This window comes from Hemitrygon akajei, chromosome 3 (genome assembly GCF_048418815.1).
Source record: "Hemitrygon akajei chromosome 3, sHemAka1.3, whole genome shotgun sequence".
NCBI classification, from domain to species: Eukaryota; Metazoa; Chordata; class Chondrichthyes; order Myliobatiformes; family Dasyatidae; genus Hemitrygon; species Hemitrygon akajei.
The window spans coordinates 46,926,943-47,061,849 of NC_133126.1; the positions used below are offsets into that span (position 1 = coordinate 46,926,943).

At 40.5% G+C, this 134,907-nt stretch overlaps 1 protein-coding gene across 4 annotated transcripts; it reads left to right on the forward strand.

Annotated features, from left to right (window-relative positions):
• Positions 1-24,209: 24,209 nt before the first annotated feature.
• On the forward strand, positions 24,210-115,242 carry inf2 (inverted formin 2). Of its 4 annotated transcripts, none has more exons than XM_073039778.1 (23): positions 24,210-24,349; positions 64,642-65,057; positions 67,434-67,549; positions 74,431-74,590; positions 75,969-76,002; positions 76,254-76,395; positions 78,372-78,513; positions 82,422-83,264; positions 85,035-85,180; positions 85,333-85,394; positions 85,870-85,972; positions 86,056-86,141; positions 88,098-88,198; positions 89,243-89,313; positions 92,279-92,386; positions 92,473-92,543; positions 93,171-93,291; positions 93,378-93,542; positions 98,791-98,893; positions 105,821-105,985; positions 109,168-109,863; positions 112,424-112,520; positions 114,159-115,242. In XM_073039778.1, exons 2-22 carry the CDS (start codon positions 64,664-64,666, stop codon positions 112,477-112,479), a joined length of 3,885 nt encoding a protein of 1,294 aa, XP_072895879.1. In that variant the 5' UTR covers positions 24,210-24,349; positions 64,642-64,663; the 3' UTR covers positions 112,480-112,520; positions 114,159-115,242. The 4 variants fall into 4 exon arrangements, with proteins under 4 accessions (XP_072895879.1, XP_072895878.1, XP_072895881.1 ...); XM_073039777.1 differs by lacking the exon at positions 24,210-24,349 and adding an exon at positions 51,550-51,717; XM_073039780.1 differs by lacking the exon at positions 24,210-24,349 and adding an exon at positions 51,550-51,717 and having other exon boundaries at positions 114,162-115,242.
• Positions 115,243-134,907: the final 19,665 nt, after the last annotated feature.

Below are 134,907 nucleotides of genomic sequence, written 5' to 3' on the forward strand. Positions count from 1 at the left end.
GACTGCAGGAGAATGAGGGGAGACCTTACAGAGTTGTACAAAATTATGATGGGTATACATGGGATGAATGCATGCAAGCTTTCTCTCTACGTGTTGGATAAGACTAGAACTAGAGGTCATAGTTTAAGGTGAATGGTAAAATATTTATGTGGAACATGAGGGTGAACTTCATTCAGAAGATGGTCAGAGTGTGGAATGAGCTGCCAGCAAAAGTGGTAGAAGCAAATTCAGTTGTAACATTTAAGAGAAGTTTGGACAGGTACGTGAATGAGTGGTTATGGTCTGGGTGCAGGTAGATGAGTCTAGACAGAAGATCAGGCTGGCATGGTCTAGATGGACAAAAGGGTCTGCTTCTGTGCTGTAATTCTTTATAGTTCTATAAAGCTATGCAAATAAGGATGGGCAATAAATACTGACCTGACCAGCAAAGCCTGGATCCCAGAAAAGGATTTTTAAAAATGTCACCAACATTTATTGCCTTTTTTTTTAGTAGATTTAGTATATCTAGAAATGTTGGGCTAGGGAAATGTTGTTAAAGTGATGCATTCCTAAAGCAAAGTGGGTTTATCCATCAATGATGGTTTCTGCAATTTGCTACTGCTTACAGGCTCCATAAGTTGCATTACACCGCCCCGTGCCACCGAGTAGCACTACTGGATGATAGACCTCACTCCATTTTCCACCTGAACCCCAGCCTGCATTCCAACTTCAGCATGAAACCTAGTTTCAAAAGAAAAGACATACTACCATGCACACAATTCAATTCAGAGCTGAGGTAGCACTTTGGGCAATTCTAATCTAATCTAAACTATGCTTTTCCATCTTAAGCTTCAACATAGTATTTTATACACAGACATTCACAAAGAAAGTCACCCTTTATATTAATTTATAATTTACTATTTTTGACTATAAACGTAGGAGATGGACATTGGAAAGCCTTTTCTTACTATCTGGGACAGAAGTATGTTACACACTCACTCATATCACCAAAGCAATTGCATGCTTATTCCATTTTATTTTGAGTCAATTTGCATTACATCTGATACATATCCAACATTAGAGTGAGCTTCAAATGCATAATGCTCTGAGGGTATACTCAAGGACAAAGAGCTTGGAGATTTATAATTTATTTATTCATGGGGTTTTCATTTTCGGCTCAACCTGAATAGCTATTTATCACTATGGGAATAAGAATTATAATCTTATATTAAAACTAAGTGAGTGCTCATTTGAATGGTGCATTCTATTAGTAACATTGTGAATGAAGAAAATTACTAATCTTGTTTACAATTCCAGTACATTTTTCATGTGTTGCAGTCTTTCTGATCAATCACATTTATATTAAGTTCACGACAACAGCACCACACTTGTACAGCTACTGCTTAACTTTAAAAATAAATGTATGAGGTGAATACTCAATAACATATTTAACATTGACCACACAAATTCTGATAATGACCTTAATGATAAAAATTGAAGTATTATTGATGCACACTTTTGTACTCATTGACCTTTACCTTATGATATCATCCCATACATATTCAATAGTTTTTCCCAGAGATCAATGCAGAGGTGACCAATGGCTGATGAATTCATTTTATCTACTTGATCATGTGACCATTAGGTCCTGTCCATTTTGACGCTTGAGCTTGTTTGTATTTCACTAGTGGGCTGCTCACTAATGGTGAGCACTCTGACAATATTTTTGATCAACAAGAGAAAATCAGTAGATGCTGGAAATCCAATCAACACACACAAAATGCTGGAGTAACTCAGCAGGCCAGGCAGCATCTATGGAAAAGAGTACATTCAATGCTTCAGGCTGAGACTCTTCATCAGAACTGGAGAAAAAAGAATGGTGGTGATGGTGGGAGGTGGGGGGGGGGGGGGGAGGGGTGTGGTTGCAGTTACCAGAAGTTTGAGAAATCGATGTTCATGCCATCAGTTTGGAGGCTACCCAGATGGAATATAAGGTGTTGCTCTTCCAACCGGAGTGTGGCCTCATTGTGGGAGTAGAGGAAGCCATGGACTGACATGTCAGGATGGGAATGGGAAGCAGAATTGAAATGGGTGGCCACCGGGATATCCCGCTTTTTCTGGCGGACAGAACATAGGTGTTCGGTGAAGCAGTCTCCCAATCTACCTCGGGTCTCAGTAATGTACAGGAGGCCACACCGGGAGCACTGGACACAGTATATGACCCCGACAGACACACAAGTGAAGTGTCGCCTCACCTAGAAGGACTGTTTGGGGCCTTGACTAGTAGTGAGGGAGGACATGCAGGGGCAGGTGTGGCACTTGTTCTGCTTGCAAGGAAAAGTGCCAGGAGGAAGATAATAGGGAGGAACTAACGGACAAGGGAGTCGCTTAGGGAGTGAGCTCTGTGGAAAGCAAAAAGTAGGAATGTGGGAACGATGTGGTTAGTGGTGGGATCCCGTTGGAGTTGGTGGTAATTATGGCAAATTATGTGCTGATGCAAAGGCTAGTGGGGTGGTCAATAAGGGCCAGAGGAACCCTATCCCTGGTGTAGTGGTAGACGTGTACAAAATGGAAGAGATGCTGTTGAGGGAAAGACATGCTTGGAGGTGAAAGCCATCTTTACCCCTCCCCCTCTCTCGATCTCACCTGTCAACTGCTACCTTGCATTTCTTCCTCCCCTGTCCCCACATTCCGACTTCCCTTTTTTTTTCTCCAGCTCTGATGAAGAGTCTCAACCCAAAATATCAATTGTTTACTCTATTCCATAGACACTGCCTGGCTTGCTGAGTTCCTCCAGCATTTTGTGTGTGTTGACAATATTTTTGATGTTCATTTCAGAAATATAGAATGAATGCTGCACCGAAGGAAGCTTTTGCATTTCGTGATGAGTACTGAATTGTTTTATGGCTACTCCCACTACAACCAGATTCTCGACTTGCTAATTTAAAGACTACAGTTAGTACAGTTTAGTAGTAACTTCTCCTTGCTGACATCAACACAAGCACACCTCAAGGATGTGTGCTTAAATTTGCAGATGACACCGCTGTTGTTGGTAAAATCTCAGATGACATCGAGTAGGCATAGAGAAGTGAGGTAGCTTGGGTGGTTGAGTGGCGTCACAATGACAACCTCACACTCAGCAGCAGCAAAGCCAAGGAATTGACTGTGGACTTCAGGAAGGAGAAGTCAGGAGAACTCACACCAGTCCTCATTGAGGGGACTGCATTGCAAAGGACTAAAAGAAGGTAAATTCCTGGATCTCAATATCTCAGTGGATCTGTCCTGGACACAACACATTGATGCAATTATAGAGAAGGCATGTTAGTGGCTCTGGTTTGTTAGGAGTTTGAGGAGATTTGGTATGCCAAAGACTTTTGCAAATAAAGATTAAATATTAGCTTTATTTGTGAAAATGTACATCAAAACATTGAAACTTGCAATGAAATGCATTGTTTTGCATTATAGACCAACACAGTCCAAAAACACGCTGGAGGCAGCTTGCAAGTGTCACCACGCCTTCAGCGCCAACAAAGCGTGCCCACAACTCGTCATCTATATGCCTTTGGAATGAACATGGGAGGAAATTGGAAAACCCAGAGGAAACTTGCACTATAATGGAGAAAAAATGCAAACTCTTTATAGACAGTGACAGGAATTAAACCCTAATCGCTAGTGTTGTAAATTGTTATGCTAATCGCCTCGCTAATGTGTCACCCAGATTTCTATAAATGATTAGCCAGGGCTAATAAGAGTATGGGTAAATGGTAGGGGAGTGGAGATGACTGGAAGGATTAGATCAGCTCATGATTGAATGGCAGAGCGGACTTGACCGGCCAAATGGCCTACTTCTGCTCTTACATCAAAGGTTCAAAGGTCCAATTTAAAATCAGAGAAATGTATACCATACACATCCTAAAATGCTTTTTCTTCGCAACATCCACAAAGCAGAGAAGTCACCAAAGAATGAACGACACAATGTGAGAACCCCAAAGTCCCCCCACCCTCACGCGTAAACGGCAGCAAGCAACAATTCCCCCTACCCCCATTTGCAAAAAAAAGCAAGTATCATCATCTTATGGTCTTATGGTAAGTACACAGTGATGAGCATTGTGACTGGTTGCATCACACCCTGGTATAGAGATTCCAGCATACTGGATCACAAGAGGCTACAGAGGCTGGTAAAGCCATCCAACTGCATCACAGAAACTACCCTCCCCATCTAGAAGATGGCATCCATAATTCTGGACCCTTACCATCTGGGACCTGCCCTCTTCTCATTATTCCCATCAAGAAGGCTAGGGAGCCTGAAGAACCTCACTCAATAATTCATAAACAGCTTCTTTGCCTTCATCAGATTTTTGAACAGACCATGAATCATTATTCCTTTCATTTCCACTGTTCATTTAGTTTTATAGCTGATAGCTTTTATCTCTTTGTATTATTCTGTCACAAAGCAACAAATTTCATGTCATATATCACTGATAATAAATCGTTCTGCTGACAGTGTTGGCCAGTGAGCAATTCCTATCTGCCTGTGTTTGGTCCGTAACTCTCTAAACTTCTCTAATCTATGTATTTACTGTACAGCTTTTAAACGTTGTTCAACCATTATTTCCAACAGCTCATTCCAAATATACACCACCCTTCCCATGAGGAAGCTGCCCTGCTGAATGTATTACATCATTCACCTCTGATCTTCAACTGGCATCATTGTTATTTTGAGTATCCACTCCCTGGAAAAAAGGCTATGTGCTTTCACCCTGTCTATGCTCCATGTAGTCATATATACCTCTATCAGATCATCCCGCAATCTACTATTTTCCACGGAATGAAGATCTGGTCTTCACAACCTCTCCTTGTAACTTAGGACCCAAGTCCAGGCAACATCCTGGTAAATTTTTTCTGTACAATACTCTAAGTGTAGCACCACCAACTTATCATGTAACTGCAGTATAATGTCCTAACTCCAGTACTCAGTGGCCTGACTGATGAAGGCCAGCATACCAAACACCTCCTTCATCACCCTATCTACATGTGATACTGCTTTCAGTGAAGGGTCTCGGCCCAAAACATCAACTATTTACTCTTTTCCATAGATGCTGCCTGGTCCGCTGAGTACCTCCAGCATTTTGTGTGTGTTGCTAGGAAACTTGTTCACCTAGTTTGTTTTTTTTGGAGATGAATTTGCTGCAAGTAGCCTGCCAACACATGGTGTTTTGCAATGGAAATATGGTCTATTGGATGTTGTACAAAAACGCTGTGGCTATGTATAGAACATATGCCAATAAGAACACGCACTTCAAAAGAAAAGGAGAAATTTTGAGAAAGAATGTATTTTCAACTTTTAAGTAAAATGTATATTTTTCCTCTGTAGAACTTGCTTAATGAGCATGAGTGCAATTTAGCTGGTAGCAGTCGGTGAAACTCTTCTGAACGCTAGGCATTATCAGCCATGTTCGTTTGCATAAGTATTTAAAAAAAGACCTTGCATGCCTGTTTTTGTTGTTAAGTTTAAAGGCCGCTTGACACCATTCAAAAAAGGAGTCATAGATTTGTTTAGTACCCTGACCTAGATTCCTTCTGGTATCCTAACTAATATTTCTCCTTCAGCCAGCAAAAGATTTAACTTGTCTTTCCTTGATCAGTATTGCTAGGTTTAATTTGGGTGCTATCCAATAATCAATTATAGGAGATATATAGGTATGACTAAGTTATATGTCAACACAGGTTTTACAGACTGGATTTTATATTCACTGAGTTTTTAACATACCAAACTTATGTCCAACTCTCAAGAATCCAGCAGGGGTCCCCAATCTTTTTCATACCATGGACCCCTGCCGTCAACCAAAGGGTCCATGGACCCCAGGTTAGAAACCCCTGAATTTCAGTTTGCTTGATGATTATGCTTCAAGTATAGAACTGACCCCTATCCCCAATGTATTTTAGTTGTTTAAGAAATAGGCAGAAACTTTACTCTGTGTAATGAGCTCAAACAGGAAACAAAGGAATTTATTAGAATGTTTAAAGTTAGAAAATTATCTGCCATTGACTATACATAAAGTATGCAGAACAATTTTAAAACAAAATAGAGGTATATTCTAATAATGTATTATATAAAGGTAAACTTGAGCAATACCTGTCTCAGGTGTTGTTATGAATCATACACAAGACATTAAGCTGGGCGGAGGAATTCATAGTGGAACAGCAAGCAGTGAAAAGAAGCATTATGCACGATTGCACTGATACCTAATATCCTTGTATCGTTGCAAATCAGTTTCAACAAATAACCCACTTTCCCACACATTCTTACTGAATTAATGTAGACCTGTGATAGGGAGTGGCTTGAGGCTTCTGCCTAATGGGGTTGAGAGGGAAAATGAATGGTGGTGTAGATGCGGTTTGCGGAATGTCCTAATTCTGCTCCCATGTCTTACGGTCAACATATTCCGGAAGGTCCGTCAGTTCCGTAACACTCGCTAGGGCCCTACCATTTACTGCCCAAGTCCGTTTAAAATGCAATACCTCATATTTATCTGGAATTAAAACTATTTGCCAATCCTTGTCCAAAATAGCCCACTGACCAAAATCCTCCTATATTTTTCATAATCTTCTGCACTATTTACAACACCACCTGTTTTAGTATCATCTACAAACTTACTAGCCATGCCTTGTACCTGCCTCTTAAGACAAGCTCACTTGTTTCTTCGACCTCTAGGGAGGAGAAACAAGATAAGGAGGGAGGTCGTGGCTAAACAGCATCTCACTACAGCAAAAAAATAACATTTCTACCAATGTAGATCTCTAAGAAGAGGCAGAGGACTTGAGCTGTGGTAGGGACAGGGAGGATCAATGCATTAATGTCCTCACAGACAGAAAGCAAGCAATTCAGATCTTGGGAGGAGGAATATGGACTGGTCCTGGTGAGATTGATGAAACATAACATCAGGGACATCAGCTTTTTGGAGTTGTGTTCAGCTTGGTTAACATGAACTACCACCCATTTCTTCATAAATTGCTCCTTTTCACCCTCCTCTAGATTTTTCTTGCCCTCAACCACAGCAAAGACCAAAGGCGAGGAGAACCTCTCATAAATGTGCCATTACCCACCACATAACTTGCAGCAGAAGCACAATTGTTAGGTCAGGTCTGACCCGGAAGGGAATTTCTTTGCACAAGTAAATGCCTTAAGGAGATGGAAGGGAAGGCAAGAACCTGGCTTCCCATCAAATCACAGGGGGAATCAACACCTGCACTATAACATGCTCCCTTCATCTTCTCCAGGTCCACCACAGTTATTATAAGCACCGGTGCTCCAGGAGGTTGCATCCTCAGCCCCTACCCTACTCCCTGTACCTCACGGCTGTGCAGACAGATTCTGCTCTAACTCCAGCAAATGGAGTCTGTAGATGACACCACTCTACTGGACAGTACCTCAAATAATGACAGGTCATAGTACAGGAAGGAGTTAAAGAACTTCGTGACATGGTGTCATGATAACAACCCTTTCCCCGGTGTCACCAAACCGAAAGACTAGGGCTTATTCCATGCTGTATCTCAAAATAAAATAAAAAATAGCCACTAACTTCAGAAAGGGAGGTGGTGCACATGCTCCTGTCTACATCAAGGTTGTTGAGGTTGAGAGGGTCAAAAACATCATGTTCCCAGGTGTGAACATCACCTGATTGGCCTGTCCTGGCCAAGAAAGTTCATCAATGCCTCTGCTTTCTCAGGAGGCTAAAGAAATTTGTCATGTCCCCATCAACTTTTGCCAATTTTTAGCAATGCCCCATAGAAAGCATTCTCTCTGGATGCATAACAGGTTGGTATGGCAACTACTCTGCATGTGACCACAAGCAGCTAGAGAGAGCTGGGGACACAGATCAGCACATCACAGGAACCAGCCTCACCTTTGGCTATACTTCTCGCTGCCTCTGAAAAGCAGCCAGAGTAATCTAAGACCCCACCCTCCCTGGGCATTCTCTCTTCTCCTCTCTCAAATCGGACAGAAGATACAAAAGCCTGAAAGTACTGGACTCAAGGACAGCTTCTTTCCCACTGCTATCAGACTCTTAAACAGACCTCTTGCATGATAAGATGGACTCTGGTCTCACAACCTACCTTGTTATGATCTTGCATTTTATTGTTTACCTGTCATTATTGTCAGTTATTGATTTAGCTTATTCTAGCTCAATGTGTCATGTAATGATTTGATCTCTGCAGCAAGTCAAACGTTTCACTGTAACTAGGTACACGTGACAGTAATAAACCAAACCAAACCAAACCTTGTCACCATTCATGCACTGTCATTCCTTGTCTACGTTACTTCAACCACTGCTCCCAAACCCCTGACTTCCTCCACTGAGGACAAAGGCAGCAGATGAACCAGAACATCACTGCCCACAGATTTCCAACCACACCACACACCATCCCTCTGAGGAAATATATCAGCAGTTCTCCATTGTCACTAGGTCTAAATCATGGAACTGTGAGAGAACCTTCTGTAGCAAATGCAATGGCCGGTCACCACCACCTCCTCGACAAGCATTTTGGGTCATGCAAAAAAATGCTGCTTATCAAGCACACCCAGATCCTGAAAAGTGAACAAAGAAAGCCCCGACTATCCAGTTTGACCCTTGCAATAACTCCCCTACTGACCTCCCAGTCCAATACCAATGTCCTATATTGACCTTCATCGGTTCATCCCACAAACTTCCAGATGTCCCTTACCTCAATCATCCCCAGTCAACCTCCCAGCCCAACAAAGACACAGACTTCCCTAATGGAAGCCAGTCGTAGCCCAAATAAGCCTTCTATTGAGCTTCCAGCCCAACCTTTACCCAAACCATATGTAATGGCTTCTCTGTAATGTAACTGCTGAGGTAATGGGTTCCCTGTAGCAGAAATGTTTGGGTTATAACTAGAGATAATAGGTGGCTATCCAATGGAAGAAATGTTATTCTTTCTTGTGTGTCTGGGAGCCGTGGTTTTTCGCAGGTTTTCATTGAGGAGAGAAGAAGAGGAAGGACGCATGTGGAGAGCGCTGGTCTACCACCGGACAGTGTATACTGGAATCTGAGGATCTGAGGGTCAGCGGAGATCGATGGTGGAGGAATGCCTACTGAGTGAGCTCCAACTGATACTGGGACTTTAATTTTGGGCCCTTTTTTTGTTTTGTTTATTTTCATACTAACCCTATATTCAGATTAAGATTCACAAAGTCTATCATTTAATTGCATCTGATATTTTGTGTTGTGGGTTTGTGATCAGGGATACATTACACAGCATCCACCCAAACATGAATGCCCAGTCTGGCGGGGCTGAAAGTGGATTCCCCTAAACGCACGCGAGCAGGTGAGCCTGAGGATTACGCACATTACCAATCTCATAGTCTGACTACCCAATCACCAACTGAATTCCAAGACACACCCTCGCCCTGGGTGCTCTACTAACCTTCCAGTTCAATTCCTTATTACAATCCCAAACAAGTAAACAGTGATCTCCTCCACAGCCTACTAAATCACAACCACTCTAGAAACTAGTTCACTCAATCAATGACTGGCCTTCCTTCACCCAGGAATCAACCCATAACACACATGCAAGATCCAAGTATAACCATTCCTTCATGCCAGCATCATATAAGAGCTTTTCAAAGCATAAGGCCTATTCCACAGCCTGGGGCTTCAAGCACTGTTTAATCGTGCTGCCTTTCAAATAAGACATTCCTTAGCCTACCATGCTGTGGCCAATTAATACGTCAAAATAAGCACCATTCATCTTCTGACTGGCTTTTGTTTTATATTTACAAATCTCCAGAAATTTTTTTGGCTTTTGCTTGAATTGTCAACTTTAGACATGGTGCAGTTTTATAATGTCTCATTAGCTTCAGTGAGTAGAAGTATAAATTTGTGGATGAACACAGGAATATTTGAAAACAAAGGTAATATTTAATTTAGGATTTTTTTAAAATAGCATACATTACAAGTTAGAGTGAGAATGAAAATCCTAATGTTTTCATCATCCATATAATTTGTTATCATGCTTCCTAAGTAAACTCATACACTCAGATAACAAAGCCAATTACATCCAATGACAACACAAACACTGGTGTTACTAATTACATCTGCTTGCATTTGTAATATTTGCAATGCAGAATATGAAAGGAAAACTAAATAAATGAAGAGTAAAATACAAGGATAATATTCTTCTCCCACTAACTAGATTAACGTTGAATATTAGCAAAACAGTATTTTTGCCACTTGTATAATGAGATTTTGTTAATAAAGATTTAATTACTGATTTTAGGGTTTTTAAAGCCCATGTGTCCATTGTTATTAAAGGTTCTCTCTGCCTAATATTTATTTGCAAAACACAAAATGCTGGAAGAACTCAGCGGGTCAGGCAACATCTATGGAGGAAGATGGGCATTTGGTGTTCAAGTCAAGATTTTTTATTGTGACTGATGAAGGGTCTCAACATGAAACATTGACTGTCTATTTCCTTCCAGAGATGCTGCCACTCCCACTGAGTTCCTCCATCATTGCGTCTGTTGGCACAGATGTTCAACATCTGCAGTCTCTCTCATGTCCCATTACTTTTTAATACTTTGCAGCCTATAGTTTCTCATGATGCAAGATAGAACAACCTAATGACAATGCTCTCGTATTTTAGTATTATGAAATCAACTGATAAACAGCAAGTAATATTTGTGCCATTAAAGTACCAGACAATAATCATCTGCAGCAACAGGGAGTTTAATTACCTACTCATGCTATTGCCATTGAATTCATTGGGGTCACTGAGGACCAGAGATCCATCTGGACCAACCCATAGCTACCCTGGGAACAAAGGCAGGCCAAATCTGATATCCTCTGGCAGGTGACTCATCTACTGTTACCCAAGGCCTTTCCACCATTGACATACTCTCCAATTCCCTGGATGCTTGCATTTCCAACAACTCTCAAGACAGCACAAACAATCCACTTGTTTGGGACTATCCCTAATCATTTATTTCCTTCACTGCTGCACTATATGCCATCTAAAAAATGCACTGCAGAAAACCATCCACCCAAGATACTCTGACGGCACCTCCCAAACCCTCCATCTCCATTGCTTGGAAGAACAAGGCCACTACCAGCAGCTTCTCATCCAACTTGCACAGCATCCTAACTACATCAACATTTCATCTTTGTCACCAGACTTAAATCTCCAATCTCCACCAGTCATACACTTGGAATATTGTATAGAGTTCTGGTCACCATATAATAGTGAGGATATGATCAAGCTAGAGAGAGTGCAGTAAAGATTCACTGGACTGAGTTATAAAGAGAGATTGGATAGATTGGGACTTTTTCATTTGGCGCTCAGGGCAATGAGGGGTAACCTAGCAGAGTTTTATAAAATTATGTTGGACAGAGATAGGATAGTCACTGTCCTTTTCTCACAGCAGGTGTCTAAAGCTAGGGGACACAGGTTTAAGATGAGAAGAGAAAGATTTAAATGGGATCTGAGGGGCAGTTTTTCACAAAGAATGTGGTGGTTATAGGGAAAAGGTTGCCTGAGAAAGGGGTAGAGGCAAGTACAATTACAACTTTAAAGGACATCTGAACAGGTTACATAGATAGGAAAAGTTAAGAGATATATGAGCTAAATGTGAATGCTTTTCTCTCTCCTCTAACACTGCTTGAGTTGCTGAGCACGCACAACATTCTATATTATTTCTGATTGACAGTCACTACTGTGCGCCATGTTTGAGAGTTCCAGAGCTAATATTCTGTTTCTCTCTCCTCCATTATCCCTCCGATTACTCCTCCTCCTGAAAGATTAGTTCCCATTAACATTATAACTGTCTTCTCTCTGTTGGCACTTTGCTCTAGAACTTACCACAGATATTCCTTCTGTTCTTCCCAATTCTCCCATATCAGAGTTTTCCAAGTTTTCGTAGTTCTGGGAATAGAATCAGACTGGCACGTTTCTCTCCTCGGATTCTGCCCAATTTGCTATGTACTTACAGCATTTTATGTTTAAGATCATAAGATCATAATATATAGGAGTAGAATGAGGCCATTTGGCCCATCAAGTCTGCTCCGCCATTTCATCATGGCTGATCGAATTTTTCTCTCAACCCCAATCTCCTGTCTTCTCCCTATATCCCTTTATGTCCCAACTAATCAAGAGTCTATTAACCTCTGCCTTAAATATGCTTAAAGAATGTCTCCACAGCTGCCGGTGGTAAATAATTCCATAAATTCACCATTCTCTGGCTAAAGAAATTCCTCCTCATCCCCGGTCTAAACATCCAGCCCTCTATTCTGAGGCTGTGTCCTCTGTCTTAGACTCTCCTACCATAGGAAATATCATCTCCACATCCACTGTATCAATGCCTTTCACCATTCGATAGTTTTCAATGAGGTTTCATTGTTCTGAATTCTAGTGAATACAGGTCCAGAGCCATCAAATACTCTTCATATGAGAAGCATTCAATCCTGGAATTATTTTTGTGAACCTCCTTTGAACCCTCTCCAGTTTCAACACTGAGCCCTCACAGTACTTTAGAAAGTCTCAACATTACATCTTTGCTTTTATATTCTTGGCCTCTTGAAATTAATGGTAACATCACATTTGCCTTCCTTACCACACTCTGGGATGTACACCATCTGGTCCAGGTGATTTATCTACCTTCAGATCTTTCAGTTTCCCAAGTACCTCCTCTCTAGTTATGGGAACTTCACACACTTCATGGCCCCTGACATCTGAAACTTCCACCAAACTGCTAGTGCCTTCCACAGTGAAGACTGATGCAAAATATTCATTCATTTGTCCACTATTTCCTTGTTCCCCATTACTACCTCTTCAGCATCATTTTCCAATGGTTCAATAACCACTCTCGCCTCTCCTTTATACTTTATGTATCTGAAGAAACTTTTGATATCCTCTCTAATATTATTGGCTGGCTTACTTCCGTACTCCATCTGTACTCTCTTCATGAAGTTGCCTTCTGTTGGTTTTTAAATCGTCCCAATCCTCTAGCCTCCTATTAATTTTTGCTCTATTATATGCCTTGTCTTTGGTTTACAGTCGTAGATATATTTTTTATTTTAATTCTCCAAAGAATTCTGGGAAGAGCAACTGTCCAAATCTTCTTTATTGGGTGTTGCCAATAAATTAATGTCTGAAATCTGCCTACTCGTGTAAAAATGCAGAAGATTGGCATAAAATAAACCCTTTATCCCTGCTGCCAAACTTTTTGCATGATAAAATAACTGAAAAACTTCCAGATTAATTTGAATGATGGCCTGCATGTTACCACAAGATTAAACTGAAGCTTCCTATGGTCGGTAATTACATTTTTCCTGAGGTAATCAGATACAGAACTGCCTTGTAGAGTTAGACAATAGACAATAGACAATAGGTGCAGAAGTAGACCATTCGGCCCTTCGAGCCTGCACCGCCATTTTGAGATCATGGCTGATCATCTACTATCAATACCCGGTTCCTGCCTTGTCCCCATATCCCTTGATTCCCCTATCCATAAGATACCTATCTAGCTCCTTTTTGAAAGCAATTCTAGCAAAATTCTAGCAAAATGCCAACAATCTCTATATATACCATATGTCTATTAACAGGAAAATATTCCAAGGCGCTTGGCAGGAGTTAACGATGAAGATTCTGAGCAGAAAGAACACAATATGGAAAGCTGTTAAGTTGTCCACTTTTGCAGGAAAAATAATAGAACTTTACAAGAATAGTATTTTTAAAAGATGTAAGATTGAGTGGTGAGAAATGGTTTTCTGGGGGTCCTTGTACATCAGTTAGTGCAATTTAACATGCAGCAAAGCAGGCAATTAGAATTGTATTCTACTTTAAATTGCCTGAAGATTTGAATATAAGAATGAACATATAATTGGAACATCAAGCAATATAGCACAGGAAAAGACACTTCAGCCCAGGCAGTTATACCAAGTAAATTAAGCTGATGATGCCTAATGAAATTAAACCCTTCTGCCTGCACAGGCGCTATATCTCTACGTACTTCGTGTGTTCATGTAAAATGTCTTACACCTGAGGAAGTAACTAGAACACCGTGTACAGATTTTGGCTCTCCAGCTCTGGAAAGATAAATTGCAACAGTAAGTGTGTAACAAAGGGAAGTTAAATAGACTATGCACCCTGTAGTTCAGTAGACCAAGGAGTGATTTCACTGAAACATACAAAATTTTTTTAGGAACTTAACAAAAAGAGTTTCACTGGGCATCAGTGTCAAAATAAGGGGACAGTCAGCCATTCTCACTGAAATGAGATTTTTTCATCTGTGTGGGGGGGGGGGGGGTGCTGTGAAATTTTGAAAGCTATAGAGACTCCCATTTTGTTATATTACATGCAGAGACCAGTGGACCTTTGGATATTAACAATGTTAAGGAAAATGGGTTTCACATGGTAATAATACTTAAGGTGACAGAGCTGAATGGAAGTGTTAAATGGTCCACTGCCTTTTTCCCTTATGTTCTTCCCAGACAAAAATAAAAACTGCCATGCTTCAAGAGAGGAGCTACCAAGACTGAACAATAAAAGTAAAGTCAAAGAAGGAGGTTTTAATTCAATACTAAGGCTTAAAGAGGTCACTGATGGTGCAACCATTATATCTGGATCCACAGTTAAAGGGCCAGACATTTGGACACACAACTCAGATTCCACAGTGTGTTTTGAAAATCATCTTAACCCATTTGTTGCCTTAGCAGTTATCAGAATAATTCATATCCATTTAAGTGTTACTTACGTTCTTCCTATCAACTGAAGTAAAACCTCTCCAGCTGACACCATTTCTTTCATAAACACCAATATAGTGACCTTAAAAATAATGTAAAACTATCTCTAGCCCCTGTATTTAACTTTATTACCGTCATTATAGGTTTACCACAGAGGAGATGAGGTGAGAAAAATAGCACCAGTTCATTTTAGGTATAGCTTCTCTTTAATAAGGTGTTCCTGTAGAGCCACAAAATGAGTAATTCTTCACCTCTGTTAAGCTTCATGGAATCTCTTTCCAGGCTGTCACATGCCCAGATGTAGCTTTAACCGGCTCACTTCTCCCCAGCTCCAGCTGTTTTCCATCATTTGCCCAGTATTCTAGGCAGGAAATGGATCTGCCGTCATGACATTATGGCTTTTTTTTAGCGTGTTGCACCAGACAGTCAGCCATTCTTGTCTGACGCGTGGTGTCAGGATTGGTCTCCTTTCGGATTAACCGGGTCATGGTATGAACGTTCCTGACTTGACCCCTGTATTTTTCCACGAGGCCGAGTGGCTAGTTCGACGCTCAACCCGGCACGGATGGAAAGTGTGCTCGGGGAGGGGTGAGGCCCAACTTGGATTCAAACTCGCGAACCTTCTCTCTAGAGTCCGGCGCTGATGCCGTTCCACCACCAGCCGGCCCCATTATGGCTTATTTTAGATAAGACCACAACTGTGCATAATTTCTTTAGAAGAAGTGAATTTGGATTGCTGCAGGAACATAACACCAACATTTTCCAATTACCTGAGCACTGGCTGAATCTTTCACCCTATCCACCTCAGGGCCCTGCAACTACATGTACACTGTGGGTCTCCTTCTGTCTTATGTCTTGAAACAGCCGCTCCAAAGATGTCTCTGCTATCTCTGTTGGCCTCCTTACCCTCTTGCAGACCATGAAGACTAGCAGAATCTATGATTTCCAAACTCCAGAAGGATGAACTGTCAATAAGAATTTGTTATTTACCTCAGAAAAAACATCATGATACCAAACAAATGAAGATCTTCTACTGCATAGCTGGAGGCCACACATCTGTACAGCTGGGTGGCAGGAATTCTGTGATCTTGGTGTTTTTTTTTAGAAGACTTGTTCAGACAATCCCGCCTCAACTGTAAGCAGGATCTTGGATTCAGCTGACATTTATTTTTTACCGGCATGAAAGTAAATTACTGCATTTTACTTGCAAGTAACAGACAGACCCATCACAGGATATCATTAATTATATGATTCATAGACTTAAGTTATGAAACTCGCATTGAAGTGAAGCCGAAGTCAAAAGGAAATGAGTAATTCCAATGCATAGTTATTTTCAAAAAGTCTCAATACATTTATTGTAGCAGGCTGGCTATCAGAGCAGTGTCTCTCTTCACACTCCTACACTTTCGCTGAAAACGTATTAGTGCATGAAGAAATATCCAAGACAGTTTTACACAGACAGGTCTATCCCTTACTGCATTCCTAGTCTGCAGTGTATCTCACCAAGTCAGGCAAACACTAAGTATTACAGACACTGAAAGACAATTGGGCATAAATGGACCTGCAAGGGCGGGTATCTCGCAAACACACCAGCTTCAACATACATCTTTAATGGAGGAAATAAACATGTAGGAAGAGGGCCATACTTCATTAGGAGTTTGAGGAGATTCGTATGTCAACAAAGACTTTACTGATGTATAATGGAGAGCACTCTGATTGATATGGAGCCTCCAACGTGCAGGATCAAAAGAAGCTGCAGAAGTTTGTAGATACAACCAGCTCCATCACAGGCACAACCTTCCACACCCATTGAGGACACTTTCGAAAGGTGGTGCCCTTAAGAAGGTGGCTTTCATCATTACAAATACTCACCATTTGGGACATGCCCTCATCTCATTTCTACCATCAGGGAAAAGGTGCAGGAGCCTATAGAGCCGCACTCAACATTTTAGAAACAGGTTCTTCCCTTCAGCCACCAGATTTCCCAAAGGCCAATAAGCACAACTTCACAATTCTTATTTTATTTTTTATTTACATTTTTATTGCAACTTACAGTCTCGCACTGTACTGCTGCCATAAAACAACAAATTGCATGATATACTGTATGTCACTGATAAAAAAACCTGATCCTAACTCTACCTGCCAAAGTAAGTTTATTAACGAAGGTAGCTGGGATGACAATTAACATAGCATAGCAATAGCTCAAATATTGATCAATTATTGAGGTTTTGTTTACGTTCAGTGTCACTAACTTAAATTAATTCTCTGCATTAATTGAAGTGAAGTGGAAGTTAACTTCAGGGCCAGTGAAGAGGATAGCTCTGCCATACTAATCTACAAAGCATGTGATTGGCTAAAATCCCTTTTCACCCAACATCGTCAACCCCTTGAGATTAACTCTCCTTTGACTGACCTCCCATTCCAGCCAGCTCAAATATTTCATCCTCTCACTTTGCTTAATTTTGTCGAATCAGACCTACCCCCACTGATGTTTGACACCTAATCTTCAACTCTTCAATCTTTAACCCCTAATACAACAAAATCTGTAGATGTTGGAAATCCAAAGCAACACACATAAAATGCTGGAGAGACTCAGCAAGCCAGGCAGCATCTATTGAAAAGAATAAACAGTTGATGTTTCAGGCCAAAACCCTTCATCAGGACTGAAAAGGAAGGGGAAAAGTCAGAATAAGAAGGTGGAAGAAGGGAGGTAGAACTACAAGGTGGTAGGTGATAGGTGAAACCGGGAGAGGCGGAGGGGGTGAACTAAAGAGCTGGGAAATTGATTTTTGAAAGAGATAAAGGGCTGGAGAAAGGGAGAATCTGATGGAAGAATACAAAAGGGCATGGAAGGAAGGGAAGGGGGAGGAGCACCAAAAGGGGCTGACGGGCAGGTAAGGAGATAAGGTAAGAGAGGGAAACCGGAAAGGGGAATGATGAAGGGCAGGGAGGGGAGACAATTACTGGAAGTTCAAGAAGTTGATGTTCATGCCATCAGGTTGGAGGCTACCCAGACAGAATATAAGGTGTTGCTCCTCCAGTCTGAGTGTGGTCTCATCCTGGCAATAATGGACTGACATGCCAGAATAGGAATGGGAAGTAGAATTGAAATGGGTGGCCACCAGGAAATCCTGCTTTTTGTGCTCGACGAAGCGGTCTCCCAATCTATGCCAGGTCTCACCAATATACAGGAGGCCACACTAAGAGCACCGGATACAGCGTATGACCCCAATAGACTCACAGATGAAGTGTTGCCTCACCTGGAAGGACTGTATGGGTCCCTGAAAGGTAATGAGAAAGGAGATATAGGGGCAGGTGTGGCACTTGTTCCGCATGCATGGATAAGTACCAGGAGGGAGATCGGTAGGGAGGAACGAGCGGACACAGGAGTCACTTAGGGAGTAATTTAGACCCTTATGTTGGTCACACGCAGACATCTGCACATGGTCTGAACAACAACATCTCACACATTTCACATGAAAACACATAAGCCTTTTCACTAGGCTTGCAAGTGAAAGCTTTACCGTGCTTTCACACAAACGAGTTTGTATGTCTGGTGCTGTCTACTCATTTCATTGAGTTGTATTTGTCTAGGTTAGTATCTTATCCAAAATGATGATGTTCAGTTCTGTCTCAGGTTGAGCATACAGCTGAATTTGTTGAGCCCCTTCATCCATCCACAAGAAGAGAGTGGGCAATCATTTTAATTCCTATTTTGACATGTCAGTCCATGGCCTCCTTTACTACCACAATGGCATCACTCTCAGGTTAGAGGAGCAACACCTCCATTCCTGTCTGGGTAGCCTCCAACCTGACAGCATGACCATCGATTTCTCCTCCCCCCCCCCTTCTCTCTTTTCCCTTTTCCAATTCTGGCCCCCCTCTTACCCCTTCTCTTCTCCTCACCTGTCTATCAACTTCCTTTGGTGCCCTTTACCTTTTAAAGCAACCACCTCTCAGCTTCTCATTTCCTCCCCCCCCCCCCCCCACCCATCTACCTTCCTTCTCACCTGTTACAGCTATCACCAGCCAGCTTGTCCTCCTCCCCCTCTCCCCCCCACCTTCTTATTCTGGCTTCCTCCCTTTTCTTCTCCACTCCTGATGAAGGGTCTCAGCCTGAGATGTCGACTCACCGTAGATGCTGCCTGACTGGCTGAGATCCCCCAGCATTTTGCATGTGCTACTCTGGATTTACAGCATTTGCAGAATCTCTTGTGTTGCTGAAAACACATCAATGATTGCCTTGGCCTTCACTTCCCCATATTCCCTGGGCGAGTTGTTTTCTTAAGGGTTTATGACCATTTCACTCAATCCCAGCCATGCGAAATGTACAATTAAGAGATGTACCTGCCACTGGTAGACTGGTGAGAACAAAGTTAAGCGGCTTCATCCCCAAGCAGGTCTACTCACAACCTGTTGTAAACCCTATCGCCTGTATTCCTTGGGTCTCACCAAGCTCTGTCTGTGATGGTGCTACCAAGCTACTCTTGGTGAAGGAGACTGAAGTACTTTCTGTGCCATTGCTATTTTTAGTACTTCTTCCAAGAGTTGTTCAACATAGAGGAGCACTGGCTGATCAGCTGAAGGACAGAGATCAGTTATTCGGAAGACATTTCCTTGTCGTGTTTCATCTGATGCCGCGTAACAATGTTGACTAATTGAAGGACCATTTCATTCTATCTTTATACCACTGTGCTGCCAGGTCTAGGGAGCCTGTCCTACCAGTAGGATCAGATTAACCAGGGATTGTGGTGGAGGAATCTGGCACATTATGACAGGCTCCTTGATTACGTCTGAATTCTATGCCAGGCTCTATGTCAAGTGTCAGTCCAGTTTTATTCCTTCAGCACTCTGAAACCAAGAGTCAACCACAAGAGGTGGGTCTGGAGTCACATATAGACCAGATCAAGTGAGGAAAACAGATTTCCTCCTCTTTTAAAGACATCAATAAACCAGGTGGGATTCTATGTCGCCCAGGCCTCAAAATTACGAATCAATTACCCTGCTACAATCTAGTCTTTCCCTCTGACCATGCAAAGGTAACCTCCTGTGACCTGCAGGTACGTTCATTAGGTAAGTAGACCTGGCAACACTGGGACCTAAATTAAGTTTGAACCTGATGAGACTCCTCTGCCTTGCTCCCCAATTTGCAGGAAGAAATCAAGAAAGTTTATTTCCAGAAGTTACTTAACTCTTTAAGACCATGAGTAGAAATGATGCACTACTCCCCACTTTGGATTCTCTATCCTGGGTTCTCCCACCCATCCAACTTTCTAGCCACTTGAGAAATACCCATTCTCCTGTAAAAGGCCATAAGGCTCGTCTGCCAGTTTTGACTGATGACTAAATGAACAAATGAGATTCAGCGATTACAATGTCTCAAGCTGAAAATGGGAAGTAGGCAGCTTCTCAGCACAGTTCCATTTGCACCATGAAGTTCAATTGCAGACTTGAGAGAATGAGGAAGTATCAGATTTGGTGTTCAGCAGACTCTTGTCCAGTTCAGAAATAAGCACATGGTATGCATTTCCTTTCTGGAAGGCTGGGAGCACCGTCTACTGGTTAGTGTTGCTCAGAACCAGAGGGATAGCCAATGTAAAAGTAATTTTTAATCCTGTATTCCTTAGAACATAGGACATGTTATAGAACAGTACAGCAGAGAAACAAGCCCTTTAGTCCACAATGTTGTGCTGAAACTACCTAAACTAATCCCTACACAATGTCCATATCTGCATACCCACATGCCTATCCAAAAGCCCCTTAAATGCCTCTATCGTATTTTGCCTCAACTTCCACCCCTTGCAGTGCATTTCAGACACCCACCATTCTCTTATGTAAAAAACCTGCCATTTTTATCTGTTTTATATTTACCCTTTCTCACATTAACACCCTTTATTACTAGACATTTTGACCCTAGGAAAACAAAACTCTTTTAATCTGATAAACTTCTTTCAATCTCCCTTCAGCCTCTGCCACACCAGCTTGTCCAACCTCTCCTTAAAATAAATGCTATCTAATCCACGTAGCATTCAGATAAAACTCTTCTGCACTGTTTCCAATGCCTCCACATCCCATATAAATTTGTTTGGCTTAGGTAAGTACAGCTTGATTTATTGTAGATGTTCGTCTTGCTTCCTAAACAGAAATAATCATTCTAATACATGATATGCTTATTTGGAAGGTCTCCTCCACTTTCAAAAGCAGCTGGCATGAGTTCTGAAAGAACATGCACAGGTCAGAGACAATGGCAGAGTGCAACAGAACAGGAGAAGACTATTTACGAAACATGTATGACATGGTAATGCTAAACAATAGTATTTACCATATTGGCAAAGGCATTCCAGACATTGAGAGATAAGCACTGTTCTAAGTTCACACTGGTCACCTTATTGTATTTTGTCATTATGCGGTTTAATTATTAAGCTATACATTATATATTTTAAAAGCAACTTGTTTGTCTCCTCGTCAAAGGTTCCTGAACCTCTGAACACTACTACCTTATTATTAGACTTTTGCACTACATATGTGTGGTGAACTACATATACCTGTCTGGACATGCCCCCCTCTGCTGACTGCTCCTGTGGCTCCTCCCACAGACCCCTGTATAAAGGCGATTGGAGGCACTGCTCCTCCCTCAGTCTCCAGGATGTTGTGTGATGGTCTCTTGCTGCTGACAGTGCTTTCTTCCAGCTAATAAAAGCCTATCTCTCGCCTCACGTCTCTGAGAGTTATTGATGGTGCATCAATATGTTATTTATAACTTACAGTAATTTTATGTCTTGTACTCTACTGCTACCGCAAAACAACAAATGTTACAAGATATGTCAATGATAATAAACCTGATTCTGATTTTGATATAGAGTAAGAAAGGTGAAAATATTAAATGTTTTCCTGATTAAACATTATCATTAAAGACTTAAAATCAGTTAGAAGTGATTAACAGATTACAGATTATTTATAACTAAATGATAACTATGGACTGCATTAATGCATATTCAAAGACTAAACTCATTTTGACCCCAATCTTCATAAATTGTATTATAAGTCTGCAGGTCGAGAGTTGTGCTCCACCTCAATAATAGCATTACAGCTAAAAACACGTTGCTACAGATTACATGATGGGCATGGTCTCAAGCTTAACTGTTTAGTGATCTTCTTCAATGAAATAAGTTCATTATAGGCTCAAACAGCAGTATGCCATTTCTACTGAGCTTGGAAAAATAATATGATATGGTTGACATACAGTAAATGCTCTTTGATTTCCTAACATAGAGCTTTTAGTGTCCAAAAAATATCCTTTATCCATTCAATTCCAGGTAGTTTTCAAGTCAAGTCACTTTTTATTGTCATTTTGACCAAAACTGCTGGTATAGTACATAGTAAAAACGAGACATTTTTCAAGACCATGGTGTTACATGACACAGTACAAAAACTAGACTGAACTACATAAAACACAACACAGTGAAAAAAAAAAATGACACTAGACTACAGACCTACCTAGGACTGCATAAAGTGCACAAAACAGTGCAGACATTACAATAAATAATAAACAGGACAATAGGGCAGTAAGGTGTCAGTCCAGGCTCTGGGTATTGAGGAGTCTGATAGCTTGGGGGAAGGAACTATTACATTGTCTGGTCGTGAGAGCCCGAATGCTTCAGTGCCTTTTCCCAGACAGCGGGAGGGAGAAGAGTTTGTATGGGGGTGTGTGGGGTCCTTCATAATGCTGTTTGCTTTGCGGATGCAGCGTGTAGTGTAAATGTCTGTAGTGGCAGGAAGAGAGACCCCGATGATCTTCTCAGCTGACCTCACTATCCGCTGCAGGGTCTTGCGATCCGAGATGGTGCAATTTCCGAACCAGGCAGTGATGCAGCTGCTCAGGATGCTCTCAATACAACCCCTGTAGAATGTGATGAGGATGGGGGGTGGGAGACGGACTTTCCTCAGCCATCGCAGAAAGTAGACTGTGAAGCCAAAGCAAAGGAGATACCGTTAGTTTATTTTTTGCTAGGTGGAGTTGATGCTGTACTGAACCCTACTTCAGAGAATGCTCATAAGAGCCATGTGAGAAAAGGCTTTACAGGATTTTCAACTCTTTCATGGGACCACCTTTTCAGTAAGAGAACTTCAAAGCTGACTAGTAATGAAAGCTCCGAATAGGAAGATTTTTTATTTTTTTTAATCCTTAGTGCAGCTTCATGTATAAGAAAACAAATGATTTATTACCTGGCCCCGACAAATAATCTTTGTTTAAGTGAGGCCAATGAGTGATACAACGAGCAACTAAAATATAAATAAAAACAGCCATTTCCCAATCAGAATATTCATAATTTGATTTTTCTAAGCTAATCTTTCAACTAAATACTGAAAAAGCCTATTTTATCTCTCTAAACATTTCCAAACTAAGGCAGAAATTGTAATGTTTATCTTCCAAACTGTACCCCAAGACTAAATAAAAATGCCATTAACCGCCTGCCCACCACATGTCATGCTTGACACAAAATCCTTACTTTCTAGAACAAGCTACAATTTTCTGGCTGATTCTCCGCCTTTATCTCTTTCTATTGAACTATCAACTATTTTATTTCTGTGATGATGAGAATTCAGTGGTTTTACAACTCAGAAAATCATCTTTTTAGGAAAGACATGTTAAGAGATAGAAAACAAAAGGAAAGGAATGCACACGGCCAAGCACCTGCAGAGGTATCAACCATGTATTTGCATAGCAAAATCCTTATCATTTGTAGCTGACAGTAGCAGCCCTCTAAAAGCATCCTTCTGTTTGTCCAGTTCTTCCAACATTCACAAAGAAGGTAATTGTTCAGCTCACACATATAAGTAATCCCAACAAGCTCTTCCTACACGTGTGTGCTGGGACACTTCTGCTAAATGACTTAGTTTTCAGCTGTTAAAGTATTTCTTTTCCTCAATGTCAACGGAAATCTGAACACAAATTAGGACTGATGCCAGAAAGAGTGTTTTCTGTGCTGAACAAAAATTATGCAAAGTCAGGAATGCGTTAATATTTGCAGTCCCCTGAATTCAACACATTTCGTGAAATACAACACACAAGTGCAGTGTGCCACATTTGATTGCACTCGAGAATTAAAAATCCCTAAACAAATTTGTTGGATTTATCATTTCCAAGCCATTAATTGCAATGGTCATTCAATAATTATTTTATTTAGAAAACAGTAATCTTTCTGAAGATACGGTACATTTCTACAAGATTCTACAGAGAAGCCGAGATATTATTGTTAAGAATGTCATGTGACCAAAGTTTAGAATGCATGTTTCTCCCAGATATGAACTAAGACTCCACATAGTTATTTCTGATCAGTTTCAGAGGAATTCACAGCAGATTCTTACGGTGTAAGAAAATTTTAATCAATGGCACAGGGTGGAGGGGAGGAGCAGAGTGGCTACACCCTGCATGAGCAACGCTGGTTGAAAAGGGAGTACAGCTGTTGCTATATTTGCTGCTCAGAATAATTACCAAGACTGCAAGAGCAACACAAAGAACTGACAGAAAAAAGCTGGATAAAACTTAGTTTTAATGACTCCTTAAGGAAGATCAAAATCTACATCTGTACAACTGGATTTTAATGGTAAGTAGCTTAACTCTGCTATACTGTATTCTAATTCAGAGAAGTTTTAAAAGTAGTTTGATTGGAATTCTGCCTTGAAGCTCAAATGTATTTAAATGAAATATGACAAATGTTCCAGTGCTAAATTGATTGATACTTTACGTTCTCGACAGAGAAGAGTCACCATCTCAATACGCATCAATAATTTGCTTTACAGGGTGTGGGGGTTTCTGTTTTGTATTCACATATAGCAGTTAGTTGCCAGGCAGTTAATTCTACATATGACCGTGATATCAAAATTAGTTGTTCTGTGCCATAGCTGTGGCATAGAATCATCTAAGTCCAGAAGCTGATCAGGTTTAACATTCTACTTGAAGGCTCTTATTTCCGACAGCATACCACACCCTGTTCCCTGAAGTGCCAAACTAGCTACAGTCCTTCCTAAATCAGAGTTAAGAATGCTGCAGAAATAGACAGAGTTTACTCGGAATCATTGAAGTTTGCTCGTCACATTACAGGAAAAGAACTAAAGTAAACTTGCAAGGGTTAAAAGGAACAACATCAGAATTCTCAGTGGATTACATAATGAAAAAAAAATGCAGAGGTTTTTGTGACACCACCCTAGACAAAGGAATTTTTTAGTCATTAAAGTCACAGTGAATCTGGTATAACTAAGCGTTCCTACAGCTTTCGCCTACAGACATCAAGTGGATAGAAACTCATATGGTACAAACTTTAGCTCAAAGATGTTAGTCACTGACAATTACAATTGCATTTATTTTTGTTGAGTCACTTCCTCTGTTTGACAGCAATGTCCAGTGACTTAGTTTAGAATAGATTTATCTGCCTAATAATAACTAAGATCTTCCGAAGCAGCTTTCATATGACTTGCTTATCCTGGAGAAAGTATGGTTGTCAAACAACATCTCTGACACAAATTACTAAAGTTGGGACAGCAATGAACTTGTGGAATGACCACAATACAGTCTGATCAACCCTGAGGGGAATAAGATAAATTGATGATACACCATACTTCGTCAAATTTTTGAATGACATTGAAGGAAGCCATTTGACTTATCCAGTCCATGTCAGCTCTCAGACCAATCCTGTTCTCCCATTTCTTTCCCTATAACCCATGACACTGAGAACGAAAAGGTTGGGAAGAAGAAAATGTTGTCCTGCCCATTGCTGTGATAAAAGATATAATGCTGACACAGCGGTTCAATTACTGGATGTGCCATCTAAAAGCTTGGATTAAAAACTCAGAGAGGCCTGTTTAGATCTCACTATAGCATAGATGGATTTTTTTTAAAAAGACTTCTGACTGTGGAAGAGTTAGTAGAACTTCATATCTCCAACAGCCCAGTTTCAATCTTAAACTCCGCTGCTGTGTGTGATGTGTATGCACCTTCTTTCTGTCAATCTCTGCGTTTCCCAGGACAAGAACAGATCCTTTGGCCCATGATGTTGTGTCATACTAAGTAAGCTAACAACACTTAATTGGCACCTAATAAAGGCAAGCATTCCATACACATACTTTATCATCCTATCAACTGGTGTAGCCACTTTCAGAGAGCAATGAGCTTGGGCCTTGAGATCTTTAGCATCAACACCATTAAACATCCTGCCATTAATTGTGTACTTTCCCTTCACATTTGACCTTCCAAAGTGCAACACCTCACACTTGTTCAGACTAAACACATTTCTTCCATTTCTCCACCTATCTCTGCTACTGATCTACATCTCACTGTAATTTTGGGCAACCTCCTTTGCATGGCCAGTGGTGAGGCTCCGTTGGTCAGAGATGGAATGACGTACTTAGAAAGAGGTGATATAGGGTCAGAGAATGTTGAATCTTTTAGGGTGGAGTTAAGAAATTGCAAGGGTAACAAAACATTATGGGTATCATATCTAGGCCTCCAAATAGTACCCATGATGCAGGGTTCAATTTATCTAAATGGAGAAAAGATTCAAACACCAGAAGAGCAGAGGGACAGAAGTCCTCAGGCAAGACTCCTGAAAGGTTAATTTACAGGTTGAGTCTGTGGTAAAGTAGGCAAATGCAACATTAGCCTTCATTTCAAATGGAATAGAATATAAAAACCTAGAAACTGGTCAGGCCACACTTGGTGTATGGTCAACAGTTTTGGGCCCTAAATCTCAGAAAAGGTGTGTTGTCATTGGAGAGAGTCCAGCAGAGGTTCACAATGATGATTCCGGGAATAAAGATGTTAACATATGAGGAGCGTTCGGCAGCTTTGGCCCTGTACTCACTGAAATTTAGAAGAATGTAGGGGAATCTCATTGAAGCCTACCAAATGTTGAAAGGACTAGATAAGGTGGATGTGGAGAGAGTGTTTCCTATGGTGGGGGTATCCAGAACCAGAGGGCACAGCCTCAAAATTGAGGAGCTACATTTTAGAACAGATGTAAGGAGGATTTTTTTAGCCAGGGTGTAGTGAATCTGTGGAATACTCATGAGTATACTTAAAGCAAAAATTGATAGTTTCCTGATCACTCTGGGCATCAAAGGTTATGGCAAGAAGGCAGATGTGTGGGGTTGATTGGGTTCCAGGATCAGCCATGATGGAATGGCAGAGCAGACTTGATGGGCTGAATGGCTTAATTCTGCTCCTATGTTTTAAGATATTATGGTCTATCCACAACATTACCAATCTCTGTGCCATCTGTAAACATACTCATCTGCTCATCCATATTTTTTTTTAATTATTTAATTATAGCATATCATAAACAGCAGAGGTCTCAGTACAGAAATCCATTAGTCACGGACCTCCAGCCAGGCATCCCAAAGACATACAGATTGATAGGCTAATTTGATCACTGTGAATTTTCCATACTATGTAGCTGAGAGGTAGAATCTAGGGGAGTTGTGGGGAATTTCAGGGGGATAACATGGAATTAGTGTAAGTTTAATAAAAATGTGTGTTTGATGGTTGGTACTGATTTAATGGGCCAAAGGGTCTATTTCCATGCTGTCTGACTCAAATAATAATGACTAGAAAACTGTTTGATTGTTGTAAAAACCCATTGGGTTCACCAGTGATCTGCAGGAGAGGGAATTCATCATTCATATACAGCCCAGCTTATTCCGTTATTTTTTCTCAGCTCAAGCTGGTAAAACCTGAGGTACGGGCATGGCCAAGCACGCTCATTTCTCAATTGCTAGGAACATTCGGACTATCCTTGTGGTATTTAGAATTGTGGCTTTCTGAAGATTTACGTAGATATTACTGTGTAGCCCTAATTGTTTAAATCGATTGTGTAGTGCCTTGGGGACAATACCAGTTGTAAATATTACTATTGGGACAATGTATACCCTGTTCATGCTCCATAGTTTTTCAATTTCCTCTTTTAACTCAGCATATTTCTGGTGTTTTTCATTTATTGATATCTGTAGGTTATGTGTGTCTGGAATGGCTATATCTACTGAGTAAGTTGTTCTTGCTTGTTTATCCTATAATATTATATCCAGGCAACTATTATGGATTGTCCTATCTGTAATAACAGATCAGCCATAATATAATTAGTGGTATTCTGACTTTAAAACTGGATCAGGCTTGTAGTTAGAGTAAGATGTGATTTCTTTTATAAGTTTGTATTTTAAAGCAAGACTTTGGTGAATGATATTTGCTGCGTGCATGTGCCTGTGTAAGTAATCAGATTAAGACCATAAGACCATTGACCATAAGACAAAGGAGCAGAAGTTGGCCATTTGGCCCATCGAGCCTGCTCCGCCATTTCATCATGAGCTGATCCAATCTCCCCTTTAGTCCCATTCCCCCGCCTTCTCACCATAACCTTTGATGCCCTGACTACTCAGATACCTATAAATCTCTGCCTTAAATACACCCAATGACTTGGCCTCCACTGCTGCCCGTGGCAACAAATTCCATAGATTCACCACCCTCTGGATAAAATAATTTTTTCGCATCTTTGTTCTGAATGGGCGCCCTGCAATCCTCAAGTCATGTCCTCTTGTACTAGACTCCCCCACCATGGGAAACAACTTTGCCACATCCACTCTGTCCATGCCTTTCAACATTCAAAACACTAAGTTAAACTGCTACAGGATCCTGTAATATGTTGGGTTGTTTCTGGCTTTTCTTGGCATTTTCTGCAATTATCACCTTGAATATGTTGGTCTTTTATTATGTATTTTTGATAATGTTTGTGTTAACCACCTGGTCTTGTACAAAGAGCCCTTCGATTTCTGGGAAGAGGTCTCCAACTCTGAGCCAGGCATTCGATACTTCCCTGTCAACAGCTAGTCTGTTAAGATCATGGGGATATCTTCCATGGAGGGTCATGCTCTTTCACTGGATAACTTTTTCTTCAATACTGATAACTTCTTAATTTTTCGGAGTGTGCTCTCACTTAAATTTAGTGGTGTATACTTCTTATCAGAATTGCACACACTTGTGTGGAGTGCTGATTCCTGTTTTTGTTGATGAAAATATATCCCTAGAAATTTTATCTGACTGCTGTGTAGATTTTTAATGGCTGTTATTCCTCTTCCCCCTTCTGTCCTCGATTGTACATAATGTTTTCTGAAATTTGTTACTTCGGTTCTTATTTTTCTTTGTAAATTTTTCAAATTGGCTATTATTATTATTTATGTTTTCTCAGCATTAAGCTGGTAAAACCTGCAGTATGGGCATAGCTACTTACTTCTCAATTGCTACAAACTTTTGGACTTCTCTAGTGTGTTTAATATTGTGGCTTTCTGAAGATTTACTGTGTAGTGCTAATTGTTTAATGCTATTGTGAAGTGACTTGGAGATGACACAAGTTATGGACGTTACTATTGGGACAATGTACACCCTGTTCATGTTCCATAGTCTTTCAATTTCCTCTTTTAACTCTGCATATTTCTGGTGTTTTTCACTTATTGATTTCTGTAAGTTTTGTCTGTTTGGAATGGCTATATCTATAAAGTAATTTGTTTCTGCTTGTTTATCCTGTATTATTTTATTATTAGTGTAACTCCAAGCACCAATGCAATTGACACTTAAAAGGTGAAGCAAGTCACTCATTTGCAAAATTTCTGCTATGAAATAGAGACAGAGAAGTTAAGTACTGAATTTGTGAAAAAGTTTCTCCCAATCTAGAGCCCCTTTCTACCTTACCTCACACCTGACTACAGCCTTGCTACTTCAAGAATCACCATCCCAAACTCATTGCCAGTGTAGCACCTGTAGACCATTTTATCCTGTTGTCTCCAAAAGGCAGAGTTAATAAACAAAAACCCTTTACAGAAGGAAGCCATCCAACAACAGTAGCTGGAGAAGTAGACATATTGTGTTATTAAAAAGTGCACTCATTATTTACCACTATCAACTTGCCTGTTAATTGCCCTGGAAATTCAGTTTATTTTCCATCTTTAAACTTCCTGACCCAGAAATGGAAGTGGTAATCAGAAATCAAGTTTCGAGCAGAATTGAATGAATCCCAGATGGTTCCTCTGTATTCTGAAATATGGCCTAAGCAAGATGGGAATTGAAACTCACAACCCTCATTTGAAAGTTCAATGCTACAATTTTGCAGGTGCTTACAATAACTGATTCTTTAAACACACCAGGTTTTGAAACGGTTTCTTCATTTTAAAAAAAAATTATATCAGAGTTTACAATACAATCACAAAAATAACAGTTATATAGCCCTTAACTTAGAAAAAGTCCCAATGTTGTTAAGTATCATAATAAGTAGTTCAGTGGACAAGTCTCCAAAATATTTTGGCCTATTCATTTGAAGAATTAAGTTTCATTCCCATATCAGCAGCTGAGGAATTTAATTTCAAATAAACTGGAGCAAAAAGCTATCAGGAATAAAATAAATCAAATGTTGTCAAAATCTTGTTTTCTGTTGTCTTTCAGGGAATAAAATCTGCCATTGAAGGTGGTGCCAATTTTTTGACTCAATTCGGTTGAATCTTGCATCATTTCTTTCAGGGTTTCCAATAGATCAGCTTTGAGAATACTCAAATTATCATATAACTGCCCAATATTCTCTATTCTTCCATTTGTCTTGTTGGAATAAGTTTATCTGCATAAAATAGAAGACAGAAAGTAGGGTGAAAAGTTGTCATTCTGGCTGGTGGGCATGATCAGAGGTGTTCTACAAGGATTGGGGCGAGGACCACTGTTGTTTGAGATATATGATCTGGTGGAAAACATAAGTGGGTGGATTTACAAATTTGTGAATGACAGCAAGATTGGTCTAATTGTAGAGAGTATAAAGGACTGTCAGAGAATACAGTGAGATATGGATTTGTTTTAGATATGTGTAGAGAAGATAGAGTTTAATCTGCACACCTTAGCATGTTGCACTTTGTGAGGTCAAATGAAAAGAGAAAGTATAGAGTTAATGGTCAGCCCCTTAACAGCACTAGGGCACAGAGGGATTTTGGAATCTAGCTCCATGGTTCATTGAAAGTGGCTGCACAAGTGAATAAAATGGGAAAGAATGCATATGGAATGCTTGCCTTCTTTGGTAAGGGTTTTGTGTTTATGAGTAAGGAAGTCATACTACAGCTACATAAAACTTCAGTCAGTCAGCACTTGAAGCATTGTGTGCAATTCTGGTCACTCCATTATAGAAAGCATATGGGGACAATGGAGAAGATGCAGAAGCTCATTAGGATGCTGCCTGGCTATGAAACTTGGAAAGCTTGGATTGTCCTCCTAGAGAGGAGGCTGATAGATGTCTTTTAAATTATTAGAGTCCTAATTTAATATGAGACCCTAGGGTCTATCCAAACCAAAACCCTGCCTCAACAGTTCTGTGTGAGCAGCACTTATCACGGGACACAGCGCTTATGTTGCTGGTAATTAGCAGGACTTCAAGCAATGCAGCTATGATCTACGCAAAGTCATCAAGGCAGTGAAACAACAATACAGGGACAAGAGACAGACACAACTCTCCACCAATAACACACGCAGCTTATGGCAAGGTCTGCACACTATCGCAGACTTCAAAGCTAAACGCAGTGGAGTTTCCAACATCGCTACCTCTCTCCCAGATGAGCTAAATCATTTTTTCGCTTGGTTCAATGTTGCCAACACTGAGCCCCCGAGGAGAGCTGCTGAAGCCACCTGCACCTTGGTCATCTCTGAGGCTGAAGTACATGGGTGTTTCCAATGAGTGGACAGTCGCAAGGCTGCAGAACCAGACGGCATCCCAGGGCAAGTACCCAGAATGTGCGCGGCACAACTGGTAGGTGTGTTTATAGACATTTTCAATCTCTCCCTCTCCCATGTAGAGTGCCCATCTGCTTCAAAACATCCACCATTGTCCCTGTACCTAAAAAGATCAAGGTAACATGCCTGAACGACTGGCATCCTGTCAGACTCATTTCAATAATAAGCAAATGCATTGAGAGGCTGGTCAAGGATTACATCTGCAGCTTGCTACCACCCACACTGGACCCCCTACAATTCGCCTACCAACACAACCAATCAACAGATGACAAAATAACCACAGCTCTACACACTGTCCTTACACATCTGGAGAGGAGGGATGCTTATGTGAGAATGCTGTTCTTGGACTACAGTTCAGCATTCAACACCACAATTCCCTCCAGGCTCGACAAGAAGCTCAGAGACCTCAGCCTTCACCCTGTCTTGTGCAGTTAGATCCTGGACTTCCTGTCAGATCACTGGCAGGTGGTAAGAGTGGGCTTCCTCACCTCCACTCCTCTGACTCTCAACACAGGAGCCCATCAGGGCTGTGTCCTAAGCCCCCCTCCTTTACTCTCTGTATACCCATGACTGTGTCGCCACCCACAGTTCCAATCTGCCAATTAAATTTGCTGATGATACTACATTGATTGGTCTAATCTCAAATATAACAAGGCAGCCTACAGAGAAGAAGTCATCACCCTAACACAGTGATGTCAAGAAAACAACCTCTCCCTTAATGTCGCAAAAACAAAGGAGCTGGTTGTGGACTACAGAAGGACTAGAGATGGACATCAATGGATCTGGGGCTGACAGGGTGAACAGCTTTAAGTTCCTCAGCATAAGCATCACCGAGGATCTCACGAGGTCTGTACATACCAGCTGTGTGGTGAAAAAAGCACAACAGCGCCTCTTTCACCTCAGACGGTTGAAGAAGTTTGGTCTGGGCCCTCAAGTTCTACGAACTTTCTATTGGGATACACTTGAGAGCATCCTGACTGGCTGCATCACTGCCTGGTATGGGAATTGTACTTCCCTCAATCGCAGGACTCTGCAGAGAGTGGTGCAGACAGCCCAGCGCATCTGTAGATGTGAACTTCCCACTATTCAGGACACTTTAAGATTCAAGATTCAAAAACTTTCTAAATGCTCATTCTAACCGTACATCAGCTCTGCAGGGCAGAATGAGACAGCGTTTCCCAGGAGCAGTGCAATCATAACATAACAAACGCAACACTAAATAATAAACATAACAATAAATAGTAAAACACAACAGCCACATGTCAGTTAAAAACAAGTTATAAGTGTCCAGTACAAGTTAAAAGTGTCCAAAGCAGAGTCAGGTAGAGCAGCTATTTAGCAGCCTGTGGGAGGAAGCTGTTTAGTAGCCTTGTGGTTTTTGTTTTGATGCTCCTGTAATGTTTACCTGATGGCAGAAGAACAAACAGTTCATGGAGAGGGTGTGAGGGGTCTTTAATGATGTACTGTGTCTTCTGGAGGCATCGCCTCTGAAAGAGGTCTTGGACAGAAGGTAGGGAGACCCCAATAACTTTCTCTGCTCCCCTAACCACCCTCTGCAAGGCTTTTTTGTCAGCAACACTGCAGCTGGAGTACCAGGTCGTGATGCAAAAGGTCAGCACACTCTCAACCACGCCTCCGTAGAATGTAGTTACAAGGACAGGTGTGTAAAAAGGGCCCAAAGGATCATTGGGGACCCGAGTCACCCCAACCACAAACAGTTCCAGCACTACCATCCAGAAAATGCTAACACAGCATAAAAGCCGGGACCAACAGGCTCTGGAACAGCTTCTTCCACCAAGCCATCAGACTGATTAATTCATGCTGACACAATGGTATTTCTATTTTATATTGACTGTCCTGTTGTACATACTATTTATTACAAATTACTATATATTGCACATTTAGACAGAGATGTGACATAAAGATTTTCACTCCTCATGTATGTGAAGGATGTAAGTAATAAAGGCAATTCAATTCAATATATAGAAATGGTAGTCAGAATCTTTTTCCCAGGATAGAAATGCCAGATGCCAGAGGATATGCTTTTAAGGTTAGAGGGAAAAAGTTTAAAGCAGGGATTCCCAACCTGGGATCCACATACCCGTTGTTTAATGGTATAGGCCCAAGGCATAAAAAAGATTGGGAACCCCTGGTTTAATGTGACCCAAGGGGCGAGTTTATTATTTTTTTAAAACGCAGAGAGTGGATACCTGCCTTGACTGGGTTACCAGATGTAATAGTAGAATTAGAGAGTTTGGTGAAGTTTAAGGAGCTTTTAGTTAGATATATGAATATGAAGGGAATGGATGGTATACAGGAGGAGGACATATAGTATTAATTATCATCAAGATTAGCACAACATCATGGGCTGAATGGCCTGCCCAGTGCTCTACTGTTCTGTTCTATATAATCTCTTACCACAAAGTTGGTTAACTATGTTGTCACAACATAGTTCAGATATCACTCCAACATCTGATTTCCAATTGACAAATTGGACAACTCCTGTCAACACACAACTCTATCATGTTGTTTGAATTGTTTCTTCCATGCCTTCAGTCATCTCAGCTGTTGGTTATTCTCACCTTAAGTTTTGGTTGAACTAACCTCATTTTTCTCCCAGATCTTGTACATGGCCGGAATATACTTTGGTATAGAGAACAGCTGAAATGTACAGTTTGCTTATGAATGGCTCATTTCTAAACCTAAGGAGTCCTGGTATAAATACGAGAGATTCTGCAGATGCTGGAAATCCAGAGTAACACATACAAAATGCTGGAGGAACTCAGCAGGTCGGATAGCATCCATGGAAAGGAATACAGTCGAAATTTTGGGCCAAGGCCCTTCCTGAGTCCTGATGAAGGGACTTGGCCCAAAACGTTGACTGTTTATAATTTCCCTACCTGAGGTAGGGAGAAGCAAACACCAGTTTCACTCCTTGCGTTATTAGCCCAGTAAAGCTGCAGCACAGGGCTACTTGCATGCAATAAAGAATACAGTGGAGAAAGTAATGTCAAAACTCAAAGGATCAGATCAAAGCTCTGCAGTCTTGACATGTTCATTTGAGACTGGTGATGACCAACTAATCAACCAAACGGATAAGGAGATTCTAAGATCATGCCCATCCTCAACATTGGTGGGGTCTAACATGAGAGTGCTAAAGAAAGGACTGAAGCATTTGCAGCCATATTCAGCCAGAAATACCAAATATGTCACCATCTTGGCTTCCTTCTGTAATCCCAGCCCAGAGAATGTAGTCATGAGCTAATGTAATTCATTCCATGTGACAAATAAGTAATGACAACACAATGCAACTAAGGCTATAGGACCAGCAACATCTCAGCTGTATCCCGGAGGGCTTGTGCACCAGAACCAGGTATAGCTCTAGTTAAGCTGTTGCCGTACAGTTAAGGTACACAACAATATCAAAAATTGCTTCGGTATTTCCTGTGCACAAACTCAAGTGTGGGGAGTCACCCCCCATCGGTCTACTCTCAACAGATGAAAGAAAGTGATGGAAAGTGTCACCAACAGAGATTTCAAATGGCATTTCTTCATCGCCCAGTTCTAGCCATGGACCAAAGAGCAGAGTTTCAGAGATGAAGTGGAAGTAACTGCCCTCAGTACCAAGGCAGTCTTTAACTTTGAGTGTAGCAGCAAGGAGTCCTAGAACATTGAGTCAAAGGGAAAACATTTCTGTGCTTCTCATCACACTTTGCCAAAAAGGTGATGGTACTTGTCAGGCATCAGGAGACCGCAGCTAGAGTCTCTGAATACACCGTCTTCAGCATAACATCAGCCGCTTCAGCTTCCATCTATCATATGATATGAAGGGGATAATCACTGTTGACTTGCTCAATAATTCAATAATTGATTTTATTCATAATACCACCCAGACCTGCATGTAAAAAATCTCAATAACCTGCAGAGACAGGTTGGTAAGTAGTTAGTAATGTTCATGCTGCAGCAGATGTAGGTAATGACAGAACAATGGAGAATGGACACACCCTTTGGCTCACAATATTATGCCAAACTATTTAAACCAGTGACTCCTAATTAAGCTTTCTTGCACATGAACATGTCCCTCTCTGCATATTCATATGCCTAAGAGTCTCTGAAATGTTCCTATGTTACCTACCTTCACACTACCCCTGGCACCCCACCACTCTCTGTGTACAAAGCTTTCCTTGCCCATCTCAATTCTACTTCCCCCTTAAATACATGCCCTCTAGTACTAGACATTTTAATTCTGGCAAAGAGCCAATCCTGGCTGTCTACTCTAACTATGCTTCATATAATTTTATAAACCTATCAAATCTCCCCTCAGCCTCTGCTGCTCAAGATAAGATAGCCATAACTATCCAACTTCCCCTTCAAACCAGGCAACATTCTGGTAAACCTCCCCAAAGTTTCCACATCCTCCACATCTATTTCGGGCGAGTCCACATCTGACATGTGGAGGGTGTTTAAGGACCAACTGCGTGGGGTACTGGACAGTTATGTTCCAGTATGAAGGAAGAACAAGAGTGGCAGGGTGAAACAGATGTGGGTATCAAGTGAGGGGGTGTACTTAATCAAGAAGAAAAAGAAAATATGTAATGTTTAGGAATCTAAAATCAAACAAAGCTCTTGAGAATTATAAAGATCCCAGAAAAGACTTCAAGAAGAGAATTAAGAAAGCTAGGAGGAGCTATGAAAAGTTACTGACAAGTAAAATTAAAGAGAATTTACAACTAAAGGGCTTCCTCTACATTGGTGAGACCCGTCGTAAATAGGGGACTGCTTTGTCAAGCACCTCCACTCTATCCACCCAAAGCAGAACATTTTATTCCAATTCCCATTCCTGTTCCGACATGTTAGTCCACAGTCTCCTCTCATCCCAAGATGAGGCCACCCTCAGGGTGGAGGAGCAACACCTTATGAATATGAGTTTCTCCTTCTGCTAAAAAAAACTCCCTCCCCCTTCTTCTATTCCAGACTCTGGCCTCTCACCTCTTCTCACCTACCCATCACCTCCCTCTGGTGCCCTTCCTCGATCGCTTCCCCTATGGTTTACTCTCCTCTCCTATCAGATTCATTCCTCTCCAGCCCTTTATCTTTCCCACCCAGCTGACTTCCCCTATCACCTTCTAACTACCTGCCCTCCTCTCCCCCCACTTTTTATTCTGGCATCTCCCACCTTTCCTTTCAGTCCTGAAGAAAGGCTTCAGCCCGAAATGTTGACTGCTGGTTCACTTCCATGGATGCAGCCAAACCTGTTGAGATCCTCCAGCATTTTGTGTGTGTTGCTTCGGATTTCCAGCACCTGCAGATTTCCTTGTGCTTAAAATTAAAGAGGATCCCAAGGCATTCTATTTACACATCAAGGTCAAGTGCACAAGTAGGGAATGGGCAAAGAAGCATGTGTTAAAGGTAGAGGATGTGGTCCTAAACGAGTAGCTTGCATCAGCATTTAGCAAGAAGGACATGGAGGACAGAGAGAATCAGTGTGGGGTGTGCTCATTTGCTAAGTCATTTCAAGATAAAGAAGGCAGCATTGGGTCTCTTAAAGAAAACTAAGTTGCATAGGTACCCAAGGTCTGATAGGATATGTCCCAAGTTTTGAGAGAGTCAAGAGATGAGACTACTGGGGCCTTAACCAATATCTCCTTGTCCACTCTAGCCGCAGGCGAGGTCCCAGAGGACTGCAGAATAGCTAATTTGTTTCTTTATTCAAGAAGGGAACCAGGGATAATCCTGGAAACTATAGACCTGCAAGTCTCATGTCAGTGGTGGGGAAGTTACTGGAGAGGATTCTTGAGGATAGGACTTCTGAGCATTTGGAAAATCATGGCCCAATTAAGAACAGTCTGCATGGCTTTGTGCAGGGCAAGTGTGTCTCACTAACTTGACTGAGTTTTTAAAGGAGGTATGAAGGTGATTAATGGAGCTGTGGATATGGTCTACAGAGATTTTAGTAAGGCTTTTAACAAGGTTCCTCATGGAAGACTCATCCAGAAGATGCATGGGATCCATGGTGAATTGGCTGTTTGGATTCAGAACTGGCTTGCCATAGAAGACAGAGGTCACTGGTCAATCAAATTTACTCTGGCTGGAGGTCAGTGACTAGTGGTGTTCCACTGGGACCTCTGCTGTTAGTGATGTGTATAAATGACCTGGATGAAAATGTAGTTAGATGGATAAGGAAGTTTTCAGATGACACAAAGATTGGTGGTGTTGCAGAGAGTGCAGAAAACTGGCAAAGGACACAACAGGATATGGACCAGTTGCAGCTATGGGCAGAGATGTGGCAGATGGAGTTTAAACCGGGCAATGAAGAGTTTCACTTTGGGAGACCAGATGTAAAGAGAATGTACAATTTGAATGGTATTGCCCTTAACTGTGTTGATATGCAGAGAGATCTTGGGGTCCAAGTCCGTCGCTCACTGAAACTGGGTTAATAGGGTGGTAATGAAGGCATATAGCATGCTTGTTTTTATTAGTTGAAGAATTAAGTTCAAAAGTCAGAAAATTATGCTGCAAACACTACTCTGGTTAGGCTGCATCTGGAGTATTGCATTCAGTTCTGGTCCCCCCGTTATAGGAAGGATGTTGAGGCTTTGAGGAGGGTGCAGAAGGGGTTTACCAGGATGTTGCATGGTTTAGAGGGTATGTGCCATAAGGAGATTTTGGACAAACTTGGGTTGCTTTAACCAGAGTGACAGAGATCTGACATTTATAACTTTATGAGAGGTACCGTATAAACAGAATAGACAGGCAGAATCTTGTCCCAGGGTTGTAATATCTAATACCGGAGGGCATGCATATAATGCGAGAAGGGCAAGTTCTATTGGGGTGTGCAGGATAAGTGGTTTTTTTGAACAGCACAGGGATGTAGAGGTGAATACGATAGAGGAGTTCAAGGCTCCTAGGTAGGCAAATGTGTCTGCTGGAAATAGAAAGATAAATTTCAAAGTAAATTCATTATTGATGTATGAATATGTCACTATATACTAGCTTGAGATTCATTTTCTTGCAGGCATTTATAGTAAGACTTAGAAATGCAATAGAATCAATGAAAGATTATGCACAAAGTCTACAGACAATGTACAAGAAAAATAAAGTGCAGATAGATTAAAAAATACTTAATTTATTAATTAATACTGATGACATGAGTTATAGAGTCCTTGAAATAGATTGTGGAATCAGTTCAGAGTTGGGGAGAATGAATTTATCGATGCTGGTTCAAAAGCCTGATGGTTACAGGGTAATAATTGTCACTGAACCTGGTGGTGTGGGACCTAAAGCTCCTGTACCTCCTTTCCAATGGCAGCAGAGAGAAGAGAGCTTGGCCTGGATGGGGAGAATCCTTGATCATAGATACTATTTTCTTGTGGCAGCGTTCCTTGTAGATGTGCTCAATGGAGGGGAGGGCTTTGCTTCTAATGAACTGGGTAGTATTCCACTACTTTTTGGAGGCTTTTCCATTCATGGGAGTTTGTGTTTCTATACCAGTTGGGATACTCTCCACTATGCAACTATGTAAGTTTATAAATGTCTTATATGACATGCTGAATCTATGCAAACTTCTAAGACGGTGGAGGTGATGTCGTATCTTCTTTGTGATGGCATTTATGTGCTGGTCCTAGGACAGATTCTCCGTTATGATAACCCCAAGGAATTTAAAGTTACCAGCACTCTCCACCTCCAATTTCTGAAAGAGGACTGGTTCATGGACCTTTGGTTTCTTCTTCCTGAAAAGGACATTGTGTAGAATGAAGGGATTAGGTTAGTTGAACATTAGATTACTAACTTAATAGGTTTGACACAACATTGTAGTCTAAAAGTCCTGCTCCTTTGCTGTGCTATTTCATGCTCGATCCTTCCTATAATGAGGTGACCAGAATCCAATTCAATTCCCCTTAAGTGAAGCCTAAACAGTGTTTTATAAATCTATAACATAACCTTCTGGCTTTTGTTCTCAAAGCTTCAGCAAATGAAGTCAAGCATGCCAAACATCTTCTTTACCACTTCATTAGTCCATACAGCTGCTTTCAGGAAGCCAGGAACCTGGGCCCAGTGGCCCACCTGTTCATCACTGCTGTTAAGGATCTTACAGTTAACTATGTACTCTGCCTTTAATATTGGATATCCAAAAGTGCTGCACCTCATACTAACCAGGATTAAACTCTATTTGCCACTTCTCTGACCATACCTGCACCATTTCCATCATAAAATGTTTAATCTTGCACCCTTGATAATCAGCGAGATTTTCATTCACAAGTCCTCCACTATCAACATCCAGTCAGCCACCACAGACCAGAAACTCAATTAAGCCAGGCTCATGACTACTCCGGCTACAAGAGCAGATTAAAGGTAAGGTATGCTTTGGAAAAGATTCACCTCCTGACATGTCAATCCCTTTCCACCATCTGCAAGTTGCAAGTCAGAGGACTCATAGAATACCGGAACTAGAAACACCCGAGTTCATCAGCACCAAAACAGATCAATGTCTACATAGAGCAGGGGCTTCCACCTGGGGTCCAAGGACCCCACAGTTAACGGTAGGTGTCCATGACATAAGAAAGTCAAGAATCCCTCACCTAGATCCTGCCACAGACTTCCTACAGACACCCCCGCCCCTCCAAAAAATCTGAAGATCCCTACCTACACTTTGGAGTCACTAATTGTTGGATATTACCATCCTGTTTAGGAATTTCAAGATAGGATGGTCTCTGGTGCTTAATGGTGATCTGGGTAACTTTATCTAAGTTTAGTATTAGTTTAGAACTGAGTGATTGGAGACCTGAGAATGAAGTAGCTCCTGATTTCTGCTGTTCTCTAAACCCCTCTGTCAGACCCTGCTGATACGTTTGAATCTCCAGTAGCCACGTGCTCATAATAACTATGGACCATCATTTACAAATACAGTTTATACTTCAAACTCTCCAAAACTCATTGGTAATTAGAATAATCTCCTGGAATTAAAGGAAGTACCTTGCCTCATTTCAATAGCGTGACAAGAAATAGATGAACCAATGCTGAGTCACACTGAGTGTAGAACACATTTACTTGTATAACCAGAACAAATATATTTTTTAAAAAGCACATAACCTTTAACCTCCAAAAATTCCTTTAAAATATAAAGCTTATTGTTGAGGAAGTCACAAAATCCATCCTTGACAGACTTCTCCAATTTGAGTCAGAGACAGCTTTTATGCACTACATCCAACAAAATCCCCCAAGAATACTACAAAACTTCCCAAGCAAAACCATGCCTCATCATACAGTATGTGGGCAATATTGCTTTACACTTCCCCATACTTCCAGGAAGTTGAATCAAAAGGATGATTCTGAGATAAACTTTCCAATTTGCCAAAAAACCATTTGACCTAAATGGAGCAAATCCAGAAAAAATCCTTCTTTGAAGTTGAGAGAAAAACAGTTATGTTTATAATTATTTTATGGAAAATTCCTGGGGCTGTTTTACATTTTTAGTTGATAATTTGTGATAGACTGGTTCACCCAAGTGGTTTTGTGTAGCATTTCATAGCTGCATAGCAGAATCTCTCTACAGCATTATTGAGGCAGCCTTTATGCCTGAATGCCTCTTAAATAAGTTCATCATCACTTTATGATTTCTACTAATAAAAAATGACAGTTATACTGACACTTAAACTGTACTGGATTGCATATGGGTTCAACTAACATGAAAACTACATTGAGAATTCAGACAGAATGATCTTTATGCATTTCTATTATTTGTCAAGCAGATGTGTTTAACATAGAGGCAGTGGGGTAAGAGTTCCTTAGGCAGTACCATTTGTTCAGCATGTTATATTTATACCAGTGATAGACTCCACGCTTTTTTGTAAACAGAAAACAGTGAAAATCTTTACAAATATAAACACAATCACTTAGCATTTACTTTTCATGACCATTGATACCCTACTAATCCTTTAAATTGCTAATCCTACAGCATTTAAGACCATAGGACTGTTGCTGCTAAATCTCATTGATTTCTACTTTACAGATAATGAAAACTTGGTAAAGCTATTCCATCTGAGTTCTGAAAGGGTTTTGCCAACAGACTATAAAACGTACGGATGGTGACAGGTGAAAAAGACCAGCTGGACCATTTGGCCTGTCCAACACAAAAATAATACAATTCAGCATTCTTTGCCCTCATACTGTGCAACGACCTGCAGAAAACAACTTCCTAGAAGGGAGTAAATAAAGTTTTTTTAAAAAAAGTTATTTCAAGTAATATGGAATTCTAGAAATATCTCTCCAGTTCCTTAAGGGATAAAAAAAATAATTCCATTAGAAACAGTCAACATGAAGCACAGGGTCCAAGATCCCAGCTATTTTGTGCACAGTGATAGCCTCCCCCAAAACATGGACTAGGAATCTACTATCACTGAATATGCTCTTGCTCCAAAGCTCCGTTACTATCTGCAAAAAATAAGACCCTTCTAGATATTCAACTTTCCATTCTTTCTGTAATTTTTAGGCACTTTTCCTCCTCTACTTAACATCTCAAAATTAAATAGTCTATTCACACATATGCAGCATTCATAATTTTAAATATCCTTATCAAATCTCTTAGAACACCATGTTTTGTGGAATAAAAGTATCTCTCTCGGCCAATGATAATAACTACGTTGTGTTGTAAGCCTCCTCTGGACTATTTCCAAGGTCTCTTCAAGCAATCTCAAAGCTGGACTCTGTACTTTAAAGAACATTGAACTCACACTACAGTACTACAAAGATAATAGATATCCTATAATATCAGCCATTGGACCCCATTTGTGTAAATTGGAACCTCATGGCATGCTGCATGCAACTTGCAAGTTTAAATGACAGTGTTCCAAATGTATCATCTTTGCCTTAAATAAGCAGGACGTGGTGATAACGTATACAGTTGTGCAATACACATTTAATGCCAACCTTGTCAAATTAGTCTGTGTGCGCTCAGTTAACCGTGAGCCAAGCACATGTTCTCTAGCAAACAGAAGGAGAGCATTCAGCCTTCAAGTCCACGCCAGCTCTCACAACAATCCCACAAATCCCTTTCCCCCCCACTTGTTTTGTCTCTGTTACCATTTTCTCTCGTTTGCCCATTAAATTCCGCTACCCAGATTCACCCGCACTGGACGTAATTTACAGCAACCAATTAACTCTCCAACCAGAACACTTTTGGGATGTTGCTGAAGAGCATTGCAGTCAGGTGGTCAGAGGGAGAATGTGCAAACTCCGCACAGACAGCACCGGAGATCAGGATCGAACACAACTCAGTAGGGCTGTAACTAAGTGCTGCGCTGCTACGCTGCTCAATTGGGTCTGAAAACAGCAGGCAGAAGCCTTGCATTTATAAATCTTTAAGTGATCTGCAATGAGATGTCAAGCTTCCACAGTGCCACAAAAATGCTAACATCAACAAGGGGAAGCTTAACAGCTTGCCATTGGCATTCAATAGAACTGGCATTGTGTACTCTCCCGCTATAAAAATCCTGTTTGAATGGAACTGGATCAATCACTTGACTGCTATGACTACCAAAGCACATTGGAAGCAGAATATTTTACAGTAAGAACTCAACTTTTAACTTCCCAAAGGTCTTCAACCTGTCATCGTTTCGGTAGAATGAATTTTACTAATCTCTAAGAGTACAACTGCAAAGATACTGATTATTTTTTAAAAGTTTTTTATTTAGGGAAAAACAACTCTGTGCATGATCACTCATCAGAATCACCCTGAACATTCATTATAGCTCGATATCAATGCAAGGATTCCACTGGTATGAAATAATGGCAACAACGTTCCTTCACCAGCACACCGAAAATCTTTAACCCCTTCACTTCTCCTCTAGAAGGGAGAGCAATTGCTCAAGCATTCCAACTTCTAACATGGAAAATTCAGTACACACAGTGGACACTTTATTAGGTACAGGAGTGGGACCTGGAGTCCTCTTCTGCTGCAGTAGCCTATTCACTTCAAAGTTATGCAAGTTGTATGTTCAGAGATGCTCTTCTGAACACCAATGCTGTAACATAGGGTTATTTGAATGACTGTCACCTTCCTGTCAGCCTGACCCAGTCTGGCCATTCTCATCTGATCTTTCTCATCAATAAGGCATTTTTGCCCATAGAACTGCTGTTCACTGGATGTGTTTTTGTCTTTTTTTTTTACAACATTCTCTGTAAACTCTAGAGATTGTACATGAAGATGTACAGATGTACTGTTCAAATATGATGGCAAAATATAGTATTAATGGTAAGACTCTTGGCAGTGTGGAGGATCAAAGGGATCTTGGGGTCCAAGTCCATAGGATGGTCAAAGCAGCTGCACAGGTTGACTCTGTGGTTAAGAAGGCGTACAGTGCATTGGCCTTCATCAATTGTGGAATTGAAATTAGGAGCCGAGAGGTAATGTTGCAGCTATAAAGGACCCTGTTCAAACCTCACTTGGAGTACTGTGCTCAGTTCTGGTCGCCTCACTACAGGAAGGATGTGGATACTATAGACAGAGTGCAGAGGAGATTTATATGGATGTTGCCTGGGTTGAGGAGCATGCCTTATGAGAATAGGTTGAGTGAACTCGGCCTTTTCTCCTCGGAGCGAAGAAGGATGAGAGGTGACCTGATAGAGGTGTACAAGATGGTGAGAGGCATTGATTGTGTGGATAGTCAGAGGCTTTTTCCCAGGGCTGAAATGGTTGCCACAAGAGGACACAGTTTTAAGGTGCTGGGAGGTAGGTACAGAGGAGATGTCAGGGGTAAGTTTTTTACTCAGAGAGTGGTGAGTGCGTGGAATGGGCTGCCAGCAACGGTGGTGGAGGCGGATACAATAGGGTCTTTTAAGACGCTTTTAGATAGGTACATGGAGCTTAGTAAAATAGAGGGCTATGGGTAAACCCAGTAATTTCTAAGATAGAGACATGTTCGGCACAACTTTGTGGGCTGTAGGGCCTATATTGTGCTGTAGGTTTTCTATGTTTCTAAGATCCCAGGAGATCAGCAACTTTTAAGATACTTAAACCACTTTGTCTGGCACCAACAATCATTCCACAGTCAAAATCACTTAGACTATATTTCTTTCCCATTCTGATGTTTGGTCTAAACAACAAATGAACACCTTGACCACTTTTGCATACCTTTATGCATTCAGTCGCTGCCTCATAACTGGTTGATTGGATATTTGCAGTAATGAGCAGGTATACAGGTGTACAGGTTTTCCTAAGAAAGTGGCCCAAATGTAATTCTCTATAATCTCATGTAGAGCACAGCCCTGTTGTGACTGTGAACAAACTGTGTCAGAGAGACACTGAAGCTAGTAGGTATAGAAGTCTTTATTCAGCAAAATAAGCAGCAGACATCATATTCGAGTCACTCTTGGAAGAAGAGTCCTGCCTGACCCAATGTTATATGACATTTTTCTATGCTAAAGATCAAAGATAACAGCAAGACAATTCTATAGTTACAATGAATCCACAATGCTTCCTTTAAATTACATACAATTTTCAAACACCTCCATCTTCACACCCACACTCCGGACACCCAAAAATGAATGTTAAGTCCAACTGACTCTGGACCACATTCATACATATGCAGGCATCTGCAGTCAAATGGAGTGTTTCTTTGTTTTCAACCAACCACAAAATGCAGCTCCACGAAGACCACTCTTCACAGCTGCATTTTAAATTCAATCTACAATCCACGTTCAGGTCTGAAGACTGGCTGCTGTTGAAATTAGTATTTGCTATATACCATAACTCCAGAATACGCCCAAGCAAGGCATATATGAGTTCCTCATCATGAACGTGGAAGCAACTCCACATGACACATGCTTCCGCAATGAAATGACTGTGACTCACCTTGCCACAAATATGCAGCTTTCTTTGCCTCCACCGCATCAGGCAATTTCAATACATTTCAATTCTTTCGCATTGCCAATGTGGAATATATTATCCTGTGAGTTCTTAAATACAAAAGTACATAGTAAACACGGGGTTCTCTAAAAGGTACATTGGATTTCTTGAGAATGAACAGAACAGTACACAGTTAAACAGTGCATTACATCGTGAGTTTAAACTGTTTACATATACTACAACATGGCTTTACATCAGCATTTTTGAGTCATGCTCAAATTTCATAAGGATTAGATATTTTTCTTAATGGTTTGAAAATTCCCAAGTATAAATCAGGCACATAAGGGGTTAATGGTTATGCCTGTGTTCCACCTATGCCTTCAGCGTGAGTACTGTCTAGACTGCAAATTCTGGATAAAGAATGCATTGCTTCACAGAAAGAATTCAACACAGAACTGAGAACTGATTAGGTTTGGTTAGTACATGTTATGATACACATTACCATGATTTCACAGCCACCATTCATCACCCACGATTTTAACTCTAGATTTAGAAATTCTTCTTAAATTCACTTAAAACCTGGCACATATGCACCTTTCAACAGAAAGGAAAGATTTGTCTTTCTAATCATGTTTTATTACCACAACAACTTTTTATTTGAAACAAGAGAGAAAACGTCCCCATTTGGCAAAGGAAATTATTTCCTTCCTCAGGTTAGAGAACAAAGAGATATTTTAAAAGTACATGGTTTATGGGTGGCTAGATATTTTTAAAAATGTGAGGAACAGGTACTCAATTGAGCACCGCTTTCAATGTTCATGTTAAAAGAAAAATACTATCTATAATTCTCTTGATGTGACGTGAATGACAAGAAGAGGTATTAAAGTGTACTTGCAACTAGCATAAAAGAATACAACCTGCATTAGAGGGAGACTTCAGCTGAGAGCTATGACTCACTTATTAACTCCTGAGTCGCACCTCAATAAGAAGAGCTGAATTTCTTCAGGATGTGCACTATCCTCTCACCCTAGCATTGATAGAAGTCCATTGGCAACTCCACCCCAGAAAAAGTAGGAATGTTTTTTAAATAAACCCTTCTCCTGTGGTGAAACATGGCAATAAATGGCTGCAACATGTAAACGAGATACTTTCTCACTGGACCATGGGCATTCAGCCTCAGAGGATAGTAACAGTTGCCATGACCACGTGGTTGAGGGGATAATTCTGCTTTACTGATCAGTAATTTATGTATTTAATGAACAGAGGTCAGTGAAAAAGGACAATAAGGATGAAAGTAGAAGATTCATTGCAATATGTGTACCTCCTTTCGGCTAGTTTAGGAGTCGTACTGGCCCAAGAAAATCCTGCCCATTGCAAAATCAGATTATACACTCAAGGACCATCCAAACACTTGTTTTCATGAGCAACATGCAGTAGATTCTGAAGTGCTTGCTAAATATCTTGGAGTAGTTTCTTGTCCTATAAGCTGAATGTATTTCAATGCACAAGGGTTAACAGGTAAAGCAGATGAAGTCAGTGTGTGGATTGGCTCTGGGGACAGGGATGTTTTATCCATAACAGATATATTGCTAAGGAAAGGACAGGGCTGGCAGCTCAATGTTTTAGGATACAGATGCTAAAAGTGTGATGAAGGTACAGTTAAGTGAGGAGGTGGTGTTGTCTTTGTGATAAGGGAGGACATACAGAAATGCTTGGAGATGAAGGATGGTACCAGTGAGAGCATATAGGTTGTAGTTAGGATCAAGGTGAGAAGGTGAGGGTCACTCTACTGAGACTGAACAATAGATTCCTACCGATAGTCAGCGGCAACTGACTATTGTGTAGGGAAATTACTCACAGTTGCAAGAAAAATAGTGCTGTATAGATGGGAGTTTGCAATTTTCCCAAGAGTGTGAAGGCCCTGGACAGGTTGGAATTTGTGAAATGTGTCCAGGAAAGTTTCCTGAGGCAATATACAGAGGGACATAACACCACACCTCGTCTTAGGGAACAATGCAGGCCAAATAACCGAGGTGGCAACTCATGACCATAATTCTAATAGTTTTAAGATAGTGATGGAGAAGGTTAGGACAGGTCTGCAGGTTAGGGTTCTAAGCTGAATTAAGAGAATTAGGCAGGATCAGGAAGAGGTCAATTGGGAGAGATTGTTTGAAGGAAAAGGAGGAATTTAAGAGTGTGATATCAAGAGACGCAGGTCAGCGTATTCCTATTAGGATGCAAGTTTAGGGAACATTGATAATGAGAAATATTGAGGCTCTGGTCAAGATAAAGGAAGCATACTGTACATTGGGTTTAAAGTCCAGAGTGGAATTAATCCTTTGATGACTATGAAAAAACACATCAAGAATATTTTCAAGAGGGAAATCAGGAGGAAAAGAGAGGTGAGATAAATCTGGCAGTTGAGATTCAGGAAAATCATAAGAGGTTCTATAGACATATTAGAGTAAAAAGGTGGTTAGGGAGAAAACGGTCCCTACCCTAGGTCCCTTTGTCTCAGGCAGCAAGAGGTGGGTGAGATTTTTAATTAATATTTCTCCTCCATTTTTACTGAGGAGTAAGTCATGGTTGCTCAAGAAATAAGGGAAAAAGGTGGAGATGTTTTGGAAAACATTCATTTTGCCAAGGAGGAGGTAACTGCTGCCTTATGGCAATGGATAAATCCCCAGGGCCCGACAGAGTACACTCTCGGACTTTCTGGGAGGCTAGAGGGAAGATGTAGGTGTGGTGAACTACATATACCTGTCTGGACTGCTCCTGTGGCTCCTCCCACAGACCCCTGCTGACTGCTCCTGTGGCTCCTCCCATAGACCCCTGTATAAAGGTGATTGAGGCCTGAGCCCGGCCTCATTCTCCAGGATGTAGTGTTGTTCATTCTTCCAGTCAATAAAAGCCGATATCTCGCTTCTTACGTCTCAGAGTGAGTTATTGATGGTGCATCAGTAGGGCCCTCCCTTGTGGAAACATTCCCTTCATTATTAGCCAGACATTCCCAGAGATTAGAAAGTGATTACCATCATTATGTTATAAAAGATGTGTAGCAAAGACAAACCAGGGAACTACAGACAGGCCAGCCTGACATCAGTGGTACATAAGATACCAGAGGGAATTCTGAGGAACAGGATCTGCCAATATTCGTATAGGAAGACTCTAATTAGGAGTCAGCATAGCTTTGTGCATGTTTGGTGAATCTTTGGGTTTTTTTGAAGAGGTAACCAAAAGGGAAGATGAGGGTAGAGCAGCGGTATGGAATTCTTTGTCAAGGTCCCACATGGCAGTCTGGTCTGGAAGCTTAGGTAGTTTAGATGGTTTGGCACTGACTAGATGGGCTGAAGGACCTATTTCAATGCTGTACTTTTCTATGACTCTAATACTCACTGTCTATAATTTGCAGGATTATTCCTATTACCTTTTCTGAACAAAGGAGTAACATTTATCATCCTCCAATCCTCTGGTACTACTGGCCAGTGAGGTTGCAAAAATTATCAAAGCCACAGCAATTTCTTCCATCATCTCCCATAGTAACCTAGGTTATATCCTGTCTGCCCCGGGGATCTACCTATCCTAAACACGAGGAAGTCCGCAGATGCTGAAAATCCAAAGCAACACAATGCTGGAGGAACTTACCTATCCTCATGTTTTCAAAAGTTCCAGCACATCCTCTTTCGTATCGTTGACATGCTCCAGTTTATCAGCCTGCTTTGCACTGTCCTCGCATTTGTCAATGTCCCTCTCACGGGTGAATGCAGAAGCTAAGTATTCATTAAGGACCTCCCATATCTCCTCTGACTCCAGGCACTTATTTCCTCTTTCACCCCCGATCAGTCCTACCCTCACTATAGTTATCCTTCTGTTCTTCATGTACATGTAAAATCCCTTGGGTTTTTCCTTAATCCTATTCACCAAGGCTTTCTCATCTTCACTAATAGCTCTCCCAAGTCTTTTCTTAAGATCCTTACTGGCCATCTTGTAACTCTAATCAACTTTAGAGTTTTTTGAGGAAGTTGCCAAGGCAGTGGATGTTGTCAACATGGACTTTAGCAAGGCATTTTACAAGGTCCCGCATGGGAGGTTGGTCAAGAAGGTTCAGTCACTCAGCATTCAAAGTGAGGTAGTAAGTTGTATTAGACATAGGCTTAGTGGGAGAAGCCAGAGAGTGGTAGTAGATGGTTGCCTCTCTGACTGGAGGCCTGTGACTAGTGCAGTGCTGTAGGGATCAGTGCTGGATCTATTGTTCTTTGTCACCTATGTCAATGATCTGGATGATTATGTGGATAACTTGATCAGCAGGTTTGCAGATGGCACCAAGTTTGGGGGTGTAGTGAACAGTGAGGAAGACTATCTTGATCTGGACCAGCTGGAAATATGGACTGAAAAATGTCAGATGGAATTTAATGCAGGCAAGTGTGAGGATTTGCATTTTGGTAGGACCAGATAGGGTAGATCTTCCACAGTGAAGACTTGGGCACTGAGGAATGCTGCAGAACAAAGGGATCTGCGAGTACAGGCCCATAATTCATTGAAAATGGAATCACAGGTCAAAAGGGCCTTCAAGAAAGCTTTTGACATTTTGGCCTTCAAAAATCAAATTACTGAATACAGGATTTGGTATGTTATGTTGAAGTTGCATAAGACGTAGGTAAGGCCTAATTTGGAGTATCATGTGCAGTTTTGATCACCTACCTACAGGAAAGATGTAAATCAGGTGAAAAGAATAGAGAGAAAATTGCTGGGACTGGAGGACCTGTGTTATAAGGAAAGATTGAATAGGTTAGGACTTTATTGCTTGAAGCATAGACGATTGACAGGAGATTTGATGGAGGTATATAAAATGATGAGGGGTGTAAACATGGTAAATGCAAGCAAGTTTTTACCACTGAGTTCCTATGGGACTGCAATTAAGGGTGAAGGGTGAAAGGTTTAAGGGGAAATGAGGGGAAACTTCTTCACTCAGAGGGTCTTTGAAAGTGTGGAAAGAGTTGCCAGTGCAAGTGGTCCATGCAAGCTCAATTTCAATGTTTAAAAGAAGTTTGGATAGGTACATGGACAGTAGGAGTATGGAGGGCTATGCGGTGCAGGGCGATGGGAGTAGGCAACTTAAATAGCTCAGGTACTTTATCACCAACAACATACAAATAGCATTAACAATCAAATAAGAAAAATACATTCCCATAAAACAGTTGCCTGGTTTTGTATTTGCATTTATTGTATTTCTTATTGTCATTGTATTCTTTATCTTACTGTGTTTTTTTGCTGTGGCAGATCTGAAGTACAATAATTTCATTCTCCTTTACCCTTGTGTACAGGGAATGACAAACAAACTTGAAAATGGTGGTTATTAGCATTTGGCAAGCAGAATGTGTTAAACATTCCATGTTTCCTGCTAATGATATGTCTCCAGTAATTAATCTTGTCTCTTTTGTTGACCCTACTAAGAAAGAAAGCTTTTGTGTTTTTAAACAGTTGTCTACTTGTGTCCTGCTGCCGCAGAGTCTGCCTAACTCTCTCGTAATTAGAAATAGATCCAATTTGATGTTTTGACTGACTTGCTTCAGTGCAAGTGACTGTTCTATAAAAGTTCTATAAAAATAAAACACTCACTTACACCAACACCTACCAGATACACACACAAGTATGGAGAAATAACTCCTTAAAATCATTTCACCACAAAATTTAATAACTGAATTTCCTCCAAAATAAGATGTTGATTTTCATGTAGTCACCAGACCTTTCATCAGGTAAAAGCATATTGAATCGTATGTCTGAAAATCTTTGCCTGAGATTTTGAAGCAAAATATTAAATTGGAAAATGCATCATTTTAGAAAAGTGTAATAAAATTTTTAAAAAGTGAGTATATGTGACAAAGTTGAAAAATTTGCCCTCACACTGGCTGTGGATTATTTCACTGCAAAATGGTTTCTACTTTTTTTGTATGATTTAAATATTTTCATGTGACTTTGCTGCATATCAAATGGGTTTCTGAAAGAACAGTCACATGAATAATAGAAGCACTTATGGGTTTTTTTGTTTGGCTAAAATGCCCTCATTGCAGAAAAGAATTAGTCATTAATGCTGGCAACTGTTCTGCTGTGATTAGCAATTCAATCTCTGAAATCTACTGCAGAGGCACAGTGCAAGGGTTCCCGGTACCTCACTCACAGTGGTTTCGTACTAATGTTTGTAAGGCAGCACCATCTCCATGATGAATTTCAAGCTGCTTTTAAAACTTTGCTGACATAACAGGGAATTTATTGATATTTTAAGAGAAGATCATTTCAATCCTTTTCCAGAGAGAACGTGCAGCTCTTGGGTAAGTTGTTTTGTTCTGGTTTTTGAATGGTTTTGAAATAACTTTCTAGAATGAGAAACTTTCCAGTCATGAGGATTCAATTAACTGTGTAGCTTGTGATGATGCATGTTAGAGTAATTCCTCTCTCTATTCAAAACCTTAAAGATTCAGAGAACTTTAATGTAATGAAAATATGTTTTTATTTCATGGTTTGGGCCCTAATATTAAGGATTTAAATTACTATGAATTAATTGATGTACTCCTTACTTAGATTGCTGTATGTCAGAATCATAGCAGAATTATCAGGGCTGAGTTAATTCCAGAAAATGGATATTGTTTGATGGCCTATAAAAATCACATACCTCTTAAATTTCTCAACAAGAAACAATACTCTGCAAACATCTTAGCCACATTATATATAGCTAGAGTGCCCGACATTTGCACATTACTGTGTGTTATGTCTTTTGTTGCACAAATAACACTTAAAAGCAATGAGCTAAAACAAAACTAGGTACTTTTATTTCTGCTTTCCAAACACCTTCCTATTTTAATCTATATATAGTTTGTACTCTGAAAAAGTCTTATTTATTTACACACACACCTACCTACACACACACACACACACACACACACACACACACACACACACACACACACACACACACACACACACACACACACACACACACACACACACACACACACACACACACACACACACACACACACACACACACACACACACACACACACACACACACACACACACCTACCTACCTGAGACTGTTTGCACAAAACTGTATTTTCCTGGCTTTGCTCTCCCAGCCTCTACAATTTCTCAGCCCCAGTGATTTCCACCTCCGTCTCAATTCACCAAGTTCACCCTTCTCTGAATTCACTGCCCTTTTTTTTCTTCAATCCATCTAACCTGGTGACTTTGTTGCCTCATGTTTTTGCTACCTTCAGTGGAAAAGTGACAGCTTTCTGAGTGCTTCCATGGATCTCTGTTCCTCGGCACACAATGGTCTTCTGAGTCCATATCTGACAATAACTCTAAAAATAGTCATCTTAAGAACAGAAAGCTGCAAGAGCACGTGGACTAGCAAGCAGGACTAGACCATAAAGAGCTCAACCTGCTTCACCATTGTATGAGATTATGACCCAATAAATATTCTTCTGATTCATAGTGTCCAGAAAACTACTAGTCTCAGGCTTGAATATCACCAACGTTTGAGTGCTCACTAAGTAAAAGGTAGATTTAACACTGGCTAGGCAAGATTTCCCAAATGTCAGAAATTTATGGCTGTTGAGGGTGGCGTCACTGAACTCAAGGACTGTGGCCTTTCTCCTTACCAGCTGGAGATAATTTAACTGCTTTTCCATCCTATCATCAGTGCTCCAAACTGTCTCCAATCTCTCCTCTCCATATGAACCCTTCCCTTGATCCAGCTTCTCTGATTGCATCCCAAGTCTTGCTCTGATCTCCTTGCTGCTTTGGATCACAGTCTTCATTCAGCCTTGACCTCCGATTTCTATATTTCTGTGTGATTCCCACATCCTTTGGCTCCTTGAGTTAAAAATAAGTTTGACATTAAAGAATGTGATCAATGACTCATTGGGATAGAAAACTCCCAAAAAAACCCAAAATGCACTATGAATGCATACCAGTCCAAACCAATGACCCTTTATGTTGCATTAATGCTGCCTGGTCCCAAGCAGAGAAAGACAGTATCAACGTGACTAGAGTGTCTGCATAGGCTGTTAGCATTTAATATGATGATAAATGGAGAAAAAAAATCTTCAGACTTCAAATTAACATTATACAATTTAGCTTTATTTACTTGATTGTCAAATATTGTTCCATTGTTCTTTAATGATAAAGCTCATCTTCAATCCTGAGGCAAATTGCAGCTGCCACCAATGAAATAGTTCCCCATTATTGTAGATCACTTGTTAAGCATGTTACAAATAAATGCATTATATTATTAGATTGGGCTTTTGTGCATTAACGTCCCTATCTGTTCCTTTTGTCTACTGGTAAATAGCTCAGATAAAATATTTACCTGTTGCAATGGGAGGAGAATGGTTTGTTAATGATTTATACTGGATTACAAGGAAGGTTGTGTAAAAGGAGGATAATGTGGACATAATTAAACATACACAGATAACATCACTACTCACTGATACAAGTCTTCCATCAATAAGTTAAAGATGAACGAGGATACACGTTTCTAAATCTGCTCAGTCCTATCACAGGTTTGCATGCAGCTGGTATGAATTTAGGAATCCATGTCACATGGACAAGCAAATAAATAGCAGAATCATTTAACAGACCAAAGGATACTTCATAAAGTTCTCATCTTATTAAATTAAACATCTTCACTATTTCAAATAAAATTCAAGATCAAACCTGATTATTTTATTTTAAACCATCTTATGAATAAACTTAGACTATTGTATTAATTCTAGTGTAAACCTAACCAACTAGTTCTCATCTCTGTACATTAATGAATCTGTAAGCATATTCACGATACTAAGAGATGAGAGAAGGATCTGCAGTTTAATAAGATCATGACTGACCAGCTACTGCATTGCCACTTTCCTTAAACCCTATATCCCTTGGCTTCCTTAATATACAAATTTTTTTCCATTTCCTGAAGCTAGAGGAGAAAAAAACCAGAAGACATGGATTAAGGGTGATGGGGGATGTTTAAAGGGAACATTAGAGGGGGCTTCTTCACACAGAGAGTGGTGTGAGTGTGGAATGACCTGCCAGATGAAGTGGTAAATGCGGGCTCACTTTTAACATTTAAGAAGAACTTGGACAGGTACATGGATAAGAGGGGTATGGAGGGATATAGTCCAGATGCAGGTCAGTGGGACTAGGCAGAAAAATGGTTTGGCACAGCCAAGAAGGACTGAAAGGCCTGTTTCTGTGCTGTAATGTTCTATGGTTCTATGGTACTTAGTCAAGCAACTAAGCCTCACAGACTCATAGGAAATTAATTCTAAAGATTCATAAGTTTTCAGATGAATATTATTCCTGAGTCTGTTCTAATGCTAAACTATCAGTTTGAGGCTGTGATACTTGATGCTAGATACCCCACCAGGTAAATAGAAACATAGAAAACCTACAGCACAAAACAGGCCCCTTGGCCCACAAAGCTGTGCCAAACATGTCCTTAACTTAGCAATTATCTAGGGTTACCCATAGCCCTCTATTTTTCTGAGCTTCACGTGCCTATCCAGGAGTCTCTTAAAACACCCTATCGTATCCGCCTCCACCACCGTCGCCGGCAGCCCATTCCATGCACTCACCACTCACTGAGTAAAAACTTACCCCTGACATCTCCTCTGTACCTACTCCCCAGCACCTTCAAACTATGCCCTGTCATGCTAGCCACTTCAGCCCTGGGAAAAAGCCTCTGACTATCCACACGAACAACACTTCTCATCATCTTATACACCTCTATCAGGTCACCTCTCATGCTCTGTCCTCTGTCGCTCCAAGGAGAAAAGGCCGAGTTCACTCAACCTATTCTCATAAGGCATGCTCCCCAATCCAGGCAACATCCTTGTAAATTTCCTCTGCACCCTTTCCATGATTTCCACATCCTTCCTTTAGTGAGGCAACCAGAACTGAGCACAGTACTCCAGGTGGAGTCTGACCAGGGTCCTATATAGCTGCAACATTACCTCTTGGCACTTAAACTCAATCCCACGATTAATGAAATTCAATGCACCGTATGCTTTCTTAACCGCAGAGTCAACCTGCACAGTAGCTTTGAGTGTCCTATGGACTCGGAGCCCAAGATCCCTCTGATCCTCCACACTGCCAAGAGTCTTACCATTGCGGTTGGGAGACTGTAGGTCTGACACGGTGGTCAGCAGCACAGGAGCGCCACAGGGAACCGTACTCTCTCCGGTCCTGTTCACCCTGTACACATCAGACTTCCAATATAACTCGGAGTCCTGCCATGTGCAGAAGTTCGCTGATGACACGGCCATAGTGGGGTGTGTCACGAATGGACAGGAGGAGGAGTATAGGAAACTGATACAGGACTTTGTGATATGGTGCAACTCAAACTACCTGCGTCTCAATGTCACCAAGACCAAGGAGATGGTGGTGGACTTTAGGAGATCTAGGCCTCATATGGAGCCAGTGATCATTAATGGAGAATGTGTGGAGCAGGTTAAGACCTACAAGTATCTGGGAGTACAGTTAGACGAGAAGCTAGACTGGACTGCCAACACAGATGCCTTGTGCAGGAAGGCACAGAGTCGACTGTACTTCCTTAGAAGGTTGGCGTCATTCAATGTCTGCAGTGAGATGCTGAAGATGTTCTATAGGTCAGTTGTTGAGAGCGCCCTCTTCTTTGTGGTGGCGTGTTGGGGAGGAAGCATTAAGAAGAAGGACGCCTCACGTCTTAATAAGCTGGTAAGGAAGGCGGGCTCTGTCGTGGGCAAAGTACTGGAGAGTTTAACATCGGTAGCTGAGCGAAGGGCGCTGAGTAGGCTACGGTCAATTATGGAAAACCCTGAACATCCTCTACATAGCACCATCCAGAGACAGAGAAGCAGTTTCAGCGACAGGTTACTGTCGATGCAATGCTCCTCAGACAGGATGAAGAGGTCAATACTCCCCAATGCCATTAGGCTTTACAATTCAACTGCCAGGACTTAAGAACTTTTTTAAAGCTATTATTAATGCTTTTTGAGTTAGTGATTTAGATGCATATCATATTATTACTGAGTTAAGTATTGTATGTAATGAGTTTTTGCTACAACAAGAGTATGGGACATTGGAAAAAAATGTTGAATTTCCCCATGGGGATGAATAAAGTATCTATCTATCTATCTATCTATTAATACTATATTCTGCCATCATAGTTGACCTACCAAAATGAACCACCTCACACTTATCTGGATTGAACTCCGTCTGCCACTTCTCAGCCCAGTTTTGCATCCCATCATTGACCTGCTGCAACCTCTGACAGCCTTCCACACTATCCACAACACCTCCAACCTTTGTGTCATCAGCAGACTTGCTAACCCATCCCTCCACTTCCTCATCCAAGTCATTGATAAAAATCACAAAGAGCAAGGGTCCCAGAACAGATCCCTGAGGCACACCACTGGTGACCAACCTCCATGCAGCATATGACCTGTCTACAACCACTCTGTGCCTTCTGTGGGCAAGCCAGTTCTGGATCCACAAAGCAGTGTCCCCTTGGATCCCATGCCTCCTTACTTTCTCAATAAGCCTTGCATGGGGTATCTTGTCAAATGCCTTGCTGAAATCCATATACACTACATCTACTGCTCTACCTTCATCCATATGTTTAGTTACATTTCAAAAAAATTCAATCAGGCTTATAGGGCACAACCTGCCTTTCACAAAGCCATGCTGACTATTCCTAATCATATTATGCCTCTCCAAATGTTCATAAATCCTGCCTCGCAGGATCTTCTCCATCAACTTAGCAACCACTGAAGTAAGACTCACTGGTCTATAATTTTCTGGGCTATAGGAATGTATAATTTCCTACTCCCTTTCATGAATAATTGAACAACATCCACAACCCTCCAATCCTCCGGAACCTCTCCCATCCCCATTGAGCCAGAGGCTCAGCAATCTCCTCCCTTGCCTCCCACAGTAGCCTGGGGTACATCTCGTCCAGTCCCGGTGACTTATCAAACTTACAGGGATGCATTATCCCTGTAAAACTTAGAATATTGCATCTTTCAGTAAGACAATCTCATTTTATGTACACCAAAGAATACGGGCTCAATCCATTCCCATTCTTCAAGGAATACATCTGACATCCCAGGAATCAACCTAATGAATTGTCTCAGTGGAGATCCATTTAGTTTCAAAAGTGAGACTAATAAATGACAATTCACCAAAATGATCAGCAGAGGAATGTAGCATGAACAAAGTTAGCATCTGCATGGTAATATAGCTCAGTGGATATAATTTAATCCATTCACACTTTGGCCTTGATAGTTGCCTAATGGGAGAAGACAAAGAATGCAACAAGGCCATGCAGAGCTCAATGCTTCTGATGGTTTCTTGACAACAAGAAAAACAGACAAAGTACTAGAAGCAGACAGAAGTTGAGATTAGATGTGTGCAGAGAGATAAAAAAACAGGTTATTGTTAACATCTGGGCAGTTGAGCCACAGGTAGGAGCAAATCTGGTGTCAGGAGTCCTCCAGCAGAGTTCCTTGGGAAATAACCCACAGTCCACAGGATCAACAAATAAAGCAGGAGAGTGTATCACCCATTCGGGCATTGAGGGAATGTAATGATCCATTAGGAAAAGAAAAGACTGACTCGCCCCTCAACCAGGGAAGAGAGCTTTAAGTACTTTGAACCTGAGAAAGACTTCATGTCAATTGTTGTTCTCTTAGAGTTGAGCACAGCATTTGATACAGTAGATCACAGCATTCTCATAAACCACCAATATGATATTGTGTTTGGTGTGCTGCAAGGATCAAGTCTTGGTGCATTGTTGTTCTCATTCAGAGTATTTCAAAACACAATGACTTACCACAGCTAGGCAGACAACACACACTGTACTTGTGTATCACACGAGATAACCCTAAGGCTCTAAACAATCTGGTCTGGTGTCTTACCAGCATTACAGAATTGATGAGTTCAAATCTCCTTAAATTAAATAAGGAAGAAAAGATTTGGGTTATTGGTAGCAATAAAAAAGTATGTATCTTAGAAATAAACTTGATCATCAGGCCTGAAGTAAAGATTGAGGAGTAATTATTGACTGTGAGCTAAATTTCGAATTACATATTAACCATATTACTAAGACTGTGTTCTTTCATTTAAGGAGCATTGCAAGAGTTCAATTTCTTACAACACCTCAAGATGCAGAAACATTGATACACTCTTGTTTTTAGCTGATTAGACTACCGTAATGCACTCTGCTCAGGACTGCACAAGATAGATATAAATCGGCTGCCACTTGTTCTAAATGCAGCAGCAAGAATCTTAACTAGAAAATTTGAGCAAATTTCACCAGTTTTGGCATTACTACACTGGCTGCCTGTGTGCTTTAGGATCAATTTTAAAATACTCTTATTGTATACAAGTCTCTGAACTCCTATAGCTCCTTTGAATATTTTGGAGTGTCTGCCTCCATACATTGCTAATCACAATCTTACATCCACAGAATTAGCTTAGTACAAGACATATCGGAACTGGTGATGCGGCCTTTTGCTCTTTTGTACCAAAAGTCTGGGATATTCTACCAAATGAAATGCCAGGCTAGCGGAACATTTCCAAACACTTCTAGAAACATACTTTTAAAAAAAAATTGGCCTACTTAACTCCTGTTGATGTTGATTACATTTATATAATCTGGTATATTTGATATAATGTTTGTCTTTATTTATGATTTTAAATTTTTATGAGTATATTGACTTGTTTTTACAAAATATGTAAAGCAATGTGAGCCTGCATCTTAATGCGTGAATGATGCAATGTAAATTTATAAATACAACTTGAACGTCCAGGAGAGACAGAAGAGATTCTGCAGATGCTGGAATTCAGGAGAAACACACAAAATGCTGGAGGAACAGTGGGTCGGGCAGCAGCTATGGAAGGAAATTACTGTGAACATCCTTCATCAGGACTGGAAAGGAAGGGGCAGAAGCCAGATTAATAAATGGGGGGGGGGGGTGCAGGGGAGGAGTACAAACCGGCAGATGAGAGAGGATGAAAGAGAATATATGACAAAGGGTAAGAGGGTCACGAGATTGAGAGAAAACAAGTGGGGGGGGGGGGAGGGAGAGCTTACCAGAGTTTTGTTGGCATGCAAATTCCTATTTGTCAAGTCTTAGCTTTGATACATCTGATGTAAGTGACCACATTTTGTAAACGCCATTGAGTATTACACAAATCACTCACCTTCACCCACACATGCCCAGGTATTTGTGATTCAATCACACCAACTTCCACCCTGCCACATATAACCCTCTGCACCCATTCTTAAGAAAGGAAACTTCTTAACATTCTAATAGTGATCAAATATGCAAAGCTATATAAATGGTTTGAAGTATTACCTACAATGGCTGCTGGAATTATATCATGTCATAAATGCTTTCCTGTTAAAAAATTACATAACATTTCATAAAACCCTTCCTCCACCATCAACTCTGCTCTCAAACGCATCTCTCCCATTTCACGCACATCTGCTCTCACCCCATCCTCCCGCCACCCCACTCGGGATAGGGTTCCCCTTGTCCTCACCTACCATCCCACCAGCCTCCAGGTCCAACAAATAATTCTCTGTAACCTACGCCACCTCCAATGGAATCCCACTACCAAGCACACTACCAACTTTCTCTCCCCCCCCCCTTTCTGCAGGGATCGCTCCCTATGTGACTCCCTTGTCCATTCGTTCCACCCCATCCCTTCCCACCGATCTCCCTCCTGGCACATCCTTCTAAGCGGAACAAGTGCTACGCCTGCCCTTCTGCTTCCTCCCTCACCACCATTCAGGGCCCCAGACAGTCCTTCCAAGTGAGGCGAAGCTTCACCTGTGAGTCTGCTGGTGTGATATACTGCATCCGGTGCGGCCTTCAATATATTGGTGAGACCCAACGCAGACTGGGAGACCATTTAGCCGAACACCTACGCTCTGTCCACCAGAGAAAGCAGGATCTCCCAGTGGCCACACATTTTAATTCCACGTCCCATTCCCATTCTGATATGTCTATCCATGGCCTCCTCTACTGTCAAGATGAGGCCACACTCAGGTTGGAGGAACAACACCTTATATACCGGCTGGGTAGCCTCCAACCTGATGGCATGAACATTGACTTCTCTAACTTCCATTAATGCCCCCTCCCCTTCTTACCCCATCCCTTATCTAACTATCTATCTATCTATTTATTTTCCCCTTTTTTTTCTTTTTCTCTTTCTGTCCCTCTCACAATCACTCCTTGCCTGCTCTCCATCTCCCTCTGGTGCTCCCCTCCCCCTTTCTTTCTCCCCAGGCCTCCTGTCTCATGATCCTTTCCCTTCTCCAGCACTGTATCCCTTTTGCCAATCAACTTTCCAGCACTTAGCTTTATCCCGCCCCCATCTTCTCTTATCATATTGGATTTTCCCCTCCCCCTTCCACTTTCAAATCTCTTACTATCTTTTCTTTCAGTTAGTCCTGACGAAGGGTCTCGGCCCGAAACGTTGACTGTTCTTCTTCTTATAGATACTGCCTGGCCTGCTGCGTTCCACCAGCATTTTGTGTGTGTTGCTTGATAACATTTCATGAGGTAGGTTTAATAATGGATTGAATTTAGCTCCTGTACACATGAGAAGAGCTCCATTGCTGTATTTCTAACCTGAACTCCCTTTAACATCCCACTGAGAGCTTAGACATGTTGAATTGAAAGTGCAGTCCCTGAAATTTACTTCCTGACTCCACAATTTTGCTGCACTATGAATTCCAGCCGTGGCAGACACACCCTTGCTCATGCATGAGCAAAAAAAAACAGGACTCAGCAATTCATTCCAAGTTTAAAGAGCAGGAAACTGGGAAATTAAACAGTGAAGGAACTACATTTTGATTCAGTGAAATAACCATTTCCCGAGTTAGAAAACTGATTTTTAGATGAATGGAATTACAGCCAAGTGTTGTACTCATATTCTACCCAAGAGCTTTGGTGAGATGCAAAGGAGCAGAGCAAATGGGCGCAGTACAACCAGGACATCCACTTGCGTGAGGAACCATGACAGTGTAAAGAGCCATCTGTAATTCACCATTAGAATGAACAAATTTGTTTTCAGAATTCCATTTTTACTGAATTCTAGACCAGTCTTACCTTTATTTGTAATTATTTATCTTAAAGGGCCCAAATGTGGGGAAATTCATTAATCAACAATGATCTATAGAAGTGTCTTAACACTTTGGGTGAGGTTTATAGTTAAAGATGTCCTGGAGTTACAGACAGTTAGTCAGAGCACTTGTAAATGCAGTGGAGGGAGAATCCGCTGCTCATTGGCAGGGAACACCCACCCCCACCATCACATTAACCCATGTAACAATTGCAACACTCTCAACATTGAGTAATAATATACTGTGTTGCTGTGGGTGACCTTCCTCTAGCATGTCGGACTTCAGTTAACAACAGCTCAATCTTTCTCTGAGCTCGTACTTTGACCTCAGATTAATCAGAGAAACAGAGTTAGAGAGAGATGCAGCACAGAAATAGGCCCTTCAGCCCAGAAAGTATATGTTGACCATTTGCACCGATCTTACATTAATTCAAACACAAAATGCTGGCAGAACTCAGCAGGCCAGACAGCATCGATGGGAGGAGGTAGTGACGACGTTTCGGGCGGAAACCCTTCATCGGGGTGAAGTAACATGGGATGGTCGAGGGGGGATAAGAAGTGGGGGGAGGGATAAAGTAGAGAGCGAGGAAGTGATAGGCTGAAGGGAAATGGGCCAGGGGGAAGGTGGAGAATTATGGGAAATAAAAGAGAAAGAAAGGTAGGGCTGGGGGGAGATAATAGTGAGGGGGGGAAAGAGAGAAAGAGAACCAGACTGAAATAATAGTTGGGGATGGGGGTACCCCCATCCCTATCTATTATTTTAGTCTGGTTCTCTTTCTCTCTCTTTTCTCTACCTCCTCCCATAGATGCTGTCTGGCCTGCTGAGTCCTGCCAGCATTTTGTGTTTTTTTTTATCCTCCCCATTTTTTGCTCAGCTCCTTTCAGATTCTACCACTTACATATACACTAATGACCACTTAACCAACAAGATGTTGGTGGGTGGGATAAACTGGAGTACCTGGAGAAACTCCCCATAAGCAGCACCCAAGGCCAGGATCGAACCCAGATCTCTGGTGCAACGAGGCAACAGCTCTGTTAGTTGCACCGCTGTGCCACCTAGTTCACCAATTTATTCTCTGTCAGCCAAAGCAGAATTACATGAAGGACATTCCTCTCATCTCCCATTTTTCTTTGAAACAGGGTGTTATGATCATTAAAATTCCATGGTGAAAATTAGCTAAACACAATTTGAGCTCTTGAACAGAAGAGATTCTGCTGGAAATCTGGAGCAACACACACAAAATGCTGGAGGAACTCAGCAGGCCAATCAGCATCTATGGAAATGAATAAACAGTTAATGTTTTGGGCTGAGGCCCTTCATCAGGACTGGAAAGGTCAGAATAAGAAAGTGGGAGGAGGGGACAGAGTCCAAGCTACTAGGTGATAGGGGATGGGGGAGGGGTGATGAAGTAAGAAGCTGGGAGGTGATAGGTGGAAAAGGTAAAGGGCTGAAGAAGGAGGAATGAGATAGGAGAGGAGAGTGGACCATGGGAGAAAGGGAACTAGAGGGAGCAACAGAGGCTGGTGATAAACAGCTGAGGAGAAGAGAACAGGTAAGGGAAGAGAGCCAGTGTGGGGAATTCAAGAAGGGAGAAGGGGGAAGGGGGATTGAATTACTGGACAATTGGACATTAGAGAAATTGATGTTCATGTCAGCAGTCTGGAGGCTAACCAGACAGAATATGAGGTGTTGCTCCTCTAACCCGAGCTCTCAAATCTGATTTTATGTGAGCTCTGCTGATATTCCATAATAATGTCACTTTGAAAATAAAATCTGATTGTGTTTGAGCAAAATAGGATTAGTGCAGTCTTATTTTAAATGGGCACCTAATGGTCAGCACAGACTTGGTGGGGCAAAGGGCCGATTTCCATGCTGCATGATAACTCAACTCCAAAATATTTTAATTATATATTTACCGAGATACAAGCACAGAATAGGCTCTTCCGGCCCTTTGAGCCATGCTGCCCAGTAATCAATCCCCCAATTTAATCACAGGACAATTTACCCGGAGAAAACCATGCAGTGATGGGAAGGACATACAGTACAACTCATTCCAGGCAGTGGTGGGAATTGAACCCAGGTCACCTGTACTCTAAAGCGTTGTGCTAACCACTGTGCTGCCCCAAAATCTGTATAATAATAATAATTAATAATAGAGTAGAACCAGAGGTCATCATCCTGAAAATAAGAAACAAGTTTTTCTGGAGAAACAAAAAATTAGGCAACATTGATATTGCAAAAGACGACAAGAGGTTTACAATTCTCTTCCAGAACTGTTGAGTACCACGCCCCTCTGTTTCTCCCCTCCTCCCACCACTTTCTTGTTTTTCTCCCATTCTGGCTATCCTCTTACCCCCTCTCTGCTTCTATCCCTCCCTTATGCCTTGCCCATCACTTCTATTTGGTTCCCCACCTCCTTCCCTATATTCATTCCATGGTCTAGTGTCCTTTTCTTAGATTCCTCTTCAGCTGTTTACTTCTACCTATCGTCACCCAGCTTCTCATATCATTCCCCTCTCTTACCATCTGGTCTTATCACCAGCCAGCTTGTACTTCTCCCTCCTCCCTCCAGCTCCTGCCTCCTTTCTTTCCAGTCTTGATGAAGGGTCTCAGCTCAAAACATCAACTTTATTCACCCCCCCCCCCCCCTTAGATGCTGCCTGACGTGGTGAGTTCCTCTGGCATTTTGTGTGTATTCCTGTGGGATGTTGTTCTCCAGCATCTGCAGAATATCATGCATCTCTGTTGATCATTAATCTGTCACGGCTATATTATGTTCAGCAAAGTTATTAAGGAATATGGAAAAAGACCAGGTATATAGGATGAGATCAATAATCAACCTTGCTCTCACTGAAGAGAATTGTTGTGCTAAATAGCCCAGCTACAATGTATGTCCCTGTGCTGATCTTGTAGTAACTTGCACGCCCCAGGATGAAGAAACAGAGCATTTTAAAGATTCAACTTACAACTGGAATGTTCTTTTGCTGCTGGTGCTGGCTTGTTTTGAGATGCTTTACGGCTCTTGGATTTAATTACTTTTCAAAACTCAAGCCTTATTTTAACAAATTCTTTGCCTTCCGTTTCGCAGGTGAACCAAAGGCAGAATTAATATGGCTGCAAAGCAGGAAAGTAAGCCGAAGAAATGGGCTCTTGTAAAGGAAAAGGTCACAGCGCCAGACATAGACAATACCGAGGCCAACCTGGAAAATGCTGAGCCCGAGCTCTGTATCCGTTTGCTTCAGACCCCAACTGTTATAAATTACTCAGGCCTGAAGAAGCGACTGGAGAACAGCAACAATGCCTGGATGTTACAATTCCTGGAGCTCGGTGGCCTTGATCTACTGCTGGAAGCACTGGACAGATTGTCCGGCAGAGGAGTGGCAAAGATAACCGATGCCCTCTTGCAGCTCACCTGTGTGAAGTGTGTACGGGCTGTGATGAACTCTTCAAAAGGCATCGACTACATTATAAATAATTCAGGCTATGTCCGAAAACTTTCCCAAGGTATGGAATAAACATTTCAATGGAGCTTTAATGTTTCAACTATTTTTGTGTCAGGTTTGTCCTTAACAACCAATACATCTCACAAGAAATGGAAACAAAATTAACATAAGTAATCAAGGATGTTCTGTAAAAAATCATTTTCAGGTTCATACAATGGATTATAAAATCTGCAGCTCAGTAAAAGCTATCCATAATTTTAAAAATCAATTTTGTTTACAGTTGACCAAAATTGAAATAAAAGTTAATGCATATTATATCACCCATAATTTATAGCCAATGGTAAAGCAATAGTTCTTTCCATCGTCCTCAAAGCACATTACCCAGAACGATCTAGCTATCTTTTACCCATGCCTTCTTTAATCAGTCTGACACCATGAACACAGGCCACCAAGATATCATCATCTGATTCTGCAGCCAATGACATTAAAGGATTCGAGGTCACCATACACCAGGAAGCAGGAGGCACAACCCTCAAATTAATTTTATAAATACGACCAAATTAAAGATCGAAACACATGCATGATTTAAAAGCTGAAATATCATGCACTTAAAATAAAATTCATTAAAATGCTTTAAGTATAAAAATTACAATGTGCATACATAAAATTAGATTTTTATAAGGGAAGACAGTTTGCTAAGTAGAGACATACTGAAACAATTATTTAATTTTTAGCTCTGCAAACTGAAATTGTAGTTTTGTTAAGCAAATACTTGCACAAATAATTCAGGATTCTGTTTTGTAACTAAAAGAATTAGCTTTTATTCCAGCTAAGAGGCTACTTCATTCTCCTTTGTACTGTGTACATCGAGGACTCTGCATCAGCAACATCCCCTCACATTTATTCAAAAACTACAGCTCTTTTGTTTATAATAATGATAAATATTGCTTTGCAAGAGAAAAATAAGTTTGCAAAGAACCACCCAATGAAAATGAAAAGGAATGCTCCTTTCATCAGGTAGCACAGACTGTACAATACATGGAACACACTGCCAGAGGTAGTGGTAGAGATGGAGACATTAGGGACATTTAAGAGACTCTTGCATAGGCACGTCGATGAAAGAAAAATGGAGGACTATGTGGGAGGGAATGGTTAGATTGATCTTGCAGTAACATCATGGGCTGAAGGGCCTGTACTGTGCTGTACTGTTTTATGATCTATGTTAACATGGCCACATATTTCAGAATGGAACCAGCATTAAATATGGAAACAATGCCTCTGAATTTAAAGCAGTTCCCTGAATCAGCAATTAGCAAACTAACATCAGCATTCTCTCCTAAGTAAAACCCCCAGTTCCAAGGCCCCACTAATTGTCAGCAGCTTCTGTTAATTGCACACATACCAGAGTCCCAAAACAGATGCTCTATCATGGGAAGAAAAAAATTCAAGGATATGCTCAAAGAGCTGGAGTCTGCAGTTCCTATATTGGCCTCGTGAGCCGCCTCACTATAGACAATGCTGGAACATCTGCAGTTCCTATATTGGCCTCGTGAGCCGCCTCACTATAGACAATGCTGGAACATCTGCAGCATTTTGGGGCAAAAAAAACTGCAAGGGAACCACAACCTTCTGGGTGAGGAAATTATTCCTGATCTTAATCCTTGTACTGAGGCAACACCAATTGTTTTCCATCAAGGGTAACAATCTCTGAATGACAAGGATGTAGTACTCACTGGCATGGATTTCCCATTCCAAATTCAGCTACAGATGGACCTAAACTAACTGGCATCTAGTGGAGTGAGACCTACTCTGAAGGATTCTCAGAGCCATTCATGAAGACAGATTTTTAAACCAACTTTATGAAACTCCTGCAGAATGACAAAAGCATGAATTTACAAAAGCTAAAATAGCTTTTATTTTAAATTCAGTTTCATTCAGTTATTTTACAGGAAGCACCACACAGAAAATTGTTTTTCAGGGCCAGAGAGGTTGTTCAGCAAAATAAATAGTCTTCATACTTTTTGGAAAAAAATCAGTACATCTTAAGCAAGAAGGCTGAGTATTTATAATGAGAATATTAGCAATATTTTCTGCTTTCCCTCTAAAAGACTTCACTGGCTCACCATGTGATGGAGAGGTTATCAGTGAGTAGCAATGCTTGAATTTTTCTGCATTTAATGCATGTGAAGACTTAGAGGTTTCTGTCTGTTTTATGATGCAGCAATGGCAAAAGGTGACAGTTTTGTTGTTATTAGACCACAAAGTCTGGGCTATTCAATTCTGATCAAATTTAGTTTAATGGTTAGTATGAGATTTGTATTTAAGATGTTGCAAAAAAAAAGCAAGAACAAGCATATTTGTAACTACAAGGTTTTGCTGTCTCAGGTAAAATTTTGCTTTCATCTAAAATAACAATCCTAAAAATGTTGATTCGCAGCTTTGGATACAGCTAACATCACAGTAAAGAAACAAGTCTTCGAGCTGTTAGCAGCACTATCTATCTACTCCCCAGAAGGCCACAGCCTGGCTTTAGATGCATTGGAAAACTACAAGGCAAGTGTAAATCCACTGTTCAAAATAGATTTGCTTGTTTGATGAAATGTGCACGCTATCAATCACTGCATTTTCACATGACAATCCTGCTGAAGCACCGGACTTCCTTTGACAAGATCGAAAACAACATTTTATATTCCTAGGACCAAGACCCACAAGACTCACAGAGAGAAAAAAAGAATCACAGTTAAATACATAGATTACTGCTCAGATAAAGATACAATACCATCTGGTTCCATTGTTCACTTGTGCAAGGGGTGTAAGATTTTGCAGCTAAATCATAAAATACTGAAGTTTAGCAGATTAGGCCGTATCTGTGTGGTGAGAAATAGGTCAATCATCTTCATCTTTTCAATCAAATGAAAAGTGAAGAATAGGGGAAAAAGTTTTAAGTTAAATAGGAAGGGGACAAAGGGATTCTCTGTGAAAGGCTGGAGAGCAGATTGTTCTGGTGACACCATTACTTTCTGTGGCATCTGGTTACTCATAGCCGCCCTGTCCAAAAGTGTGTAACTAGAGGGAGGTACATAGTGACCATCAGAGAGCAATAAAAACAACCTGTGCTGGGTCTATGAGATACACAATACAGTAGCTACTGAAAATCTTGAACAAAAGAGAATGATGGAAAGACCTTATTGATTTGAGACTGGCCTGTTCTGACACAATATGAGCTAGATAGAGTCAATGCAAACAGCCTTTTTCCTGGAGTTAGGGAATTAAGAACTAGAGGTTAAGGAGGAGGAGATTTAATAGGAACCTGATGGACAATTTTAACCCCCACCCCACCTCCACACACACAGAGGGTGATCTACATATGCATTTTGATTGCAACATTGACATGATGCATTCAGAAAGCTGAAACGGGAGGGGTGGGACGATATGTCAGGTGAAGGTGCCGGAAATTATGGAGAACAATCTATAGAGCAAGAAGATTGGTAAGGTGGAAAATGAGAGCATGGGAAACTCTAAACACAGGATGAGAAAGAGGAAATATGGCAGAGTATTCTGTCAGTTATGGGAGAGGAGAGGCCATTGCCAAGGAAAAAGGATGGTATCTCAGAGATGATGCATATAATCATCAGCGCAAATGCAACAGAGCTACAGAATCTGGGTAAATGGAGTGGAGGCCTTAGAAGATGCAATATGGAGGAGGAGTCATCAAGCTAACAGTAAGAGCCTGGATTGGTTATTTATCACTAACCTTATTTTTGGTAATGGAGGTAGACATGTCAAGAAAGAGAAGGCAGAAGACAGACATGGGACATATGAAGCCCTTGAAGGCAATAAAGAAAGTGAGAATTCTGAATGAGTGCAGGAACTGATTAAGTGTCTGTGTACTGAAATGAAAGCTCTGTCATCATCCAAGAGTGGAAAGGTAGTGCAGTGTGTTTAGACATCCATAATGAGAAATTATCTGTTAGGACCAGCAAATCCTGAAACTGGCTCAGGGCAATAGAAGTGTCACATGGCAGAGAGCAAAGGAAGGGAAAAAAAAACATAAAATAGGAAGAAACAAGTCCAATGGGGCAAGAATATTACAAACATGTTGGTGAGACTACATTTGAAATATTGTGTTCAGTTTTAGTCACCATACTATCAGGTTTAAGAGGGAAAGAGCACAGAAAAGATTTCAGAGGATGTTGCCAGGACTTAAGGGACTGAGTTAGAGAGAAAGGTTGAGCCGGCTATGACTTTATTCATTGGAGCACAGGAGAATGAGGGGTTATCGTGTTGAATTGTACAAATCACGGGGGGAGCATAGGTAGCTTTTTTTTTCCCTAGAGTTGGCAAATCAAGAACTAGAGGACATAGACTTAAGGTAAGAGGGAAGATATAATAGGAGCTTGAGTCTTCCATCCGGATGGTGATCTGTATATGTACTGAGGGGCCAGAGGGAGTGATTGAAGCAGGTACATTAACATAAATGTTTTGGAAATCTTTATTTTCTACAATCTCTAAAGCTTTGAAAATTAATTTACAACCTAATAGACTAACTGTTCTATTTGGAATAGTCCCACATCATATTCAGGGTATTTCATCTTCAGATCAACATGTAATTGCATTTGTTACATTGTTGGCAAGAAGGGCTATTTTATTAAAATGGAAAGATATCACTTCCGCTACATTAATTGAATGGTTTTCTCAAGTAATGTTATGTCTCAGCTTGGAAAAAATTAGAAGTAGAACTTTGAACCTCAATTTGATTTTGAGAGAAGATGGGGTTCTTTTGCCAAATATTACCATTTAATTTGAATTATTCTATATGGTTTCCTTCCAATTTTATTATCTTTTGTTTTTTTAAATGTGAATTGGTGGTTGATGACTTTTTTCTATATATCTAGATGATGGTTAAACGTATTGCTTCCGGGGGTTGATTCCTAATGGGGTTTTTTTTTAGTTAGATGGGGTTCTTTTTTTTCCCCTTCTTTTTTCAAATTTTTTTTTAAAAAGAACATAAATGTGCAGTGACTATCTGGGAGACAAAGACCTAATGTTTAGTGGTGGGATCATACTCCAGAGGGAAGTAGGAGAAGGCATCTTGACATTCAAATTCTTTGAGGTAGAGTCCAGTTCACCAAAACACAGCAGCTTTACCATTGTCACCAGGTTTGATGAAAATAGTGAGATTAGTCATTAGTGACAGAGGGCTACAAGTACAAATAGGAGTTGGTTAAAGCAAGTAAGGGCAAGGCAAACATTAAGAAAGTGAATATAGTAAAGAAGTTGGAAAATTTTGGAAGATTTTGTCCTTTTAATATCAGAACAAAAGCTCAGTGGGACTACCAATTGAGTACTGTGACTTTAATGAATTAAAAGCAAGGTGCCAATTTTAAAACAAGATTGTTTGGCAGTTAACAACATCAAAAGGTTATATGTAATGATCCCAATATTAGATTCAAAGGCTCAGAAGTTAACAGATTTACTGGATTTCTTCAACTATTATACCCTAAATAGTATAATTTAGGGTATACTATAAATATAGTATATTTATATAGGGTATATATAATGCCTATATATTATATATAATACCAATTATTATTATTATATAATTATAATGCCTAAATTATAGGCATTATTTATGACAAATAAATAATTTGTCATGCCTAAACTGTCTTAATTCTTCTTTCCAATAAGCTCACAGGTTATCATACAGTAAGTTATTCTTTCATGAGCTTACAAACATAGCATAGACTTGTAGCTTAGTTACGCATCCAAAGTGGTTACAGAGGAACAGTACACACCCAATAAAGTTAAACCAGATGTATCTTCCCTTTATAATTCTACCTCTTTAAATATATCTTCCTGTGCATTCAATGGAAGTTTCAATTCCACAATTTAAATCCTTCATTCATAAACTGCATCCATTCACACTGTATAGCGTAATATTGTTGCATATTCATAGTATGAAATGTAAAATGGAAGAGGGGATCTTAAATTGTTTTGATAAATATGTTCTAAAAAAACTGAAACATTGTTCTGTATAAATATTCTATTTTTACCAATTCAAATAATTGATTACGCAAACTATTATAGTATTAACTTACGGACTGCAATCTCTCTTCTGCTTCAACTCATCTAATCCTATTTACATTTGTTCAAGGAGACAAGCTAATGAACACATCTTTACCTCTCTCACCTAGACAGCACCCCACCACACGGGTCATTAAGTCTCTGGTGGTTTCCACCTACCAGAAAAGCCCTTCCTTACCTCCATCTCTCCCCTTTGCCTGCAGTTTGTTTGATTTCTAACTTTTTAGTTCAGATGCAAGGCCTTCAAGCAAACAAACTTAGATTCTTGTTTCATACTTTCTGTCTAATCTACTATTTTGAGCACTTTACAATTCAAATTCATAATACACTATTACACTAGAAATAGTACAATAATACTAGAAAAGCAACTTTCCCCAAAATGGACAGATGTTTAATGTCATAGCCTGGAAACAAGCCATTCAGCCCAACTGATCCATGCAAGATGCCCCGTCGAAGCTGGTCCCATTTGCCAGCATTTGGCTCATAAGCTTCTAAACATTTCCAATCCATGTACCTGTCCAACAGACTTTTTTAAAAAAATTACTGTACCTTCCTCAAGCACTTCCTCTGGCAGCTCATTCCATATACGGTAGATATCACCCCTGCGTATAAAACTGGTGTCTCTCAAGTTCTTGTTCAATCTTTCCCCTCTGAGCTTAAACTTGTGCTTTCCAGTCTTGGTTGACCAACCCTGGGAAAAAGATGAAGTGCATTCACCCTGTCTATAGCCCTCAGGACTTTTCAGACATCTGTAAGATCACCTCTCACTCTTCTACATACCGTGAAATATAGACCTAGCCTTTCCATGATCCCCCTGTAACCTAGTCCATCAGGTCCTGGAAACGTTTTTTAATTCAATGAAAGTTCTGAATTCATATTTGTTAAATTCAAAGGAGTTTCTTCCAAGTAAATTTGTCTTTACCAGATACTGTGCCTAGTACTCAAGAGTTCCCTGGATAGGTTTCATATCTCAAGAGTTGCCACTCAGAAAAAAATTGCTTACTGAAAAACTATGTCCTTTTACAGTAACCTCAAAAGAGCCAATTGGTAATCTTCCTCATTCCCACAATAAACAGTGCATTCAAATCATTCATTTCCCTCCTTTATATTCACAGTCATCACCATGGCCTTGTGATCTCATGTGGTCAAGTTATTCCCAAAGCTGTGACAGAAGAAAAGGACTGACACAATTACTTAGGTTAGGGAATTTAAGACACCAGCAGTTTATGCTTTGGCTTTACATTTGCTCTACTATTTCTGTTGCTTGGCCTAAAATCCATTCTTCCATTTACTTCTTGCATAACTGCTCCTTCAGTCGATCCATATAGAGCACAAATGTATACGTTCCTTCTGTGAAACCATTCCCCATTCCATGATCATCCCAGAAGACAAAGACAAGCTCTTACCCCCAGAACAATTGTTTCTTTCTCACCATTTTCACACTTTGACAACAAACACAAGGACCTCTTTAAATTTAACTTACATGGAATTCAGCCATCTCTGTTGCTTCCAACTATCCCAAGTCAAACTTCCCTTCCAGTGCACAATCCTGTATCCACATCTTTCTTTCGTAGAACAGCATAGCACAAGAACAGGCCATCCAGTCTCCAATGTTGTGTCAAACTAATTAAACTAGTAATTAAATGTACAATAACACTAACCTCTTCTGCATGCAAAATCTCCATATCTTTCCATTCTCTGTCAATTTAAAGCCTCTTGAATGCTTCCATCGTTATTTCCAACATTACTGGCAAAACAATCCAGGCATCCAACACAAAAAATCTTGTCCTGCATAGCTCCTTTGAATTTACCCCCTCTTACCTTAAATACCCTGTAATATTAGATATTTTGACCCTGAGAAAAATTTACCTACTGTCTTCCCTATCTGCCTCGCATATCTTATAGACTCTCAGGTCTCATTGCAGCTTTCACCAGAGAAAGCCACACATGTAATCCCCCTTGATCTAGGCAGCATCTTCTGAACCCTCTCTATAGCTTCCGCATCTTTCCTATAAAAGGGCAACCAGAAATGAATGCAACACATCAGATGTAGCCTAAAAAGAGTTTTATAAAACGGCAACTTTCTGATTCTTGAACTCAATTCTCAACTAATAAAGGTAAGTATGCCAAATGCTTTCTTTATCATCCTATTACCCAGTGCATTCACTTTAGAGGGGCTATGGGCATGGTCCTCCAAATACCTCTATACACCAATACTGCTATTAATCTGTACTAGCTCTTTATATTTGGTCTCCCAAAGAGCAACACCTCACATTGGGCAGAATTAAATTCTAACTGTCATTTCTCTGCCTACATCAGCAATTGATCTATACGTCATTGGGTTCTTTGTCAATCTTCAACACTATCACAACACCACCATCTTTGTACTGTCTGGAAACTTACCATCTACATTTTCACCCACATCATTGTTATACTGTATCACTAACAGCAGAGATCCCAGTACAGATCCTTCCACTACACTAGTAGCTACTGACTTCCAGCCAGAGTAAGTTACATCAACCACTGTCCTCTCTCTTCTATGCCCAAACTCTATGTAGAAATTTGTAAGTGCCTTTGGTGACATACCAAATCTCCTCAAACTCTATTAGCTAGTTTACCTTCATATTTCAACTTTTCTCCCTTTATTGCATTTTTAGCTGCCTTCTATTTTTTTTTAAAGCTTCCCAAATCCTCTTGCTTCCTACTGGTTTTGCTATATTATATGCTATTTTTTGTATTTTATTCTGTCTTTGACTTTCCTTTGTGAACCACAGTTATGTTATTCTTCCTATAGAAGACTTCGTCTTTGGGGTGAAATGCTTGTTTGTCTACTGAATTATTCCCAGTAATCCTAATCCTCAGATTATCAGTGGTTATTATCTGGTTTCTTTATAATACTCAAGGGCTCCATTTGATTTTACTTCCTAAACTTGCATGCATATTACTTTTCTTCTTGACAACTTACACAAGCTCTCTCAACATCCAAGTCCCCATATCTTACCAAACTTATGCTTCCTTAGTATTGGAATGTACCCATCTTGTACCCTGTACAATTGGTCTGTAAATATCCTCCATTTGCTCCAGAACAGCTGTTCCCAATTAACTCGGGCTAAATTAATAAGACATGACCCCAGTTTCCTCCCTCATGCTCTATTGAGCTTACTTTGACCACATGGTCAATCCCCACTACTCAGGACATCATTTCTATTAAATCACTGAAAATCAACTTCCCTTCCCTCCTTCCTTGCAATGGTAAATAGCTCCCACTTATCACATATTATTCTAATAGTTTCCCAAGAATTAATAGCAAACAGTAAACTTAATGGATTTTCCTTTTTTTTTCTTGCTAGACTGTGAAAAGACAGCACTATCGATTCAGTGTAATAATGAATGAACTCCAGACTACCGATAACATTCCATATATGACAATACTGCTGAGCGTCATCAATGCCATTATTTTAGGATGTGAGGAACTGATACCTCGTACACAACTGCGGAATGAATTCATAGGTAAATATTCCTTATTTAATTCAATTGCAGACAATCCAGCCCACTCTTTGCTTTGGGATTAACCGAATTTTAGACAGCCAGTGCAATAACATGTATATATAATATTTTCCTTAAATATAAAGACCACTAGTGCTCTTCAGTAAGGCTACTTCCAGACATTGGCTAGAAAACCTTCGGTGAAATATATTAAGAAATACCTGTCACTGTAAAGGATTCCATCTTTTGTTTTAATAGACATTCAATAATTCCACACACCACAACTGTGTCCTGATTAAGTAGCTCAGTAGCTGCTGAAGGATGTCAACAGGTTATTGGAAAAGGTTATTAATCCTACAAATGGCACTTTTAATTGTCTCAGTGTCTATGAACTCTTAAAAAGCAAACACTTCAAACACTATCAACTTCTGCTTAGATTTAACACAATCACTTTTTTATGTTTCTAAGACTGTAAGATATCCATTTTGCTCATTTTTGTGCGAGGAGGAGGGATTTGGGGGTTGATGACCACGCTGTTCTTTTCCTTCTTAGTTTTGAGGCTATGTGGACAAGAATTTCAGAGTTGTATACTTCGATAATAAATGAACCTTTGAACTTTTCAAAATATTGTTCTACCTAACGCTGATTATACATAACATATTTGGCAAAGAATATAACTTCTGAGTGCATGGGACTTACAAATAAATCTAGTTGCTATATTCATGTGTATTTTTGTATTGGGTTCTCAATACATTTTTCTGTGCAGTTGTCACTTAAGTCAAGCAGCTGTCTTGGATTAAGCAATTATGCCCCACATAGTTTTCATTAGTATTCTGATCAAGTTGCTTAAGAACTTCAGCAATTCCATGCTGATTCATGCTCTTTTATTGGCCATTCTCCTTAAAGTGGCTCATTGTTAGTTCAATATGTTGTATTTCAAACCAGTAAAATATACATCAAAACTATTCCTTAACATTATGATAGGGGAAAGATGAATCAACAAAATTCCATATAATGTGAATTTCATTATGGCTCCCTCAAATGCATTTATATCAGAGAAACTATGCCACTTTAAGTGTTTTAAAATACAAACACTTGTACAAATAATTGTTACCTGCTAAACTTCAACAATGGTTTGTCTGATATATGCACATTATGTTGGAGATAGCTTGTGCACCAAGAAACCATGTTTATTTCAAAACAGGACAAAATGAATATTTGATGCATCCAAAGTCCTAGCTGTCTGCTTTAATAGTTTAAAGCAAAAATTACCTTGAGGCCACTGTTCCTGTTACTTTTAAATTTATTTCACAGAAGCATTAGATTAAATAATAGTCTTATATTAACTGTACCATTCCATTTACTGCATACCAACTGATGTTATTAAACTATTGTTTTTAAGGTCTCCACCTGCTGGATATACTGCCATCATTAAGGTATGGATTATTCACACAGATTAGATATATTTAACATAATGTTTCCTATGTTTTTCCTCAAATTCATTGAAAGTTTTATATTCTGACTTTTTAAATCTTTAATTAATAAGTCTAAATATGAAAGTATTTAACTCTCACATACTTAAGTGCTCTGCTTAAGCCATATAAAGACACCTCCTGATTCAGTTGAACTGGTACTTTGTTCAAGAGAAATGCACAAATATAAACTGTATCATGATGTATTCGTTAAGGGATCGAGATGATGAAGATTTATTAGTCCAATGTTTAACCTTTGAAGATGGTAAAGCAGATGATGATGAAGAGTTAATGAAGATCTCCGATGGCATTGATATGAATAGTCATCAAGAAGTTTTTGTAACATTGTTTAACAAAGTAAGTGCATGGTTTTCTTTGGCTACTATAGCAGAGTTTGAAGTGTTTCAATACTACAATTTCAGTTTAAGGCAATTAAGGCAAGTGAGTCTGATATTCTACAGTGCATTGTGATTGGTAGCATTCATGTTTTTCAGTGATTTTAGTTTGTTTAATTGTCTTGAGGTATAATAACAATTTAAAGATATTGACCTTTTAATGTCGCCCTTCATTCTAAACAAAGGAGATTCAGAATAATTTTTCTGTTGAGACGATCATGGTGATTTACTTCAATGGTTCCAATGAGAGTTAAAGTTACAAGCTTGAAACTTGGATTATACCAACCTTTTCATCAGTTAAAACATAGTTCAGTCTAATACAATAGCCAATAGAACCTTAGACAAAATTACGTAATATCCAGTTTGAATGGCCTCAGAGTGATTCAGGTGCAGAAATCAATGGGACCCACGTGTTATTCAATGTAATTTTGATCCATGTTGTGTGTTCCCTGAAACTTTATTGCACTGTGTTTAATGAAAGGTGTCAGTGCTCACAAAGTCACACTCATGGTATCAGTGCAGGAGCAACTCAGCTTTGGTTGTCATAAGGAAACAACGAATCTGTCCTCAAAAACTTTGCAAGTACTGCTCCATTGAGACTGGTGCAATCATGGGGACAAGGAAATTCAGTGTGCTAACAACAAGAAGAGCCTGGTATGTAGTGGCTCCCACAACCTCGTACAGGAGTTCCAATGCTGCACAATGCAACAATGCTAAAAGAAATTTCATGCTGTGTTAAGGTGATCTGCACATCTACAGGAGGAAATCCTTGCTTAAAATGTTCTTTAATGCTAAAGTCTGAGTTCTTCAAAAAAGATGCCACTCATCATAGAGTCATAGAAAATTATAACACTGAAACAGGCCCTTTGGCCCATCTAGTCTGCTGAACGATTTAAACTGCCTTTTTCCATTGACAGTTTAATCCTATCAGGGAAACACAGAAATGGTTTAGCAAGCCATTAAAGCAAAGCTGAAGTAAATCGTTGCAGGGAAGGTCAGATTTACAACCAAAACCCCTTACGTGAATCACTTACTAAAATGCTTTTTTTCTTTTAGCCAGATATTAATGTTTCTAATCATGGTTATGGAGGCATATACCCCAATCTTCATGGCTTCAGTTATTACATCCTTGTTGATTCCGCTGCTCTTCTGGTATTGTCAAGCAGACCTCAAGCTCTACGTCTCCTTGTCGCTCTTCCTCTGGTGCAGGCTTTGGTCCATTACATTGTTCAGAATGGGAGGCTTCTGTTGTGGGGTGCCCCTAGACCAGTGAAGACAACAACATCTTTCCTTAAGATGACCAATACTGCTTGCTGTTACCATTCTAAAACATGCATTTAGAGCCCTGCCTATACATTTTTCTTCACTAAGTAGGGTGTGGTGCATGTGGAGATTCTGTGGGAGTAAGTTCTTCACTGATGGGTACGTTTTAGCCTCCTGCCCTGAGATCCATTCAGATTCATCCTAAGAGGCCAGCCACTGATGATAAGACAGTTCCAGTAATAGTTTGCTGTTGAGAGTGTCACCACCAAGGCAGATCATAGATTGAGCAACTTCACAGCCCAAACACTGGAGAAAATATTTCTGCTAGCTGAACATGTTCAATAGATTTTGGAAGATATCTGACCTTCCTACTGTTACTTCTGATGCTGTCCAATCAGGTGTCCCAATATTGGCAGTGTTCCTCTCTACATCAAAACAAAGCTACCAGCTAGCACACTATGTCCTAGTTCGACTAAGGCCATTCTGTCACAGCCATACAAAAGACCAGTTATTCAAGACATTTAAGAGAGAAAATTATCTTGAAGTATTAGTAGCTTTATTAGAGAAGAGGGTAGGTTTGCTAGGCCAAATGAGTTGAAATGATGGGGTTATGCATTTAAATTTCTTTGATTTGAGTTACCTGACTTTTTATTTTCCTTTTTGCTTGCTCCCTAGGTGAGTAGCTCACCAGCCTCTACACAACTGCTGTCAATTCTTCAAGGCCTTCTGCAGCTGGACCCATCCAACAGCAGCAGTCCTCTGATCTGGGAAGCCCTGGAAATTTTGGTGAACAGGGCCGTCCTGATTGCCTATAACAGTAAGCAATTATTTCCCCCAACTATATTGAAACATATTATTCTCCAATATCCGTACAGCTCAGTAACTGCAGGTAAAAGCTGAACTAAATGTTACTGTTGCTTATTGTGCTGATTGCTACAGTTATTCACTCTTCTCCAAATTTGGCAAGGAAATAAGGGCAGTTCCTTCAAACTGCCAACAATTTCCTGTGGAAATCTTGCAATTGTGTTAGTTCTTCACAGACATCAGCTACTGTCTGACAGTGGAGATCCCCTGGAGGCCAGTGTGAAAACAGAATGTGCTTTTGTTTCATTTTTAATGCTTAAATTAGTAATTGATTGAATAGATTTAAAGTTTATTTGATTATTCCTGAAGATCAGAAACAAGTGCTGTCATTAGTTTTGATAGCCAGTTAAAGCCCTCTTTCCACCCCACCCCTGTTTTACACTGAAGACCAGTTTAATGCAGAAACTGTTGTAGGCGATGCCACAGGTCATTATCAATCTTTCCCCACCCACCATTCCACGAGCCTCACCCCTTTAATTCCAAAACTCCCTGCAGGTATGGATTGGGAAACTGCACCTGGTCAATCAGGACCATCCCAAGAGATGAGCCAATAGAGGGGATGGTTAATTTATTATCTTCATAATAAGTTGGATCATCCTGATCCGGTCACCGCGGCCAGAATTGGGTCCTCCTCCTCTCCTTACCTGCACTGGACACTGGGGCCTCTCTCACCAGCCCTCTACTCCCTGGAGTGTCTGGATGGCAACTACACTGGTATCAATGATGACCTTTGATAGTTGGGGAATTCACAGCGATGTAAAAGTTATTAAAAGCAAAGTGAATAATTTAAAGGAATCTACCAAGTCTAGGCACCATGGTGAAGTGATATGCATATAAGTTGAGAGTTTCATCTTCTGAGTTGGTCCAGAAGCCTGGAATTTCCACACGTGCCTAAGTCCCAGACTGATTCATTCTCTGCTCAAGAAACGAAGGAAACAGGAAACAGGAAATTCTGGATCAGTTAGCCTAACATGGGTTATTGTGAAAATACTGGAGTCTAAAATGAAGCTAATATCAGGAAGTTTAGAAAATCATGAGACAAACAAGCAGAGTCAACAGAAAAGGGAAACTGTTTAACGAAGTTATTAGAGTTTATTGACATTAGAGCAAACTGGTTGATAAATGGAAACCAGCAGATGTAGTGTATTTGAGTGCTCAGAAGACATTTGATAAAGTACTGTACCTCACAAAGAAAATTACTGCACAAGTGTACATGTTGTGGGTAATATAATGGCATGCATATATCATCATTATGTTCCGTGTCATATGACGTGGGTGATCATGGTCTTATTGATGACTATGATTTTCCTTGGCAAGTTTTTCTACAAAACTGGTTTGCCATTGCCTTTACCAGACAGGTGTCCACAGCCTTTATCAATATTCTTCAGGGATTGTCTACTTGGCATCAGTAGTCACATAAACGGGGTTTGTGATATGCACCAGCTGCTGTTACAAACACCCACCACTTGCTCCCATCGCTTCATGTGACCCAGATTGGGGGATAAGCAGCTGCTACACCTTGCCTAAGAGTGACTTGCAGGCTTGTGGAGGGAAAGGGTATCTTACACTTTTAGTGGAACATGCAGGATCTCCACCCCACCACCCCAATGGATATAGGATTGGCATTAAACAGAAAATGATAAATGGATCATTTTCAGATTTTCAGAATTTGTGATTAGTAACTACTGAACACTGTAGGGTTTAGTGATGACACCTCAACTACCGTAGATTCCGGACTACAGAGCGCACCTGATTAAAAGCCGCTGGCTCTAATTTTAGAAATAAAATCAATTTTTTAATTGTAAAGGCCGCACCGCTACTTTTAAATATACATACGTATCGGTAACACAAATTACGTTGCATATACTTTTTCACTGAACAGCACGAACAACATTCCAATATCTCCTAGCGACTGGTAAAAATATATATACGGCAGCCTACCAGGAAAAGTTATTGATCGCCTTTAACTTAAAAGCAGCGTTTTCGCTCGGGTCTGACGCGCTTGCGTAACGCGATCGGGTCTAATCGGGTCTGACGAGCTTGCGTAACGCGATCGGGTCTAATCGGGTCTGACGCGCTTGCGTAACGCGATCGGGTCTAATCGGGTCTGACGCTTGCGTAACGCGATCGGGTCTAATCGGGTCTGACGAGCTTGCGTAACGCGATCGGGTCTAATCGGGTCTGACGCGCTTGCGTAACGCGATCGGGTCTAATCGGGTCTGACGCGCTCGGGTCTTGCTTTTCTTCGAGTATTTTCCATGTTGATGAGGGTGAGTACAAATGACTGATTTACAATAATTTAATTGTGAAAGTGCGCTTGATTTATCGTACAATTTCATTGGACCTCTGTGAACCACTCATCAATTTTATTGGTCTACTGTTACGAGGCAAAATGTTTACGAGGCGGCATGAAAAAAAACCATGTATTAGCCGCTCTGGATTAAAGGCCGCAGAGTTCAAAGCTGTTCAAAATGTGGGAAAAAAGTAGCGGCTTATAATCCGGAATCTACGGTATATTAATGATCTGATGAAAGAACTGACCAACTAGAACCAATTTTACTAATGATACAAAAATGGGTGTGAGTTAACAAATTGTGTATAGATAGCTTAAGTAAGAGCATAAGGAGTTTACAGATAAAGTATAATGCAGGAAAATGTGAGATTATCCACTTTGAGAAGGAGAAAAAAACGAAAAATCAGCTTCTTATTTAAATCGAGTAGAAGGATGTGTTGAGGTACAAAGTGATCTGGGGTCATGGTACACAAAATTCCAAAAGTTAACATGCTGCTGCAAGTATTTGGAAAGGCTGATGGCTTTTATTTCAAGGAGCATGGAATATAAAAATAGGGATATTTTAATTAAAACATTTACAGAGCAATGGTGAGATTGCATCTGGAGTACAAATAGTTTTGGTTTTCATATTTAAAGAACAGCTTACATTGGAGACAGTGGAGGGAAGAATTACTGTGTTGATATTTGATGAACTATTGAGCAGTCTGTATCCATACTGCTTGGAGTTTGAGGAAAAAAAAGTGATCATTTTGAAATGCACACGATTTTCTGTATTTTCCCCTTAGTGGAAATATTAAGACATAGGGGAAATAACTTCAGAAGGGTTTGTCCATTTAAGATAGATACTGAGAAGTTTCTTCTCTCAGAGAATCATGAATCCATGGAATTCTCGACTCCAGATAGCTGTAGAGTTGGTGTCTTTCAAAGTAATCAAGACAGGTTGAAAGACATTTGAACTACAAGAGGGGTTAATTGGTATGTGGGGAGAGTGTATGATTGTGGTGTTGGGTCAATCATGATCTTATTGAAAGGTATAACAGGCTTGATGGGTCAATTGACCTACTGCTGCTCATGACGGAAGGGTAAATGTAGTATCTGGTTTGTACATTCAGACCAGGAAGGTTTCTACCATTGCTTTTTGGTCAACTTATTTAATGGATCGATGTAAGAAGTAGGAATTGAAGCAGAACAATGATCTTATCCAGAAGAGTTGATATGGATGATGTGGGCCAAAGGGCCTGTTTTAATGCTGTGCCAATCTATGACTTCGAATTCTTCTGTATTCTGGTTCCATTGTTCGCACTGTCTTCTATTGGCCAACACGTGTTTGGAGAGTAGCTCCAGAGTTTATGTCCTTTCATATACAGTGCTCACAGAGATCTGACAGCCACTGTAAGTGGACACAAGCCAGTACTTTCAGCAAGCAAGAGGTGGGGGAAGGCCTGCAAAGATACTTTTGTTTAATGAAAAGCAAATTATTGAGCCATCATTAAATAATTTATTTAAGCAATTATAAGTAGGTAAAATTCTGAGGCAAACATTGATTCATGAAATACTTTTCCTCACAGCAAATGAAGATGAAGACATCGGCCTAGTCATGGAAAGGCTTGTATTGACTAAGAAATTAAAAAAAGATCAGCCAGTGAAACAAAAGGCAAATAAAAAAGCTGTTGAGAAAGCTATACAAACAGAACCATCATTGCCTACCTCAGCAGCAGAAGTAAAGCAGAAGTCTAGCTCATCATTGCCACCATCAGCTGACGAGATGCTGCTTTCTGCGCCATCGTCACCTCCTCCACTGCCAGCTGTGGCAGATGACACAATGACATCTCCGACCAGTGATCTGCACACTGCCAAAATACCCCCTGCCCCTCCTCTCCCGGGCACTGTTGGCTCTCCGCCTCCTCTCCCTGGCACTGGTGATCCACCCCCTCCTCCTCCGCCTCCTCTCCCTGGCACTGGTGGTCCACCCCCTCCTCCTCCGCCTCCTCTCCCTGGCACTGGTGGTCCACCCCCTCCTCCTCCGCCTCCTCTCCCTGGCACTGGTGGTCCAGCCCCTCCTCCTCCGCCTCCTCTCCCCGGCACTGGTGGTCCACCCCCTCCTCCTCCGCCTCCTCTCCCTGGCACTGGTGGTCCACCCCCTCCTCCTCCGCCTCCTCTCCCCGGCACTGGTGGTCCACCCCCTCCTCCTCCGCCTCCTCTCCCTGGCACTGGCGGTCCACCCCCTCCTCCCCCTCTGTTCCCTGGCAGTGTTCCACCCCCACCACCTCCACTGGGCACATTTAATGATGCACCCATTGTGGCCACCCGATCAGCAACTCAACTGTATTCTTGTGGTCCACCTCTCCAGCGACCAACATTACGGATGAAAAAGCTCAACTGGCAAAAAATCTCCCCAAAAATGGCCACAGGTACTGTAAGTCTGAGAACAAGCTTTCTATAAATAACTTGTTATGCAGTCTTGAAGGATGGTAGATATCTTCTGGTAAAATTTGAAGTTCAATGGACAGGAATGCAATGAAAAGTATCTACATGTTTCAGCTAACTGTGGTGCTGATGGGCAAGTTGAAAATGGAATTACCATGATACAGTGAAAAGCTTGTCTTGCATTCTGTTCACAATGATCCATTCATTACATGGTGCACTGATGCATAAAGTAAAACAATATCAAAAAGCAGAATAAAGTGCAACAGCTAAGAGAAAGCACAGTATAGGGAGACAACAAGGTGCAAGACCATAACAAGTTGCTCATATGCATTCTTGGTTGCAGTTTCAGTACTGGGGATTAGTATTCATTTTTAATCAGTAGCACAGATCCTCTGCATTACAAGATCCAGCAGCATTTTACATTAATCTATCATGGTTTGACTCTTTATGAAAGCCCACTTTGAGTTCTCTTATCCTCCCATCATATATTTAGTTTGCAGTTGTTCCAGTCAGTGTAGATGTATGTATTGGTGTTCTGTTTCTTGCAGAATATTTTGTAATATTCTGGCCACTTATCTACCCAGTCCCCAACTTAACCAAGACTATAACTGGCTTAATGCTCAAACTTAGAAGTTTGTTTCTCTAGGGTTTAGATTTGTGCCTACACAGTTTCATCTTTGAATGTAAATGAACTATGGACATGGCCACTCGCTAGTATTTTGTTTAGAGAATTAATCAGAATAAAACCAAATCTTGACTGTCTGGAAAATTCCCCCATATACTAGGTCAGAAAGGCAATGTAAAATTTCACAGTTCTAAGTCCTTTACATTGCATTCAACAGGCCATAACCTGTCCCATTTCCCATTCTGTGTCTGCGTCAAAGAAATTCTCTCTTCAATGTTGATTTTCCCTTCAATGTTGATCTTACAGTCTTAAAACCCAGAACTCAACTGGAGCATTTTCTGATTACTTTCATCTAGAAAGGATGAGAAGTCCTTCAGAGAGTTCAGGAAAGATTTGATGGAATACTTCCAGTGATTACAAATACAAAGTAAAAATGGGAGAATCCATGGTTTGCTTAGGACCAGAGAAGGTTGAAAAGACATCTAATGGTATCCAAAATTGGAAGAGATTTAAAGCAAATAAACAGAAAGAGATGCTCCTATTAGCAGAGTGCTCAAGGACACTAATTGGCCAAAGAAATAGAGATGGCAAGAGAAAGTGTAGTAGTTCAGTTGTGATTTTCTAAAAAGAAACAGACTAATGTTAAAGGTTTAAGAAAAATGCAAGACTGTAGTGAAAGTGTTAAAATAATTTGATAGATCATAATTCTATATCAGTTCATTCTGCATCAACCCCAGTTTGCAAAGATCCCCTGGGTACATGATGATTGCTGATGATGAATCTGCTCTATGCATCATGTCTAAGAAAGGTTACACCTGTGAGGCAACTAAAACTCGAAGAGTAGAGATTACAATTGGAGGACAGCAGTTGGTGTTGGTGAGTTGGTATCAGTGATGGACATGTTATCCTTGCATTCACTTGGCAGCAGTTTCAAGATAGTTTTTTTTTGTAATCGATATGAAAGTGTCTTGCTGTTGTGTCCAGGAATTTTGCAGAGAATAGAGACACGTGCATTAAGAGAACATGCAATATTTTTTTTTAATCAGTCTTTTGATTCGGCCCAACTTGTATAGGAAAATCTTTATTTCTTTCTCCCTTTTGGAAATCTGTTTGTTTTTTTTTTCCCCAGCGAGCAATTCTTTGTGGTCACTTATCCATCAAGTAGCTGCATCATCTTTGGATCCAGACTATTCCAGTATTGAAAAACTCTTCTGCTTTCCCATATCAGAATCAAAAAAGAAACAGCAAAATGAGTCAAAAAAGGAACCAACGGAGGTAAGTAAAATGCTGAAAATCAAAAAACAAGAATGGTAGAAGTGAGTTTAAGAAAGTGAAATAAATCCATAAAACTTGTTGAGGGAATTAAGGAAGAACCAGGAGAATGATTTAAGCACAGCTCTCTAGTTATACCTTTTCATTTCTGACAGATCACATTTCTGGACTCAAAGAAAAGCCTTAATTTGAACATATTTTTAAAGCAATTCAAATGGTAAGTTACATTTTGGGCTGCCTTGCACAATTCCCACTGATTTGACACAAACAACACCTTTCACTGTATATTTCAATCTTTTGATGTACATGTGACAAGTAAAGCTAACCTTTGATCTAATCATTAAATGCAACTGTTATTCGCATGCAGTTAATTCCACTGGCAACGTTTCCAATATTAAGTAATTAAACTACATTCTTAACTGGCTTGTCCTCTTCCTTTGCAATCAGTTGCTGATAAAGCATAGATGCATTTTAGATTTACCCATGTAACTTTGCTGTCATACCTCCTTGTATATTAAGTCTGCATGTGTCCATGTTTTATTTACCAGAGAACAGATGAATGCTAGTGATTCCCTGTAAAACTATTGACAAAACCAGCACAGTCAGTCCATTAGTGATAACAAATGCCTACCAGAAGTTTGACACTTGGAGTTTTGATATAATCTCAAGTTCCAATTGCAATATTGTTTTAGTTCTAATGAAGAAGTGGCTAACATGATCAGAACTGGAGACCGATCAAAATTCGATGTAGAGTGTTTGAAGCAACTCCAGAAGTTACTCCCAGAGAATCATGAGGTTAGTTGACAAAGCAGTAAATGCCAGCTCTAATGTTCTAGAAGGTCCATTTTAATCTGACCAAACTCTTGTTCCATGTGCAGATAGAAAATATAAAGGCATACAAAGGACAGAAGGAGAAATTAGCAAGTGCTGATCATTTCTACCTTGTGCTGCTTGATATTCCCTGGTATGTATCATGATGCCACTTGTGTGCACAAGTTAATGCTTCTGTTATGAATCTCTTTCCAAATACATCAATTTGCTACTTGCTTATCCAGCTATACTTATCTAGAAATGATGTTGCAACTCAATATTGTCATTAAAAACTGGTATTCCATAATCATGCAAAATATTTAATTTGAAAGGATCTCCTAGCCTCCTGTACCTAATAAAGTGGCCACTGTATATATGTTTGTCATTTTCTGCTGCTGTAGTCCATTCACTTCAAGGTTCAATGTGTTGTGTGTTCAGAGATGCTCTTCTGCACATCACTGTTGTAATTATTTGAGCTACTATCACCTTCCTGTCAGCTTGAACCATTCAGGGCATTTCCGCTGGCCCCTCTCATTAACAAGGTGTTTTGCCCACAAATCTGCCACTCACTTTACGCTTTTTGTTTGTTTTCCGCACCATTCTCTATAAACTCTGGAGAATATTGTGTGTGAAAGTCCCATGAGATCAGCAATTTCTGAGATACTCCCACCACGGCGTCTGGCACCAACAGTCATTCACAGCCAAAGTCTCTTAAATCATATTTCTTCCCCATTCTGATGTTTAGTCTGAACAACAAGTGAACTACATGACCATGTCTGCATTCTTTTATGCATTGAGTTGCTGCCACATGATTGGCTGATTATGTATTTATATTGACGAGCAGGTGTACCTGTACCTAATAAAGGGGCTACTGAATGTAAGATTTAACTCTACAAAGTTTGCCAGTAAATAGAACTGTATAAGAAGAGGAATTCATGAAGTTATCAAGAAAAAGAGAAAAAGGGACAGGGGCAGGTATAGAAGAGAAGAACTTATCATATATAAACCGCCAGATGTGGAAAAGAAATACATTTGGATTTTGTTTGACTTGCAATAAATCCTTACTCAAACCTCGACTGTGTTCCAATTTTCACACTGAGGGTTTTAACTTTTGTTATCTATAGTGAAATACTATACCTGAATAGAAAGAGCAATAAATAATGAATGGAAAAAATATTTCCCAAGTTGCACTGTCAGAACCCTAATCATTAAAAACTTTATGAAAATGTATTTATTATAAATATTTCTTGTACTTCTCTTGCACTAAATATGTAACGTACTAACAATATCAAAGGAAAAGCAACGCAACAAGATAACCCCAATGTCAGGCAGCCCAATACCACCAAGACGTCAACTGGAACTTTCATGTAAAGTTGTAGCACAATTATATTGCTAACTATTTTGTCTAAATTATGTCCACATTCCGTATGGATCTAAGGTGTACATTTTTTCTGCATTCCAAATCATTTAATGTAATTTCATTTCCATTTACTACAGAAAAATATTGTGTTATCGGAGATATAACACTAACATATAGCAAATTAAATGTGTTATATAATGACAAAAGTGAATATGTGTTTTATTTCTTTAAGATACAAAGAAGTATTTTGGAAGTGAGATTAATGGCATTTTGGTCTCCAAAGTAAAATATTGTTTCTATATATAAATTCCTGTAATAATTTTGATATTTGTTCAATCCATTTAACTCCTGAAGAATTAGGCAAATAGGGCAAAATTCAAATATTGTATTTCATATTCCATATAGGCACCAATTATATTAATTTTTGTAATATTTCCATGATTCACAAATATATGAAATAATGGTATTCCTGGTGTTTTTTTAACATGTTTTGCTTTTCTTTTTGGTTCCTTATCAAACAGTTATTTTTCAAATTAAAAAATAAATTCTAACAAAGAAAATGTTAATTTAGTAACACCTGTTTTACTATCCAGTTCGTCTCTTTGTTTTTGTTTAAGTCATTGTTTTGGCAGCTTTCAAAAAGGGAAGATTACTTCTGGTTACATAATTCTTTGAGACATGTAAAGTTTTGACTGTTCCTACCCAGATTAACACTCAGTGCTCTTCTTTTGTTCCTTGATTTAACCACAGCTATCAGCTAAGGATTGATTGCATGTTTCTGTGCGAAGAGGCAGCTGCTTCCCTGGAAATGCTCCTTCCAAAAGCAAAATTAATTAAAACTGCTTGTCAAGGTAAATCAGTTGGATTACATCAGTAAATATGGTTACAAAATAACTCAGGTTACAAAATAAAACTGCAGAACTCACAGACTGTTGAGCAACATTGTGATTGGTCCGAAATTGGGAAACTAGTGGCATCATTTATGTGATTTGATGCAATTTAATCTGACAAGTAGTGCTCACTTCTTAATATATTTCTGTAATTATATGTTGCCCATCCACAATATTGACATGTATATCACAATACTTCCTCTGAAAAAAATCCATAAATGAGTCTTTAATGCTGAGATAAAATCCTGTACTCTGTCTCAAATATTGCTCAACTCAGTGTCTGTTTCTATGTAACTTTCTGACTTGGCTCCTTTTTATTTAATTATAATAGTATTTTCATTTATTTGCTTTTTACATTGATAATTCAAAGTAAAAAAAAAATGTAATGATGAAGGTTTAATACTAGCCTGCTCACTTTTAAAAGCAAATATAAATACTATTGATAAGAGTGTCTTTTGTACGTTCATAGATATGTGTATGAATAACATATAACTGAACTGTTGCAAAGCAGTAAAAACAATTGTAAAACAAAAGCAGAGATTGAGCAATACAAGCAGGTATTAGTGGAGGAAACTTATAAAGAATGGCCTGGATTTTAAATTGTAACTGAAATGAGAGGGGTAGAAAGATTTGGGGGTGGGTTGGGCGGAATCCTAGGGATCGAGGCCCAAGCACAGCTACCAACTAACTATTGAACAGAATGGGACTCAGGAATGTGCATGTGCACCCTTACAAGGAGGAACTACAGATCGTGGAACTGAAGGAGATGACAGCAATAAGGAACAGGGAAGCCATGGAGGATTTGAAAACATGGGGAGGGTTTCAAAATTAAATTATGAATGAGAATTGGTGTAAGGTGGGGGGGGGGGGGGGTGTGTGTGTGTGTGTGTCCATATAACCTACAAGCAGAAAATTCTGCGGATGCTTGTCAGCTCAGACAGCATCTGTGCAGAAAGAAATAGTAAAAGTTTCAGGTCCGTGACGCTGTTTTCTGCTTTCATGTAGATCTACATTCTGCTACGAGACTGCCACTCTTCTGTGAACTCATTCTTAAAGTTGGAAACTTTCTGAACTATGTATGTATTCGATGAACTACAGAATATACTGGTTTTGATATCTAAAATTCATAAGGATTGATAATTCCCCAGGGTCAGATGAAATCTATTCCAGAATGATTTGGGATATAAAACGAGATTGCTAAACCCTAACACAGATTTTCGCAGCTTTGTTAGTAGTCATAGGCAAGGTAACAGAAGAATGGAGGATAGCTGAAGTTGTTCTTTGATTTAGTCAGGGCAGCAGAGATGATCCAGATAATTATTGAATAGACTGGATAGACTGGAGTGAAGGAGGTGGAAGGATGATTTATTAAGGTTGATAAGATTACAAGTACAGAAAAGTTAGATAGTAACAGTCCTTGCCCAGAGCTGAGGGGTCTAACATCAGACTTCCCAGCACTGGAAGGAATGTGGGAGAACAGTGTTCTCTCTCTGAGGGTATAGGTGTCAGGCTCAATTTAAAGAAGATCTGCGAGGTAAATTTTTCTCACAGAAGGTAGTGGGTATGTAGATCAACTGCCAGAGGAAGTGGTAGATGCTGGTATTTTTACAAATCTTAAAATACATTTGAACAGGTACATGTATAGAGAAAATAACAGAGGATATGGGCCTGATGCAGTCAAATGGGATTAGCATTTTAGTTGGTATGAATGAGTTGGGGCCAAAGGGCCTGTTTTCATGCTATGTAATTGTATGAATTGATTAAATGGAAAGACGCCCTTGCATCAGCAGTCAGCAAATTCTTGGAGAAAGTTCTAAGGAACAAGAAGTACGTACACTTGGAAACGCAACAATTGCTTAGAGATAGTCATCATAACTTTGGAATATCATGTTTCACTAATTTCATTGAGTTTTTTGAAGTGAACAAGGAGATTGATTGTAAAGTGGTAGATGTTGTCTATATGAACTTTAATAAGCCATCTGGCAAAGTTAAAGCACATAGGAACCAGGGTAAGCTGACTAATTGAATCTTAATTTAGCTTGATGATACGAGGAAGAACGTAGTCATGAAGTGATGGTTTTCTGATTGGAAGTCTGACATTAGTGATGTACAACAGGGACTGATGTTGAGATCTTTACTATTTGTTATATAAATTAATGGCTTGGGTGCAGATGTAGGAGTTATGATTAATAAATACGTGAATGACACAGAAGTTGATAGTATAGTGAATAACAAGGAAGGTTCACAACTGCTCAATGCCCTGCTCTAAGGCTATAACAGGACATAGATCAGTTGAAAAGTTGTGCAGAGCACTGACAGATCAAATTTGATCCCAACAAATTTGAGGTGATGCATCTGTAAAGCCAAATATTGGTAGGACATGTACAGTAAATGGGTAGGGCACTAAGGAATATTAGTGAACAGAGACAGCAGGAAAGTTCCAAGTCCACGGTTTCGGAAATAGGCCACACAGGTGAACAGGATGGTGAAGAAGGCATATTTCCTACCTTTTTTTCATAATTTGGTGCATAGGATAAGAGAGATGATACTTTATGCTGCAACCTATCAAAACTCTGGTAAGGCCACACCAGGAGTATTGTACACAGGTCAGGATGTCATACAATAGGAAGGATATGATTAAGTTAGCAAGGGTGAAAAAAAGATTCACCACAATATTGCCTGGATTAGAGGACACTAGTTATGTGGAGATAAGCTGGACTAGTTTTTTTCCCCAGAACCATGGAGGCAAAGGGGAGACTTTACAGAAGACTTTATGAATATGTGGCATAGAAAGAATAGATGGTCAAAATATTTTCCCATGAAAGGGATATCAAAAACAAGAGGGCATAGTTTTAAGATAAGAGGAAGGAGTTTTAGAGGTGATCTTATGGATAAGTTATTTTTACACAGAGAACATCATAGTATAAAAGAATCCTACACACCAAAATGGGCCCTTTTGTGCATGCCCATCGTAATGCCTGCCTACTCTAGTCTCATTTTCCTCATTTCCTTTCCTATCCCTGTACCTGTCCAAATGCTTCTTAACTGCTGCAATTATACCTACCTCTTTCACCACCTCTGGCAGCTTGTACCACATACCAACAACACTCCATGTGGAACATCTTTTCTCTCAGATCCCCTTTAATATGCCCCTCACCATTTTATAAAACTCGTTAAGGTTTTCACAATCTCTTGCATCTTAGCCTTTCTACTCTCTCACTCTAACTAAAGCCCTCCATTTTGCCAACTTTCTGGTGAATTTCTTCTGCACACTTTCTGTCTCTACCTCATCATTTCTACAGTAACACATACAAAATTAGAGGAACTCTGCAAGTCAGGCAGTGTCAATGGAGGGCAATAAACACTCAATGTTCCGGGCCAAGAATCCGGACATTATTTCTATATTATGGTGATCTCAGTGTTAAAGTGGATATCTAGAACATGCTACCAGAGGAGGTACTGGAATCAGATGCAATTACTACATTTAAGAGAAATTTAGACAGTTAAATTGGCAAGGCCTAAAAATTATGGATGAATGGAAATACTGTAGTTGGGCTGAAAGGTTGGCGTGAACATGGAGGACTGTAGGGCCATTTCTGTGCTTTATGACTTGATGCCTTGCTGATTTTATGATCATTGATTCTCCCTGAAAGTACTGGGTGCAGCACAACCAGTGGAGAGACAGAAATCATCCTATAACTACTGGTTTTCTGTATTTAATGATGTGTTCAAATCATAAATTTTAGAGGCTTCACTGTGAAATGATGTAACATGCTGGCCTCTTGTTACTAAAGTTACAAGCAGGCCATTGTCGAAAATGGTACATTACAGAGATGCATTGCCACAAATTTTACTCCTCCAACACAGTATATTTTCAATAAACTAATGAGAACAAAGTGAAACATGATTTGTGAAACATGGTTTGTCCTAGACTGTGTCCAATATTAGGAAAAGAACAATGTAACCTGTGTTTATTGTTAATGCATCTGATATTCATTTGTATTAATGTTAATCTATCTCCTCTTTCTTGTACTCCATCAGGGCAGTCACACAGGAGATGCAAAGGGATTTAAAATAAATACCCTACTAAAACTGACTGAGACAAAAGCCAACCAATCCCGGATCACATTGCTGCATCATATGATAGAGGTGATGCCTTACAGTTGTTGCATTTTATTTTGTTGTTATTTGGATTTTTTAAATACCTAACCATTTTTTAAATTTTAAATGAAAAGGAAGCTGAAAATTTCCATCCGGACCTTCTGAATCTTCCAGCTGACCTGGAAAGCATTTCACAAGCAGGAGGGTAAGAAATGCATTTGAAAACTGTTTATTTGTAACAATGCTGATCTTCTGCCAAATAGTGAGAACTATATTTTTACTGAACAAAAAGTGAAAAGGAGTACCCAGTACTGGCTAGCAAGACACAATAAATTCCTGATGTTATTCAAATATCATCTCACTATTGTTTCTCCAACAGTTTGGAAAGAAATATTTATTGGAAAATTGTGGACTGTAGTTTTCAAGGAATAAAACAATTCATTCCTTATGTAACTCCTGCATCTGGGGACTGGGTAAGAAAGAAAAATCACAAAGCCACTGATACTTGTAGCAAGCCTATAATGGAAGGGAAGCATGCCAAGATGCTCTGGCTGATTAAAAGAACATAGAATTCCAAAGTTTATATTCTCCAAAGAATAGAATCTCAGTTATTCTCAGGGAACAATATTGCTGGTATGATAAGATTAATGGATGATTATCTATTTTCAATCAGTTGCTGAGATTGTTCTGTCAAGATTGTTATGCTGTTGTGGTATGAGCTCCACAAATCCATTCTGCATCTTTCCCACTTCCTCATCCTTAAATAACCCCACCTTACTATGTTTGATTAATCCTTAAAGACCTGCCCTATCTTTATAATATTTACTGACAGCATTAGTGTGGAATCACTTCAAACTGATACAATCAATCTGTTGGAACGCCTCAAGAAAACTGGTGGCATTCTCAAATCGTCCATTGATGATGTAAAATCATTGTTTGACAAACCCATCCAAGTAAGTAAAATATCAACCCCAAGTAATTTGACAGCCTATTGTAAAATTGATTTTTACAAATATATATATATAACTTATTACTTCAGGAAAGTCTGTCTGCAACAACTGAACTGAAGCAAATTCTAGAAGAGATTGAGACAGAGAGAAAGAAACTGGCTCTGTACTTCTGTGATGACATTGGAAAATTTTCATTGGAAGAGCTTTTCAAAACAATCAAAACATTCAGAGATTATTTCCTGAAAGCAATGAAGGTAATTACTCATGACCATACTGAATGAATCTCATTTTTGCAAACTAACTGTAACATCTCTGTATATCACTCGATTTAAAGCCGTATAAACTGACTTGCGATGAGCTCTAATATAGTCATACAGAATACTGAGTGATTCTTACAATAGGTAAAACCTGAAGCACTAGTTAATGGATATTTTGCAGCACTTCGCTGGTATGCTGTCTCACAAATGTGCTGAAACATTAAAAGATGTGACCTGTGGGCAGTTGTTGGACTGCAATGTCCTGATTGTTAGCCATAAATGGCACAGGAAATCACAGGCCGGCTGAGGAGTTCAGCCTTACAATATGTAGCTTGGGAAAGAACTGGAAGTCTGATGCCAAAATATTAGCCTCCCACTCTGCTGGTGGAGTTGGTTGCAAATCCAGAGCAGAACACAACAGTCTTGAGATGAAGGTTTCATACAATTAGTACCTGCCCCTTGGCTTGAGCCAGTATTGGGTGACGTGGTGTGACCCCATGCATTCTCTGGAAAGAATTGAATTGACTTTATTTCTTACATTCTTCACATACGTGAGGAGTAAAAATTTTTACATTATGCCTCTGTCTGAATGTGCAAATTATAGTAATTTGTCATAAATAGTATGTACAGTAAGATAAACAACAGAACAGTCGATATAGCTTAGAGATACAATTGTGTCTGTGTGAATTAATCAGTCTCATGGTCTGGTGGAAGAAGCTGTCCCAGAGCCTAGTGGTCCTGGCGTTAATGCTACAGTACCATTTTCCAGATGGTAGCAGTTAGAACAGTTTGTGATTGGCGTGACTTTGGTCTCCAATGATCCTTTGGGCCCTTTTTATGCATCTCTCACTGTAACTGTTCTGAACAGTGGGAAGTTTACATCCACAGATGTGCCGGGCTGTCCGCAGAGTCCTGCAACTGAGGGAAGTACGGTTCTCTTACCAGGCAGTGATGCAGCCATTCAGGATGCTCTCAATCCTGCCCCTGTAGAATGTCCTCAGGATTTGGGGACTCATGCCGAACTTCTTCAACCATCTGAGGTGAAAGAGGTGCTGTTGTGCTTTTATCACCACACAGCAGGTATATACAGACCAAGTGAGATCGTCGGTGATGTCTATACCAAGAAACTTTAAGCAGTTCACCCTCTCAACCCTAGATCCATTGATGTCAATAGGAGTGAGCCTATCTCCGTTCCTCCTGAGGTCCACAACTAGCTCCTTTGTTTTTGCAACATTAAGGGAGAGATTGTTTTCTTGAACTACTGTGTCAGGGTGATGACTTCTCTGTAGGCTGCCTTGTTATTATTTGAGGTAAGGCGAATCAATGTAGTATCATCGGCAAATTTAATTAGCAGATTGGAGCTGTGGGTGGCAACACAGTCATGGGTATGCAGTCATTGGTGGAGAGTTGTGCCTGGATCTTGTCCCTGTGTTGTCACTTCGCTGCCTTGATGACTTTGCGTAGATCGTAACTGCATTTCCTGGGTTCCTGGTGGTTACCAGTGGCAAAAGCTCTGTCTCGAACACAGAACTGTTGATCCAGGGTTCCTGGTTTGGATAGACCCTGACAGATTTTTGTGGGACAACGTCCTTGATGCACTTCCAGATGAAACTCATCATAACTTCTCTCAGCTTGGGGACATCCTCATCATGAAAGACATTCCTGTCGATGCATCAAAGCAGTCCTGTACCATGGAGACTGATTGGTTGGATCAACAGCGGATGGTTTTGTATATGGACAGAAGTAGGACAGAGGAGTGGTCAGACTTCCCAAATGGTGAACAGAAAAGTGCTTTGTAAGCATTGTGGAAGGGAGAGTAGCCGTGGTCGAGTATACTATCTCCCCGTGTGCTCACCTGGATGCGTTGACAAAAATTCAGAGGGACTTCAGTCAGTGACCCTCGATTAAAGACTCCAGGAAGTTTGACATTACAGGAAGGCCATGAGGTAATTGGCTGTAAAGTATTGTAGCTTCTTCCCCTTTTTGCCCAACTCTCTTTTTTAAAGTAAGGGCCTTCATTTACTTAGCTTACAGTGACAAAAACATTTCACTAGGATAAACAGTTTGAAGTAGAAATAGGAAATACTGGAAAAACTTAGCAGATCAAGCAGTGTCTGTGGAAATAAAATGGTCAATGTTTCAGGTCTGTGTCAAAATTCAGATAAATAGATATACAACGCAAGCTTGAGGCACACTCCTTCTGGGTATGTGGCTCCCTTCCAAACAATATTGATTTCTTAAAATATTAAATGGCATGCTCTTTCTTGTTTAAGATATTTGAAAAATGTCTGCCTTTTTTCCCTGCTGAAAACTAACTTGCATTTCTCTCTTACTGAGATCTTATATTTTAAGGAGCTAGGAGGGGAAAGTTAAAAGTCCTTGTATTTCTCCCAGTGCTGTGTGCCTTTGAGAATAAAGATAGGAAGAAAAGGAAGATTAACGTTTGAGCAAAATACATGAAAGCAATATTGAAGAAGGGTTCCATTACAGTTTTTCAAGTAATATCAAAATTGCTTTTTTCTTTGTACCAATGATCTGTATGGAAGCATGCCAAACAACATTTTTCACTATATGACAATAGTAAACCTACTATGAAACTGGGTAGGTTAATTGGTCATTGTAAATTGTCCCCTGATAGGGTTAAATTGAGGTTGCTAGGTGGTGCAGTTGGAAGGGCCAGAATGGCCTATTCCACACTGTATCTCTAAATAGAATAAAATAAAGAAATAAAGCTGATAATTCAATGAGACTCTGATTTTAAAGTTGCAGGCAAGAGATGGAAGGCAATAACATAACATAAGAGATAGGAGCAGGAGTAGGCCAATCGGCCCCTCAAGCCTGCTTCGCCATTCAACAAGATCATGGCTGATCCAATCTTAACTCTAGTTTTCACCGAATTCCACAAGGCAACAGTGCCAACCAACAGGGCACCATGCCGCCCATTTTATTTTATTATTCATCCCGCCCAAACCCATGTGATCACCCGGGGGAAAAAAACCGACTTGCCAATTGAGGAGAAAAAATCTGGAAAATTCCTCTCCGACCCATCCAGGCTATCGAAAACTGGTCCAGGAGATCACATGGCTGATCTAAACCTAGCCTCATGTCCACTTACCTGCTCGCTCACCTTATCCCCTAATGCCATTTTTATCCAGGAAAATGACTATGAGTTAGAACTTATTTTGTTGGATAAGAACTCCAGGGAAATTAATTTACAGAGTGGGAAACCTCCTAAGCTGATAGGATTGGTTTTATGGGATCCCTGACCTTGTTAGCAAAATCCAGGTGTTTTATTGTACTTTGAACACATACAGGGTTTTAAAGTACTTTTTAAAGTTATTTAAATATTTTAAAGTTATTTCTCAATGTCTCAAATCATCACTTGAAAACAAGTCAAGACCGTTTGATGATGACATGTTCCCAACGGGATATGAAAGCAATAAATGCAAATATAGTTGCCTATCATAAAAACAGGGTGATAGTTTACTACGTGCTTTGGATTGGCCATTATTAATGAATGCTACTACACTGTGCGTACTAACTATGCTTGATCTATCCTGATTCGCAAGCCCACGAAACCCACTCTTATTTCAAACAAGTCCACCAGAAAGAATATTGGTAAAAGGAAGCCGGCTTTTACCAAATCAACATAGTCTTGGACGTTCAGAAATACTTGCAAACTTGCAAAAACTATTTAAAAAATTAAAAGTAAATAAAAGCAAAACTCGGAAATTGCAGGCAATCTACTTACGACAAAATGTTCGCACTCCAGCACTAGCTTCTGTTACAGCAGCAAGCCACTATCTGAAGTTCCTAATTTCCACAAACTCTTGATTGGAAGTTTCTGGAAGTGCAGACTCTTTTGGGGAAGTTCCAGGCTGTAACTTTGTCAGCATGTTTTCAGCAAAGATATTAGCAATTCAGTCTAGAGTGGAAGCTGGCTGGCTTTCAATTTCTCCCTTTCCAAACTCATGGTTAGTAAATCCATCAGCCTAATTGCCACCAGGGACTGGAATTTGTAGCTTCCTGTCGTGCATAATTCAGTCACTCATTAGACACTGAGCATTAAAAGAGCAACAATGTGGCTCGTAATTGTCTGATGGTCACTTTTCTGAGATTAGTTTTGCATGTAATTAAACAAACCTTTACATATATTCAATAGCATCTAAGTGAATGCAAAGTATATTTAATTACATGCAAATATAATCTCACCGGGCTCACCGTCGCTTTGGTCAAGATTGCTTTAATTAAAGCATTTAATGGTAGGATGCACAATCTGTTGCTTTGGAGTAGCAGTACAGCACAAAGAGATAAAATGACCATAAATTACAAAATAAGTAGTCCAAAAAAGGGCAAATGAGGTAGTGTTTATGGATCATTTGGAAATCTGATGGAGATGGGGTGGGGAGGGGGGGCAAGAATTTGTTTTTCTATCACTGAGTGTGCATCTTCACTCTTCTGTTCCTGATTCCTGGTTGGTAAAATGAAGAAGAGGTCATGTCCTGGGTGGAGAGGGTCCTTAAAGATGGATGCTGCCTTCCTGAGACACCGCCTCTTGGAGGTGTACTCGATGCTCACAATGGAGTTGGCTGAGTCTGCAGCCTCTTGCAATCCTGAGCGTTGAAGCCTCCACACCAAGCTATGATGGAATGAGTCAGAATGCTCTCCACCACACATCTAAAGAAACTTGAGCGGTTTTGATGACATACCAAGATCTTCAAACTCCTAATGAAGTAGAGCCACTGGGGTGCCTTCTTTGTGACTGCATCAGTGTGTTGGGCCCAGGACAAATCCCCTGAGATGTTGACACCCTGGAACTTAAAGCTGCTCTCCCTTTCCATTGCTAACCCCTCAATGAAGACTGGAGCAAGTTCTCCCAAATTCCTTTTATTGAAGTCCGTAATCAATTCCTTGGTCTTGCTGATGTTGAGTGTGAGGTTGTTGTTGTTGTTGCGACACCACTCAACTAACCAATCTGCCTCACTCCTATATGCCTTCTCATCACCATCTGTACAATGTCAGTGAGATCAGAAAGGTAATTGGCCCTATAAGAGTTTCCCAAGTTGAGGAGGGCACCTCTAATGGAACAATGGAGTACACTGCATGCTCCTGCTCAGAGCTATCTAGATGTCATAGAGAGGTAATTTGGCCTCACACCTAAAAACATCCACTCATCCTGAACTGCAGGTGATTGTTTCAGCCAACTGGGCCACTGGAAAATAATTCTTCTTTCCTATTATTAAAGGAAAATAGGCTCAGGAAAGAACAGATTGCAAAAGCTGAGAAGAGGAAACAAAAGCTTCAAGAAGAGGAAGCCAAAAGGCAAAAGGGAGAAAATGGACAAGTTGGTAAGTAATGAATTGAGTAAATATTTCTGAATTTGTCAATGTCAGGGTCTATATATTGTATTTTCAAATTACATTTTATCGTGACACTACGTTCCTGTTAAGGTGAAGGGTAAGCCCAAGAAGTTTAGGGAAAGTTGGCTGATGAGGAATATTGAGGCACTGGTCAAGAAAAAGAAAAATGCATACACTAAGTTAAGAAGGTTTGGTGACTATAAGAAGAACAAGAATATTCTTAAGAGGGACATCAGAAGAACAAAGAGGGGGTATGAGATGGATCTGGGATGTAAGATTAAGGAAAGTCCCAAGACATTCACTAGCTATGGTGGGTAGGGAGAGAATAAGTCCCCTTAGAGATCAGCAAGGTTGCCTAAGTCTCAAGTCGCAGATGATGGGTGGAATATTTAATGAATATTTCTCCTTAGGGTTTTCTTGAGTAACCATGATTTTCTCAGTCACAAAGGAAGCAAGTAGAGATGCTTTGGAGGAAATGCATATAAATTGGGAAGAGATATTTACACATTAAGGACAATAAATCTCCAGTCAGTCATTTTGTTTGTCATTTAAGATGGGTAGCAAAGACAAGCAGGGAACTACAGGCTGGTCAGCTGGACATAAACAGTGTGGTAGTTACTACAGGGAATTCAGAGGGACAAGAACTAACAGCATTTGGATGGAAAGAATCTGATTAGGATTCAGTATTGTTCTGTGCATGGGAAATCACGTTGGGTGAGTCTTCTAGAGTTCTTTGAAGAGATAGACAAAAGGATAGTTAAGGGTAGGGCAGTGGATCATAAACATGAGAAACTCTGCAGATGCTGGAAATCCAACACAACACACACAAACCGCTGAAGGAACCCAGCAGGTCAGGCAGCATTTAAAAAAATCAATAATCTGTTGACATTTCAGGTCAAAACCCTTCAGGGCTGGAAAGGAAGGGGAAGATGATAGAATGAAAAAGTGGGAAGAGGGGTAGGGAAAGTAAAGGGCTGGAGAGGAAGGAATCTGATAGGAGAGGAGAGTGGAACATAGAAGAAAAGGTAAGAGGAGAGGACCTGGGGGAGTGGGGGAGTGGGGGTGATAGGCAGGTGAGAAGAGTTAAGGGGCTAGAGTGGGATTTTTTTTCCAGCAAAAAATAATCGATATTCATGCCATCAGGTAAGTGACTTGGACCGAATAGACTACTCCCCAGGGCAGAGTTAGCTGAAGAGATTGTGAAAGCATTAAAAATGATCTTACAAGACTCACTAGATTCCTGAATGGTTTTCAGAAGTCTGGAAACTGCAAATATCACTCCACTCTTTGAGAAGGGAAGGAAGCAGAAGAAAGAAAAGTAAAGGCAAGTTAGATTGACCTCAATGGTTGGGAAGATGATGGAGTCTGGTATTTCAGGCACATGATAAAGTAGGTCAAACTACGCATGGTTTTCTTCAGGGGAAATCTTTATTGTCACCAAATAATTGATACTAGAGTGTACAATCATCACAGCAATATTTGATTCTGTGCTTCGTGCTCCCTGGAGTACAAATTGAAGTAAACATAATAAAAATTTAAATTATAAATCATAATTAGAAAATAGAAAAGGGAAAGTAAGGTAGTGCAAGTCAAGTCCAGATATTTGGAAGGTACGGCCCAGATCCGGGTCCATTCAGCAGTCTTATCACAATTGGAAACAGACAGACAGACAGACATACTTTATTGATACCGAGGGAAACTGTGTTTCGTTACAGTTGCACCAACCAAGAATAGTGTAGAAATATAGCAATATAAAACCATAAATAATTAAATAATAATAAGTAAATAATGCCAAGTGGAAATTAGTCCAGGACCAGCTTGTTGGCTCAGGGTGTCTAACACTCCAAGGGAGGAGTTGTAAAGTTTGATTGCCACAGGCAGGAATGACTTCCTATGACCCTCAGTGTTGCATCTCGGTGGAATGAGTCTCTGGCTGAACGTACTCCTGTGCCTGACCAGTACATTATGGAGTGGATGGGAGACATTGTCCAAGATGGCATGCAACTTGGACAGCATCCTCTTTTCAGACACCACTGTCAGAGAGTCCAGTTCCACCCCCACAACATCACTGGCCTTACAAATGAGTTTGTTGATTCTGTTGGTGTCTGCTACCCTCAGCTTGCTGCCCCAGCACACAACAGCAAACATGATAGCACTGGCCACCACAGACTCGTAGAAAGAAGCTGTTCCCAAATCTGGCTGTATGAATCTTCAAGCTCCTGAACCTTCTCCCGGAGGGAAGAGGGACAAAAGTTGTGTTGGCTGGGTGGGTCGTGTCCTTGATTATCCTGGCAGCACTGCTCCGACAGCGTGCGGTGTAAAGTGAGTCCAAGGATGGAAGATTTGTTTGTGTGATGTGCTGGGCTATGTTCACGATCTTCTGCAGCTTCTTCCGGTCTTGGACAGGACAACTTCTATACCAGGTTGTGATGCACCCTAGAAGAATGCTTTCTATGGTGCATCTATAAAAATTAGTGAGTGTTTTAGGGGACAGGCCAAATTTCTTCAGCTTTCTCAGGAAGTAAAGGCACTGGTGGGCCTTCTTGGCAGTGGACTCTGCTTGGTTAGACCAAGTCAGGTCATTTGTGATATTCACCCCAAGGAACTTAAAGCTTTTGACCTGTTCCACCTACGCACCACAGATGTAGACGGGGTCGTGTGGTCTGCTACTCCTTCTGAAGTCAATAACCAATTCCTTCGTCTTACTGACGTTGAGGGATAGGTTATTGTCTTCGCACCATGCCACCAGGTTCTTAATTTCCTCTCTGTACCCCGACTCATCATTACCCAAGATACGGCCTACAATTGTGGTGTCATCAGCAAACTTCTATATTGAGTTATATATTGAATCTGTTGGAATTCTCTGAGGAAATAACAGATGGGATAGACAAAGCATGGTCAATGGATGTTGTTTACTTGAATTTTCAGAGGACCATTGACAAGGTGACATGCATGAGGCTGCTTAATAAGATATGAGCCCATGGTATTACAGAAAAGAAACTAGCATGTATAGAAGATTGACTGACTGGCAAGAGGCAAAGAATGGGAATAAAGGGGGCTATTTCTAGTTGGCTGCCAGTGACTAGAGGTGTGCCTCAGTGTTCAGTGTTGGAGACACTTTTCACATTGTATGTCAATGATTTGGATGATGTAATTGGCTTTGTGGCCAAGTTTGCTGACAATACAGAAATAGGTGGAGGGACAGGTAGTGTGGAGCAAGCAGGAAGTCAGCAGAAGGACTAAGATTGGGAGAATGGGCAAAGTGGCAGATGGAACATAGTGTAGGAAAGTAAGAATAAAGATACAAAAAAGGCTGGGTATCAACAGGCTTCCAGTCAAGATCCTGGAAAGGTGTAATAATAACAGAGTTGTCGTGATGGAAGATTTAATTTCCCAAATATCGATTGACATCTCCCTAGAGCAAGGGGTTCAGATGGGGTGTGTGCAGGAAGGTTTCTTGACACAATATGTAGATAAACCTACAAGAGGAGAGGCTGTACATGATTTGGTATTGGGAAATGAACATGGTCAGGTGTCAGATCTCTTAGTGGGAGAGCATTTTGGAGATAGTGATCATAATTCTATCTCCTTTACAATAGCGTTGGAGAGAGATAGGAACAGACAAGTTAGAAAAGTGTTTAATTGGAGTAAGGGGAATTATGAGGTTATCAGGCAAGAAATTGCAGGCTTAAATTGGAAACAGATGTTCTCAGGGAAAAGTACGGAAGAAATGTAGCAAGTATTCAGGGGATATTTGTGTAGAGTTCTGTATAGGTACATTCCAATGAGACAGGGAAGTTATGGTAGGGTACACGAACAGTGGTGTACAACGGCTGTAATAAATCTAGTCAAGAAGAAAAGCTTACAAAAGGTTCAGAGAGCTAGGTAATATTAGTGATCTAGAAGACTATAAGGCTAACAGGAAGGAGCTTAAGAAGGAAATTGGGATAGCCAGAAAGAGCCATGAGAAGGCCTTGGTGGGCAGGATTAAGGAAAACCCCAAGGCATTCTACAAGTATGTGAAGAGCAAGAGGACAAGATATGAAAGAATAGGACCTCTCAAGTGTGACAGTGGGAAAGTGTGTATGGAACCGGAGGAAATAGCAGAGGTACTTAATGAATACTTTAGTATTCACTATGGAAAAGGATCTTGGTGATTGTAGTGATGACTTGCAGCAGACTGAAAAGCTTGAGCATGTAGATATTAGGAAAGAGGATGTGCTGGAGCTTTTGGAAAGCATCAAGTTTTTCATATTCTGTGTTTTTTCATTCGATCTTGTTTTCTTTTGTGTGAGGGGGAGGAGGATTTGGGGGTCAGTGTGCCTACTCAGTTTTTGTTTCATGTTTTTTTGTGCATGGAGGGTGATTTGGGGGTTGATGATCATGCTGCTGCTCTTTTCTTACTTGGTTTTGTGGCTATCTGACGAAGAAAAATAAATTCAGAGTTGTATACTTTTATAATAAATGAACATTTGAATTTAAAAAATCTGAAGTGGAAAGGGATTTTGGATTCCTCATGCAGGATACACTACCGATTAACTTGCAAGCTGAGTTAGTGGTGAGGAAGGCAAATGCAATGTTAGCATTCATTTCAGGAGGACTAGAATAAAAAGCAAGGATATAATGCTGAGACTTTGAGGCATTGGTCAGACCACACTTGGAGTATTGTGAGCATATCTAAGAATGGATGTGCTGACATTGAAGAGGATCCAGAGGAATGTGTGGGAGGCATTTATTGGATCTGGGCTTACACTCAGGATTTTTGCTATAGTGGGGGAGTCTAGGACCAGAGGGCATAGCCTCAAAATAGAGGAATGTCCATTTAGAACAGAAATGAGAAATAATTTCTTTAAACCGAGGTTATTGAATCTGTGGAATTCATTGCCACAGAAGGCTATGGAGGCCAAGTCATTGGGTATATTTAAAGCAGAGCCTGATGAGTTCTAGATTAGTAAGAGTTCCAAAGTTATAGGGAGAAGGCAGGGTAAAGGAGTCAAGAAGGATAATAAATCAACCATGATGGAATGGTGAGCAGACTCAATGAGCCAAATGATCTAATTCTGCTCCTATGTCTTACTGTATAGTCTTATGGAAATAAGGAGGTGTTGATAGTGAAGAAAATTACCATAGATTATTACAGGAGGATCTTGATTACCTAGGTAAATGAGCTGAGAAATGGCAAATGGATTTCAAGAAAGGTGTGTGGTGATGCACTTTGGAAAGTCAAACCAGCATGGGGCTTAGGTTATGACTGGTAGGGTACTAAGGAGGATAATCAAACAGAAGGACTGAGGAGGACAAATTCACAGTTCATTGAAACCAATGTCACAGGTAGACAGGGTAGTGAAACAAGTTGTTTAGCATGCCAGCCTTCAGTAGTCAGGGCACTGGGTAAATGAGTTGAGACACTATGTTGCAGTTGTACAAGTTATTGTTGAGGCATCACTTGGAGTACTGTGTATGTTTTGGTTACCCTATTATAGGAAAGACATAGATTAACTGAAAAGAGTACAGAAAAGGTTTATGAACATGTTACCAGGACTCGAAGAGCTGTGTCATAGGGAGAGGTCGGCCAGGTTAGATCATTATTCTTTGGAATGCAGGAATATGATGAGCAGCCTTTTAGAAATCTTTAAAATTGTGAAGAGGCATAGAAGGGTGTTTATCCATAAGATTAAGATGCATGGGATCTATGGTGAATTGGTCGTTTGGATTCAGAACTGGCTTGCCCATAGAAGATGGGGTAGTAGTCTAAAGGACTTATTCTACCAAGATGTCTGGGATTAGTGGTGTTCTGCAGGGATCTATACTGGGACTTCTGCTGTTCTTTGATATATATGACCCGGATGAAAATGTAGCTAAATGGGTTAATACATTTGCAGCCTTGCTGTAATATCTCTGCCTCTTATCAAGTTTTGCCAGACTTTCATTGTTTCTATGTTATATTAAGATCCCATCCTTTACTCCCTGTATAGTTAAGACTGCATCGCCACCCACAGCTCCAATCTGCTAATTAAATTTACCAACAACACTACATTGATTGGACCTATCTCAAACTATAACGAGGTGGCCTATAGGGAAGAAGTCATCTCTCTGACACAGTCATGTCAAGAAAACAACCTCTGCCTCAATGTCACAAAAACAAAGGAGCTGGTTGTGGATTACAGGAGGAATGGAGACAGGCTAACCCCTATTGACAGCAATGGATCTGGTATTAAGAGTGTAAACAGTTTCAAGTTCCTCGGCATCCACATCACAGAGGACCTCGCATGGTCTGTGCACACCAGCTGGGTGGTGAAAAAGGCACAGCAGCGCCTTTCACCTCATATGGTTGAGGAAGTTTGGTATGGGCCCCCAAATCCTAAGAACTTTCTACAGGGGCACAATTGAGAGCATCCTGACTGGCTGCATCACTGCCTGGTATGGGAACTGTACTTCCCTTAATCACAGGGCTCTGAGGAGAGTGGTGCGGACAGCCCAGCGCATCTGTAGTTGTGAACTTCCCATGACTCAGGATATTTACAAAGACAGGTGTGTCAAAAAAAAGGCCCGTAGGATCATCAGGGACCCAAGCCATCCCAACCATAATCTATTCCAGCTGCTACCATCCAGGAAGTGGTACTGCAGCATAAAAGCCTGGACCAATAGGCTCCAGGCCAACTTCTTCCACCAGGCCATCAGACTGATGAACTCATGCTGATTTGAGTGTACTCTATATTACATTACCTGTTTTAATTATTATAAATTACTATGATGGCACATTGCACATTTAGAAGGAGATGTAACATAAAGATTTTTACTCATGTATGTGAGGAATGTAAGAAATAAGGTTAATTCAATTCAATTCAATATTTTGATATGGTTTATGCCCTAGTTCTTCTTTAAATTTCACAAGCTCTACTCCATGTTTTTCAGTTCAAAAGTTACCAATAATGCAAGAGGAAGAATGCATTATAGATGCTCTTCTGTCAGATATAAGAAAAGGTTTTAAGCTGAAGAAGACAGCTAGGAGCAATTGTGAAAAATCATCTGCTCCGAAACATTCTACTATTGAAACGTGTGGCAGGAAAATACTGCTGGGTAAGAATAAATGGTTCCATGGGCATTGCTTCAAACTCTAATCCTCCTTGCTTTAATTTATATTAGCAGAATTCCAGTTGAGAAACTATGTGGCCTGATTTATATTTTTATTTAGGTAGCAGTTATCTAATTCATATTGTATTATACTGCTATTTTCAATTCTTTCAATAGGTGAAGACCATACAGGAATGCATCATCATAAAAGATTTTTTATAAGTTAGTTCAACACTGGTTAATATGCAACAGTACATATGCTCTAAAATTGCTAACTGCAATAGGTGGATGTGTGCATATACAGTATGCAAAATATAAACAGACTTTGTGGAAAATATGCCTTGGATATATTTGCAGATCTGACACTTTTTTTTAAAAAATCTTACCTTTAAATCTTGGATATATTTGTTTTATAGCAATTGAATTAAGTAATTTTTCAGTCATTTAAAATCTGCAGCCAATTTGATGTATTTGTTTTTTGATCCTGAAAAAATCAAAATATTTTTTGCCATTTTGATGTGGAAAAACAGAGCAAAATCAACTCAACCACAGGTTTCATATCAGAATTGACATTTGTTACTTTGGCAGGTTTAGTTTTGTTATATTTTCTTTGCTTAATAGTTTAGTTTATGATTTTCTTTTGCTAATGGAAACAATGCCCCAAAATTGAACAATAAAGAGTAGATGCTCAGAAGAAGATAATAAATATCTCTGAATACCACAATTCTATACAAATGGGGTAAAATTATAGGGAAATAGTAAAAGGGTCAAGTTAAATGCTCTTTATCTGCATACACATAACATTTGTCATAAGATAGATAGCACAGAGTGAGAAAGACAGGTATGTGGTCTGATAGCAATCACAGAGCCATTGTTGAACGGTGACTAGGATGGGATCCCGATATTCTGAGTGCTTAATCTTTTGGAAGGATAGGCAGACATTAAAATGGAGTCTAAAATAATGACTTTAGTAGAAAGGAATGATCTTGTTTGATCAGAGGTATATTGAGTTAAGATAGGGATAAGAAATGGCAAGGCTATGTGACTCATAGAAGCAGTTGAAATGACTCCTAACGTGTTATAATGTAGAGAATAGAACTTTTTTAAAAAATAGGTGCTTGTATGAAAGATGCTGAAATATCACAGAGAACTTTAATCTTTGATTCATTTGCACCAACGAATGGGCAAGTGGGCTGGGAAAGAAAGTAGGATAGTAGCTAAACAGTAGCAACCATATAAGGAAACATTTCATCATTATTAACACAGGCGTAATGAAATCCCTGCTACGCAAGGGATGAATAATGATGTATAATTAACTTAACAAACCTTAGATATTTTTGAAGAAAATAGAAAGAGGGTAGATATTGGTAACACAATCTATCTTGATTTTCAAAAGGCTTCAATAAGGCGCTCATTAATAAATTAACAGTCATACAGGAGTGAAACAGGTCCTTTGGACTAATTAGTCCATGCTGACAAAGATGCCTATCCAAGCTAGTCATACTTGCTAGCATTTTGCCCTTAACCCTCTAAACCCTTCACAACCATTATCTGTCCAACTGTCTTTTACAATTTATTTATTGTAACCACCTCAGGCACTCCACATACGTACCCTTGTACGTGAAAACAAAAACTGCCCTTCAAGTTCCTATTGAACCTTTTCCATCTCAGTATAATCCCATGGCCTCCAGTTCTTGAATCCAAAACCCATGGAAAAATGAAGTGCATTCACTCTGTCATGACTTCATACCCACTGGAGGATCATCTCTGTCTCCTGTTATCCAAGGAACAAAGTACTCATCTGTCCAACAATTCATTCTGTCATGTCCTTGCAACATGCTTGTAAATCTTTTCTGCGCTTTTTCCAGTTTATGAATGAGGTTATGGAATGAAGATAAAATAAGTTGCTAACTGTCTTCATGGCCGAAAGCAGAGAGTGGGTGGGTATTTGCAGTAAGAAAAAGTAGCTGGCGATATCTTACAAGAATCAATGTTGGAGCTTTAATTTCATTCAGAATTCATACTAACACTTTGAACTTCTGGAATCAACCAATTTTCTGAATTTTGGAGTAATGATGACACCCCATCCATTCTCATCATCCTCACTCTCTCACTTGGTTCCTGCAGCCTATTCCCTTTCATGCGCCTTTTACTTCCACCCCACCCCCCCCCCAAATTCTCCTACCATCCAGCCCTATGAGTGGTAATTTGCATCAGCCATCTTTCAGGTGAGGGAGGAAAATGAGTTGCCCATGGGAACTGCATACTGTCTTAGGGAGCCCACTCTGCACAGTAGATACCAGAGCTCAGCACTGAAGCAGGACCATTGCATCTACAGGTCAGCAGTGCCCTCTGGTTGATTTTGCACATCTAAACAGTTAAAATTTATCTTCAGCAACCTCCTTCTATCATTTGGATGATGACGATTTCCTTCGTAATTAAAGAAAAATTGTCAATTTTCTGAAATGTTACCTGTATACACTGTCTTTCTGAGAAACTCTAGTATACTTCTGTATATTATATAAAAGCAAGGATGTAATGTTGAGGCTTTATAGATCACTGATGAGGCCTCACTTGGAGTATTGCAAACAGTTGGGCCCCTTATCAAAGAAAGGATGTGCTGACATTGGAGAAGGTTCAAAGGAGATTCACAAAAATGATTCAGAATTTAAAGGCTTGTCATATGAAGAGTGTTTGATGACTCTGGGCCTGTATTCACTGGAACTCAGAAGAATGAGGGGTGTCCTCACTGAAAGCTATCAAATGTTGAAAGGCCTCAATAGAGTGGATATGGAGGGGATGTTTCCTATGGTAAGAGAACATAAGACCAGAGGGCACAGCCTCAGAATAGAGGGGGCATCTTTTTAGAACAGAGATGCAGAGGAATTTCTTTAGCCAAGTGGTGAATTTGTTACCACAGGTGGCTGTGGAGGCCAAGTCATTGGGTATATTTAAGGCAGAGGCTAAGAGATTCTTGTTAAGTCAGGGCATGAAGGAAAGTGATTGGGGATTATTGGCCAAATGGTTCCTATATCTTAGAATGTATCATGGAGGTAATTGATTTTATTTTAAGTGGGTGAAATAGGAGGAAAATATTTTTAGATTTGATTATTTAAACCAACTGTATTGATTATGGGGCAAGTTTTCACTTTCATGAACGTACAGACTTTTATTTGTGTGTTACACAGACCAAAATGACACTTCAACAGAAGACAAAGAAAACAAAAGGGCTTCTCAATGTACAACTACATCAGCAATCATGGATGAAAGTTCTAATTCGATGGTGAAGTTGGTCACCCAGCAACCACCTGCTGAACAGAGACCTGCTGAAGACAAAGCATCAATAAATGATGTGCTCAAGTCATCTGCAAGCTCCCCATCTAGCTCTGAAGTAAATGCACCTGACACTGAATCAGAACATGAGAAAGTGAATGACAAGGATCTTGACACATGCCCAACTGATGGAAATAAAGTAATTGTTTGTCAAGACAACCCCAGATCTAGCAAAGAAATGTTAATTGCAAATAAGCATGAACAGATGACACAACCTAATACTGTAGCCTCTGTGGACATTGTGGGCAGGGAAAATGAAATGCTCTTTCATAGCAGTAACACGAATGGGAATTTACCTCAAGTTGATAACAAAATAAATTCCCAAAATAAAGTTGACTCTAGATGTGATATGCCTGACTCAAAGACAAACACGGTCACTGAAATAATATCAGAAACAGTAGAACAAACTATTCCTGACACAAATGCCACATATCCTAGCCCAATAAATAGTCACTCTGACGATGAGTCACCTACAAGAAGTACTTCACCCAGATCTTCCCTGACACTTCCTGGTCGGAAATCAAAAGGCAGGAAAAGTAATAAAAGCAAAGGTAATTGTTTTCAGTTTCTCCAAAGCACACCGGGAATCAGCTCAGAAAATGTTTGACTTTAAAATGTAAGACACCTGATATAAATGAGCTTCAACTGAAATAATTCTCTTCTTTGTCAATTTGTGTAATGCTGTATTTAAAGCAAAAGAACTTTGTCATTTACCCAATTTGAACAATGCCCTGTTCTACAGCAAAGTGTATGTTAAATTGTTATTCAGGAAGTGTCTTACTGCATCATCATGATTTCTTGGTTATTGTTGAATGATTATGACATTTGTACTATCAAATCTTGTTCTATGCTTCCTTAATTGTATTGTGGATTAATACACACACATACACTCAATCAGCATCCCCATTACAGCACTGAGTCAGACTCTACCCAATTTTAGAGCAAAAGGATGAAATAAATTCAGATGAATACAATTGATGGAATAACAGTTGATGAGTTTTAAAGAAAAAGATGTGTATTCAATTAGATTATGCAACCACCTTTGAAAGTGTAGAAAATGGGATAAATTTTAATTTATTTTACACATTACACTCTCAGTTTACAAAGCCTATTAGTTATTTCTGAGGTATACTCATTGTTAGTTTACAGAAAATGGGGGGGGGGGGGGAGGGAAAGTAATTCAAGATCCCAAAGAAGGTAACAGAGTAATCAGTCTGTTTCTTTTTGACAAACACTGGTCAATACAATAACTCATAGCAGAAGCTCTATAAAGCCCATGATATTAATTTTATCCAAAGAAATATTAATAAAAGAGCTGTGTAATATTTCTTCACTTGATCAAGTTCAACTTCATTTCTATCCAACATTTAGGTGCACTACCAAGAGAGAATAAATGGCTATGTTGCATTTTCAAATGAATTAAACCTATACTACATTTAAAAAGTTAAATGTATGTAATTGGGAGATTATCTGAAACCAAGGCATCTTTCAGATAATAACTTGAGTTTTGTGATTTGGAAATCAGACCAAACACAAAGGAAGCATTCAAATCATGGTATCAATGCAGTGATTAGCCCGATTGTTAATCTCAACTGTGATGAGCCCAAATGTTAATCTCAAGTATCAGACTTCTTTTAATAAAGAAATATTAGAGCTTTGAGAGAAGGTGATGAAAAGAAACTTTGAATTGATATATAATTGACACAAATGAGCAAAGAAAACACAAAATACTAGTTTAGTGGTTGAAACTGAAATAAAACTGCTTAACATCCAGAATTATCAGAAATCACTTGTTGATGAAATGAGTGATCATATTCAGAACAGAAGCAATTAATGAAAAAAATTAACAGAGCAGGCAGCACCTGGGGAAAATATCTGAATCAATGAATTAGATCGATGATATTTATTTAGAATATCCAGATGTTCTTTTCTTCAGACCAGTGTTGACATACAGTAATTAGTTTCGCTTCTGATCCTATTGTATATCCAGGCTAAAAGAATCTGAAAAACTTTTATTCATTGCTATGTGAATTTACTTTCTTATAAAGGGAAAACTCCATTATATGCAGGGTTCTAGGGTTTGGATACCTATTATTTAATATATTTTTCAATAACATTATAATGCTTTTGAGATAAATAACTGAAAGCATGTTAGCACTTTAAAATATAACATTTTAGCACTACAGCAGTTTAATTGTTTCACTAAACTTTGAGCTATAATGCTATCGATTTCCCCGGCAACTTCTTTCATAAGTTGGGAAGTAATTAAAAATATTGCTTTTGATTCTGTATCACTGCAACTGGGGTGTATTTGAGGTTCCAAAATGGATGCCGATTTTCAAAATGTCTTTCATTCGCTTTCCTTGGAGGAAGCCTCATTTAAATCACAGCCTGGAATACTGTGACCAGACTTAGTCACTACACCTTCAGAAGGATTCTTTAATTTGGGAGGGAACATTGCAAAGCAATGCAAGAACTATGCATGCTGGAAGTAACTCTTGGTGAGATATCTGGGAAGAGAGTTCAAAATGTTTCAGATCTATGACCCTTATTCAGAAGATGCTGCACCATCTTTCAACAGCAGTATGTTATTAGCAGAGAAGTTTTTGGTTTATAAAAGTTAAGTTACAAGGAGCGATTTCAGTGACAAGGATTGGTGTATGCCTGGAATTTAGAATGTCCAGGGGATGATTGAAGGGAACTGATTGGGATGGAGGGAGGGAAACTATTTTCACTTTACCAGCATTAGGTCCTGGGGTGAAATTGGGAGATATTTCTATATGTAGAGCATAGTAAAGATTTGGAACTCTCATTAATAGCAGATAATACTAGGCAAATTGTTAATTTTGAATCTTGAGTTAGATTCTTAGTAACCAGAGGGAATGAGTTACAATTTAGATGTGGTCTCAACGAATGGTATAACAGGCTCCTGGAGCTAAATGTCCTCTCCCTTTGGAGAATCCTTCTCTGAGATGGTCCAAATTATATTGATGCAGGCTAGACTTAAATTAGCCATTAGCGAACAGTTAATCAAGATTTGATTAAAAACTTGATACTTTTACTCTGAACTGTTTTTTGTAAATATTTTTCCTACCTTTTGTTTTAAAACAGAAGTCTGCTCTGAAGATAGAAGCAATAAATCCAAAAAAAATTGTTCATTGCACTAATGTATGTCTGAGTCTCACATACACAACATTCCTAAACTACGGTATGTTTACTTATTTTCTGCCAGATATCTTTACTGAATGAAAAAGAATTCATTTTGTTGCACGTAAACATGATTATCCAGTCAGTAGCACCATTACCGAGCTTCCAATTTGCTTAAAGAGACTAGCCATGATCATTAATCCCAGTCAGTGTATAAGGTAAGATTGAGTTTAGGTAGAACTATGACATGGGTGACTTTGCATCTGCTATCCAGTCACTCCAGCATTGTTTAATGCCTTGGCTATTACAGCCAATTATAATGCATTTTCTGAAATGACAAAAATTATCCCATTTGTTTTGTATCTTTGTCCAAGTTCAGTTGCAGCACCCTATCTCCCAAAATCCCCACAAATGTTTACTGTATGTGAGTAATTCATTTTATGTAAGTTTTTAACATTAGGACTCTTTCTGTGGGCATTCATGGTATTTTTACTTTTGAAGCTGCACAACAAGAGGATTATAATATGCCTGTTCATCTGATCTACGGCCACCAAAGTAATCCTTAGAACACTAGTCATTCACTCCCATGTTGGTTCAAAATAAGAGGAACATGGTGTGTCACAAATCTACAAAGCTACAAAGCAGGAAGCTCAATTATTGGTTACAGAACAAGACTGGGGATCATGGCTGATTTCTACTTCTACTTCCAATCAATAGACAACATATGCAATTGACTTATCCCCAGCAACACACACAGAATGCTGGAGAAACTCAGCAGACCAGGCAGCATCTATGGAAAAGAATAAACAAAGTTTTGAGCCGACCACTCATCAGGACTGGAAAAGTACTATTGACAAACACTAATCATCCCAGAACAGTCACTGATGGGCCAGTATCCTCACCTGGACTGACAGAATTAGCTAATAAAAGGTCTTTGACCTTAAACAATAACTCTTCTTCTCTTTCTTCAGATGCTGCCTGAGTTGCTCAATGTTTCCAACACTTTTAGTTTATTTTTCAGATTCCAGCATCTGCTTTCTTTACATTTAATGCTTTAATACAATTAGCTATTGTAACAACATGTCCCTGTGTGTGTCAGACTTAATTAAGATTACTCTTATAGTCATGAGCTTCCACAAATGAACATTTACCACCTTTAAACTCTACCAGTTGAGTTGCTGGAGTAAATTTTAATTGCTTTATTCCTTATGTGAATCTCTGCCTGTTGGTTTTTTAAATTGCATGTTAGAAACTTATCGCTGCTTAGATTCAAATTTTCAAACTGCATTCTTGATACATGAGTTACTTTCGGGTATGACAAAGTTAGAAAATGGTCTTGAAAGAGTTAAAATCAGAACCAGAGTACTCAGGAACATTCTTTTTCAATATCTGGCCAATGTGGCAAATAAAGAACTGGCAAGATTGCTATAAATTCTGTAGTGATTTCTCTTATAAGAATGTAGCACGTGGAAAGGAGGGTGAGCTTAGCAGGACTTCCACAATTAACCCCTACTATTTGTTGTTAATGTTCACACATCAACTGAGCACTAATGAAAGTAGATACCAATGGGAGAAACGAAGTATTAAGAACAGTGTACGTAGGAGAAAAAGGGAATTTCCAGTATGAAAATTCCAAAAGTCACTCAGAGTGCTTTTTATTATCTGAATAATAAAACATAATGTCTGACATCTGTTTCAGAAGAATGGAAGAAGACATAACAAGAAGACGATGAAGGCCATCTGATCAAGAGTTATCACCAACTCAGAAATGCTTTTTCTCAAACAAAGAGAATAACATTCTTTACCTGGACTATTCTAAGTCTTCTAAGAATCTTGCAAAAGTGCATAATAGTTGAATGTACACTATAAAGAAACAACTGTTAGCTTTGTAAGGCTGATTATCATCAAAACAACTTTTGAAAAAGTAGAGACACTAGAAATATCTGAGTGGAAAATAAAATAAGACTAAGCTATGTTAGCTGATTTTATGCTCACACTCGCATTTCAAGTTGGGAAACTTCTGCTAGCATCAAGGTATTGAGTATTACTTGACAATCATCTTTCTCGGTTCTGGAATATTGCTCTAACCTGACACTGGAGCTAAGTGAGTGAATCTCACTGAAAGCTGATTTCTACAGTTTCATGGTGTTGGCCTTGAAGAATAGCTTGAATTCTGGAAATTTTGGGATGGCTTTAAGTCAAATGCTGATCCGTAAGAGCATATTCTTCATGCCATGAATATGGTTGGTTTATTGAAATATTACCTCTATGTTATCTTGAACATAACATTTGGTGTGGGAATACTTCAGACATAAGTCATAATAATAGTTAAATTAGGATCCTGAAAATTGCTTCTTAATATGACATGTATTTGCGTAAATTAAATCAAAATGCCCAGCATTCAGCTTTATGCAACAAATGTTAACAATCTATCTTTTGAATGAAAAATGTGTAATCTAGTATCAGCTTTATTACTCATTCTGAATTTTATTTTCTCAAAGAATTGGATTTTTCTATCATTTGAGCATTGTTACGATGAATTGGATTTTTTAAAATCTTCTGAACAATAACTTGTTTTTCTACAGGAATAATCTTTATATTGTTCTTTATTTTAACAATATATTTTTGTCAGTCTTTCCTTTATGCCTTCAATACAGTAGTGCTTCGTTTCAAAGTAATAAAGGGTACTGCCCCAACCCTGACTTTATGCCACCTCTAATGTAGCAGCTGGCTGCTTACTGGAATATTTCAGGAGGAATAAAAAAATAAAGAATTAATAAAAACATTTTTGTGAAATATTTATTAGTATTTTATAGCTTTTCACATTAGCCCATTTCTACATAATGTACCAGTAAAACTGAGGGGATGATTCAAGGATATGCTCAAATTCTCCTTGAAACAAAAGAAGAGACATTCCCTGCTGGGAACCGCTGGCCATGACTTCTCACAGGAGAATTCAGAATGGTGTTGGTAATGAGATCCTGTAAAGGAAGCATGCAGAAGTCCTGTGTAAACATCAGAAGAAGTGTACCTCCTCACAGATTACTCAACCACCCATCGAATCTATACTTCCTGTGAATCTGAAACAATCTGTGGTTCAAAACCTACAGAACTAGAGAAAGTCATGCTCAAATTTCTTTCACAACAGTTTTACTGATAAAATCTAACACACGTCATAGAACATTACAAATACAAATAGGACAATTCACTGCAGAGCTCAACTTGTTAGAAATGAATATCAATACCATGGGTATAATTTTCCATCTATTAAAGTGAAAGGCATTCGTTCCTAAACTATGTGTGTGGGCCTTTTCAGATACTACAACCAGAGGTCATGAGTTAAGAGTGAATGGTGAAAAGTTGAAAGGGGAACACAAAGGGAAAATTCTTCACTCAGAGGGTTGTGAGAGTCTGGAATGAGCTGCCAGTACAGGTGGTGCATGCAAGCTCAATTTCAATTTTTAAGAGGTTAGATAGGAACGTGGATGGTAGGGGCATGGAGGGCTATGGTCCTGGTGCAGGTTGATGGGAGTAGGCAGTTTAAATGGTTCAGCGCCAACTAAATGGGCCAAAAGGCCTGTTTCTGTGCTGTACTTTTCTCTGGCTCTATAGCTACAAAATCATTACACAGAACATTGTAATCTAAATGCTTGAAACAGATTACCATTACAAAAAGACTTTGTATGTAGCACCAAATTTTAAATTGTAATCCTCCTACATAGATAGCTAATAATGAAATATCATTTTCAAACGTCAGTCAACTCCAGAGCTCCAGATTATACATTATTTACATTTTTAACTTAAGATTGTCTGTTTCTTCCTCCATGATACTCGCTTACTTGCTTCCTTTGCTACTCCATCAAACCCCCATCTCCAATTAAAATCATGATAGAAGAACTTCCTGAAACTTAAGACTTGGTTTTTCAGGAAATAAAATTTCATTCTGATTTGTAATTTGTTTTTAATAATAGGCTTCTCTTTTGCTATTGCAAATCCATCTCTGTTTGTTTAGATAGCTCCGTTTGTTGGACCACATGTGGCAAGGCTGAAATCTGTACAATTCAGTTATATATAATTGTTCAAATATTTTTTTAAAGGGTTAGAATAATTTATTTAATGTGAATATCATTTCACGTTGAGAAAGAAGGGATATTACTTGCAAATGTGTTTAGTTGAAAATTCTGAGAATCTGTGTGCAAAGTAATCTTTTACAGTATTGAGCACTGAATCAGCCATTGACTTGTAAGGGCTTGCATTCAATCTTCAGCATGCAGTTGATTGCTCATGCCTGCCAGAATGCCAGGGGTGGGGGAGTGGGGTTCGTGGAGGGGGATGTGGAACTGCACATTGTACTCATTCACCATAAAATTACCGATGCATGAACAGCACAACATATATATTTCATCTGCCATATCCCTTTTTCAGGGGTACTACAAAATTTTGGGTGTGCAGGTAGACCATCTCCTTCCCAGACTGAGTTCAACCAAGCCACATCAAGCCTTTTCTTAATTGCCTAGAACAGCAGCGGAGTGAGGCAGTTGATTGAAGTGAGGCTGAGACAGTTGATTGAGGTGAAGATGAGGCAGTTGATTGAGGTGAAGGTGAGGCAGTTGATTGAGGTAGGTGAGGTAGAGAGCTGGTGGAGCAATGCACACACTTGAGGCACAGTGAATGCTGGAGGCTGCAGAATCCAGTCAGCAGCAGGTAATCTTACTGCCACCACAATAACTCGCACCACTGCCAAGGGGAAAAGAAAATGGACGTGCTTAGGAATCTCCAGAAAGAAATTAGTGAGAATGGGTGAATTACTTAAAGACAAGACAATAGAACTCAGAAGCTTCCTTCTGCTCCCAGGAGAGGATGTAGCTAAGAAAACATCTGGGAAGAGAGGAGCTGGAAAATCTGGAGGACAGTGGCATATCTGAACGTCTGCAGATTAGAGACAAGTTAAATGAGTCAGTGGTTGCTACAACTGCTGTGGCTGATGAAACGGAGGAAAAAACAGAAAATTGCAGTAACCCGCATGTTAATACAAAGGTCAGCTCCTAATGCAATGAACTCAAGCGATCTACAGTGGTTAGTTCAGGACGAAATTGTCCCACTAACATGGCACAAAGACTTTAAAATATCCGCCCTAAATAGAGGCTGTCCAGAGGAGGAGATGATTGATGCAGGGACCAGAGCAATTTTGTCTAGGCTCCAGTTGCGCAGGTGTCTTGATGGTAAATCAGACTTGAACTTACCTACCCTTGAATAGATCCTTCACTCACATTATCGGAAAAAGGGACAACTGAACTGTATAAGCAGCTGACAGCAGAAGCCCAATGCAGTGCAGAGATGCAACAAAATTCCTTAATATGTGTTCTTGACCTGAAACAGAAAGTACTGTTTGCCTGGTCTGAAATATGATCCAGCCTTGGTGCAGCGTATGATTTTACGTACCGTACTCACCAGTTTACAAAGTGGTTGTATTCAAAAGGACCTCTGGCCAATCATTTTAGATTCCAAAACCTCAGATGAGCTACTATTAGAAAAGATAAACATTGCATGTGCAAATGAAGCAGAGAAAAAGAATAAACAGAAGCTAGCTGGGTCAGCCCACACTGCCACTGTTAACTCTGCACAGTTAAAGGAACATCCTGTTGAGTATGAATATCAGATGGAAAGGACTCATATAGATTTAGAGTCACGGTTGGAAATATTTGGGTGACATTGCACAGGTCAAGAAGCAACTTCAACAGCCCATACCTGTGCATCAACAATGCTTTACAGTTTTAAATTTTAAAAAAAACAGGAGATGAGAGCAACCCTTGCTCAGCTGCAGGACCTAGCACGGAGTTACCAGCAACCACCAGAATGGGGTGCAAAGAGGCCTGATAGGCCATAGGACCAAACATTGTAGGGCCTGAACTCCAGAGAGGGCCAAGTAGTGGAGGAAAAAGCAAACACAGTTAATTGAATCGGCTCTGCCTCAATCATACCCAGCCCCTCAACAACAAAATGATCCCCCATTTCAGCAGTATACAAGAGTATCGTATGCATTGCCATCTGAAGCTCAGCACAGGAAACTATTCCTGACCGCCAGCCCATTCCACGAGTCCAAGACATTATGGACAGCATGTTACTCCAGATCAGGGTCTTCAAAAGAACCCTGAAAAGGGAAAAACTGGTCACTGTCTTCTCTTACAGTTGGCCTTCAGTTTGGCCTTAAAGGTAGAGGCCAATAAAATCTTTCTCATCCCATTCCATTTCTCTTTACAGCACCTAACGAGATCTTTGACAACAGAAACCCCTACCTCAGCCCCCTGCTCAATTAAGAGTAGTGGAGAAATCCTAAATTGACATTCAAACGGGGACATACCATGCGCAGAATGCTATAATATGTTGTGAGTGACCTCTGCCCATATCAAATGATTGCACCACTCATCTGTTCTTTCTGAGGCCAGGCAGCTCAGAGTTCTTTACATATCCTGGTTCACCCACTCTAACTGACCATTGGAATGGGGGTGAAACCCAGAGAAAAGGCTCAATGTAGCACCAATCAGCATACAGAATGCTTTCCAAAAATGCAAAGTGAACTATGGACCACGATCGGACACAATGTCTACCGGAAAGCTATGGACCCTGAAGATCTGATGAAGGATGATCTCAGCTGTGTCCACCGCCAACAGTAGTTTGTCCAATGATATGAATTTACAGGCTTTCAAAAAGCAATCAACAATCACCATGGTTGTCCGAACAAAAGGGCCCGAGGATCTCTTAGTACTGTCAGCAGAGCTGCCACTGGGCTGAAGTTTCTAATGAACTTTCTATAAAAGTTGGCAAATGCCAGAAATTATTGGACTTGTTTCATATTGGATGGTTGTAACCAATCTCTGACTGCCTGTGTCTATCCTGAGATTGCCGTTAGAGATGATAAAACCCAAAAATGAATCTGTGGTCACAAGAAATTTGGATTTTTCAAGCTTGACATAAAGTCCATGATCTGGAAGCTTCTTTCAGGTATCTCTAATGTGAATGACATGCTCCTTGATGGACTTCAAGAAAATTAGGAAGTCAGGCAAGTAGACAAATGCTTCCTGGGGCCATCATTTTTGAAGGCCTGGACAACTGGCAGCCCATTAGCAAGACCAAAGGGCATGACTGGATACTCATAGTGCCCTGTTGGTGTATTGAATGCAGTATTTCATTCACCACCCTCTTTTATAAAAACATAGAAACATAGAAAACCTACAGCATAATACAAGCCCTTCAGCCCACAAAGCTGTGCTGAACAAGTCCTTACCTTAGAAATTACCTAGGGTTACCCATAGCCCTCTATTTTTCAAAGCACCATGTACCAGGAGTCTCTTAAAAGACCCTATTCTACCCGCATCCACCACCGTTGCTGGCAGCCCAGTCCACGCACTCACCACTCTCTGCATGAAAAAGTTACCCATGACATCTCCTCTGTACCTATTTCCAAGCAGCTTAAAACAGTGCCCTCTCATGCTAGCCCTGGGAAAAAGCCTTTTACTATCCACATGATCAATGCCCCTCATCATCTTATACATCTCTATAAGGTCACCTCTCATCCTCTTTCACTCCAAGGAGAAAAGGCCGAGTTCACTCAACCTATTTTCATAAGGAATTTCCCCCAATCCAGGCAACATCCTTGTAAATCTCCTCTGCACCCTTTTTATAGTTTCCACATCCTTCCTGTAGAGAGGTAACCAGAACTAAGCACATTACTCCAAGTGGGGTCTGACCAGGGTCCTATATAGCTGCAACATTACCTCTGGACTCCTAAACTCAATCCCATGATTGATGAAGGCCAATGCACCATATGCTTTCTTAACCACTGAGTCAACCTGCGCAGCAGCTTTGAGTATCCTATGGACTCGGACCTCAAGATCCCTCTGATCTTCCACACTGCCAAGAGTCTTACTATTAATATTATATTCTGCCATCATATTTGACCTACCAAAATGAACCACCTCACACTATCTGGGTTGAACTCCATCAGATCAAATTGTTACACTGTGCTCAGGAGAATAAGCTAGAACAACAACAATGCAGAGGAAAGTGTAAGAGCTACAGAGAAAGAGCTCTGCATGTAACAATAAAGTGCAAGTTCAAGTTTTAGTTTGAGTTCAAGTTTAATTGTCATTCAGCCATACATGAATCCCATTAATACAGTCAAATGAAACACCGTTACTCCAGGGCCAAGGTGTTAAACACAGTACCAACAATCATGCACAGCACAAGGTACATATAAGATAGCAGTTAAATATAGTCACACAAAAAGTTATAGTCCAAGTCCCCAAGTCCATGAATGTTGCAGCAATCTGCAGTCAAACATAATACACCTTGTCTTCTGCTGAGCAAACACAAGGGGGCAGAGCATCAACTCCGCCAATGATGCCACGCCGCACCATTACTGGCATTCTGGTGGAGCATCCAACTCCGCTCCTCCCCCAGGTAGCTGCAAACAGGTGGCACCGTGCCTTGAGGCCTCATCCTCGCTACAGCCGAGGCCACACAGCTCCCTGCTGTCCGCTCCCACTATTCACCAATAAGCCAGTGAACTGGACTTGTCGCATTTCACATTAACAATGTCCAACAGGGTCCTGCAATCACAGAGAAAGTGACTAAGCTGATCACTCACTGCTGGACTGCACACCTCCTTTGCGCATGGACTCTGATGTCTCTCTGTAGCAGGCAACATCAGGGTCTTCACCATTTATAGTTCCTTCAATCTCTCTGCCAACAAAGAACTCGCTGATGGGGTAGACATGCAGTACTTTAAGTTCTTAATGTCAGCAGGGACTTGCAATCATAAAAAAAGTTCAAAAAAGGCATAACACCTTTGGTTGACCCCATAGAGGCTGCAGTGTCCGAGCACACCAGAAGCAAAAGCTTATCATACAAAAGGTCAATTCAAGAGTCTGATGACAATGGGACAAAAGCTGTCCTTGAGCCTGGTGGTATGTACTTTCAAGCTTTCACATCATATTTTAGAGCACATTGTGAAGAATGAGGATCCTATTAGAAAACTATCAATTTGTAGAGATATTCTTTATTTATTTTTTAGATATAGAGATCACCTGCAAACACCTTAGTTGGGAGAAAAATAATTAGCATGGATACTCTAAAGCTTCTGATGACAGAGAGCCAGACACCCAAAACTAATGCCAGATTAACATGACTTCACCATATGACCCTATCCGCCACAGCACCTTATACATCACCACTCAAAACACTGCAGCCTTACCTCTTCCAGCCACACATATACATCCACCAGCCCAACACTCAAACCTAATTCTAAAGTCCAAAAGGGGCACACACTCCCACAAACCCTTGGCACTTCCTGATTAACCCTGGCTTCAGCCACACAAACCCTAAGCACACCCCAATTAACCCTTGTTAAACCCCCACAAACCCGATGTCCTATGTCAGGAGAGGCAAGATTCGACAAAGGCAAGTGCTGGACCTGGTTAATGAAGGCGTGGGCCAGAACAAAGTGGCAGGGTCACGTGAAACTGAATCTCAAGTGACAAGATCAAAAAGCACAAGAGGGCTGATCCGCCCACTGCCCGCATAATCTCAACCCAAAACTAATGCTGTTAGGATTGTCTCTGAGTATAAAAGTATTGTAGGTACACAAAAATATTGATTGCCTACACCGGTGACTAAGTTTGATATGCTAAGTCACACCATTTGGCTGGTCTGTCAGCTTGATCTCAAGTCACAATGGTGCAAATAACCTAGCCCATGTTGCCTGGATTAATGCAAGCCAATTAACACAACCTCATTGGCTTACAATAAGAACTAAAGCCTGGTTCTTGTTTGAATTAATATCTGCTATAGTCATATAACTCCAATATTCCCTATCAGAACCAGTTTAAAGAGCTTAACATAACAGTAAAAACATATACAGTGATGGCACCCACATTTGACTTAGTGTTGGACTCTTACCACTCTCTGAAACGGCTCAGCAAAACAATTGGCTGAACACCATCAGGGATAGGCGACAAACATTATTTATTTGAAAAAAAAAATCAACATTTTTGGAACAATCTAATAGTTTTAGGTCACCAATATTAATATTGGAATTTCTTTTTAATTCAGATTTAACTGAATTATAAATTCATCCATGGTGAAATAAATTCTTGTCCCTGAATCCCTAATGTAAGTCTCTAGAATACTAGTTCATTAAATAGCAATAGAACGATAGAGGAATACACCAGATATGCCCCCTTTGTACAACGTCCATGCTGGCCACATTGTCCACTAGTCCCAATTTCCCACATTCTCTCCATATCTCTATAGGTTCCATCCCTCCATGTACCTATCAAAGTACTTCTTAAATGATACTGTTGTACCTATCTCAACCACTTCCTCTGACAACTCATTCAATACACACACAGCCCTCTGTGAAAAAAAGTTACCCCTCATGTCCCTTTTAAATCTATCCCCTCTCACCCTAAATCCATGCCCCCTGAATTTGGCCTCCCCTATTCTGAGGAAAGATTATTTCCATGCAACTTATCTATGCCTCATAATTCTAAACACTTCTGTAAGGTTGCTCCTCTCTCTATAGATCAAGCCCTCAAGTACTGGCAACATCCTTGTAAACATTTTTGTTCTTTTTCCAGTTTAACCATGCCTTTCCCATAACAGGGTGACCAAGTCTGTACACAGTACTCCAAGTGCAGCCTTCCTAACAACTTCCTAACAACATAATGTCCCAACCCCTAATCTCAGTTCCCCAACAGACCTACTCTCATCTATCTATCCTTTGGGTTGGATATTCAAAGTATTCTGAAAGATTTGTTGCGCAGAACTTCCCATGAACAAAGCCATGTTGACTTCTGATCAGCTCAGTCTATACAAATGCTGGCAGATCCTGTCCCTCAGAATCCCCTCCAGAAACTTCACCACAAATGATGTCCCGCTGACCTGTAATTCCATTATGTTATCGTGCCCTCAGATTGCAAATATAACACACAGTACATTCTAACACATTGTGAGCCTGAAAGAAGAGTGGATGGGTAGACAGAACTACAGAATTTCAATTGTTAAATTGAAGGGTACTCAACTAAACATGCTAGTGGAAATGTGCTGTTCTGTCCACACCTTGTGGCGCATTGGGTGATACCCTTCCAGTTTCTTCAGCATTTTTGTCTGTTTTTTTATGAGGGCGAGTTGCTAGCTCTACACTCAACCCAGCACAGATGGAAAGCATGCAAGGAGCCAGCTGGATTCAAACCCAGACCCACTCGCCTCGAAGTCTGGTGCGAATTCCATGACACCACCAGCCGGCACAGTGAAAATGTACAGCTGTGTAAGTACTCCAGAACTTACTATCTGTAGTATATACAGTATCTACCATCTGTCTTGTACAATTTTCCTCAGAAAATTAAATAAGAAATGGTAGAATTTACAAAATGGCTCAATTTTGCATGGAATAACAGTGCAATAAATAGTATAATTGACTCTGAATCATAAGTATCAGTCAGAAGAATCAGAAACAGGTTTATTATCATAGAAATATGTTGTGAAATTCATTGTTTTACAGCAGCAAAAGTGTAATACATATAAGTTACAATAAGAAATATAATGAACATACTGTCAGTAGTACAAAAGAGAGCAACAAGTGAGGCAATGATCATGGGTTCATAGCCTATTCAGAAATCTGATAGCGGATGGAATGCTTGCCACAATTACAGAGGAAATTGGACTGTAACTTTCTGCATCAACACAGATATTGGGAAGTTCCTGTGTGGTTTTCCACTGCTCCTGCACGAGTTTCAATACAATACCCAGAAGGGGATTTGACAGTCAGAAACACAGCGAACCTGCAGACACTCACCAAACTTAGTGTAACCCTCAGGTTCGGCCAGCAGCATTAGTCTAGACAGTCTCTGGCCCCGCCAAATGTGTGGAATCTGAGGTGCAAAACCTCTTGTTTGTGTGGACGCTCTGTGATCTGTTCCGCCATTATAAATCAGTACCACAAAACAACAGACAGTACACCATATGCATAGGCTTTATAATTCTTGATTTGTCTAAAGGGTTAGTAAAGAAAACAAAGAGAGCCCATTTGAATGAAACAGTCTAATGTGCACATGTTGAAGCTTATGTCGACTCCCGGCCCCACTCCAAGTCTACTCCATCCTGCTGGCTACAAACTCTCCTTTCAGGTGTCTTCTCTCTTCATCTCTCGTCAATCAAAAGACCCAGATCACCTCGTTCTCAGGCACACAAAAAGTTAAAAAAAACTCCCTTCATTGAGCGGCACACATTCCAAAGCCCCCATTATCTCTAGCCATAACCCAAACACAGCTGCTACAGAAAAACCATTACATTAGCAGTGAAACCTTTCCCAGGGTGTTACACTCTTCCCCCCACCAAATTTGGTCATATCCTCATGACATTGAGATAATTTGCCAACACTTCCTGCAAAGCACCTCTTATCCCAGAGGCAGAAGGTGGTTCCAATGGTGGTTCCATTCCCATCCTCTGGTTTCATATGAAAAACTGGTCCATTTGGCATCTGACTCTCCATTATGTAGGGTGCAGCTGCCCAGTGTCAGCCAACTTATGCTTCCCAGGTAGCCCCAAGTTCCTTATGAGGACTCAGTCTCCTAGCATGAGTTGGGAGAACCTAACCTTTTGATCATACCTCCTCTTATTTCCTTGATTCTGCTTAGCAGCCGTGACCTCAGCAAATTCATAAGCCCTTTTCAGTTCCTTTCTCATATCAGACAGATACTTCAGATAAATGTTCGGTGGTAGGTCTTCCTCACCAGTCCCAAAAGAAAGGTCGATGGGCAACCTCGCCTCGCGCCCAAACATCAGATAACATGGCGAGTACCTGGTAGATTCATTTTGTGATTAGTTGTAGCAGTGGACCAGATGTCCTATATGTTGACTCCACTTGTTCTTCTTGTTGATTTCCAAGGTTCCGAGCATGTCTAGCAAGGTCCGATTAAAGCTCTCTGGCTGGGGATCACCCTGTGAATGATAAGGCATAGTCCTTGACTTCTTGTATCCACTTGGGAAGGCCATAATAAATGAAATAGTTCTCCCATAACACTTAGGCCACCATGGACGCCCTATGATCCTTGGTAGGGAAAGCTTGTACATATCTGGTGTAGTGATCCGTGATAACTATGACATTCACCAGGTTGCTGGCATCTGGCTCTATTGACAGGGAATCCAAACACACCAGGTCAAGGGGCCTTGCACTCTGCAAGTGGGACAACAGAGTGGCCCTCATAGGCAGGATCTTCCTCCATATGCATCAAATGCACGACTTGCAGTATTTTTCGATCTCTGGCTTCATTCAGGGCCAGTAAAACCGATCTCTGAGCAATCCATAGGTCTTTTCAACCGCCAAATGTCCAGAATCATCATGCAGTGACTTCAACATAATCGTCTGATACTTCTCAGGCAGAACCAGCTGGGAACACCGAGGTTGGTCCAAAGGCGACGTGACCCGGTATAGGAACTGGTTCTTCAACTCCAGTCTGGGCCATTCTCTCAGTAATGGAGGCACCGCAGCATGTTTCGTCTTCTCTGCTTGGGCCATGTTTCCCTTTTCGACCGCTGACCAAATAGTACTGATGCCTGGGTCATCTCGCAAAGCAGCTGTCACTTCCCCGGGACTCAATGCCGGTAAGTGGTTTGACTTCAGAGAAGTCAGGTTACAGTAAACTTGTGGAATATCATCATCAGAAGCTCCCAATTTATCTTCTGCTTGATCCTTCCCTTGCCTTCCCTCTGCCTTCACCATGGTGGCAAACTGACACATGGCTTTCATTCCTGGAGCAGGAACGTTCTCCCACTCTCCGTCCCTGTCCAGCCCTTCATGTGCACGTCGGGACAAAGCATCAGCATCAATGTTCCCACTTTCTGGCCAGTACTTCAGGTTGGAATCATAGGCAGACAACGCCGCCAACCACCAATGGCCTGTGGCATCCAATTTTGCCGAGGTCAGGATATAAGTTAGGGGATTGTTGTCTGTCCTCATCTCAAACTTGGCGCCATAGAGGCAGTCACTCAGCTTATCTATCACAGCCCATTTCAATGCCAGGAACTCCAACTTGTGCGTGGGATAGTTTTGCTCAGAGGGCGACAGACTCCGACTGATAAACACAACAGATCTCAACCCAGTGCCCTGATCCTGATACAGGACACCCTCTAAGCCCTCCCTGCTGTCATCCATATATAGTACATACGGCAATTGGGGGTCTACAAAAGCCAGCACAGCCGTCTGGGTCAGCATATCCTTCAGCAACTAAAGGCCTCTTCACATTTCACATCCCACCTTAGTCCAAAAGGCTCTGAAGGGCAAAGATACTCTTTACTCTCCTCCTTTTGTCCTCCTCCCTTTCTCCCCAAGGGAGGGTAACCACACAGAAGCTGATTTAAAGGGTGACTCACTTTCACATTGTGCTTCACACACTTCTGATAGTAACCACAGAACCCAAGGAACGAGCACAAAGCACTCACAGTCTGGCTATGTGGTCACCGCCTCTATCTTAGACAGATCCGTAGCTACTCCATCTCTTGGGACTATGTACCCAACAAAACTGACAGACGCCTTGCAGAACTGGCACTTGTCCAGGGAAAGTTTTAACCTTCAGCTTTTAGGTGGCCCAGCACTTTCAGTAGCCTCGCTTCATGTTCCTCCGAGTGGACCAAAGCACTATGAGGTTATCAAGGTATACCAATACCTCAAGCAAGTTCATATCCCCCACTGTTTTCTCCATCACACGCTGGAAGATTGCAGGGGCTCCGATATGCTCTGGGGCATCCTTTCAAACTGGGAGAATCCCAATGGACATATAAATGCTGTCTTCTCTTTGTCAGCCTCACTCTTGGCTAACTAGTAATATCCACTCAAGTTCAGCACACTGAACCACTTCGCACCACTCAGACAGGTTAGCACGTCTTCGATCTTTGGGACCGTATACTAGTCAGGGATGGTACACCTGTTCAGAATCCTATAGTCCATACACATCCGTACCTTCCCATTCTTCTTCCTGACCACTACTATTGGGGACACATAGGAGTTTCCCAGCTTCCTTCAACTTACACAAATGCTGCCGAATGGTCTTCTACCTCTGCAGAGGCCAGTCACCACAACCTCTCTTGGAATGGGGTGCCCTTGGTCACCCGGATAGTGTGACAAGTGCTGTTGGAACAACCCACATCAAACTCATTAGTGGAAAAGACACCTTCCAGTTTCAACATCTTATCTATCAACCTCCTCTTCCAATCCGCAGCTACCTGGGAACTCCCCAAAACTGAATTACTCAGTGGTCAACTTTCCCTCTTTTTCAGATAGTTTCTCCCCGGCTTGTCACATAGGGACACTAGACATTACCATCACCGGGAAAAGATGCATCAGGGGCATCCCCCACTTGAAGGTGACCTCCCTCTTCGTAGTGTTCCTGACAATCATTGCCATCCTGTTTGTTGTACAACTGAGGGCTTCTGCAGTTTGAGCTTCACCAGTACCCGAGCAGGCACTCCCAACTCCTCTTCCTGGTCTTCTGGAGCATCCTCCAAGAGGTCCTCGCCCTTGGGCATTCCAAGAAAGTTGGGGCTTCCCCATTATTCTCACTACCTCTCTGGCCTTAACACAATTGCCTTGGACTGGTTTAACTCTAAACTCGTTATCCAGCCCAATGCAGGTACACACTTCCTCAAAAGCAGCTTGGAACACTGGGTAAATGATAGATAGATAGATAGATAGATACTTTATTCATCCCCATGGGGAAATTCAACATTTTTTCCAATGTCCCATGCACTTACTGTAGCAAAACTAATTACATACAATACTTAACTCAGTATAAATATGATATGCATCTAAAATCACCCTCTCAAAAAGCATTAATAAATAGCTTTTAAAAAGTTCTTAAATAGTTTACTAAAATACATTGAATGGTAACTTAAGCTCAGTCCTAACCCCGGCACTTTAACATATCTTACCCCTGGCGGTAATGGACAATGTTCTCAGGAAGATCTCTCCAGCTTTCTCCTTGCAGGCTCCCACAAGTCCCCTCACAGTAGGAGTGTTAGCCACCACAAGAATTGAAATGCCGCCCTTCTCAACGAGGCCCAGACAAGCTAGAGCTAATGTATTAAGGGCCTCAGCCACTCCCACATCAGCCTCCGAAAACTCCAGCTTCACTGACAAATAACCATCATACGGTTAATCACCCACACTAAAACCCCAGATCTCTAGTGTACTGAATGGCGTCAAATATTGGTTGTAAAATGAATGGTACAGCAAAGTGACCTGCGACCCTGTATCAAGTATGGCTCTAGCGTAAATACCCTCTATCTGTTGCGACACACTGGAGCTTGGCCCCACTAAGCCTTCAGGAATATGGTTTTTTCCTATAGGGTGTTCCTTGATATATTGTTGAGAATGTGTCCCCTGATGTGCCAGGCCATCCCCTCACCTTGGCCTCTTTTAAGCTTTCCCAACGACTCTGTCTGCTTAGGTACCGGGGGGCTCACTCTCTGAGGGATTTCCCGTCGTTCACACTCCCGCCATAAGTGTCCTTCTTCACCACAGTTAAAACAGGCAATAGCAGCTGCACCCCTTCTTGTGTGACACCGGCTGCTAGCAGCCCTCCACGTAGTCCATCCCCTTACAGGATACCCCTCCCTATCAGCTACATCATAAGAGGGAGGGGTCACACCCACTGTTAACAACCAGGACATCTCAGTCCTCAACTCTGCCACGATCTCCTCTACCAGTCCCCGGGGAATGCTACCCACGGCCACTTCACCGCAGGGGACCACCACAGAGGACTGTACCCTACTGACGGAGGCCTCTTGTAATTCCAATGCTTCTCCTCCTCTTGTACTTCTTTGATTAGCTCAACAAACGAGGGAAGGGGCGTGTCTTACGAGACAGTCGGAGACTGCAAGTGATCAGGTTCTGGGACTGGGCACCTTTTGCTATTTGGTCCATCCTTAACTGATCCACCTCAGCCATCTGAATGACTCCTCTGCACCGCAAGCAACTTCGCTGCCTCTCTAGCCGAAGGATGTAGGCAGAAAGCTTCTCTCCCTTCTCTTGACACATGTTCTGAAACCCCATCATGAGCTGTATTGGGCTTCCCATCACACTAAACACCTTCTCTAGTGCTTGCATGTAGGCTGCAGAAGTGGCAAGGGGGTTCTGTGTCTTTATGGCTCTCACTATGTCAGTAGCCCGCCCACTCAAATTTTCAACCAATCGCTGTTGTTTTACATCATCAGAGCACTGTCACTCATCTAACAACTGAGAGGTCTGCTCTGCCCAAGTCTCGTACTCCTCTTCCCCTTTAGGGGTGGGCTTCATTCCTGAGAATAGGAGGAGTCTATGATAGCTGGGACTTTGAACCTGGGCATTTTTCCATTTATTCGCCAGAGAGGTAAAGGCGGACACTAACCCAGAATTCTCTCTTCACTGGGGGACAGGACTCAATACACATTCCAAATCAGACCACTCCTTCCCCTCGCTAAGCAGAAACAAGAGAACCCTGTCTTTGAAGTCACCACCCCCAGCAACGGGAGACTCGACTTGTGATTTGGCCCGCTCCCCTACACTCTCCTCCACCCAGAGAGTATGGACAATCCATGGCCCCCCCTCTCCTGGAGCCCCAATGATACCAGACAGTTCCACTGCCATTACATCACCTCTAGTCTGAACCAAAACAAAGTCTATGCCTGCCATTTTATCAAATCTCAGCCCCACAATCGTAACTTTGCCTACAGCTTTAACAATACTTAAAAGTCAAATAAACAATTCATCGAGAGTATGAATATCTACCCATCTCAACACACATGCAATCGTTACCAGTAACCTCGTGGATGCACACCACCATTCAACCCCAGCAGCATCCATACGAGCACAAGCTTAAACACACAACCCACTGGTTCAGTGATCAGGGCAATCACACAGCATCCAACAAAATCAACCCTGGAACAATACCCCCACAATTGTAATGCTCAGATTTGGCCGGTGGCATTAGATGCCTTGTGCAGGAAGGCACAGAGTCGACTGTACTTCCTAAGAAGGTTGGCGTCATTCAATGTCTGTAGTGAGATGCTGAAGATGTTCTATAGGTCAGTTGTGGAGAGCGCCCTCTTCTTTGTGGTGGCGTGTTGGGGAGGAAGCATTAAGAAGAGGGACGCCTCACGTCTTAATAAGCTGGTAAGGAAGGCGGGCTCTGTCGTGGGCAAAGTACTGGAGAGTTTAACATTGGTAGCTGAGCGAAGGGCGCTGAGTAGGCTACGGTCAATTATGGATAACTCTGAACATCCTCTACATAGCACCATCCAGAGACAGAGAAGCAGTTTCAGCGACAGGTTACTATCGATACAATGCTCCTCAGACAGGATGAAGAGGTCAATACTCCCCAATGCCATTAGGCTTTACAATTCTACCGCCAGGACTTAAGAACTTTTTAAAAGCTATTATTAATGCTTTTTGAGATAGTGATTTAGATGCATATCATATTTTTTACTGAGTTAAGTATTGTATGTAATTAGTTTTGCTACAACAAGTGTATGGGACATTGGAAAAAAAGTTGAATTTCCCCATGGGGATGAATAAAGTATCTATCTATCTATCTATCTATCTAGTCTAGGGAAGACAGTCTCTGGCCCCGCCAAATGTGTGAAATCTGAGATACAAAACCTCTTGCTTGTGTGGATGCTGTATGATCTGTTCCCCCATTACAAGTCAATACCACAAAATAATAGACAGTACACTATATGCAATTAAACAATTTACCTTTATAATTTTTAATTTGACTAAAGGGTTAGTAAAGAAAACAAAAAGAGGAGTGCCCATTTTAATGTAACAGTCTAATGTGCACATGTTGGAGCTCATAGTTTCCCTTCCGTTGGTCCTCCATCGATTTCCCCGGGCTTCATCGACTCCCGGCCCCACTCCAAGTTCATTCTGTCCTGCTGGCTATGACCTCTCCTTTTCAGATATCTTTTCTCTTCATCTCTTGCTGAACAAAGACCCAGATCATCTCATTATCAGTGCACACCAAGAAAACAACACTTCCTTCATTGATTGGATGGCGCACATTCCAAAGCCCCCATTATCTCTAGCCATAATCTAAACACTGCTGCTACAGAAAAACCATTACATTAGCAGTGAAACCTGTCCCAGGGTGTTACATTTGTAAAGAAATATATCAGAATCAGAATCAGAACCAGGTCTAATATTGCTGGCATATGTTGTGAAATCTGTTGCTTTTGGCAGCAAAATGTTACGATACATAATAAAAACTATAAAGTACAGTAAGAAATATGTATATATTAAAAATTAAGTTAAATAAGTAGTGCAAGAAGAGAGGAAAATATACTGAGGTAGTGTTTAAGGGTCAATGTCCATTCAGAAATCTGCCAGCAGAGAAGAAGCTGTTCTTGAAACTTTGAGTGTGTGTCTTCAGGCACACAGTTAATTCTTCAAAATGCATATAAATCTTGACTTGCATGATAAATTTTAGTGTGCGAAACAATTCTCTAGCACTGATTACTTTTTAATTTTTCATTTTGATTTTTAAAATTTTTGATTCCTAATTCCAACAGCTATCCCTCTCCTTATTTGGTTTCTTAGATTTAATTTTACATAGATTTACATTGTTGGTTTTCACAAATGAAAAAGGCAGAGGCGTTTTATGTTTAAGAAAAACTGTAACAACTTATTTATTGTACCCCAAAACCTGAACACGAAGTGCAGGAAAAGTCCAGAAGTTCTTTATGTAATTACATCATCACGTCAGACCAGTCTCTTAAAATGAACCCCAACTTAATGTTGATGGTTGTTAATTATGTAGGTTTCCAGCAATTACATTACCCAATACAGACCCCACCCCCCCAGAATTCACTAAAACCAGCATTGTTGAGTCTGCCAGGAGTCCAGATGAACTGCTTGGCTTGGGTCCTATGTTCCATGAGTGAAGGAACAGCTGAAGCCTCTGGTTCGTCCAAAAGTGTGCTAACATGCTCATGGTCTTGTCATGACGGCAGGCGTGTGATAGTGGAATCCTCCAAATCCTGATGGGCTGGTTTAAAGCAATCTACTGAAATACATTCAGGTTTACTCCTCTTATCTATGACAAAAGACTTTTCTCTCCATTCCAAAATGCAGAATAGGCCATCGTAAGGGGCCCAAGGGGATCTTGGTGTGCATCATGGCAGACAAAAACAAATGAAGTGGAATGTAGCTCAACAGGAATCCAAGGGTGTTGCACATCATGATGGAAGGTAGCAATAGGTGCAAAGGAATTTAATTTACAGGAAGGTGGAATGCTACTGATTTACTGAATTTAATGTTGCTACCTCTATCCATCCCAAAGTTTCCGATGAGGACTGGCTCATGGACCCTGGTTTGCTCCTTGAACTTGCTGACATTAAGTAAGAAAGAACTTGTTGTTATGACACCACTCAGCCAGATTTTCAGTCTCCCATCTATATGCTGATTCATCAACATTTTTGACCATAAGACTATAAGAAATAGGAGCAGAATTAGGCCATTTGGCCCACTGAGTCTGCGCTAGCATTTCATCATACCTGCTCCATATCCCTCTCATCTCCTACCTTCTCCCTGAATTCCTTCATGCCCTGACTAATCAAGAATGTATCTCAGTATGTGCGGTTGGGAGACTGTAGGTCTGACACGGTGGTCAGCAGCACAGGGGCGCTGCAGGGAACCGTACTCTCTCCGGTCCTGTTCACCCTGTACACATCAGACTTCCAATATAACTCAGAGTCCTGCCATGTGCAGAAGTTCGCTGATGACACGGCCATAGTGGGGTGTGTCAGGAATGGACAGGAGGAGGAGTATAGGAAACTGATACAGGACTTTGTGATATGGTGCAACTCAAACTACCTGCGTCTCAATATCACCAAGACCAAGGAGATGGTGGTGGACTTTAGGAGATCAGGCCTCATATGGAGCCAGTGATCATTAATGGAGAATGTGTGGAGCAGGTTAAGACCTACAAGTATCTAGGAGTACAGTTAGATGAGAAGCTAGACTGGACTGCCAACACAGATGCCTTGTGCAGGAAGGCACAGAGTCGACTGTACTTCCTAAGAAGGTTGGCGTCATTCAATGTCTGTAGTGAGATGCTGAAGATGTTCTATAGGTCAGTTGTGGAAAGCGCCCTCTTCTTTGTGGTGGCGTGTTGGGGAGGAAGCATTAAGAAGAGGGACGCCTCACGTCTTAATAAGCTGGTAAGGAAGGCGGGCTCTGTCGTGGGCAAAGTACTGGAGAGTTTAACATCGGTAGCTGAGCGAAGGGCGCTGAGTAGGCTACGGTCAATTATGGATAACTCTGAACATCCTCTACATAGCACCATCCAGAGACAGAGAAGCAGTTTCAGCGACAGGTTACTATCGATGCAATGCTCCTCAGACAGGATGAAGAGGTCAATACTCCCCAATGCCATTAGGCTTTACAATTCTACCGCCAGGACTTAAGAACTTTTTAAAAGCTATTATTAATGCTTTTTGAGATGGTGATTTAGATGCATATCATATTTTTTTTTTACTGAGTTAAGTATTGTATGTAATTAGTTCTGCTACAACAAGTGTATGGGACATTGGAAAAAAAGTTGAATTTCCCCATGGGGATGAATAAAGTATCTATCTATCTATCTATCTATCTATCTACCTCTGACTTAAATATACCCAACTAATTCCACCGATTCACCAGTCTCTGGCTAAAGAAATTCCTCCTTTTCTCCATTTTAAATGGATGCCCCTCTATTCTGAGGCTGTGTCCTCTAGTCTTAAACTTCCTCCCATCATAGGAAACAGCCTCTCCATATCCACTCCATCGAAGCCTTTCAACATTCAGCTTACTGTAGTGGTGTCAGGAATAAAATCAACTGGCATTTGTAACAGCCTCCTGTATACCAAGTCAGCCAATCCTCTTTAGCAGCTGTTCTGAGCCTAAGCAGGACCCACAAGAGATGATCATGCCACTCAACCACCCTCAGAGCAGCCTTTAAGGAGCAGTGATACCGCTCACATATGCCATTGGACTATTGGTGATACACCATGGTGTGATGTAGCCTAACGCCAAGGTTCTGATCCACAGTAGCCCAGAGGTCTGATATGAATTGAAAACCACAGTCAGAGGAGATATCAGATAGTGTGCAAAACCAAGCAACCCAGCTGCTTATAAGTGCCCAAGCCACATCTACGCCCATCAACGATGCTAGAAGGATGACCTTTGGCCACTTGGTGGTATAGTCCACCATGGTAGGAAGGTGCCTAAAACCACAGGAGGAGGAAAGAGGACCACATTGACATGATCAAACCTTCACTTAGGGATCTCAAAAGGTGCCAAAGGCACCTAAACATGAGAATTAATTTTTGCCCGCTGACACTCCACACAGGCTACAGTCCAATCATGCACGTCCTTACTA

Bases quoted from the DNA above. Each gene is read 5' to 3' on its own strand.
- inf2 (XM_073039778.1), top strand. From the start codon at position 64,664: ATGGCTGCAAAGCAGGAAAGTAAGCCGAAGAAATGGGCTCTTGTAAAG. The intron at 74,591-75,968 runs GTAAATATTCCT...ATTGTTTTTAAG, and splicing joins ACTGCGGAATGAATTCATAG to GTCTCCACCTGCTGGATATA. The intron at 105,986-109,167 runs GTAAGAATAAAT...TGTGTTACACAG, and splicing joins TGGCAGGAAAATACTGCTGG to ACCAAAATGACACTTCAACA.